This window comes from Tauraco erythrolophus, chromosome 9 (assembly GCF_009769465.1).
Source record: "Tauraco erythrolophus isolate bTauEry1 chromosome 9, bTauEry1.pri, whole genome shotgun sequence".
Taxonomy (NCBI): domain Eukaryota; kingdom Metazoa; phylum Chordata; class Aves; order Musophagiformes; family Musophagidae; genus Tauraco; species Tauraco erythrolophus.
This window is the reverse complement of record NC_141473.1, coordinates 29,189,707-29,306,054: the sequence shown is the minus strand read 5'-3', so window position 1 is coordinate 29,306,054 and position 116,348 is coordinate 29,189,707. Positions and strand designations below refer to the sequence as shown.

Genomic DNA, 116,348 nt, shown 5'->3' with positions numbered 1-116,348 from the left:
TCTGTACTAAAAAGCATGAAAATTTGTGCGTGCATGTACATTTTTATCGCACCAGCACCACACAAAACAGGAAGCAAAAAGTGGTACATAAGAATTGGAGCAAGGGAGAACAAAGATGGACAAAACTATTGAGAAACGAATAGGTTTGAAGGATCTAGGTACTTTGTGAATGCATAGAAAAGAATCACCCTCTTGTCCCTGAAGTAATACAGATTGCATTCAAGTAGTAAAGGTGAGACAGGAAACAAAGACTGACCAGAGTAGTAAATTCAGCTTTTCACACTTAACACATTATTCGCTAAAAGATATCATCCTTTGCTAAATCCCAATATGCAAGGAAAAGTGTGTTGACCAGAATGATGAAGAGTCCCCTGATTATTCATTGTCAAAACACGAACATTGAAAGGATTAGAAAAGAATTTATAATATCAACCCTTACTCTTCTCAGTAGATACTTATAAGCAGACTTTTTGAAAGTTATTTGATCTTCAGCAGAGGTGTTACCTAGAAGTATTCTCTTAAGGTTCTCAGTCAGTTTACAGTAGGTATAGCCACCACCTTTTCCAAGTAAATATTATTACTAACTTGCTTAAAACTGCATGGCATTAAATCAATCCTAGACCCTGGACGATGCTTTATACAAAAAGTACAGTCATACAACACAAGAAGATGAAACCATAGTACTACAAATTTATCACCTCCACATTTTCATATGACAGGAAGACCCTATTCCAGAGAAATGTAAAACTTACAAAACAGATACATGAAAAAACAAACAAACAAACAAACAAGCAAACCACAAAAAACCAAAAACCCACCACATACACAACTTGAAAATAACCAGAGAAAAACTTTAATGACTCAAAGTTTGAAGAGTGTATCTCTAAAGTGAGCGGGATGTTTAATTACATATACAGAAGGAGAAGTAATCACCTTTTTTTAGAAAGCAGAGGAAGAAAAAAGATCCAAAGAGATGCCATGGCCAGTTGAACTTGTTTACACTGAACCGTGGCTCCAGCTTAACGCAATCCATTTTCAGGTAGTTCATTTAAAATCTTTGGTAGGAATATCTCCACTATGAGCATAAGAGTTGCTACTTTTGTTTTACATCAGGAAAAACATCCTAAGTAAGTCTGAAAGTCAAATAAGAGTATTCAGATGGTCCACTGCCTCAGTTTCATAAAGCCATGACTTTTTAATCAGTAGACAAGCTTTTGGTGACCTAATTATTCTCATAATATTGAGATGTATTGGTAAAAACTGCTTGAAAAGTAGCAGCAGTGGCAGCAGCAATTCATATGCTCTTTCACTGACAAGTCGTTTTTTGTCGTCAGGAAATATTGTACTTAATTTGACAATGTGACCATTAAGTACATCCCAATACAACCCTGACCAAATTTTCAGAACTCCATGCACAAATTGAGTCTCCAGCATGTGCATTACAACTAGAGTGGTCCAGATACATAATGGCAATTTCTCCTGAATTTAGGGATATTTGTAGTCCACTCAGGGCTGGAATTACAAGAGAATTGCAAAGCATCAAGACCTCCAAGACAAACAGCATGCTCAGGTCAGGTCCCACGTGCACAGGAGCATGTACAATAAACCCAGAGCACAGTAGGTATGTGCGCTTCCTTCCAGGAAATCTTGGACAAAACTCTGGTAACTGTGGTTCCTTTTTGTTTTTACAAATAAGAATAATAGTTTTCGTAATAAATCAAAAGTGTACCTTTAAGACCAGTAATGGTGTTTGCTAATATGGATTCCCCAAAGTACTTCAGAGTAATCTGAATTGCAGAGAGTAATAAATCTTTAATGTCCTCTACACAGCCTGAGCAGCACTGCAGCATGCTGGGAGAACTGCAGCCACATCACTCTGAGCACTGTGATGTTGTGCACTGCTCCCTGTGTGATGATATGCTCCCATGAAAAGAATGAGATTCACTGTGGATCTTAATGTGATGTTGTAGATCAGCTTATTTCCAATTCTCTTCCCCAAAAAATTTGCTGAAGCACAGTCACAGGCCCTAGCTCTACCCTCTGACATTCTTACCCTTTGTTCCAACTCCTCTGCTTTCCCTTCTGGTCTGTTAGATTTATTTTCATCACAGTTACAGAAATTTCATGGTAAACAAGTTGATGATAGTTCCTTTTCTAAAAATGTTCAGGTTTTCCCAAAATAACTTCATCTACTAGACCTGTGAACCAGACTAAAACATCCTTTCACTAAAATTCAAAGGCAAAGAGGAAAAACAATACCACATATGGAAGCACTGTATATTCTCCAGTGTAAAGAGTCCTTTCCAAAAAGTCTTTTTGGTGCTTTACTGGTCAGATCAACACAGGTATCCACTGTCCTTTTTCTTTTTTTCTGAAAAAAGGCCAGTTTACTTGAAGCCACAGTCAAATAAATCACTTTTCCACCTTGTAAAAAACTAAAGCAGTAAATTAACCTTCAGATGAGAGATACATCACAATGCAAAATATTAGATTAGATTAACTTAACTTAAAGCAATCCATCAACTAAGAAAGAAACACTCCTCCATTTATTCTAGATAATGTCTTTTGCTGAAAGTTCTCACTGGCATCTGCAGAGAGAGCAGAGCTTGGGCCTCCTCCGCTTGAGGAACACCGCTGAGTTTCTCACCGATTCTGCCATTGACCCTCCACCAGGTTACTGACGAGGTATTTTCTGATTTTTCAGTTTGGTTGTAAACTTTCCCAGGACAAAATTGCAAACTGTGCATTTTTACAGCATCTAGAATCATCAGCACCTGACGATGGCAAGAACCTTCTGCACTGTCTCTTACAACAGGTTTGTAGGATTACATTCAAACAGAAAGAGTGTTGTAGCTTGACAGTGCTGTTCTATAAATTTGGATTCCCATACCGTCTTATTTTGCCATAATCTTTGTAACTGATTAGTTTGCATATAAAAACAGTTCATTTGGCACAGGATTTCCATACCTGGCTGCTTGTCAGTGCTTTGTGCAATATTATGAACCTCTATTTTCCCATTAGTATTCACTGCAGCAAGATGATGAATGACACTGAAGATGAGTTTATCTGATGTGATTTTACTTGTCTTCACCCATTTACTGTATACCTCATTTTGTTTCCTTTGTTGTCTTCAGTCTTTTACAAAGGAAAGGTGTTATTTTTTTTCGTTATTAGCATTTTCTACATATCCATGAGCCTGATACAGTGTTCCTTTGAAAAAATTCCCATTGACTTCAAAAGACACTGGAACTGGCCCCTGTGGAGGCTGAATGCTTCTGGCATACGGAATACTGCAGTAACACCACCCACTCGTCCTCTCTGTATTTTGTCTCTTTTGGGGCTTCAGTTTATCACGTCTGTCTATAAAGTGCTAACGTTTACCCTTCTTGCTTGCATTTCAGAAATGTCACAACCTCTGCCCATGCTGACAGCATGTGGCAATCCTGCTTAAGACTCAGTCTGCACTCTCACCTCCATGAACAGCAGTACCTTTGATACCCAAAAGTGGTCAAGTACCAATTCATCTTGTCAATTCCTAAACTGGCACGAAGGTCTCACCATTTTGTGACACACGGCTTAACCCATAACTGATCTTGGCCCCTTTTAAGCAAACATACACACTATATTTCTCCAATATTGCAGAATATATTTTTCTTGAATGTGACAATGCAGCTGATGGTCACATAAGCAATTTTCCCCATTACAAGATGGAAGATTACATAGTAATCTTTACCTTTGGATTTTTATTTCCCAATTCATTTGCAGCTTTGCAAAACATGCCATTGCAATTAAAAAAAATTCCAGAAAGTATTCAGCTCACCCTCCCTCTCCATAAGCCCAGCCAAAGGGACCAGCTTTTTAATTATCTAGAAGAGAGTCAGTAAAATATCCCAACCTCCTTAACAGGATCCTCAGGCTCCAAACTCATTATCAGATCACGTTTCATCTTTAAGAGTCAGCAATTTAAACTCCCTCCAGTGTCATAATCACTACAGCAATTATAGCTCCACGGCGCAGCAAAGTTTTAGAATGCTACAGAACGCAGAGCCCACTGCTACTGCCACAAACACCGCAACACGCAGCCACCGCCAGGCAGCACCACATCGGGAAGCTCAATCTGCTTGCTGGAACAATCTTTAAATAGTATTAACAGGCAGACTGTTTCCTCTAACTCGTGCTACAGCAAGGCTAGGGGGTTGTAATGCATCCTAAAGAGAACGCAGCACTGACTCCGGAAGTCATCCTATAACTGCCTCTTACTTGTTAGAGGTTCAACCCTCCTATAGAGTAAAGTGGCTGAAAAAGGCAACAGAAAAAAACATGTACATTTTGAAAATGAAAAACTGCATTTTTCATAACAATTAAAAAAAACAACATGGAGAACATTTTAAAACAAACATTCTACTAGATCAATAATAGTAAGCCAGAGATGACAGCTTCATGCTCTAATGTTATCTTTACAGAAGAGAAAAGGATACTCCCGTATGTTTTGGCCACACAACTTGAAAGGTGAGTGTGAAGCAGAATACGATGAGTTTGGATCAGACTTTCTCAAGTGCTTAGCACCCACCAGGTAAGATTCAGGCATTGATATAGTTCAGCTAGACTTTAAAAGTAGCTTCTAGGAGCCAAACATTTTTTAGACCTGGCTGGTATACCTAGATGCCAATGAGGGATCTGGTCTCCTGGAAATCTGTCCCTTATTAGATTCAATAATCACTCTCCTGAATGACAGTAGAAGGAAATTCAATATAAATTATTTTGCAGATCTGAAAGGTTCGCTCTCAGCATGATAATTACTGTGTTTCCATTTCTGTTAATGACATCTAAGAACTGGAAACACAAGCAGCGGTGGAAGATTAAGTAATTATAGAGTATTAGATGCATTTGAAGAGCAGGGTCACAGAAAAAGACAGGAGAAGAGAGAGTGAGCGTGCTGTGGGCTACTCATCAGCCTGAAAGCTGTAAAATTTCCCCCCCTCCTTATTCACAGCTTGCTAGCTGTAAAGGACAAAGGCTCACAGTACTGATCAGCTATTCTTTATTATCCCCACATTCTGGAGAGCTACAGCTTTTATGGGTAAGTAAAGCTCTTGTTAACTATAGATAGATATGATCTCTAATATGTGATTAATTTTCTCTCTCATATAGGAATTGCAAACGTATGTGATAGAAATAGAAAACTAATTTAGAATCATTTAAATATAGAAGTGTAGCGCTATGATAAATGCAGTACTATAGGTGACCTGAAATTCTTGTGTGTCCTATTTCAAACAATACCTTACACTTAAAGTCACATGAAAATCAAAGTTTGTTTAAAGAACACTAGCAAATTATGAGAACAGCAATGAAAAATGAACTTAAAGCATTGGAAAACTGAGTTCTTCTGAATTTAAGTATTTTGAAGGGAACTACAATTCATTGTTCTTATTGACAGTACAATGTACATCAAAGCAAAGCTGCTTGCATATGCCTCGGCATATTTATTCCACTTTGTCAAGCGCTACTGAAAAGACTAGAACTGCATTTAAGTGGTCCAGCCTTTGAATACATTTCTCTATGACTCAACTCTTACCCTAGGTAAAGCTGGAGTGTAAGCCCTTAGCTACAATCATTCCACGTGAAAGGAATGATACCCATACTAGATTTAAAATGCACCTTTGAGATTTTAATTTCCATTATTCTCCAGATCATTCAAAGGTATCAGGTAACTGGATCAAAAGATTCGGCCTTCCACCTTCATTCACATGATAGCAACCTACTCCACAATTAGACCTCATGACATCAGTGGAACTAATCTTAGTATTACTCAACATGTTTAAAGGTGAAATAATCTGTCTCCAAGTGGAGTGTGACAACTGAGCAGCCATTTAGAGTCATTACCTTCCCAGTCAATTAAATAATTATTCAAGTGAAGTTAAACTTCTCAGTAGTTTTAGCACGCTGATGAAAAAGCAAGTCAAAATTTAATTTAAAAGGATCTAAAGCAGTCAGATAGATGGACATAAAATGTAGGTGGACTAAACCAGCATTCCACAGGCATCTCGGTATTTCTTCTGGCTAAACCAGCTGTATTTATACAGAATTATTTCCGCAGGACTGATTTTCTATTTTGATTCAGGTGGAGATAACTGAACTTGGTGGATTGTTTCTTCTCCTGTTCCTACATCGTTTATGTATACCTATACTACTTCCTGAATGTTCTGGTCAAAAGGCTTATTATTTTGAAGTATTTGCTGATTATGGCTCAAAGTTTCCACTTTTGTTAGTGTCCTTTACAGCATGCATTTGGTCACATAGCACTGTTTCTGCTACCCAAGTACGAAACTTTGGACAGGAGAACAATAAATGACAAACAGAAACCCATGCACTTCTAAGTACAGATTTGTCAAACTTTCATTTTCAAGAGAGATATTCATTCATGTAAAACCATGTAACAATTCAGGCAGCTTTTAGATGTAAGCTGTGTTACCTTCATTACAACTCAAAATATTAAAGCTAGCCTGGATGATATTACAAATTCCTTCTGTGTGCTGTTCTCAGCATTCCCTAGCATTTGCTTCAACATCATTATACCTTAATATATCAATACCATAGGGAAATCCCACAACTGCTGCTTTTAATTCAAGTGTTTTTTTTCTTATAGATTTTTAAAGCATTGTGTCAGACACTTAAATAAATTGGAGTCAACAAAGCTTGTTGCTTTCTAGTACCTAATGGAAATTCAGCCACTCTCATTCTGTAGAATCAGTATCTAGATTGCACCAAAGTCAATAAAAGCTATCCTGACTTGTAGGGGCTGAAGAAGGGGGGACAGGGTCCCAAACAGCACAGTTTTGAGTACACTCCTCAAAGTCTCTCAGCTTCATTTCTGCTACATGTTCTTTGTGAAACAAAGCTCTTGCACTTTGGGAAAGACAGCTGTTGAAGGCTCATACTCAGCAGCATTTCACATCTGTGTTTCCATCTCTCCTTCTTTGTTTCTAAACATCTGTTTGCATCACAAGGTCACTGACAATCTGAAAAAAATCCACCTTTTTGCTCAATCCAAATAACTTTTAATATCTGTTCACCTAAAATTATTGTTCCTGTGCTTTGGGATCCCCTCCACCCGTCATTAAAAAATGCTAAATTAATTAAAATATAGTGCCGCTTGGATAGAACTGAATAATCTTTTCACTATTCTAATATCAAAAACCATTTTTTGTGAGTTTTTTCACATAAAGAGCTGATTTAAATTAAAACCTATACAGAAAAAGTACTTCATTCAGGACTCAGTCCAGCAAAAGAATAGTGACAGTATATTCCTATTTATGAACTAGTATGAGGACTTTGCTAGTGTCCTTTGTAGACTGGAGTGTAAAATTACTGTCCTGTTTAGTCTAAAAATACATAGTGATAAAAGCTGCTCAGCTTTACTGAAAGACCTCTAGAAACTCCTTCAAAGACACCAATTCCAGAAAGAAAAAGTAAATACTTATCCATTTAAGAAAAATTAGCTATGTTACAAAATAGAGAATCTTTTACTTCTAAGATGGTAAGAAATACCACAAATAAGTATTTGGAGTCAGCACTGTTCAACCTATTTGTTGAAACATGTAGCACCCCAGAACTATTTCATCAAAAGCATTGCATCATTCTTTAACTTATCTGTGCAAGAAAAGTAGAACAATAGGAAGAAACCTAGTCACAAAGTACTTAGAACAAAATGCACAAGCTCAACATGGAAAAAGAATCTTATGACTTGCTCATAGACACTTTCTTCCCCTCCTTTATTAAACGTTTCCTTTTTTCCTTTCTCCAAACCCCCTTCCATACACTTCAATATATGTTTTGATATTAAAAAACTGACTTGGATAATTTCTAGTGATTGTAAGCATTTCTTCGAGGCAAATAAAAGTGAGAGAACCTGCAAAGACTTTTGAACCTTATAGTTCTAGGTACTCTCAAAAAGCTTGCATAGCGTTACATAAATGTAAGGTTGTGCATTGAAACCTGATTGCAATATTCGGCTCGGGAAAAGATACACAAGATAGAAGTTATTCATGTTATGTTGCATAGGCTGGAGCTGTTGCAGACATGAACTCTAAAATGCTTTAAACTGAATGTATGCTAACTGCTTTACTGAATTTATTTCATTAATACAACCAGGGTTTTCTCAAGATGTCAATCTGTATAAGCCTGCTCCCTTTCAAACAGTACTGTTTGATATAATCACCTTTTCACATCAGCAGCAGAGAACAGCTACTGGGAGGTCTCAGAAGCAAGTCTTCTGCAGAACTGAGGCTGTATTGCAGTCCTCCCTGCGTGTCCCCCCATCAATGCCCAGGCAAAAACAACCCACTTGTGCAGCAGAGCTGAAACATATTCATACAGCACAGGAAACATAAGGTCAACATAATTAAGTTAAAACAAACAAAAGTTACCCAAATCAAATTTTCAAAAGTGTTAGGACACCTGTGCTCATCTACATACCTTTAAAATCTGATCCTTCTTGCTCCACTGGTGACAAGCACAAAAGTAATACTTCAGAGGTGATGTAAATGATGTATCAATAAGCAGATTCTGCTGAGAAAATCAGGGTTTGGAGCAGAGTTCTAAAACACAGGTGATATTACAGCAACATGTTACTTGCATTAAGCACTGGCAGATCTTGTAAGGCCATAATTTTTAAAATGTGTCAGACCTCAGAATGATCCTTTTTTCAGTATACGCTATCTTATACTGCATAAAAATAGCCAAACACACCCCCCCACTAACTAGGAAAAAGATATTCCTAGCATATCCATTATGCAATCAACTTCAAGGCTATCTTCAAGGATGATCTTCACATCCCTATGAAGTTACAAAACGGGTCAAATACACAAGTCAAGATTGACACAATAATGCTGAGCACTACAAAAGCTTCAGACAGTGCCCACAGAAAAAAAATGCCAGAATTTACAAAAGTTCCCCTATACTGTCTGCTTTATTCTGGAAACCTCCAAGATTAATACGGAACCTCACTAACTGCACCGTAGATCACGTGACACCCTTATCTTCCTCAACAGTGCAGAGACAAGACCGTCCTCTCTCAATGGCTTTTTTCCAGATATTGGGTGGAATCATACAAGCAGTTAGCAAGGACAAGACAGGTGTAGGTGGTGGACAGGTTGCAGACAAAAGCTCTGTAAAATTCCTTTCAAGAATGTCCTTCAGACACTCTCTGAAAATTCCTTTCAAGAATTACGGAAATACACTTTTTTGGCATTTTACCAGAGACATAAAGGAGAAAGGAATATCCTTTCAAGTCTGACAACATAGCTTTGTACTATAGCCTCCTAAGTCTACATGATACAACTACCTCAAACAGTGTTGGTCACACACAAGTGGAACAGACAAATGCTCAGACCTATGAGTTTCCTTGCACAGGCAACAATCATTAATTAAACCACAGAATTTCAGCAGTTCTAGTCTGGACTGTGGGACCTTCATGCTGTGCCTGTTTAGGTGGAGTCCAGGCACAGAAGGCAAATAACTGCATTTGCCTCATTACTTGTCATCTGTCCATACAGCTCCCAGGCTACTGGGCTCCCTGGTGGAGCTTCCTTGCTCTGCCGGCCATGCCACATGGCTGGGTTTCTCCATGCAGCCAGTCCTATTCTCTAGACTCTACCTGGTGATGCTCTCTTCACTGCAGACACACATTCTGGCTTCAGTTGCACATCGCCATGCTCCAACAATACCTATATACCAACCAAAACATCTACAGCCAACCAGATGGCTTTGCAACAAGGCCCTGCAGAGACCCAGATTACATGCGCTGCCGTGGCCAGGGATGAGCCTTCCCTGCTTCACTGCAGAGGCAGCAGACAGCTGGAGGTCAGTGATGGCACATCTGTCTGGCTATCCAGTCTACTATTCTGCAGTCTACCTCCAACAGCCGTCAACATCTTTTCTTATGACAACACATGCCAGGGGTGTGGACACCCCCAGCTTTATTGTCACTGTCTATAGTGCCTAACATCCACATACACTCCCAACAGACTGTTTAGCAGGGATAGTTGGGGACTGGACTGATACTTTGATATCAGCACAAAGGCTCATTTTTTCACAGTTGTTCTTTTAGTAGGCTGAAAAAACCCTTGTAGGAGTTGTCAGCCAAAGGAAATTAGTGTTTTCTCTGCTATGGAGTCTAATTGGTTTCTCCTCTACTGACAGCTCTTCAAGCTAAATTTAGGGAGCCAGGGAAATTAGACTGAATGCTGTTTGGCTGAGACTATGGCCTACTTCCCATACACACATAATGACCAAAGGGAAGGTTCCTTTAATTCATTTTGTGCTGTAGAACTACGGAATGTGAGCAAATAGCAAGCCCATCATATAAAATCAACTGTGTGATCAAAAGGTACCTTTAGAGACCAACATCATTCATAAAAAATGCAGAAAACTAGCTCTCCAGTGAGCAAGACAGAGGGATTTCATTCATTTCCATAAATGAAGTCAGTCAATTTATACCCAGCTGTCACAATTTGTCCAATTACTTATCTGCTCACATTGTTGTAGTCAGCATGTAGCTTTGCCAGCTCTGACAATTTACCCTATGTTTCAAAATGCTTGGTGAAATAAACACTGCCAGGAACTAAACAACTAAGGAAAAAACTGAACTTTGATTTAAACCAGCAAGCTTCCTGACCTCTTGTTTACAAAGAAAAACCTGAAAATATGATCTAAACAAAAACTGTTGTTCATGGAAAAAGAAAATAAATTTTAGGTGCCTTACTTGTTGCTTTTGAGCATAGTACCTTTGTTGCTATTCCTGCAAGCCGGACTTTTAAACTCAAGAGCTGGTGTTCCCCTTAGCTTGCTTAAGCAATCAGAGCATCTGGGAGCTCAGGCGTAGCATCAGAAGATGGCATATGTCAAATAGACCTATTCAGTAAACACTAAGCAACACAGTTAAATTATCACGCACATAAAAAGGCGCATGCTTGTACAAAGTATACACAATTTTGATTCTTTTACACTAAAGTGAATTTTGTTCCTATTGCTCATCCCTCAAGAAATGAGTAAGTTTAGCAGAATATAATTAAGCAGCTTTTCATACTATGAGTCATCTCTTCAGCACATATGTTTTCCCTGTCTGCATTCAGCTGGCTCTTTGTGACTTATCTCACTGACCTGTTTTGGGTTACCCTAGGATAATCATATTTTTCCTCTCATCTGTTTCCAGTCAGGGTTCCACAGTCATTTTTCCTGTTGACTCCACAGGGCACAGCATGAGCCCCAAGACAGTAGGATCTGCTTCCTACTCCTAGCTTTCCCCACACACATACTCTTTCCCGTATTCCCTCCTTGGTGAAATTCAGTTAACCAAGAATAAATTTGCCAAAAAAAAAAGATTGTTTTCCCCCCTCCAAATCAATCTCCATTTCACAATGAATTGTCATTTTTCTCACCAGTAACAATGTATCAATTTGTGTTGCCACAAGCAATATCATATCACCTTTTACCAGGGCCTTTTCCTCTGAGTCTGAATTTATCTACTAGTTTTCTGCAAACATCATCTGACTATGTAAAGCATAGCTGAGTCTCTTACTGTTAACAAAGAAAAAAGCCTTTGTTCATGCACTTACAGCTTTGTACTTCCACCATGGCACTGTGAAAATCTAAGCTTCAACTATGTAATTCCCACCCAAATAATACAACATTTCTACATCTCCTTCAACTGCTTACATTTTCATGTTCTTTGCTTATGTCTTGCTCAAGTTAAAACTATCCATAGGTTCTCAAAGGATAAATGTTATTGATTAAAACCGCTTCCTCCATCAGCACACTCTCTTCTTTTTAAAGCTCTCAGACATATAATGAAGTTGTCTTTCACCACTCAGGGCAGTCATACTGTTAGCATAACTCTTGCTCAGAAGCGAACCACTCTGTCCACCCATCTGTTCTGATATCCACTCTGATTATGCCTGGAAACAAGCCTGGCATCAAAGCCCAAAGGAGAACTAAGCTTTCTGGACAAACTGCAGGCCAAACAGCAGATGAATGGTAGGAAATCCTGCAGAAACATAAAGGCTGAGCAGCAGTGATCAACAGCTGAGACACTGAGGAATAGTCCAAGGCCAGCGGATGCACATATTGTAAACATACCAACACCAGAGCAAACTCCCTCTAATGCTTTCAACTCCCCGTCCCCTTGCAATGCTCTTCTAACGGTTGGTGTTCAGGCATTAAAAACTCAACACTCAGCCATGGCAACCAGATGCTGATCCATTTGTGTCCTACACTTGTTACCTTTTTCTACTTTACTCTTAGGTGGTACCTATTATTCTTTACATCATTTTTCAACAAAAATTAATTCCACACATGACATCATATCAAAGAGCATTTGTGGCTGTCCTGGTTGATCTGACAATTAAGAGAATCTTAGACAGATTATAGAAAGCTTTCTTAAATCCTTGCGATTAATAGAGAACATTAATTTAAGTACTAGCCAGTCAGGCTTAAATTCCTCTTTTCAATCTGCAACTCAGGCTGAACAGTAAAAATTTCCTTAAAAACTTGCTGCATTCTCATGTTCTTTGAATAATAAAATGTTCGAAGGTGCATCCCACAAGATCACTGGCACTGAACAACACTCTGAAGAGTTCAGGATGTGTCAACACAATCCAGAAAGGCTGCAAAAGCAATAGGCAAAGGTTAGTTTTTGTGGACAACACAGTGGGCTTTCCACTGTTTTCCAGTTCTTGGCAACAGGTATTTTTAAAGCATGCTTAGAAACTATACGTGCTTGGTCATTAACACTGAGAATATTTACAAATAGTCTAGACCAGGAGAAAAGAATATTGGGGAAAATACAGCCCTTTTCAGATTCTGAGAGCAGGCAGGAGGAGAGATTTCAATTCCCAGATAGTGACATTGCTCCAGCCTTCTAGGACAACCTATACTAGCGATTCATTCCTACTCCTTTCCTCCTCCTTGAAGAGGGTTGCTGAGGGATGCAGGGGCAAGATAGATACAAAGACTATATATGTCCACATGATCATAACCTACAGAATCATCCAGACTGAATTAATTTACATTAGTGTCAGGTGCCATTCCAAACAACATCTTAGATTTCAACCCCATGCTACCATACACACTGGAGCAAGCCTTAAGCTCAGTTCAGCTTCATAAAGCAAGGACATTCCAGTGAACATACACCAAGAGAACTGCAAATGAAAATGCTGTCTCAGGTTTTCAAAAACGTTTCAAAAAATTTCTTCTCCCTTTTCTAATTTTAATAAAGCAAATGTGTCTACAAAGCAGAATTCAATATTTGTCCACATTTTGTTAAGTAACTTCCATGCAGGAAAAGTTAAAAAACCTCAAAGGAATCCTTCAAATTTACTTCTATTGTGAATTCTCTACAGCTACAGAACAGACGAGTAATCTAAAACACTTTATAGAGAAACGAGTTTAAAAAGAGTCAGGTGAGGAGTTGCTCATAATTATATCCCTGTCATCCTTAGGATGTTGGTTTTAAAATCTCTCCCCAGCTTCTTTTTAATCTAATGATTTTTCTCCTACATCTCATCACCCTTGAGTGCAGTGACAAAGACACAAAACATATCTTTCAACATGGCCGTAAGTGGCTTTTCATGGAGGCATAGATAACAGCTTACTTGATTTATAGGACAATTTTCCTGCCATGGGTTGGAAAGTCTGAAGAGATGGAGGATCTGTTCCTCTAATACTTCACTTCATGCACCAAGATAAGAGTTCCATTGGAAAGAATATGAGTCAGCCCAGTTCCAAGACAGTTGCATGCCTTTCTAGAGATGGAATATAATAATTCACCACTGCAGAAATTCAAAAGCCTTTCCTCAAACTGAATTGCATCTTTCTCCTCCCTTCCCTGGTAGGGCCACCGAAGTCAAAAGCAGCAGCTTTTGCTTCCCTTGGTTACAGCAAAACTGTTATAAACATATAGCTGCAACATTCACAGCAGGAATGTGAGTATTTGATCTTACAGGCTTTATTTGCTCTTAACACACATACACTTACCAGCCCTTCTAGATTTCTCCATCTCAAATTTATACTTTTTATACGTCATTATGAAGTAAATATAACATTATATTCCTAGATGAGGAGACTTGGAGCCTTACTTCCACTACTACCACTAATTCTTCCACTCCGCATGCAGGCACATTTGTTACCATAGGTTTATATGGGAGATGTCATGGACCAGGAACTATTTTTCTTATTTCAGGGAAGAGCACTGAAAAATACTGTGAGAAAATGGAGACCTACAGTGACACGATTTTGCAGGCAGCCATACAAGTAAGAATGCAGGTCAAGTTTTCTTTTTTTTATTACTACTAAATTGCTAGACAGACCCAACAGCTATTTTCCAGCATTATGACTTCAAATTTTAGTTTCTTCAGGACACTTCTTACGCCTTCCGTTTATTTTAGTTTCTTCAGGAATTTTCTTAGGCCTTCCAGCTACTCTTGACCTGCAGAATTCCAGCAGTTTATCAACATGGACTCTTATCCCTCAGCTGTCACACAGGATGCATTTAATAGAGGCTTGTGTTCCTTGTCTTCATGATAACAGTACATTTTCAGAAAAATCAGAGCCAAGAGAAGGCCAGATGATGATTTCAACACGAGAAAACAAGAATGAGTTATTTCCTCTCTCAATTGAAAAGTACTTTGTGGAATTCATCACCAGTCTATGTTCTGGAAGCTAAATTACAAATAAGTTCAAAACAAATACTTTCATGAATTTAAGTGCAATTAAACAAGATAAAACTTTTAGCAAAGAAAATCCCCAAGGAGTTTATTACAAAAAGTGGAGTAAGTATACCAGGGAAAAGATACCTACTGTCTTCTTTTACTGTTCTTTAATCACCTGTTACCAGAGACATTACACTGAGCTAAATGGACATCTATTGTAAACAATTACCACATCTTTATCTTCTGGAAAAACACATTAACTTGTTTTCCAGCTTTGAATAATAATAATAAAAGTCCACGAAAGAATCTTCTAAAATATACTAAAGGTAAGTGGCAGAAGAATAAGTTTAGTATGTGAAATTACTGAAGGAAGAGGCAGCAGTAGACACACAAGGCTAGGCATTCAACTGGAGTAAGTTGTTTCAAGCCCTCCAAAAAATTGTATCATACTGACTTCACACTGCTCAGGATCTGAACAGTAATAAATGATACCAAATGCTACATTGCAAGATAGGCTCTATATTTCCCCTAGGAAAAAAAAAAAAAAAAAAAGAAAATAGTTCCTACACATGTGAAAGGCTATAAAATGAGGAAAAAAAAAAATCAGATAAGGCATTGCCTTTTTAGGAAGTGCATAATCAGTCACTGAAAAAGAGAGAGATGTGTGGGATTCCTTCTTTCTCACTCCAAGGCTTCATTGGTCAAAATTTGCACTAGGAATTGACACAGCCTTGGTCCAAGCAATCCAAAGAGCTCACAGCTCATGGCTCTTTCCCAACTGCAGAAGCCAGATGAAATCTCCATGGTGTAACATGTCTTCTACATTATTGTTTCTCCTCTCATTAGGATGATCAAAAACCAACTCCCACAGCAAAAGTCTGCTTCCTATGCCCCTACTCAGTAGCTTATGCACAGATTTATGTGTGAATTAATAATCTAGCCCTTCAGCTCAGGAAAAAAGCCTTTTGTACTTCAATCTCCAGAGATTACTAAATTCAGACCCTGCAGGTAATCGGTGAGAAAGTAAAATTAGAGCTTTCCAGACCAGAGCCTGAGTCCATTTCGCTTGCTTCTACAGTAAATTACTCAAGGTGATCAACAATATTCTGATCAAAATGCTGATTCAAGAGAACAACAACAACTAAAATATTCCTTCAGAACACATTTTATTCTGCTAAAACCCTCCTCAGAAGCCAGGCGAGCAGGCACTCCCCACTGCCTGACCAGCTGGCTAGCCTGGCTGGCTCCTTTCCAGCTTGCCTACCAGCCGGCCGGGCAGCAGCCAGCGCACCAGGCAGACCCCGGCTGGGGAAGAACCACATTTGCACAAAAAAAAGAACCCTGAAACAACTTGTTCTGTTTTGCCTAAGTTTCACCATGTCAACATTCTGTTCCAGCACTGAATGAAAAAAAATGTCAACCACCCAGAATTGTCCACAAAACTGAAATACCCTTTTCTGGCCAATTTTAGTTACCATCTGTATGTGTGCTGTTATTATTGCATCTCCACAAAACAAACAAAAAAACAAACAAACAAAACCAAAACAAAACAAACAAACAAAAAAAAAAACACAAAAGAAAAAACCACAACTCTCTCAGAGTGTCTGCTTCCATTTTACTTGAGAAGCATGGATTTAAAGACAGTGAGTATTGAGGAATCAGTCCCATGTTGACTAAATTAATCACATTTTTATAGATAACATACAGCATGACAAAATTCCAAGTATCTGAGAAAAGGGTTCAGTATTTTAAGACTGTTATAGTTAAACACTGCCTTTTGCAAGACTTTTATAAAAATAGCTCTTTAGTCAGCTGCTTGGTTGATTCTGCTGCTTATAGTACTAATTTCATAACACTGCACACTGTAACCAGAGGGATATTTTTCAAGGACTTTGCCATTATGCATATGGTGTTATTCTACTGATCTATTCCCTGGAGAAATAACAAAGCACCCGGATTTCTAATCACCACTATAGAACCTAACGAGTGACCAGTAATGTAGACTGTTCCCTGCTATTTGTAAAACAACCTCCTCCAACTTAAGAGATCCAGTATCTTTTTCGTCTTTCTGTACATCCCAACTGTATTTATTAGAAATGTAGTTGCAAATATCATTATTGCTTTAATTAGAGGATAGAGTACTAGAAATTAAATGCATTACCTATGTCAACACATTTTGGATCTTGATAAGGATAAAGTCAGAGTTCAATAGATAATTCATTCTCACAAATTCCTCATTTATTTCATGTTGCCGTCTCAGCAGTTGTAGTTTTCTGCCCACTCCCGCTAGATCTAGTTTAAGATCAAAGCTGATTCAGCTGTCAGTTTGCTCAGGTGATTTTTTTTTTTTGTAAGAAAATTACATTTTAGATGTACATCATTCATACAAAATCATTTATCCAGCAAATTGTGACAAGAGAACTGGACAGAAATGGAAACCAGTGATTAATGTCAATTTTTTAAGCAGGTCAAAGGAAACCATCCTTGTACATCTATCTATTCCAAGAGTTTTCAGACTGTTTTCATCAATAAAAAAAGCAACAAATCCAAAGTCATCTATTTTTAAAAAAAAAAACATTGATCTCCTACCAATTTTATACCTGTGTTGCCCTTAGGACATGATTTTGAAGAGGTCACAGAGACAAATACTTAGTTACTTTCAATTACAAAGGCTTTCCAAGATACATCAATATATACCACCTTAGTTTCTTACTCAGAATTAAAAAAAAATACTGAGGTTTTCGCTAAGAGATTTTTAACCTGATGAATCTAGCCATTTTTCTAAAGATGGCACCTTGTTTAAAGCACAAAAATCAAAATTGTTGTTCTTAAATAACTGCTTTTAATTTTTTAAGTCAAAGAATTTTTCTTCTCAAAGGACAGTAACAGCCTTTTAAGATATTCTACTTCCCCTCCCTTTAATTCATTCTCTCTTCAAAAGAGCTCAAGACGCCTCTGGTTCCCCTAAAGCAAATTTCTGTATGCACTAAATTCATGCATTCTAATTTAAAAGAAAAATCTCGCATTAACTAATGGACACATTAAGGAAAGAAAATGGTGAATCCATCAAACAAGGAAAATAAATTATGAATTATTAATCCTTGGCTGAAGAAATCCTAGGCCAAGATTCATGACTCATCTTTTTCAGCTAAATAGTCTATGAAGTAGAAATGCAAATTTACTACAGTTTTGGTAACACCTTACATAATATTCTACTATAAATTTACTTCAGCCATCAGTTTTCCAGCATTATTTCTTACATTCATTTCAACAACTTCAGATGGTCTTGTTTTCTGGAAGTAGATGGAGGAATCTTCAGATTGAAAGGGCAGAAGATTGATTTAGAACAACTCAATAAAATAAATGGTAACTAATTTCAGGACTGGATATTATTCCCAGAGTTTATAAGGAATTCAAAAAAAGAATCCTCAGATCATTAATGGTAACATACAGAATGCCGTTTAAAACAACTGCAGAATTAACAGGGTGAAAAGCAGTAAGAGAGGCATGAGTTTACCAAAACAGTTGCAAGGAGTGCAGGAAATTAAAAGTACAGAAACCTGATCTGTGCATAGGCAAACTGTAGGATTACAGTAAAGCACAGAATTACTAAACAAAGATATGACAAAAAAAAGGAAAGAGTGAGACTTCTGTGGAGGGAAGTAATGCTCAGCCTCTCTCTATTTAAACACATTTTTAAGGAACTGGCAAGAAGGTCAATAAAGGAGATACTGTTAACAATGAATTTTGATTTCTACAAACCTTTCAGTAAGGTTTATAATCTAAGCTATTTTAGGATATGAGAGAATGTTATCTGATGAAGTCTGAAGGGCAGAATAAAGACTGCTTTCACAATAGAGAGACAGAATTATTAGAGGTTACCTTTGATGGAACCTGTGTCATTCAATATATTCATAAACAATCTAGAAATAGCGGAATAGTAAAGAGGCTTTGGATTATCTGGAGTACTCAAAATTAAAACTGATTGTAGAGAGTTGTAGAAAAATCTCATCATCTTGTATGACGTGGGATAAAGAGATACATCAAGTTCAGTGTCTGTACATGCAGAACAACATACATAGGAAAAAGATGGCCTAATTATGAATAATGGTGGGGGTCTAAATGAATTCCCTTTGCCCAGAAGAGATGGAGTCACTTTGAATAGCTGCACCAAACACATTCTTAAATAGATAAAGGATCAAAGGAGTGGAAAACAAAAAATTGCTGTCTTCATCTTAATCCCAGTCCATCTATACCTTGAAAACACTTCTGAATTCTAGCTCGTCATTAAAAAAAAAAAAAAGTGAACTGGAAAAAGACTGAGGCAAGTTATCAAAGCTTCTGTAGAGGAAATATTAAATGAATTGGCAGAAGAATTACAAAGGAGAAATATATAATAAAAATCCATCTAATCATGACAAGCATGGGAAAAGCAAACAGTGAAGGATCATTTCTTTCTCTTTTTACAGAAATTGAAAGGCCAATAGCTTTGAGCTTTTTGGTAGACGTTTTAAAATGAAGGGAAGTATCTTCCTCTTAAACCAATAAAAAAGTGGAACTTAATATCACAGTGTGCTGTGAAGATAAAAGGTATGAGTTATCTTGAATAGTTAAACAAATTCATGGAATAAGAGTCCATTATAATGTATTAAATACATTTATGTAAATACTAGGTATGTTTCTAAAGGCCAAGGTTGCCAGAGACTAAGGGAGAAGTATATTACAGTATCTGTTTCATTCTTGCATTCTTTCAGTGCCTGCTACTGGCCACTATCAGAGCAGATATACAGCTAGCTGAACTGCAAGTACTATCTTTATCAAAAAGAGGTGTTTAGAAATGACAGGCTTGATTTGGGTTCTCTCCTCTCTCCTCCCTACTTCAAACTCTGCCACAGTTATATGTTGATTTATTTTTCCAGATAGAATTTATCTCTGTATATTTATGCCTGCACAAGAGCTATGTGCTATCTGAGAAGTGGACCAAGCCTTTGCCCTCATGCTCTTGGATGAAATGAGTTATTTAATGAGCCTATTTAGATCTGGACCCTTCAAGATATCATCTCATGGTTAATCATTGTCACTGAAAAGAAATACCAGAAAACTCAAAATATTTTCCGTACTGGCTCATCACAGTTTTCAATCCCATTCTGTTTAGAAAGCCTGAGTCAGCACCTGGAGTACCTGAAGCTCTCTGGAGATGACACAGAAGATGAAGATCAAATCCTTGAAAGTCTGAATGGAATTCTCCTAGCTCTTACTGAAGATAGCTAAGTATCACTCACTGAAACTTTTGCACAATCTGAAAGCATTCACTGGAGGCTTTGTCTATTGTGATAATCTGTACTATAAGAAGTGATTGCTGCTGGAACCGTAGCTGTCCTCAGTCTGTTCTGCCGTTTTCATTTCTCTTTGTATACCCGCAAATCTGCCTCTGACCAGATAAAACTACTGGTCATTGAAACACCTGAAGCTGCAGATTAATTTCAAATTTAATATTCTATTAATATTCTATTTAATATTCTATTTACTACAAAAAGAACTCCTACGATAAAATTGGGGTGACACTATCAGGTCAGGAATTTAAAGAGTAGTTCCTAGTCTCCTTTTAAGAAACTTAAAAGGTCTCTGCACATTCTCCTAAAATGACATAAACCTGCATTTACTTGAATCTCCTGGCAGATGGGGACTTATTACCTCAAGGACAACTCGCCATATTTTTGATGAAAAAAGGCTAAGGGAATTGACTGTTCTACTTATTAGTCTAATAAAAGGTGTTGTGCCTGTCTACAAAACTAATTGCTAGGCCATACCTTAAGAATAGAATCTTAATCCCCAACTTCCCATGCCTTATGCAAGCACTCTTTTGTAGTCAGAGAAGATGAAACTGCTTTCCTTTTTGCTTTGCCACCTGTGCTTCAATTCAGCATAAAGCAGGATAATCAGCCGGAATTACACTTGCAAGAAGATGACTATTCCTATATATTTAGACTGAGATAGCCTTTAAGTACCTTGTTAAACCAGAACCTTGGCTCTCACAGATATCCACTCAGAACTCTAGGAAACAAAGCAACATATAAATAAACAGTTGCAAACCTACTGCACGTATTGTTAACACTCTTTTCATTACAGAGCAGAGATCCTTCACCCTACTCAGAGAGAGTGGGATCTTCCTAACTTTGGCAAAAATCCTGAAGGGCAATCCACGATGTGCAGTAAAAGCAGCCCAGGTGCTTTCAGAGATAGCTAAGAATGGTATGTTGTACTGAAGTGTTACTACGAGGCATGTTACAGCACATTAGCTGTATGCTTCTACTCTTGAGTTTTGTTTCACAGCTACCAGCTATTGGTCTTGCAGTTGTAATTGTTTTATTTCAACATGGCAAAAAACTCACAAGCCTATCTCCTTTACTTCCATAGAGGAAATGAAGAAACCATGTATTGAAGCAGATTTGGTTCTAACTTTGATACCTTTGCTGGAGAGCACAGACCAAGAAATGTTGCTTCATGCTGGGAGGGCTATTGGCCGTATCTGTTATGACAATCGTAAGTATCAAGAGAATCCTATTTTCCCTAGCTGTTAAGGCATTATGTTATAAGGCATTGTAACCTGTAACTCAATATTTTTCTTTTTAATGAGACTTTAGCACACAATGCACTTCAGCCTCCAGTTAGATGCATACAATTCACACAGCTCACAGACACCAGGCTGAATGCATCCCAAACACCTCCTAAACTCTGGGTTTCTCCCTGCATTTTTGACTGCAAGGTGACATATCTTTGTTAGAACTGCTCTGCAACTAAAAGAGTAGCAGAGCTTCATACGTATCTTAATTTTGTAGAACTGCCTTGGGCCCAAATACTGAATGGTTTTGTCTTCTTCCAAAGTAATAACAGTGTCTATAAAGCAAACCACTTATTTAAAAAGTGTGTCAGAAAAAAAAAAACATACTCTAAAAAATAAGCGGGGAATAGTCTTCTCTGAGGACCACTTCTTGCATGTAGGAGATCTCTGTGCTCCAGATTTTTCCATAAAGACAGTATGCTAGCTTGCCTGCTGGTCCCATGAAGTAAACCCTTTTCATTTACTTGCCCCAACAGTTTAAGATTTTTCTTTTACCTTTACCAAAAATATTTATTGCCTACTGAAGGTAATACAGAACTCTTCACCCACTATCTTCTATCCCTTTCCCTCAGCCCTCAACCCACCTCCTCTTATCTTTCCAGCGTGGATCTGTGTAGCTTTATCTAGAAAGCTATGGGTTTGCCTCCCTGCACTGTTCCTATGAAATCCAAGCATGATAGATACCAGGTATGGATTCTATCAGTCCCCTGAAAATTAGATGTATTTGCCAAGAAATGCCACATAATAGTTAAAAAAACTTCTCCACACGATTACATGCAAAGCTCATGCAACTATCATACACCAGCATTACTACAGCATATGGCCATTCTGCAAACCCGCTTCACTTCTGCCAGAGCAGAGGCCCAGTATAGATTTGACAAAACGACTGTGTAAGATACACGCTTGAATAATTTCTGCTACTAACACAGCAACAAATACATCAGAGAAAAATTAACTTTATCGATTTCCTGATTGAATTACATTTGTATATGCCACAATAGCACCCAGACACTTTCTATTGTCTGTCATACATGCTGTCATCCAAGCTGCAGTCTAGCTCTTAGCAAGACACTGTTGCAAAAGCAGTATCATTATACTGTTAAGCAACCATCACTTGTATTTCATAATTCTTGGCACTCTCAAATTAATTTTAAATATTAGGCTTTCATTCATTACAAGACAAACCAAAAAAGAAAGAAAACAGTTACCAGTGTTTTCCTCAGCAATTCTGCATGTGAATATAAACAACTGTAGTTAGTATACTAGAACCAGGACCAAATTAATTTTTACTTACCGTACTTTATTGACTTCCCCTAAGTCACATGAATTTACACCTCCTTGAGAACCTTACAAAGCCTATAAAAATTCCAAAGACACCTTGAATTCAAGCACTCCAAGACTCCCTACATGCTGAGTAACTAACATTGAAAAAACTGGAAGAGAATCATTCCTCTGGCTGAACTTTAAAGCAGTCTGTCTCTCAGTGGTATCTTGTAGTGTCCCAGGTATTGGTAAAGTGCCTTGTTTTACAAATACTTTTTTTTTTAAGAAACAAAAAAGAATCATTATTCTTACATGCAAAAAGCAGATATACAGACATTTGCTATGTGAGTCAGAACACTGTTGATCCCTGAAAGCAGAGTCGTCACTAGACTATGCTTTATCTTGGGTTTCCAGTCCCTTCTGTCTCCCTGCCCTTCAGAACAAAAGAAGCCATAGGATAATAAGGCTCAGATTCCCCTTCCCTGAGAGAAAAAACCCATCCATTTCTCACTTAATTTTCAGATACATACCAAGAGATCAGTCTATCAGAACTCACTTTAGAAGCTGCACTAGGAGTAGAGATGCTCATGCAATTGCCCTTAGATATTTTTTCAGTGGCTTAATTCCTCAAGTCAAAGTAGGACTAGAAGGTTTAGCAAAACCCTGGCCCGACAAACACATGCATTAGTCTGAAGCCACAGCATGAAAATTGTACAAATTCTATGTGAAAAAGAACCAGATTATTTTGCTGCAAAGCATCTCAGTTGGACCCTTTTTACTGATTCAATTGGTCTCTATTCACCTTTAACTTCTATGCTTACTATTATCAGGGGATCTTCAGGAAGAGCTGGTGAAGGTAGGAGTAATCACATCACTAGTACGAATATTAACGGATTATGCAGAGAGCGAACCACTTGTCCATGTTGATCTATTGGCCTTATGCAATCTTGCAGATCTTGGTAAGTAAATGTTTTTGTATATTGGAGCAAAATATCATCTTTGCACTATCACTGCCTTTCCTTATACATGCAGAAAGGCTACAGGTTTGTGGGGGGTTGTTTCTGGTTTAGTTTTTTTGTGGGGGTTTGTTTTTTTGGGGTTATTGGGGGGGTGTCTTTTTTTGGTGGTGGTTTGTTTTTTTGGGGGGGATTTTTTTTTGTTGTTATTGTGGCTGGTTTTGTTTTGGGGTTTGTTTTTTTTTAAACTGATACCTAATCATGGACTGGTCAGAGTATCTGTATTGAAGAAATAATGAAGAAATAACTGCTCTTTCCTGGAGTACCAGCCATTACTGGTACTATATTAAAACAATTAAGATTAATAGACAGCTTTTGACTCAGAAAAAAAGCATAGAGGGTATAACTTCATGTGGTAAACTGTCAGTTTCAGCTACTTCAGATATGGTACATTAAATACTCATTTATTAAAAATGTATTATCTATTTAATAATTTTTATATACCTTAATGAAACATTCCCTTTTTGTTTACACAATTTTCAAATGAAAGGCATCCCCACTGATTTAAAATACAACTGCCCCACTTTACACAAGTTGAAAGTAGTGACGGAAGAAAGATCAAGCAGAAAAATATTACCACAGTTGGTATACAGTTGACTACAATTGGATCTACTGCTTCCTGTATTTAGTGGGAGAGGCAGGGAAGGGGGTGTGGTATCACACTGTCACACCATACTCTAGTGAGGTTTGTCCTTTATAGATCTCGTATTACTCAATACCGTATTCCATTCAAATATGTTTTATGTAAGCAGAAAACTTTAAAAAAAACCCTCATCTTTGTTAACATACATCATGTCAATGTTTAGGATCCCAGCAAGACTAGAACCATCTAATTAAGGCAGAAAATATACTACTACAGCAAACTGGCATGTTCCAATTTGCTATATTAAATAACTGTACTACAGAAGCATTTATAAGAGTCAGGGGAATTAAGCCAGGATTAGTTGGACAGCTATTATAAGGTCATAGCTACAGGAATTACACAAAAATAGCGTTAAAGAAAGAAGAGGGGGAAGAAGAGATCGAGTAGAGTTTTACTGTCTCAGTGGTGTCCAAAGGGACAGAAGCATCTATAAAAAAAGGAAAAGCATTCAAAAACACAGTAATGTCTCATCACTTCAGATTATAAGGAGATATGCTTTTAACATTTAATCAGATAAAGAAACAGTCAAAATCCTGACTTTATCATATGAACAGATACAGCCAAGGAAGCTCTAAGCAAGACACAGGTTGCTGAACAGATGGTGAAACAACTGAGAAGAGCAGAGAACCATGAGAGGTTAGAAATTGTCTTTGAGGTCCTGCAAGCACTTGCAGAAAATGGTAAGGTTCCTTTGCAACTTGGGGAATAAGGGGAGACAGTGTACTGCTACTTAGCTTAAGCTCTGGGTTCTAAGTTTGCCATGGAATCCTACTAATGGAACCAGCAATCCCTTCAGTGGAAATAAGCCACAAGAACATATGAAATCCTGGCCTGAGCAAGACTTTGAAGTTTAATAGGTGAGGAAACAAAGAAACAAGGGAGAGTAGCGTTTTGCTCCATTTCAGTGGATCCATAAAAGACAGCAGATTCAAACTCATATTCTGCATGGTATGTAACAGGAAAGCAGACTAGACAGACTTTTTTTTTAAAAAAAAAGGCAACCAAGTACAATAGAAGATGTCTACTCTAAGCAGTGGTGTAACAAGCACCAACAGGAATCCACTAAAAATATCTAGATACTTGATACAGATTTTAAACAAAATCTCAAGACTGGTAATACAAGAAACATCAAAGATGAATGCAGAAGCTTTGCTCATTCTGCCTTGCAACAGAATGTTTGTTACAAACTAAATCAATACAGTGATTGCACCTGAGAAAAAGATTGCTAAAGTTCAAGGATTTAGCTTCCTAGTTTGAAAAACTTCAACAAAAACCCAAGAAGCTTTTAGTGTGCTTTTACTGTGATCTCTACAGATGCTCTGAAAGTGCAGTTGGTGGAGGCAGGTGTGCAAGAGGTGCTGTCCGAGATCCTGCTGAGGCTCCAGGGTAGTTCACAAGCTGAAGATACATGCATTGTGAAGGCTGCATCAGATCTCATTGTCTCTCTGCTTCTTGGAGGTAAAAAATGGAATACTGACAGTCCGGATACATAAAGAAACAACATCAAGTTGTCATCTGCTCTGTTGCTTTCATTTCCTTAACAGGGATACATCTGCGACCTCTTTCATAATCCTTAGGTGAATTCTTCTCAGACACCACAGTTTTTCGCTTTTTATAGGAGCCTAGTGCTCACCTTGCCACGCTTCCCTTCAAGCATACACATATGTTGCCTCAAGTCATCCAATACCACTGTCACTGCTCCTGTGCAGAACACAAACACGAGCACAAGAACTTCAGGCCATTGTAGCTGTACCTGGGGTTGTCAGTTCACACCCTGCTTCTCTAAGTTTACTTTCAAAGATGGTTTAAGAGCCAGTTTTAAATTTAAAGCTAATCATCAGATTAAGTTCACAACATGGTATTGAACTACTCATGTTTCCTCATTCAATATTCCAAATCTGTGTGCATATTTTGAACATTCGGATTAACAAATGAGATGTAGGAACTTTCCTGTAATGTAAATTCTGCGTCTATCTGCTAGGAAGAGATTACATACACTGCTGACCTAGATTTTTCACTAAGTCTTTAAGCTGATTTCAGGAAAAACACAAAAAGGCTAAACACTTAACAGCAACTTAGTTTAGGTGGTCCTGCTATGTTGTATTTTGAGCAACATAGACTAAAGAAAAAAAAAATCAAGAAATGGACACTTATACTGCATCCCACCATCCCCAATCCCAAAGCAACCAACAATTCAAAGGTCTAAAATTATTCGCTATAACAACAATCTTTAAGTCATCATTGATTCGAATCTCCCCTAAGACAGACAGAACAGTTTACTTCAGGGCTAACTATAAACAGACGTGAATGTTCTCTTTATTTATCATGCCACAGACAAGTACACGCAGAAGTTTTTTGCTAAGGGATGTGGCATCTCCCAGAACATTGGTACTTGCATCACATCCAAATATATGCAGCTGCAGAGACAGGAGCAACGGCTGTTGCTAATTTTACCAAAAATGGTACGGTCGGTTATTCTCTACCCTTCAAAGACGGAAAGTCACTGCTTGTGAGCAGAGAGGAAAGCAGCACTGTGAGATTTCATTGCTCCCTGGCTCTGCAACAGTAACACTTGCTTTTCTGCAGACTCGAGACTTGCATATCTTCAAGTTACAGTGCTAACAATATTGAAGTAGATTAAAGGATACAACCATGAAAAATGAGGGGGTCAAGTGTGCAAGCTTTGCTTTTTTTTTTTTTTTCCTTAAATCTCACATTATTAGGAGGGGAAACTCTGGAAATGTTTCATGGCAAATATATTTGCCCGAAATATAAAAAAAAACATACAGTTAACTGATATTTTAGGTTTTAAATCTCTTCTAGGAAGGGAGGGTTAATCAGACACATCAGGGGAAAAAAAAAAATCTCCAGATAAGCCATTTTATCTTTCACACTTTCCTATTATAGAAAGCAATAAGCCTTAATACTATGAAGAGAGAAACATAGAGAGACTTATAAACAGACTCCTTGGAAAGCAGGCTGTGCTGAATCAGTCAGCAGAAGATACTCCACCACGTTTTCTGTCCTTTCTCATTGACAGCAACTGTACTGGGTTCAAACTCAATTAACAAAAAGGAGTACTTTTCAACATTGCTCAACTTTCTGCATTATTTATGTGCTTAATTATCAGATTTCCTCACATCTGCCTGAATGTTTAAGCAAGTCAGTCTCAACTGTTTTTTTGTTAGGGTATGGTGTTGTGGGTTTTTTTGTTTTGTTTTTTAAAGCAAGCTATCATACACACATCTCTCCCCCTCCCCCCTCACATCCGTTCTAGACTCCCTTTCTTCCTTATCTTATACCTTGCTCTGAATCAGCCATTGTGCATCGCAGCTCTACAAAGGCCACAAAAATGCCCTTGGTGCCTTTAAACAGCCTATCTTCAATTTATTCAGCTGAATGGCTGGCTTTGTCACTCCCTCTTCTCCCTTCGTGTCCCCCACAACCCCATTACATGTTTCATGTGGAAAAACTGAATAATCCCTTTCAGGCCCCAGTATGTGCCACTGATGTATGCACAGGCTTTAATCTAAGAGGAAAAAAATCCTATGGAAATCTGATCTCAACATCAAATGACTTCTGAGGCAGTGAAAAGATGACAGACAGCTTTTGCAGCTATGAAAGTGGCTGTTCCTATCTGACTTTAACTACAAGCCATTAAATTGAAGGCTCTGCTGCTATCCAAGCAAAAATCCATAGAAGAGAGAACCGATTTGGAGCTCTGTGACAATCAAAGCAAGACAACCACTAATGGGTTCTGCCTATTCACACTTTACTACAAGAGAAAAAATGCTCTGCCATTCTTTGGTTTGAAAGGTGGGGGAAGGAGAGAAATTAAGTTCAATCAAGGTTACTCTATATGAAGATCAAAGAATTTTGCCTGTAGAATTTTGTCAGACCAAAAGAGATGGTCTGTTCCTAGAGAATCTATTCCTAAAGACGACTGGGCAATTTTCCTTATTCCCTGATCTCCAAAGATTGGGATGAGGCAAGAGAACATTTGAAGAATCACAAGCAAAAACATCGGCTTTAGGGAATGTATGCATAAACTGGTATCAAAAGATTTTTGCATGAGTAGGATTCAAACTATTTCACAGACTGACAGTTCTCTTATGAAAATATCCACTAACACCTTATAAGCATTTGATGAATTCTTATTTAACATATGTAGTAATATAGGGGTAAAAACATGCTACCAACTGAAATACTAAGAGATTAAAGTAGTAGTAGGCATTGGTTCAAAAGACACCATGGAGGAAGTTCTGCTACTTTGAGGTGGAAATAACATTCAAACCAGCAAAGGTGCTAAAATTACTTAAGCCATTTTTAAGTAGTATCCACACAAAAATTAGAAGTCTGTACATCTTAGGCATGCACTTAGTACCATGAGAAGCACCTAAAGCTACTTTTGGCCAGATTCTTTATTTGCATGAAGCCTGTATAGTTCCATGGACAATTATTTACCTCAGGTGAAGATATGGTTTCCTATATAGCATTCACGCTGCTTTGCCACGTTTTAACAAACAGCATTCACATGGTAACAGCACAGCAATAAGGAAATGTTGAGTGGTATTAGGAATATGCTTCTCCTGAGGTATAATAAACTGCATAAAATGAAACAAACAAAAAAAATATTTGCCAAATATCTTCAAAACACTTCCTTCAGGAAGGATGCAGACCATAAAATGTAGAGTTTCCTTTTGCTCTTTAGGAAAAAACTTCCTCATTTCCTACCAAGGTGAGCTAAGTAGCTTCTGATAACAAAAGGGCTGTCACCTCTACAGACCAAGTTCTCCCAGAGAGAGGGATACGTACAGACACGCACTGGCAAAAAGTACTGCAAAGCATGTACTGGGCAAAATAGTAATTCTTTGGAACGTACAGATCTGCTTTTTCATCAGCATTAAACAGATGAGAATTCTATAGGACAACATTTTCCTAGCTTCAAATGAGTAGCTATACTTATTTCAGAAAGCAGGTTTCTAAAAATAGGTAAGAAAAGCCTAGGCCTGATTATTTCAATGATTAGTTAATGACCATTTGACTGAATATAGGAGTAACAGCAGTACAAAACTAGTAATCAGACTCATCATTGCTGGATAAGACCTCTGGTCTTACAATAGTCTCTTAAACCAATAGAATAGCAAAATTGGAGTATTAAAGCTATCCTGCTGAGAAATGGAAAATGCCACCAATATTCCACCACACACATATTGGAATATAAAGCAATATTGAGGAAGAAATTGAACGGAGAACACACAGTTTTGAATTTGACAGTGACTAGAAAGTTCTCTCAAGCTAAGCCTTACTAGAGGGTCAAGGCAAAGACTCCCTGAACTCTCAATCTGCACAACTAATTTCTATCATTGTGTTTCTTATCTCTCTCACCTGCTTGGTTTTCGCCTCTTTCTTCAGATGGCAACTGTGTACGAATGATACAGCTAGGAGTCATACATCAGCTTCTGGATCTCTTGGAGAAACACGTAGAGAGTGAGGACATATCTGTTCAACACGCTGCACTCAGTGCACTTCGAAACCTTGCTATACCAGGTACAGAGTTTGAAGGCAATTAACTTACTGTGATTCTTTGTAAACATAGGTCATTTAATGGAGATCTGTGCAGCTCTGTCCAAGTCACCAATTCCAGTCTCTTGTATTTTGAGGGGCAATTGACCTTTTTCCCCCTGCAGAGACATATATTTGAATAACTCATCAGGATTTCTCATCTACATAAAGGGTCAAAATATAACAAAGTGTGATCTCATTGCCAGCTACTGAAATGGTCTCATATTAACAGCATAGAGCAGTTCAAGACTAAAATGCAGAACAAGGTTTATAGCCTAAAATAGAGTATGGGGTGAAACTATCACATCACTGCTAGCAGGAATTTCATAAATCTGTTCCTCTTCTATAAAGCTAACATTCATTGTAAATTCAGCCTTTGTAAGACACTTAAAAACTACAATACTGAAAAGGGGCATATAAGAAAGATGGGGACAGACTTTTTAGTAGGGTCTGTTGTGATAGGGTAAGGGGCAACTCTTCTAAAGTAAAAGAAGATAGAGTTACATTAAATATAAAGAAGAATTTTTTTTATGAGTGGTGAAACATTGGAATACATTGTCCAGAGAGGTGGTAGATGCCCCATCCCCGGAAACACTTAAGGCCAGGCTGGACAGGGGTCTGAGCAACCTGATCTAGCCGTAGAAGTTCCTGTTTATTGCAGGGGATTTGGACTAGATGACCTTTCAAGGTCCCTTCCAACCCAAAGGATTTTATGATTCTACTTTCATGATCTTTTGTTAGTACACATCAGAAAATTGTGCTGCTTCTCGTCTCAAATTTACTGCTTCCATGGGAAAGTGCAATTCAGGCCAGAAGCGTTTCACTAGAGACTTAACAGTACAGCATCCTGCAACACGGTCCTTACACTGCTATACAGTTCTCCGGAGAAGAGCACAACACCAACACCATTTTCCAAAAATACAAGAACTTGAAGTTGTCTGCCAATTTTTATTATGTAAGCTAGCCAGCATGCTTAGTTTAAGTTTTATACATAATCATTATTTCGAACAAGTGAGAGCCCCATAACATACTAGTTGCTACTTTGCCTCCACTACTTCTTTTTAAAGCCTGATACACCCTCATTTCTCCTTGCAGGTAGCTCTCTTCAGAACTCCACTTATTTCTTTCAACTTATTTTTGATATGCTCTCAAGTGATTTATTTAGTTTGGCTTATAGTAATATCACACTCTCTGGATCATGCTAGCCAGACACGTCTGTCTGTTCAGTATTTTAACAAACATATTTCACACTCTAAGTCTCTCATTGCTTCTATGTATATTTTATTTCTCTGTGAAGAGATTTTTCTACCACCATTCAGATCAGCAGATAGGGGCGTGTGCAAATTGCTTTTTGGTGCTAATAGAGTATGCAGTATTTTGACCACACACGCCAGCTATCTTACATCAGTTAAAACTTAACACAGAGCTATTCAAAGATAATCACAGAAGCATGAAAAAAAAAAATCAGAAATATATCCAGCTGAAATTAAGGAGAAATTTAGTAGGTGAAATATAATCATATTTATTAGAATGAAAAGGTAGATTTTTTCGTTTTTTTTTTCCTCCTGCAATATGTACAATAAGATTTAATGATTACAAGTAGCAAAGATGCCAATTAATATCATTTGAAAGATAGCAAATTTGATGTAGCTTCCCTTTACAACAAGCAGAGATGATGGCGCTCCTTGGGAGTTCCTTCACAAAGCAATGAATACGGCTGATCTTGAAAAGATTATAGGATCTAAAACTCCAGAAAAAATGTGGTGGCAACCTACAATTTCACCCCTAGGTCACTGTCTGCTACACATAGTACCAGTAGATTTTAATGGTTTTTTACAGCTGTACTTTAAAAGGCTCAACTCTGAAATATAAAATATCAACGTATCAATACAAAGTCTATTTTCATTATCTGTTCTGTTCAAGTCTGTTACAAACCATTTTGGATCTTCCCAAGTGTGGGCAATGCATAGTACTTAAAATGCTATTTCTGCACTGTGCTTTTCCTCATCAGTTCATAAAAATATCAGAATACAGAAGCTGTAAGACATTTCTTCAAAATAATATATTACTTCCAGAAATACACTAACTCTATCGCTTTCAACAATATAGTCTGCTACCTGGGTTGGGGGCAGGGGGGGAAGACTGAGTGCAAATCCAAATAAATCGTAAAATAAAAGTGAATTAAATATGAGTCAACAGAGAACAGGTGCTTACAAAAAAAAAATTGAAAGTGTCATTATGCTCTAGTGAACGGAGTCAGTCTGTGCCACTGAAGAGCAAGGACATCCAGAGCAAGTTACTTAGCATCTCCTTCTCAGTTTGCCCAGTAGAAGGAAGAAAGGATAGAACAGTTATCTCCCTAAATTCACTGCCCTGTCATTCCCTCATCCCTCAAAAAAAGGCATGCAGGATGGTAAAATTACTCTGGAAGCAGCTTTTGGTAGCACAGTCAAGCATCATTAGGACTCTTTCCAGACAGGCTTCTGATTATTAACCAGGGATTACTGCACTAACAGCTGAAGCAAAGACACAAGAATTAGAAGAGGAAAGCACAGAAACAAAGGTATGAACCACAGGGGATCAGTGAGCTCAAACACAAAAAGAAAACTCATTTTCAATAAATATGGCCATGTAAATCACTTCTGCCACCCAATTCAGTTAAGATAAGCATAGGAAAGGCTTGCTCATGTGAATGGGCAAGTGGATGGATTATCAACTACAACTAGAAAAAGGAAGAGAAACAATAATGCTGTGTCTATCCTCTTACGTACTTCATACAGGGCAGAGCTGAAATAAAAAACTAACCAAAATATCATTAACAGGAATTCCTAGGAAGTTTTCAGCTCAAAATCGAAGCCTAAACAGTCAGGTAGTCCCAGCTTCATTTCTGAGCACTCTAACAAGTTGGACCTTTTGCTAAGAGTGTAACAGAGCATAAAATTTAGAACAAGTTATGTTATATCTGTATTTTTCAGATGCTTGTGTAGTTACTGAGCTTCACATCAATGTCTCCTTTTTCCCATTTTCTAGTTGTTAACAAGATTCAAGTGCTGGAGGAAGGTGTGGCAGAACGGATTCAGGCTCTTCTAAGGTCAGAGATGCCTCCCGTGCAGTTTAAACTTCTTGGAACACTACGGATGTTAGCAGATGGTCAAGGTAAGGGAACTGCTAATGTTTACTGATGTCAACTGTATGCCGCCCTCCTCCTCCCCTCCCCCTGTAATACAAAGGATGTGCAAGGAGACTATAGGCTAAGCATCCTGCTAACCTAATTCCACTCCCTCTGGAGAGTTTCCAACAGAGAGGATTGCCAGAGGCTACAAGCCTCCTCTACTGACCTAGTCAGCCTCAGACATAGCTGAGAAACAAATCAAATGGAAGAATCTGTAGTAGTCAGTGAGAAGCAGCAAACCTGAAAGGAAGATGTTTTCCACCAGAGACATACCAGCAAGGCACAAGTATGATGGAAGAGAGTCAGGGTAAGGATTTACAATGCCAAATCACAGGAAAGCAAACCAATAGAAGAATTGGAGAACATAAAAGGATCAAAGGGAGCTGGGTGGAGAGAGACAGGAGAAATGAGTTTCTACCAGTCACGCAGTCTCTCTATACACATGTTGCCACATTTATCCTGCTGGTGGCTCAAATGTTGAATTTACTTTGCATGTTGAAATATGGGAATATCTACTTGCACTTCATTAGCTTTTACAGAGGTGGAGATGCAAAGGCAACAATACTCACTCAGTGCATATAGTTGCACTTTGAGAAATATGTACGGTGTCAGAATTATGTTAAGATCTACTACAATATCTTAATTTATCCTTAGACTTATCTAGCTTCTTACCAGAGCATAACCCAAGTCTTGTGCGGTTTTGGGTTGTGTTTTTTTTTGTTAGGAAGTGTTCTAATTCTTTTGCAACACCAGAGCAGCTGCTCTAGAACACTTCTCAGTATAGACCACCTTGATGTGCAGGAATAGCAAGAAAAAGTCAAAAACAGAATCAGAAAAGTTACGACCATTTTGCAACGGGAACTGACAGCTAGTACGGAACAATTACAATCAAATTCCTTAGTTATACGGAAGGGGAAAAAAATCTCACTCTTACATTCCGTGCTGCACTGATATAAACCACTACAGGCACCACTTTGATACGGCAGCTACTTGCATCCTTTTTCAAATGAATATGCATGATATTAAATGTAGGTCTAGCTCTCATATTAATTCGCACTGATTCTAGTCCAGTAAAAAGCTACTTTCACTTATATTTCACCATGGTAGGAAATGGACATTGCAAGATACACAGAAACTTATCTTCTTCTCAGGCTTTGAAGGAAGTAATTAACACGGCATTTCTCCAAAGTTAATCTTAATTGTGAGAGCAGAGACCATTTAGCTTTTAAAATAGAGACATCACAACACAGATCTAAATTCCGAAACACTAATTTATCTTTTTTTTTTCTTCAAAGATGTTTTACCAGCCTTAGTATGAACTGTGAATTTGGCACAAAGTGCTATAATTTCTCAATCTGAAACAATACAGATATCGAAGTGTAGAGTAGAAAAAAGATGTAGATGATTATTCAATGTTTACCCATTCCTGCCGACGATTACACAATTCTCCCACCTTTAATTACCTTCTATTCTGTTTACCCATGAGCTAACATTGCCCTTAATTAACTCAGCCTGAAACTCTTACGAATACACATCTACTAAGAAGTCCACACTAAATTACTTAATTGCATTATCTAGTATAAATTCATTACTCTGCCAATCACTGGGCATGCTGAGGCCTGCAGACTAGAAGAGGTAAGTTTAACCACAGAAAAAACACCCTGAAGTCAGTGTCAGCTTTATTACACTAAAAAGACGATAACTTTAACTCCTGTTTTTTCCACTGTTTTGCTTCAGAGGAGCAGAAGAATTTGTGTACTTCAACAGCCAAAGGACTTTCAGCTCAAATGGAAGTTCAATCATACATACAATTTATTCAAATTTAGCGTTTTGTAAGTTAAAAGGTCCCCCTGTTCCTGTTAAGAATAACTAATTGGGCTTTATCTCAAAGAGCTTGATAGCTGGTAGACATCAGGAAGTCCCTGTCAGACTGAGTCAAGATGCCTCCTTTGAGCAAACCTCTTAGACTGGTTCCATTCACCAGCCTCCTACCTCTTTCAGCTTTCTGTAAACTGGATTACCATGATCTCCTCAGACTAACTTGTCACATCCGACCTAGAAACAAAAGCCTTTCTGTTAAAGGAGATAATATGCAGGTGGATGTGCCACAATAAGTAACTCATCTCAAAACAAACATGTTCAACTAGGCTAGAAGCTCCCAGATTCCTTGTGGGATTTTGATCAACGGATTGCTCCATAGTGTGCTGGACAAATAAAAAAGGCAAGTGTCCATCCTTTCTCATCTCCCTCCCCAAAATAGAAAGAGAATAGGTTGACTTACAGTTTCTGCAAAATATCCAGAGTAATCATGTGGTTAATTGACATTGACCTTCTAGTGCACACTCTATTTGACCCTTTCCAGAATATCTCAAAACAAATGCAACACACAGAAAGGGACAGGTAAAGAAACAGGAGTAGAGTGATGCCCCTATCAGCCAAATTTATCCTTTCTGTTCTGGATGTTAAGGTTGGTTCTTCCTTAAGTCTTTGCTTCAGCAAAGCTCCAGGAAACAAACTTCCCAGTATCTTAAAACCATGCACACTCTCCCCACATTTTTCCCTTTCTGAATTTGCTTCCAAAGGAGCAGGGATCTTCCCCGTTACCTTCTTTCAGGCCTGGAACTATTTTAAAAGACTGGAAAAGCAGAAAAAGATTGGAAAAACCTCACAGACCCTTTACAGCCCTTCTTAGGTAACGTACACTTCCCATGGAGGCTTTAACCACATCTTTCCTTCTTCAGAGCACGCATTTCGTGCTCATCTGCTCTGATCCTCGAGCATCAACAGGCAGGGGGCAGGTATGGGACAGGACTCAAGATGACCAAAACGTAGTCAACAAGAAAACCTCTTAATTACAAATAACTACATGAGACTCCCAAATTTGAATTAAATCTTATAATCACAGTCTATTTTTGCAAATAGAATAATTCTACATCAAAAGTGAGTATCTGTCCTGTGACTACTCTTGCCTCTCAGCTGTCATATCTGGTACCCAGCTGGAGGTGCTGTGCATTTATATCCTCAGTTCATGACCAACTGGAACACATAGAAACAGCAGTTTGGCAGTTTACAAAACAGCTCTTTTGTGCTCAAAGCCAAATGGGTGAGCACTCAATTCCTACAAAAAGGCAGCTTAAGTCATGCATATTTCTACTTTCTTATCTTTCTCCTGGTACCCTTCACTTTGAAGAGAATTCCAGTTGAACCAAGAGGTAGAATTTCAAAGTCTTAAGTACTGAACAGAATCAACTAACTGAAATTACTGAAGCAGTATTTACCAGGATGTTCTCAGGGCTGAACCTCTGCTTAACATATTTGGTTAAAATACAGCATTTCACAGCCCTCAGTGCCATTATATCTGCATTTTTCCTTTGCTTGGGAAATTACTTTCCGCCAGTTAGTCACTTTTGATTCACGGCACTTTAAAGATGAGTCTTACTGCAGTTTAATAACTCATATGGAACCATGTGTTAGACTGATGTAACATTGAGAGAGCATGAGTAAAGTTCCTTTTGCTGCTGAACTTCTAAGAGCTTTGGGAGTAGTCTCCCTTAGCGGCAACAAGCCTTAAACCACAGTATAACATTAGAGTTCCACTTAGGAAAAATTACTAGCGAGTGTTTTTCCAAACGTCAACCATACAGATTAATGCTTCTAGCAAGTCTTGAGATAAAGCTCCTGAAACACAGGGGATGGAAAATTAAAACGCTTCTCCAAACTCTGGGGGAAGTTTTGATAATGTGTAATACACAGTTCAACACGCACTCTTAAGACCTGAAACATGTAATTACAGACATGCTGCAATTCTGTATCAAGACTTGGCTTCCCACATGCAACCTACAATAATTATCACCATTACTGGAGCACTGAAACAGCAAGAACACTGAAGAGCCCATGATTACATCTGTGCAGGGCTCAAAGTGCACATGCAAGAAACCAAACAGCAAAGGGACACTCCTCATGAAGATTTCAGTATAGCAACAGAATATTTGCTTTCAAAGATATGAAGCTGCTCATTTTAAGCCCTGCTGCAGCAGCCTCTTAAAAAGGATAGGTCTATCGGAACAGCTTACTTTGTTCTTTACCTCCAAGAACTGCCCTAACACAACTGGCATTCCTCAGGTAAAGATTTCAAAGTTCCCTTAGAAGCCTAATGCTTTAGTTACAGTTCTTAAAGGATACTGAGCTCAAGCCTGTGGTCCTGGCTACTTCTACATTCAGATTTCTGTGACAGAAAGGCGGAGAATCTGATTTTGAATGTCTCCTGATGATGCTTTTCTCCTCAGCTGATGCGGCTGAAATCCTGGGCCAAGACCCCATGCTGCTGAACAGACTGGTGCAGTGGTGCGACGCTAACGACCACACCAGTGCTTGCGGAGAAGCAAATCGGCTGCTAGCATCAATCTTGCGTCACAACAGGTCCCAAGTATGAGAGCTACTGGTCTGTTATGTTTCTACTTTATACTCATCAAATATTGTGTTAAACAGCACATACAGCTTCATGATTAAAAACATGGAAGTTCACAGTAAAAATGCTTCTAGTCTGCCTCAATGCCAAGAAGGGGGAGGTGAGCAGGAAGGCAGTGCTCTCCATAACCACAGATACTGCACAGAAACAAGCAACATGGTTACTTATTGTCACTTGTCTAATTTTACCCTGCTTGAGTAAGGCTTGACAAACGGTAAGTAGGTAAAGCTATTCTATTTCCATAAATATTAGTTTCAAATTTCAATGCCAAAGATAACCCAAACCTGGCCTGAACGTCAGTCCTCCAGGAGATCCAAAGAGTCCCCTTATCTACCTAGTGATGGATGAATCTGACATGGTATGTATCTGCTGGCATATTAGAAGAGGTTTCTGTTTCTTGTAAATCATGCTATTATACACAGGCATCCCAACCGTTACTTCGAGGTAGTGATTAAAAAAAAAGCAGATATTATCTGCACTGGCTTTGATAAAGTAAAACTAATCTTTGCTAGTTTGAAGGCTTGAAATGAAAAACTGGAATAAGGTCAAACTAAAACTCTTGAGACAGAATAGGTCTATTTTTATCTTATAGATAGCCATATACATAATTGTAAGTATTGATATTGCAAGGAAATTAGACCAGCCCTAGGCAGACATGTATGATCAGTGCAAAAAGAAATGTTATCTCTAGTCTTCAAAAATCAGTTTGCATTGCAGCAGGTAAATAATTTCCACTTATTCAGAGACTGAAGAGTGCAATCTCACTTCTCTCTTCATTGTACTTTATTCATAAGTCAGATTTCCATCTGTGATTTCAACTTTGCTTTAACAGGAAGTGGTCAAAGCCATCCAGGAGGCACAAGGAGTGAAACATCTGGTTTCCATGACAACGAGCAAACATGCTGCCGTGCAGAATGAGGCTCTGAATGCCTTGGCAATAGCATCTGCAATCGATTTAGGTATTTTTCTCCTAAAAGCTTTTAGATGTGCAAGATCCTCAATTATTAAGAAACACTGTCATGCTGTTAATTGCACACAACATAAGAAAAAGCATGGTTTTTGTCGAGATTTAGCTCTTCAGCATGAAACAAAGGAGGTCAGTCATCCAGAAGATCACAAAAGTAACACGCTTCAGGAATTGCCTTTAAATTTTTCTTTACTATAGTAGAGTCAAATGATCAGGTTGTGTGGACAGGCACAATCTGTTGAGCAGCATGGTATGACGCTCAAAACCAACACAAAAAAAAAACAGAGGGAAAGTAAAGGTGAAGATGACTAGAAAAAAGATGAGAAAGTCTAAATTAAGACAATTAAGGACAAATTATGGACTTCAGTGATCAATAAAGACTGTAAGTGGAGGAAATAACCTTCAGAAGACAGACATTTGAATGCAAGAGAGAATAAAGTAGAAGCATAGACAAAAGGGCCTTGTAGAAGCTGCAAATGAAACAACTAAGAAAACTTTAAAGGTTCTAACTACTTTTACTGAGGTAATTTTCAGAGAGATTGAGTATAATTTTTTTCAGATTTTTTCCTATATGACTGAGACCAAAATGGGTCTCCATTTATTACAATAAAGATTGTCAACACAGAAATCTGCCTACATCGCAAGACAAATTGAAAATAGTCAACTTGAAATTTGGAATTTCCTATACCAACAAGACAGTAAAGAGCCCATTTTACTGCTTGGTCCACCATTAAGGCTCTCAAACTCAATTGGGAAACTAAAGTGATTTAATATTTCTAGCACTGATCCTTGCAAATTTTAATCCGTTATGAGGTTATTTTATACAATCTATAGTATACAGGTTCTGCCTTCCAGAATGATGGCAGTAAAGAAACAACTGTACACAAAAAATACAGAAATCTTCCAGTACAGAAAACAGATGCTCAAGGCATGCCTACATAGCCAATTTGAAATTAAGCCTGTCAGGACTTTTTTTTAAAAAAAAGTAAACGTTCACTTTCTAGCTTCTTTTCAGGTAACATTTCAGATATTTGTTTGTTTATTTTTCAGAAACCCTTGAAGAATCTTTTAAGGAATCACAGCTAGTTCAAAGCTTACACAAACTTCTACAAGATGACAATACAAGTCCTGAGGTGAAATATAATTCAATGGGTCTTTTGTGCAGTCTTCTTAATTCAGGTAACTTCATTTTAAGTTGTCTGTGATGAAACAACAGATACTTGTGATGAAAACACAAGTGTTTTTTTGTTACTGAAATGTGCTGCTTGCGATGTTGCAGTGAGCAGTACAAGATATTAAAGAGGTTCATTCTTCATTGATCACCAAAAATCCCAGTCAAGTAGCTTCTTTCTTTATGAAAAGTTGATTAAACCATCAGTTGAATAGAGAAAGAAAGGCTTTATTCCACTGAGTCAGTGGCATAATCAAGTCCTGAAATAGCAAAATTAGAGCCTTGGAACAAAGGCATCGTTGTCAAATTCACTATGCACAACCGTCTGGCAGTCCAGGTCCTGTACATACCACAGAATTTTTGTGTTTGAAGAAATAAAGAGTCTGTATCATCTCCCACAGGCAGGCATACATTTGTTCTGCCTATGCTGTAAGCAAACCAGAAACTGATATAAAGCAGCAATTTTAGCAATGCTGCCTTTGCACAGCAACTTTTAGTAAAACACACGAACAATATGATTTCAGTTTCTCTCACTCCACAGTTAGGGAAGACTTAAAATGCTTTGAGCAAGATAAGACTCAGCCTCCTGGATGCGTGGCACTAACTGAAAACAATCGCCTTGAAACCAGGAGTCCTAAGATCTCATGTCAGCTTCTCACATCTTAATATAAAAATCATGTAAATTGAAAATAATGATTGTGCTCAGGCAAGGATCTGCCACAAGGGGAGCTGCCTTTCAAATCCTGGAGGCACCCTGTATTGGCTGGATATTGCAGCATACTCTTATTTTTTCCCTGTAGCTGCACAGATACTAGAATAGGGGTAAGCATTTGCATCCTTCAGTGTTACTATGGAGTAGTGACACAACAGATGTGATCTTTAAGACTTTTTTCCAGAGGTGTATATACTTAGCATTTTATAGGCTAGCTATAACACCAAGAGTTGACTCTTGCTAATAGGAAAGGCTAACAAAAAGTATACAGGCAAAAAAAAATGCTGGTACTTGTCCTGTGTTACATTCTCAAAGTGCTTTTCTCCTATTCAGTCAGCTCTTGGAGCTCAAACAGATGAAAAATCGTAACCTGCTCAATATTTTCAATGGCCAAAAGGGTATCTGTTGAAACTTATTTAAATTAAAGCAGCTCATTTTAAACAGCAAGTACTCCAAACTTTTATCTTATAACTTATTGGGAGCCACTACGCCATGGCATGTCATTAAATGTCAGCATTTCATCTCCCATTCAGGTGACCTGAGGCAAGAAATAGAAGAGGACAAGATTAAAGAAACCCTCAAACAACTCTGCAGCCACAGCAATGCAAACGTGGTCAAGCAAGCTGCCACAGCATTACAGGTTTTGGAAGGAGAGACATCCCACTAGCCTCCCTTCCTCCCCACAGCAACCCTGCGCTGCTGCTGAGGCAAATGCAGCAAGACGCCAGCTTTGCCAGCCCTACCTTGCAGCTGTCATGCTGCCACATAGGCAACATTACTAAAGCCCAAGTACAACTCCTCTTTTTAAAGCTGTACGTATAAAAAAACCCACTCATTTGCTCATCTATTTGGCTTACATATACTTGCATTGCTGCTGCTCTTCACTGAGCTACTAATACACAGCAGCAGGAACAAGGCCTGCCAAGCAAGTGGTCTCAGAAAACATCACGAGAAGCATCAGGCAACTACCACTTCTGTAATACATTTTTAAGCTGCTGGTTCTGTCAAATCAGGATATCGCTTGCAACTTTTTCTATGTCAATGGGACTTTAAAATCATTACAAAAAATCTCAAGCTTGTATCCTGCAACCTGAAACAATGGGGTTTTAGATTAGAGTTGTAGCTTAAACAATGCAAAGGGCTAACTGGCATCAATTCAACCTCTGCACATTGTTAATCAACCTGTGAGCCCAGCTGTTATTGAATGCATTAAAAGCACCACAAAACTGTACCTTTAAACCAACTGCCCCTTCAATTTCCAATTCTAAAGCTCATCTCTGAGTTTTTACCTGGTAGTGTCACAAGATATATTCCTAAGTATCTGAGGTCATAGTCCTGTCCTAATTTCAGAGTTGCAGCTACTGTAACCTGAGACTCAGTAGAAGCAAAATCTACAAGAAACTGCAGTCAATGTCCATACAGTGCTTGGACAAGATAAAAATTAAAGCTAGTTAGAAATTACAAGTGGGCATGTGTGAAGATTTGGAGGCAGCTGGCATTTTATTAAATTGTCTCTAGTAAGAAAACCAGGGTTTAATTTTCACTAATGAAAAATTGTAGTAAAACAAACGTCTCAACACTTCTACAGAAACCTTCCATATTTAAAAATGGTTACTTGATTAAAAAGGTAGGAACAGGATCTACTGCACAACTTGTTCTTACAGGAACTTTTTGAAGTAGTTGCAAGTATGTTGCACAGTCACATTGCCAAGACCTAGGAGATCAAATTCAAAATCCTGCAGTGGTAGACACTGAAGAGCTAGGAAGCAATGACTTTTTTTAGCCAGCAGTAAAAGTTACTGAGAAAAAAATAGAAAAGTACTGATCTTTAAAAATTTATTATAAAGCAGGGAATATTTAAAAGTCAACAAGGCCTTGTCAAACAACCTGAGTATAATTGGCTTATGTCTGTGAACAAACATTACAACTTTATTCCTGGTCACGGTTTGATGGGGAGAGGGCAGGTTCTGGTGGCAGGAAAGGGGCTTTGCTCCCTGTGACCTCCCGGGTTTTGGAACCGGGTTAGACTTGGTTCTGGCCACCAGATCGGACTGCCATCCCCCTCGGGGTTGAGCCAATCAGCGCCTCTGCAAATTGCCCTATTTAAGTCGGGACAAAGGAACCAGAAAAGGTGCTTTGCCCAGGAGTGAGGAGAGAAGGGAGGAGGGCACTGCCCCCGCTCCCTGGCTCCCGGCCGGGCAGCTGCCTGCGTCGGGCCGGCGCCGCCCACTGAGGATGGCGGTGGCGGAGCCGGCTGGGGAACTCAGGGAGCGCCCCACTCCCGGGGTGCCCACTGGGCTGAGTTCACCTGGAGAGGACTGAGATCTGAGAGAAACAGCCGCATCGACAGCAGGTCAGTGAGGATGGAGCGGGAGGAGGTGTGCCGGAGCTGAGTTTCCCCTGCAGCCAGGGGCGAGATAGCAGGCGGCACCCCTGCAACCAGGACGGCCTTGGTGGAGTAGAGACCCACTCGCAGCCCGTGGAGAGGAGATGCCTGAGCCTGAGGATGGTCGTGTTGGGACACATGACAAGGCAGAGAGGCATCTGGAGTCTGCGTGATGACCCACGCCGGAGCGAGTGGCTACAGCTCCCTAAGTACCCGAGACTGTGGTAAAGCCCACACTGGGGCAATCCGATGGGGAAGGATTGTTTCCTGTGGGTAGGACTCACGCTGGAGAAGTTTGTGGATTTTTCCTCATGAGTAGGGGATCCACTGGAGCAAGGGAAAAGGGTGTAAGGACTCCTCCTCCTTTAAGAGAGAAGAGGCAGCAACAGCATGGGATGAACTGACCTGCACTCCCCCAGTCTCTGTTCCCTGCGCCACTGGGGGAGGAGGTAGAGCCGGGAGGAAAAGGAAAGGGGGAGGGGAGGGGGGGGGAAGGAAGGTGTCCGTTTTAAGATCTGGCTTTGTTTCTTTTTACTCTCTCAAGTAACCAGTTTTGTTTCCCTTTGTCCTTTTAAGTAACCGTTAATAAATTGTTCTACTTTAAGAAAGCCAAGTTGCTTTTGCCTGGGACCATGGTTGGTGGGTGCTCCTCTGTTCTTGTCTCAACCCTCAGTCCTTTTACTATGTTTTTCTCCTCTCCACTTTTCTGGAGTGAGAGACCGGCTGCGTGGAGTTTAGTTGCTGGATCGGCCTAAAACCATGACATTCCTGCAAAAGCTTTCCCACTCACAAAACCCGTTAACACTATTTAGTCTGCTACGTTGGCCACCAAATATCACTTTCACAAGTACTCTTGAGAAAGGAATTTCATAAAACCACTCCAGACAAGTCACGTGGTGAGCAATACACAAGGAGGTTTTGACCACATAGTAGGAGAAAAAAAAAAAAACAACACAAGAACTGAACCACGTGCAGATTCATCTAGCTTAAGATACACAGTGATATGAGCAGCCTACACATTTCCAATGTCAAATGAGAAAGAGCTTCAGACAATCGCAACTTCAGAGTAAGATCTGGGGTTGTGCCTAAACCAGGCACTAGTATGAGATATACCAGGATCTATTACAAGTTCTACATATATATATAAAAACAGCCACATTCAAGCTAAGTCATTCTTAGTCAGAAATGATCCAGTCTTAACATTCTAGAGTATGTAATTCCAGATATTGCATTATTCTAATATAGTCATTATCTATCGGTTAAATGTTTCTCTGATCTTATTGAAACTAAAATCAGGTTTTAATGCATTAAAGAAACACTAAAGTGGTCAAAGCAACAGACACAAACCTATTTCTGCAAGTCTCATCTTCAAACCTAGAAGTTACTTCCCTAGCTTCAGGAACATTGCTCATACATGACAAGCCACAGACTGTGCTAATCACTGGAACAGTAACTGTGAATAATGGTGAAGTGCAAACAGCAGTTTTAACTTAGTTTCACCAAAATATATACATGAACACCAGAAGACCTTTACCATTTCTGTCGTTATCCACGAATTGCAGTTCAGTAGTTAGTCTAAACCTTAGAGAAATACTAACGACTGGAAGCAACAAATCTTAGAAATCAAACTCCAAGAGTACAAAACATTAAATTTTATTTAATCAAATTTAAGGCTTTAGAAAAAAAAAAAAAGTCACTCAGAAAAGCCACCTCAGAAGAAGAGACAGAACCTCTCCTTCCACTGGCTAAACGTTCAACCTGCATGACAACCCACAGGCAGTAGGGGGAAGGAAGAGAAAAGGATGGAATGGGGAGACAAAAACCAAGGCAATTCTACACATAAGCCAACTGCTACATCAACCTCAATGGACTGGAAGTACAAGTCTATCCACATGGCACTGTATGAGAGTCATCAAACTAAAGACCCCTTGGGAAGATATATTCAGGTTTTCAGAAGGCGACTGATGCTCCTTTGGTCACTGATCTTGTTTCAGTCCTTATTTTCATCCTCCTCTTCACATACAAGGAAACTGTGCCGAAATGCAGGTATATTAACAGAAACAAAAGGGCAGTTGCACTGTCAAACATACTGACAAATAAATACATTGCTTCACAGAACTGAATTGTGCTCACTTCTGAGAAATAAAAGTGATCACACTGAAAAATCTACTTCTCAGTCTAGTTATCCAAGTCTGATCTCATATCTAAGATCTTCATTAAAAACCTTGTTTCCATTGTAGCATTCGTGGAGTTGTTCCAAATGCGTCCACTGAAATCTCAACATCAACAATTTATCAAACCTCTCTGAGATCACTGAATTGCTTCTCCTTTGAGACTTTAGAGGTAGGCTCACATCCAAATGCTTTTGCTGAAAAGACTTTTAAACCATAACCTAAATCTTAAGCCATGAAGTCACTGGAGTCCACAGAGAAGGTGGTAAACATAATGAAGTAGAAAGTATTCCCATTCCAATTCTGAAATTACACTAGTCGTGTACCACCAAGGGAGGTGGTAAGACATCTAAGGGTAAATCAGTCTAGAGCTCCAGGGTTTTAAAAGTGATACTGAATAAGCATAGACAAGTTTATCCACAGTGAAAACAAATCACTCCATGCATTTAAAGATCCTCAAATAGGTTGAACTTGCTCTCTTGAATTCAGTTCCAAGTAACTGGAGTGTTGATACAAAGCTGGTGTTAGCATGGTTAAAGCCAATAAGAACAAACTGTGGAGACAACACTTAAATTTTGTTTTGTATACAAAAGTACTTCAAAAAGAAATCAAGTATTCATTTGTCTTCAGGCAACTTGGCAAGATTTGCAGTCACTGGAATATTCATCCATGACATTGGCTCTTGTCATCAGCTAATTTCAGTGCATGAACTCCAGATATTTTTATATCTCTGACACCATGATTTTCACCAACTGCTGAAATTACTTACCAGCATTAGCAGCTCTCTGTGTCAAAAAGTGACAAAGGGAAGTGTACCCCCTAGATGCAATTTTCAATGCAATGTTTTATGAATAAAAAGTTACAAATACAAAGCATCCTCTTCCAATTTTACATACATCAAATTACTACACGTAACCTTAACAGAGTAAGTTGGTTGATGAGGTGGTGTAAAGTTTCAAGCACCAGAGTTTAAAGCAAAGGTTGTGGGAGACTGCTTTGCCACTTTCGAAGTAGCAGTAACAGTAGCAAGTTTTTGGCTGCTCCTTATGGACTAGATTGAACAAATAAGTAACACAGATCTAAAATTCAAGGTTCTACAGAAGAAATGTTTCTTGTGCTCCCCTCAGTGATCTACTGCTATTGTTTCCTCGCTGTATATCAAAGCTAAAAAAATAGAAAAAAAATATCACAGTGCACTTCTACCGATTTTACGTTCAGATTTTTCAGATGACTAAGAGTAGGCTGTTCTCTAAGGAAATCAGCCATCCTTAAACAAGCTTCCTTTTCCTGTTGTGTCTCAATCACTGGCCAGAAAAAGAACTATGAAAGCTGAACTAAAGTACACATGAGAAGTACAGCATTGTCTGTGAAGTGCTTCACAGATTAAAAGCTAGAAGGATGCCTGCACAATCAATACAGTCAAAGATTCTTACTGTTGATCAGCTTTTGCCAGTGAAACGTTTGTTAATGTATGCATAATAGAAAAAGGACATCAAAGAGATATTTAAAAATTTGTCTTCCTAAGAAAGCCATATACTTTGGAAATACAAGTATTAAATCCTTCAGACAGACTACATGTAGTAAAATATCATTATAAAAATATATACTTTTCTAAAATTTACACTATGTTAGGCACTGTAAATAAATCTGCTCTCCCTGAAAAAAATCGGTATCAGTGGAAGCAGTAAACAATGTTAGTTACATGGCCCACAGTAAAACTGACAGCTACAGCTACTTCCAAGAACTTTTTCAGTTACATACTTCTACCTTAAAGCTAAAAATACTATGCCAAAGTATTTTAGAGAAGACCAGAACACTCACTGAACTACAGATCCATCTACTGAACCCCCAAGAAGGGAGGACAGGAAGAAGAGTTTAGTTTCCTTCTGATAAAAATTTTAAAAATTTGACTTCAGCAGGAGTATTTCAGCTTGATGCAAAAAATTGCCGTGGAGAAACTATTCTGGTTCACCATGTTGTGACTGGCATTTGAACCATGTATCAGAACACAAGCAGAATCGATGATTCAATAGCTTTACAGAAGATGGAAAAATTCAGCAACTCTGATCTTTCACTAAATGCGTATTTCCTCATTAAAAAACAGATTTCAGTAGGGATCAATACTGAATTTAAATTTTTCCATCAGTTATGATATTAGCAGTTAGGACTTGTGAAGATCAATATAGCAGTTGCGAAAGAAAATAGAGGAAAGGCAAAAACCGTCAACAGCTAGCATAGCATGCTTGCTACCTTCCGAAACAAGTTGCATTCTGAAATTTCTGCAGACAGCACTTTTAAAAGATACTACTGATGAAGAAAAAGCTAAGCATTTTTGAAGAGATTTTTTTCTTCTATAAATAAAGAATATTTACATTTTTTTTCAGACAGGAAACAGCATCAGGATTCACACTCCTTTGCCTGAAGTAGAGATTTCTAACATAATGCTACAGATACTCAGATTTTTCCCCTCCTGAGAAAACGTTTGTATTTTCAAAACAGCATGGATTACACAAGCTTTGATGCTGAGCACAAGTTCCTGCTTCTGAGACACTTGTTATTCCCAGTCAAACAAATATCCCTACTTCTGAACTGTTTGTTGGTTTGGGTTTTTTTCTTCAATTTCCAATACCATGATGATTATGTTTGCTGGGTATCTTGCCTAAAAATGGCTGCATGAGTCTACTGTAGAGATTAAAATGATTTCAAGATTCTGAAGAAATCAGCATGCCTTCCGAAAAGATTACATTTTGAGATTGATGGCAGTTGGGAGTGAGAACAGAACAAACTTCATGGTAATCCTTCAACGAAAGAGTTTACTGCAGTTTCATGCCTCCTTGCTACAATCTTTAAAATCTGTTCCACCAATGTCTTGGGAAATTCCATTTCTTCCTCGGAGATCAATGCTGGTGCACTGAGTTGTCTCGTTAGAAAAAAGGTAGACAGGTGTGTTAGGAGATTTTTTTTTTGTGTACCAGCTTTAACAAATAGCATGAGCGGGTTGAAATCCACATAAGGCTTTTGATAACAGGAGTATTTCATGGTCCGTGCATTTCTTCCACTTTAGTGTCCGACCAAAAACGGTAAAATACACTTTTTTGCAACAGGTGTCTGCTTTTATACTCAGAAGGCATTACCTGCCTTTACAGCTTCAATATCAGAAATCAATGTCCTGGCTAGGAAAATCCCAAAAATCTAAAAAGACAAAAAAACAAACCATTTGTGAGATGAAACGCTTGCAATGCATCAGTCTGCACGATGTTTCTAAAAACTAGAGCCTATTACCATCAGTCATTATTGCAGAATGGGAACGTACTTTTGTATTCCTATTACTCTGTACTAATGTCAGTGCAACTACTCTTGTGAATAAAGATAAGCATTCATGAAGTGTCTGCAGGTTCAGATATCATTTCATAGCCAGGATCATTTGTCAAAGTATAGGTATTACTAAAAAGTAATAAAGGCAGCAGAATCTTCCAGGAAATAAAACATGAGAAAGATGCTTTCATGTAACATTTCAGCAGCATTCAAAATAAGCTTCTAGATGCCCTACAGCTAGAAGAAATCCACTTAGTCAAGTTTACTTGAGTCTTACAACATTCACACTTACCTATTGCTAAAATTACAAATCAGGCATTTTTATTTATTCCACAACTTTGGATAATCCAGTCAATTTTCTGATCAATTTTTTTAATACATACAGAACATAATTACCCATACTAAAATGAAATTCTTGTCACAAAGAGTAATTAATGAGAAAAGTCCCAGATTATTCTGAGACATTCAAATTTGAAATTTTAACATTCACTCAAGTTTCTAGGGAAATCTTCCTTTACAAATTGAAGATAAATTCATAACTCAGCACATTTCTTTAAAAATTCTCAGAAAAGCAACAAGAGACTGAGGTGAAGTTTTGGAAAAGCCAAAAGGTTTTGTTTCAGATGTAGACCAGCTCATGTCTAACTCTCATTCCCACCATGAAATAGTTTAATGCACAAGAGGAACTCAATTTGAAAATACAAGTGACTGTGAAAGTGATTTCAAAGAAACTCAGGACAAGAACGAGGACAACATCATCAAGTTATTGTCAGTCAACACATTGCCAAAAGATTAGACCTCATATCTTAAACATCTTCCTAACTAAACGTGGTGTTCTTAGGACATCATCTCTCAAAACCAGGGAAACATTTTCATTAGATAGTGATAAAATATATATATAAAAAAAATAAATAAATAAAAAAAAAAATATAAAAAAAAAAAAATCGAGCAACAGAGGCAGTATTGCCATGGCTGAGAAAAGGTATTTTGCCATCACTCTATGCTCAGCTATTTTCAGTTAAATGGAAAATATCTTCTGCAGTAGATTTACAAGTTTATTTCCCACTGAAGTGATGTAGTATCATAGCAAGAAATTTAGGTAAGTGTAAACAACTGCCACAACAAAAGCAGGATCCACCTTGAAAGAAGTAATCTGACAAGTTTTACTGAGAATTTTGGTTCTTTTTCTTTGATGTACCAAGCACAGACAAGGTACTGGGAGAAGTCACAGTAACTCCTTCATTTGCTTCTGCTAATATCACATTTGCAACCTGTTCACCAATTTCCCTGCTTTTCTGTTCTCAACTTTTTTTGAGCAGTGCTACACATCACTTACAGCCAGCTGAGTGCCAATCTTAGCACTCAGAATCATATTTTAGTCACTTCACATTTGTGATAGAAGGTTGTAGTTCAGAGCTACTGGATTAGATGATCAGAAGCTCTCCCCTCCCTCACAGCACACTGATATGTAAGAAATATATTATTGTATCACTTTATTTTATATAATAATCATATATTGGCATATTGCTATATTAATATATAACAAAAATATCAGTCACATATCATACGTATTATAATTGTGTTGTATTTTTGTAACAACCTTCATTGAAGAACATAATTTCAACAGAATTAAATTAGTTAATATCAAGTATTTTCACTCGAAGTCCCCATCCCTGTAATTTTTTTTGCCATATTATTCTCATACCTGAAAAAAAATCTAGAGTGTCAAAATACTTACTTTACCATAACTACTTTTACCTTCAGCTGATCTATATTTACAAACTTGAAATCTGTTTCAAAATAGCATAACAAAAACAACTAACCTGGAGCAGTGAGATGGCTATAAAGACACCTGCAACAATGTAGATGTTTCGGGGTAACCAAGCTTCAAGAGCAGGAATACATCCTTTGACAAAAATCTGATCATCCCATTGACTCTTGCTCTGAATGTAGAGAGGAAGAATATTACTTTTTCTGCCCAAGTTTATTATAAGATCAATCACACGATTAGCTAAATTAATGATTTGTCACTTATGCAGTAATGTGTAACCAGACTCCAGAAATACATATACGCCCAGATTAAATCAGGCCATGTCAGACACTGATGTTATCTCCCTGTAAATCCTGTTATTAAATACTTTAGAATTAGCAGATAATAGAATTCAGAATTAGACTATTAGAACTAGTGATTGAAATACACATTTGAAATACAAGTCGAACCCCTTTTTGAAACTTTGAAACACATCTTTCCCTTTACCCATTCCATCACTTGTCTTCTCCACCCTCTCACAGTACAAGTTTACTTTAAACAAAGAACAATCTCTACCACAATCTACTTGTAGTATGACATAGCACAGTCAATTAGTTCTCAGAATTTTAAGCTGACATTTATCAGCAATTCCAGTGTTTTTATGGTTTTGCCTATGAAAGCACAGAACACGACAGACAGCAAGATCCCAGCACCTTACCTTCTTTCTGACATCATAGCCACACTGTGTATTCACAACTTTTTGCTGCAAAGCAAAAGAGAGATTTAAAATAAATCAATTGAATTCTACTCACTTCTGTTCACAGGAAGTTTTTCCCATCTTTTAGATTCACAGACAAACAAATCAGGATGTCACAGCTAACCATTTGCAGAAGCGTTTTTAGTAAAAATGAGCAAAGCACTAGCAGAACACAAGAGCAATAATGACAAAGCAGAGGCGTATACGAGCAGGAAAACATCCTCCACCAGAAATGCCAGCTTCTTCTCTCACTTGGCATTCAACCAGCAAGGACCGTTTAACATGAAGCGTAGCAACTATACTGCCAGCATACAGATAAGACATCTGCATTTCCAAGATCAGTCTCATGTTAGCTATTTCACTTAACACCTAAACAGTGAGGCAACAACAAAAGGTACCAGGCTGATTTATTTACACCTGCAGTGAAAAAAATACGCCTCAATTCCATCATTTCAAGAGACATACAACTTGCTATCACAACCAGTTAAAAGAAGTAACAACTGCAAGCTACTTGAGCCTCCCAGTTGACAGTTCAATATCTCACATGTAATCCAGGTCCAAGATATACCTAGTCTTGAAACACAACACTCCAGTTGCAGATCCTGAGTACGAAGACCATAAACACCTTCCAGATGACAACCCAGTTGACATTACTTATCTCCAAAGTTACAAAGACGTTCCTTTAATGACTTTTTTTCTCTGTGTAAGACTTATGAAAACATATGTACTACACAATTATAGCATAATCTACACAATGCATAATGAGTTATATTGAAATATTAGGAGTAGAATCTCATATTAAAAAGATTTGAACATAATTATGTGTCCTTAAATACACCATCAGCAACAGAAAAAGTTGCAGTGGAATACTATGGCTCCAAGTCAAAGTAAAAAATAACTACTGGGCAATCTGAACATGAAATATTTCCCTGACAAAGTCTTTCCCTGGCTGATTTCCAAGACCTTTTCCAAAAGCCTTAGCCATTGGTAAGTTGTACTATCTGCTCCACACGAGGTTTGCTGGACTGACTTTGAGCTGTAACTATACCCACTAATACTATAAAGCATTTTATGTTAGTTCCTACCTCCATGTTTTGGCTTCCACTGAAAGGGTCTAATTTCTAAAGTTCAGTAAACAGATCTAACAAATAAGCACCTAAATCTTGCCAAAAACAGAGAATTGACTCAAATGCTTTAAACTGAGTTTATGCATGAACACTTTACTAGTTGCTGATAAAACAAGCAGCATTTGCACTCTAAAAAGGACTGAACAGAAACACATAAGAGTTTGTCTGCGCAGGAGTAATTTTTAATCATTTAGAAGACCTTTCAAAGCCCTAGTCATCACACCACAATTCAGGAAGTACTTCCTTTCATAACTCTCCAACAACGCCAGAGCAATACAAAGCCAGGAAACAACTTACGGCAGGATCAGGTATACAACAGGAAAAAGGAACGCCGCACTTCTCACGACTTTTGCTTTCACTGCTGCAGTTAAAGTATATGTTAAAGTCCCAGTCATCTGGACTTTGGGCACCACAGCAATGGTTCTGCAACAGATAAACAAACACTTAGGACTTGAGAATATTTCAGAGACAATTGAACAAACTCTCTGGAATGGTATTTGTTCATTGTCTTCACTTTCTCTAAGGCTGTACAGAATCAATGGCAACGTCACAGTAAAAAGTGAGTAATCAATACTGCGGTTCTGTGAAATCAAAGCTATATATTTGCCATACTGCTCCTGGAAACAGGTGTCAGCATGACAAGCGCAATCATAAAAATTATCCCTTTAGATGTAGTTGCTAGATGCAATCAGCGTACGTCCATAAATGGTGAAACAAAATAATTTATACAAATGCTTTGTACTCCATTATTTCCAAGTCAACCATAAGCAGAAAAACTATGAAGAAAGTTTCTTTAAATTTGTGACTCCATTCTTAAATCTTCATAAAGTAACAGGTTTTCTTTTCCTTGTTGACTGCAAAAAGTGGACCCAAATATTTGTGAATATACTTCCTTTCTTTCGAACGAGAAGGTTTTCTCATCCAAATGAATTAACTGGAAAGTCTCACTACCTCAAAGGTCAGTCAACTTTAGATGTATTTCACGTAAGTTTCTTGACCTAAGCAGTGTAATGTAATTACTGTAATTGCAGGTTAGGGAAACCCCAACATTTCATGGAATGTTCAATACCTGAACTAAAAAAAAAGTTAGTTTCTTACAAAGTTACCCTTTGCAGTTTACTGGCCTGGATACTTAAAAGTGCAATTTGAGGACTTGAAATGTTACAGAATCATAGAATCATAGAATGGTTAGGGCTGGAAGGGACCTTCAAAGGTCATCTAGTCCAACCCCCCTGCAAGGAACAGGGATATCTCCAACTAGATCCGGTTGCTCAGGGCCTCGTCCAACCTGGCCTTGAACGTCTCCAGGGATGGAGCATCCACCACCTCTCTGGGTAACCTGTTCCAGTGTTCTACAACTCTCATGGTAAAAAATTTTTTCCTAATATCCAACCTGAATCTACCTCCCTCTATTTTAAAACCATTACCCCCTGTCCTATCACAACAGGCCCTCCTGAACAGCCTCTCCCCATCTTTCTTGTAGGCCCCTTTGAGGTACTGGAAGACCGCTATAAGGTCACCTGGAGCCTCCTCTTCTCCAGGCTGAACAGCCCCAACTCTTTCAGCCTGTCCTCATAGGAAAGGTGCTCCAGCCCTCTTATCATCTTCGTGGCCCTCCTCTGGACCCTCTCCAACTGGTCCATGTCCTTCTTATGTTGGGGGCTCCAGAACTGGACACAGTACTCCAGGTACCATCACAGAGATTTTCCTGGTACCTCATGAAGTTACACCCTCTTGGGATATCTCTAGTATCTCTCCTCCGCCCATTGTCTGTCTTAGGTGAATACAAGTTTTGCGAACTGTCTGCGAGACACTATCTCAGTAAACAGACTTGAAATTATCAAGTTGTGACAGACATGGATGTGAACAGACAGCAGAATTGTTTAAATAGTTGTATTTCCTGTGAAAACTATAAGAGCTGAACAGAATAGTCAGAATAGAGAAAATACGAAGAAAAAAGATTTTAAGTCACTAATACATGTACTATGGAGAAAGCAAGAGCTTCATTTTTGTCTTTCTAGTCCCTCCTTCTCACACATCTACACCTTTCTAAAAATCCATGCAATCACTAAACATGCTAATCTATTTTAGCAAGGTACAGACTATGAGGTCACTTACAGGCCTGAAAGTAATATAATTAGCCAGAGCAAGGAGCTGCCTACAAAAACCTCTCTGGGTCCCAAGGCACACATTGAGAACAGAGCAGGTCAGCCTAAGGAGCATGATGGGCTTCAGTGAGGCATTTCAACATGCTGCTGCACCTTTTCAACTCTTGCAGAACTGCACTTGCTAATCCGCATCGCATACTTACCCTCCTTCCTCAGAACTTTCAGCTGTGGATCAACGACAGGCCAATTTGGAGATTTTTCTGCTCCTTCTTTTTTCAGGTTTATTAGCTTGTTAATCTGGCTAGTGAACTCCTTTTAGTAAGCTCAGCCTTTTATTTTCATTGAAAAGTACTTAACTGGAGTTCAACTGTAAATCAGCTTAGCATATTAGCCTAGCTGATGGCACTGAAACTAGATAAACGAAGAGCAACAACAGTGGACAACTGCGACAAGTACCGGTGTGGGTCATGGCCAGGAGAAGCCCTACCTTACAAAAAGGTGCCCTTAGCACCAAAAGCTAAAGCAAAACAGCACTGAAATCCATCCAGTGGCAGCTGGATGGACTAAGGCAGCTTAGTCAGAGGATGCTTCCATATCAATGCACACAAGAGTGGACAAACAGGATAGGTAAGTTGCTGGTAACATGCAGCTGACCAAACTTGTACCCACAAAGTGCTTTGCTATCAAACTAAGCTGTAAGCACAGATTTCTAAACATGATCTTCTCGAAGATGGAAGACACACAAAAACAACCTTCCTTAAGGGGAAAACACATCTGAAGAAAAGAACTATTTTACCTCTTTGCAAAGTACTCACATATGTACTCTGTTTCTCTCCATATATATTTTTCTAAACACACACAAATAAATAAAAATCAGAAGTCACCTTCACTGATTGTTTCCTGTGCATGATTACAAAAGCAGCTGATTGAATCAAAGTCACCAGGCCCTTACTAGCACAGGTCTTGTCATCTACTGGTGTACAACACTCATTTCTGGTAACTGAAGATTTTAGGACCACAGGAATGCAACATTATTTCAACCTTCCTTGACAACTGCCTGACTAAAGACAAGCCTGTCCCAGTTAACAAAAATCTGCTGCTGCTTCAAGATGAGGTGCATCTCAGAAGATAAAAGGCCTTGTGCTGCATCCCTGTACAAGACTGCAGTGCCTCCTACAATAAGAGTGCAGACTACCAGTTACATTGCACAATTCGTTCAGGATAAAGAGGTTTTTTGTTGCTCACTCTCACTTAAACTGGTGAAACACTGATCAGACCACGGGAGCAAGTCAAGGCAGACAGATGCTTGGTAGAGCTTCCACGTTTGCAGTTAGAACAACACTGTATCTCAGCATATCTTGCCTCCCTGATGCTTTCAATGTAGAAAGCGTAAAACAGCACACCTGTAACACGGCACTATTAGCTACAGAAGACGATAAACCTGTAACAAAAAGGAAAACTTCCACATCTACATATTCTCCTAGAACGCATGAAAAGTGACAGGATATGAACTCACCATTTTCTGCAGTGAATCAATGAGGTTCTGGAGGTCAATATCATCTCGATAGGATTTAATGTTATTCTCAAATAATTCCTTGACCCTGTCCCTCACCCAGTCCTGGAACAGGAAAGCCAGAACTGCCGCTGCCACCTCCAGCAAGAATATAAACACAATTGCTCCACAGAACTGTAAAAAAAAAAAGTCCCAAATTAGAAAAGATCCATTCATTTTGAATGCATCCTTACTCCAACTCCACTAGAAACAGACACAGAGAATTAGGTTAAAATTCTCACTCAGTGCAGACACCGTGAGAACGGAGCCTGCTGAACGAGAATACAATGTAAAGAAGCTTCCAAGAAGTAGAGTTTTCTTTTTATTTTGGTCACTTGAACTCGATAGTACAATGAGTACCATACCACAGTCATTATGCACAGCACTGAATATATTAATAAATGAGAATCTGCAAAACACAGGGCTAAAGTAGTCTTGATGTTACTTCTTGGGTCGTTTCCAGTTTTATAATTTTTTGTCCATCCTAACTGTTTTCAGATCTAAAGCAAAGAAGCAGCCTTGGTATAAAAATAACCATTCCGGTCATTTTGCATCAGCCACTAAAGTCCAAGTTTTGCCTGCCAAACATTTGGAAGAAATTTTTAAGTTTTTAAGGGATTTTGTTCTCCCTAAGCCACTATACCATCTCCTCTCAGTAATTCCTAACTAAGTACGTTCCAGAACATTGTATATTGTGATACTACATACACGATGTTAGATTCTGGTATACATAACAACATCATTGTATAGCAGAATGAATGAATAGAGAAGGAATGTTTTCCAGAAAGGGGAAAATACGCATCGGTTTGAATCTGTATGGCATTTAATATCATTACTCAGTGGGTCATCAGGGCAGTGAGTTTACCAAGTAGAATTTCGTTTGTTACAAAGTGTAAGTTAATTATCTGAGTTTGCTACTAGTTCTTCATTCATCATTCCCAGCTTTACTTACAAACTGCAGAAGGCAGATGTTTTCTCTCAGTGCTCCTACACAACCAGCAAATCCCAAAGTAAACATCACTGTTCCCACCACTAAGACAAGCACCACTGGGTCCAAACCATGAAGACCAGTCACTTTTGTCAGATCAGACAATACACCCTGAAAAACAGGATAACAGAAAAAGGTGACCACTATAACTATGTTTTTCATTTAACATTCCTTCTGGATGTCCATGATTTCTACATGATTCCAAATGAATCGGTTGCAAACCCTTGAGCCCCCACAGGGAAAAGTCTTGTTGTAAAATGGTCATTGACAATACCAATTTTCTTAACCCTAGTAGAAGAAGTATTAATGCAAAGTTACAGCTATCAATTCATGTAACAAGTAAATCCAGTGCAGTCAGCTTCTCAGATTACATTCGCCTATGTCTATTTGCCAAGCAAGATTCCACAAGATGGTGCCAAAAGCTCAATACTATTACTAAATAGTCATTTAGTTTCAAGGCAAAAGAATTAATGCTTTATATTACATTGAAATGCATCAATCAGCACTGCGATTTCAAAATATATAAAAAATTATGAAAATTGTTCTAATCCTAATGTTTAGGTGGTAGAAAGGGAGAGACATTCAAACTACAAAACAGGTTATGGGTGACGTTTTAAGGGAAGAGAAACTAAATCTCGTTTTGATTTTCAAAGGAAGCAGTTTTTTCCTCTCAACATTTTAGTTGTCCCCCTTCTAGTGCTGAATAGTCTTAGGAATGTTTCTCCAAAATCTTGCAAAAATACAGATTTAAAATCTAAATATTTCCCTTTCAACCCAGATAAAATTCTTACATCAAAAGAAGTTATCTATTTCCTATAAAATACTTGTAGTTTGCCTAATCTGGCAGCAATATTTTCTTTTTTGTTAGCTATCTAGAGACACCATTTATCTTGATAATAATCTTACCTATTAAGCCTGTCTGTCTAGGTCTTAAAGAATTTCTAAGTCTATGTAAAGGTAATGCTAACACAGTGAAGCCCTTATTTCTAGGTTAGGTCTTAAAAAAATTAAGTTTATATACCAGCCATCATAAAATTCCATCAAATACATATAACACAAGCTTCTCATGTAACATGCAAGAACAAGATGCAACATGCAGAACGGACAAACAGCTGAGACAAAGTTAGCAAGACAAGGGACATCCAAGCAGCCTTGCAATAGTCTGACTGTTACTCATACACTCATCAGCAATACACAGAACATTTTAATAAGGAAATACGTCTCCTTTAAAACAGATAAATAACAAAAATCAACACAGTACAATATCCCATAATTACATGTTTACTATCTTTTTTTTTTCCTTTATAAAGTATATTCTCAAGCTAGCTACGTTTAGTGTAAGAGAAATACATCAGACAGACTCAAAGTAATTCATATAAGCAGTCTAATTCTGCCAACGGAATGTAAATTCTCATCTTGCTACCCAGGTATTTGTGCTAGAGTTAAGTGCAAAGAATATACATCCTCAGAGAATACCTTGGAAAAATCCATATCACTTTGTATTTGAATGCTTACTTAAAAAAAAGTCTTCAAAATACAGCATTAGAAGAAAACGCGCACATGGAGAAACTTCATCAGTTGATGAAAAGACACTGATTAACAGTAGTACAGTGATACACAGGAGTTCATCTTCTTTCCTAATGTGTTCCATAACAGATCTTTTGAGAGCTGTTAATTTGGCAACAGCAAGACAATAGAGTTGTTTTTACCAAAACTAGTTGAAGGGATGAAAAGGAGAGGGAAAAAAACAGTAATTGAACGGCAGAATTCAGTATTGCCTTGTAATAGCTGATGACTAACAGCTGAAATAGCCTATTAAAGAGTGGCCATAGTTTATGGATTTCTCAGCATTCAGAAAGTCTTGGGAAACAAAGACTTTTCTAGTTAGTGTCACCAGTGACACATCTCCATCCTTACAGGCTGTAAGACCTCACGCCTAACTATCAAACTTGGTCTACTGTGTTAATTATGAGAATCCCACCTAATTAAGCCTTGGCACTGAGCACACAGTCAAGACAGACAGGACAAAATTAACTAGGCAAATTCAGTGTCTTTGAAGAACCAATACACCACAAAACTAAATACCGTGTGACCAGGATGTCGAAATTTTCACAACTATTTCCAGCCATCTCCTTCCCACACCCAAACTCAAGCTTTTTTTGTGACAATCTCACTTGCTCAAGCAATGTCTTTCAGAAGAAAATTTCCTCTGATGAAAGTATGTTATGAAGAAAAGTTGGCAGGAACTGGGCTCTATTATTCACCCTCAGATGTTGCTGGTTCACAACAGTTTCTTCATGTTCACATTTGATGTTTACAGCAAGGTTGTGCAGTTCTTTTTTTAGCCTAACAAAGATGTTAAGTGAAAAATCCTGAAGGAAGGAAGTAAACAAGAGAATTAATTTAGGGGACTATCTCATTCCACTTACTCATCTCGAAAAGGATGCTTCTGCCTGTGCAATCTGCAGGATGGCAACAGCTCTTTGAAGCACTGGCTGCCCTTTACAACAGCACCTAGTTTTCCTACAGGCATACAGAAGTGAAGTCCAATACTTGAAGTCAGTGCCAAAAAAATCCAAGAATAAAACTCAGCCTTTAAGTCATACTTTCAGTCACTTAGAACAGTAAATTAAGAGTTCAACTGTAGATGCTTAACTTGTTTTCCACTTTCTTTTAATGTTTGTAAGTATTATGCGACCATCTCAACTGAAATCTGTTGGTAACAGAGGACAAACATGGACTGTCTTTAAAAAAAAAAACCTCTAATATAGCCCATTAACAAATGCCAAACCAGTTACTGTTTTGAGATACACTGGTCTGGAAACTACAAAATACATCTGACAAGGACAGAGTTCATTTCTTACAATGAAGTTCTGTAAACTGGATGTTTACTGTCAATATCACACTGCCACTGATTCTAACACAAGTTACGTGCACATACCTTACGTACAAACACAAAGAAAGATCAGCAGATCTTTAAGTACACTTAAGTACTTAGATGATTAAGTACACTTAATCATAGAATAAGTTAAAGCTGAAAGAGACCTGTCTGACACAGGGGAGCCCAAAACTGTACATGGTACTCCAGATGCAGCCTCAAGTGTGATGAATATTTTTGGAAGAAGCTCCTCCCTCAACCACTGGCCACATTGGTGCCCAGTATGCTGTTGGCCTTGACATGAGGGCACACCTGATATTCAACTTATTGAACAGGAGCTCAAGGTTTTTTCCTCACAAAACTGCTTTCTGGGCAGTCAACTCCCAGACCACACTGACACATGGGGTTAACTCCATCTCAGGCACACGATTTTGCATTTGTCTTTTTTTTTTTTTTAGAAAACAAACCAAAAACTTTCATAAGATTCCTGTTAACCTATTTCTCCATGCTTAGTGTTTTGAAGCAGACTGTCTGCTCCCTCTCCATTTGTTATTAGCCACGAACTTGCTGCAATGAAGGTAGACTGACTAGCCTCTAGTTTCCTAGATCTTCCTTCGTGTCTTTCTTGAAATGGTTTTACCAATAAAAACTGTTTTCCTGACAAAAGGGCTCAGTGTTATTCACCTTACTTCTATTAACAGTTTATTATCATTTATTTCCTCTTGGTGATTTTTGCAATATCTCTTAGGTGACGAATATTAGCACCTATCCAGTTTTTATTGTGTAGAGTTCTAACATTTTAGGCAATTTAACTTTTACATTACCGTTTAGAATAACAAAACTCAGTTATAAGATCCTAAGGACAGGCCAATCAGATACACCAGTTAGAGACTGGATTTGACTCAAAATGGGTAACACAAATCAGGATGGGTAACATTTTAACATACAGTATTTTCAACATTTCTCACAAACCAGCATTCTCATTTCAATAGATTATCATGCTAAATGATGCAAAGGATTTATATTCAGAAAAAGAGACTGCGGAGGAAACAATCTGAAGTGCAATCCCAGTGGAAAAACAAAAAAACCCAAGAAAAATCAGAGAAGGTAAGAGGATCCAGTGTACTTCATGTTGCACTGAGACAGGATGTTCAAGACTTTCACCATCTGTCGTTTATCTTTGAGTTTACTACTGCAGCACAGCTTCTGTAATTTTTTTATCTTACTTCTATCTATTGTTCACCAAGACGTTTATCTGTAAACAGACAGATCCATACAGGCATTATGGCTGAAGAATGGCAATAGTATGAAAGACTGTCCACATAGCACAGAAGAATAGATATAAAAACAATGTACAGATTTAAGGAGCTATTCAGAAGTTCAAAACCACAGGAAAAGCTTTGAAGCACTTATGTGGAAGCTAGGACACAGAGCAGAAAATAGTTCAGGTAAAATTTAAGAAATAAAGACAGAAAAAGTCTGTCTCTGCTTTTAGTAACTTCAGTGTACCATAAAGTCCATTTGGAAAATGGAGGTAGTTGTGAGCTAGTCATTTCCAACCACACAGATCCTACGTGTTTCTTTACCGAACAGAAGATGATGTCTGAACATGAGAGAATACAAACTCAAGGTAAGTTTAACACCCTCCCTAAAGGGCTGGAAAGAAAATCCTTTTATAATAACAGAATAGGAGGTAAATGCAGTTGTGCATTGAGATAGGCTGCTTACTATACATCAATGATATCACTAATCTAGTTGTGAGAACGCGTGCACACACGCAGGGAGAAGAAGAATAAATACCTCAGCACTAAGATCATCATAAAACTCTTTCACTTCCCAAAAGTAGAGCAATCCCAGAACCTCTCTGTATGCAGCTTCTGCCTATAAGCACTCTGATTAAGGAAATGTTACATTGCAACGGTAATTGAAGTGCTCCTACTTAGCAGCACAACTGAACAGTGAGGGCACCTGCCCTCCATTGTTAATTCAGATGCAGATATGCAAATCTGCTAGTAATAGTCACTTTTTCCTACTGCTTGCCATCATGTTAAAGTCATGCTTTTACATTCATAACTAGGGGGTGAACCGTTTATTTCCATACCTACACCATCTCTTCTCTTGTAAGAGGAGAACTCTGTAGGTACATGCCCGCACAGACTTCCTCTGATTTAGGAAGTTATTCAGCTGAAAGAAATCTTTGCCAAAAATAAGTATTTTTCAGCTAGATGATGTTTCCCAATTCTGTACCTCTACATGGAGACATAATCACTTAAGCAACTCCAGAAGGATTAAAGTAGAAGACAACAGATGGCCTGAAGACCAGAATACTTCAGAAAGTCAATCCCAAAGACACATGTGTTTGGTGGTGGGGTTTTTTAATATAAAGAGAGATGATATCTTTTACATTCCTCCCAAATGCTTCTTGTTTTTAATAAAAAGAGGTGGGTAGATAAGTGTATTTTAGAAAATATGCTTTCAAAACAGAATTAGTTCATAAAGACTATTCATAAAGATTAAGTTCTCCCTCTTACAAGTTCACAAAAAAGGTCTAAATATCAAGGGCGACAGCTTAACATCTGACCAGGGACAAGAATGAAACTCAGTTTAGATCATTTGAACATGGTCCTGAGCTCAGATGCTACTTTTAACCTTTGCTGCTTCCTGAGGAAGCAGTTTTACTGAAGCTGGGGGCAGGAGAGGGTAGCCACCAAACAAAGACAGATCAGTCATTTCTGCCCTTACCTTTTCACTCCATGCCCACAGACCAGCTGCAAGGAAGGCCACTCCAGCTAGCTAAAACAAAAAAGAAAAAATGAATTAGATATACTAATCAACACATTCTCAAACAGTTAGCCAGTAGAACTGTTGCTTAAGTAAAACAAATATCGTCTGTAATCTCCGACAATTCCTCCCGATGAGTCAATCTCTTGCAAAAAGGATTTAGAGTGCTTTTATTCCGTAGTATTCTTGCATTTGAAAAGCTAAAGTATTTCAATTTGATTACTCATAATTAGTCAATAAGCACAGTACTAAATAAACAATTCTACACAGTAGTGTACAAGTGTGAGTTATCCTTGTCCCAATGACTTGCTCTAAATCTTTTTCCTGGATGTTTTGAGGTTATTCTCCAGTTAGTCATTTTATAGTACCAACCCCCAGATGGTAGCCATGCTTGACTCTTCATAACTTCTCAGTGTCAAGGCTCATTATACTAGTCTCTCTTCTAATTAGATACGGTTTGTCTTCTGAATCCTTACCTTAAGCCTTTTGAATCAAGCTGAAGTAATGGTCCATCCACTTACTTTCAATAAGCAACAAATCTAACTGATAACATACAAACCTTACACCAATTCATGTTTGTATAATAAATATTTCTGAATTATAATAATCCCAATGAAAAGATTCTTGTTCTAGTCTTTTATTCCCTTTCCTCATTGTCAGGCAGTTTGTCTTTAATATCCAATTTCAGTAATCAAACTAAAATGACCTCTCTGCAAACCGAGGGTAGCTCCCTCACATTACTTACAATGGCTTTCTACTCTGCTATGACCATGTGCTACAAAGAAGGGCAATGAAGCTGGTGAAAGGTCTAGAGCATAAGTATTCTGAGGAGCGGCTGAGGGAACTGGGGTTGTTTAACCTGGAGAAATGGAGGCTGAGGGGAGACCTTATCGCTCTCTACAACTACCCGACAGGAAGCTGTAGTGAGGTGGGTGTTGGCTTCTTCTCCCAAGTAACAAGTGATAAGACAAGAGGAAACGGCCTCAAGTTGCACCAGGGGAGGTTTAGATTGCATGTTAGGAAAAATTTCTTCACCAAAAGAATTGTCAAGCATTGGCATAGGCTGCCCCAGGATGTGGCTGAGTCACCATCCCTGGAGGTATTGAAAAGAGGCGTAGATGTGAGGCTTAAGGACATGGTTTAGTGGGGACTTGGTAGTGTTAGGCTTACAGTTGGACTGGATCTTAAAGGTCTTTTCCAACCTAAATGATTCTATGATTCTATAGAAAGTACTAAGGTTGCTCCCCACCCCCTCAAGCCTTCCAAACATTGACAAGTAAATCCAACAACTGAAAAAACACCTTGAAAAAGAGGTCCTTTCCTCTAGGAAATGCAGCATCTCTCAAACTAAACAGGCACTACAGGTAATTTCCCACACCATAGGCAAAGAACAAAGATGGGACCCTCTTAACAGTCACACATGAAGATATATGTATAGATATTAAGTACTGCTAGGTTCACTGCCTGCGGACCCTAAACTGCGCTCAGGGCAAATGAAGTAGTTCTGAGTTTAGTCCGCTGGGGGGAGTGGGGAAAAAGAAAGCCAAAAAGCGCTGCAAGTGTCATTCATGCTATTCTGTAAAAATTACTCAAATGATGTCAGACACTTCTGTCTAGGCACAAAGTATTATATGCCATATTTTAGGGGTTATGCACACAGATTAACAAACCAAATCTACTACTAATACATGGGAAGAGTTACAACTGGGCAAAGCAGTGTTAATTAAGCTAAGCTTCCAGATGTGGCTTAATAAGCAACAGCACGATGACTACTCATCTCAGACTTGGAATAAGCTAAGTACATTTAAAGTGGTGATTTGGATCAAAGCACAACTTCAAAAATAGTATTAAAAACTACATGGATATAAGCAGAATATTGACCCAGATTACCCTCAAATCTTAACCCAGTGATTTTCAGACGAAGAAGCAAAATAGAAAAAAGAAATCAATAATCAAACCTGTATGTCATTAAATTACACAGTGCATGAAATTGATGCATCCTTCACCCTTCCTCATTTCAAATGCTCCAGGAATGCTACGAGACAGGTGAAGACAGCTGGTATAATTTGCAATAATCAGAGAAAATTACACAATAGACACATCTGGATCTTTGGGAACTTCTAAAGAAATGAGGGGAAAAAAAAAAGAATTGGGAAGACATCTTTCACACTCTGTAGACAAACTAATGTTTCTGTAACACTAATACTGTGCTATTGAATATACAAATAGGGTGCCCTTTTCAGACTGGCTGCCTTTCATTATAATTACCATCTCAATTCAATTGTAATAGATTCTTGATTATGTAGATTTTTCACTAGCATGCTTCATTCTCACCTCTGAACACAAACATTGCTCATGTTTTTATAACATGTTCAGTTTCACAAAACTACAATATTTTTGCAAAGTTATTTCCATGAGCACCTATGCAAACTATCTACAAGCAAAATAGAGCAATGTAGATACATGAAACTTAATTCAGCTAAGACACAAGCGATTCATAATTCTCACTAGAAGCAACCAAACCACATAGATTAGGTTTCTTTAGCAAAAAAGAGCAAAGTATGATGTACTTGCAGAAGAGACAAAGCCATTAGCCACTACATTTACAGTCACAATTACCAAGAGAAGCAATTTACAAGGAAGTAAAATGGTAGTTATTTAACCAAACGAGATAAAAACCACCATGGTGATAAAAATCACGTCAGAAGTTAGCATGATTGAGCATAACCAATATAGAGTTCTACAGAGAACGAGCACCAGGAAAATACCCTCGTTACCACTCTTGCACAGAAGCATTCAAGCGGCTGCTATGAGGCAGACCAGGAAACTGATTCAGCCTGAATTGGAAGAAAAGTTTTAAACCCTCATCAGCTTACTGAACTGGCTGGCCACATGAATGGGAGAACAAGCAGCTGAGAAGCAGCAGCACTAAACTAACCAAAAGTGTTCCTACGGTGAGAGTGAGCAAGCTAGCTGTTCCGAAAGAGAGGAATTTTGAGATTTGTCTTTCACCGGAATCTGGATGATGGGTAAGCAAGAACTGGACTACCCAACTCACTTCTATGCTGTAGAGTCATTTAAGGCATATACTGCATGAAAAGTCAGATGGAAACATACAAAAAGCAGCTCAACTGTACACTTTTGAACTGGAAACTAAAACTAATAACCAGCATTTGGTTATTTCCTGCTTTAGAACTAAAAAATCCACAGTATTAACATATTGCATCGAGCTGTAAGTTCTGCTCAAGAGATGCACAATACTTACGCCAACTCACAGACACCATGCACAAGACCACTTAGCTTAAGCATTATCCCTTCCCAACCACACTTTGAATTCCTTTGGCTATGCTATTAGAATCACCCTATCAACTGAGAAAACAGGTCTAATTTGTTTCTCAAAACTAGGTAGCAGCTGAACATAGCTCTTGCAAGACAACCCTTGTACACAAACCGATTTTGTGTTAGCCTGCCTCAAGGTCTGATTAGAAGCAATGGGAATGCATTGCTATCACACTCATTTTTTTGTAAGCACAAAATGTTACTCTTACAGAGAACACTTTTTCCACCCCCTGAACAATCCTATTTTACACTGTAGCTCCACCCACGCTGGAGTTATCAGCAGCCTGCAGCCCTTCCTTCCTACCCTTGTCTCTTCTCAGACTTTTCCTCTCAGGGTCAGAAAACCACCAGGTGGTGGATGCTTTCCTTTTCCTGGCACAGCTTTGCTGTTTAAATGTTCCTGAAAAACAACATACACTACAAAAGCCAAGAAAATTTTAGGCTAGCCTGGGTCTTCGTTTACTTTTCAAAAATGAGATCAGTATTCTTTTCCAGAGTTTAAGAGAATTGTCACCCTTCATCATGTTCAGGGAAAAAATGCCACATCTCATATAGCATGAGTGAAAAGTTTTATTTTTTTTCTCCAAAAACCCTTAAGAGCCACACACAAAGCTACAGAGCTTAGAAGATAAATCAAGATGACAGGAGCTAAAAGCTATTTTACCGTCTCCTCTCAATTCATCTGAGAGACAGTAAGCTCACATGCAACCTAAAAGATTTTGACAGAGCACACATGCAATCCTTCACTTCATTGAAATAGCCACGTCCTGGCTGAGGTGCAATTCTTGGACCATCCCAAAAAATCCTTCAGCTGGAGACAAAGAAGCACCAGAGAGAGATGATTGAGGCACCTCCTTTTATTCCCTGGGCTTTCCCAAGTGCAGGCTGGAAGGCACAGAGCAGCACTGCACCCCAAGACAGGGCACTCTCCCTGGGGTCAGTTGTCCACCCTCTGCCTCCTGCCTCCACTGGGGCTTTCACAGAAGTACTCAATCAATTGCAAAATGACTCAGAACAGAAACGTGCCAGAACCAACGCGCTCTTCACCTTGCATTACTGCAGTCTTTTACTTTTAATTTCACTTTGACAAATGAAGCTATTTGGAAAAAAAAAAAAAGCTTTAAAACCCAAAAGGAGGTCCAGCCTTGCTGTAATAGTGTAATTTCCCTTCAACTTCTGAGCACTCCCTGCAGGGCTATTTTACTGGTTGCAATACTGCCTCATCACTACTCACTAACACAAGTCCACTTGAAGAAGTTAAAAAGCAAGATGAAAATAAAGTAATCCTACAATAAACTCACGTCTAGGAAGATAGAGCCTTCCTATGACCTCCATTCCTTTTCTTACAAGAGAAAGCCAAAGAGCCAAAGAACAAACAAGCAATTTTGCAAGCCAGTTGTACACAACTAATTCAAGGTCAGCAGAACTGAACATAGTGGCCATCCTCACTGACACACACACTCACAAAACAAGCTCCCACAAGCACCTGTCCTGCAAGCCAAGAAACACAAATCAAGACTAACATTCTCTCCTTAAATGCTGCTTTTTTGAGTCATGGTTACATTTCCCTTCCAATTTTGTAGTCCTTCAGTTCTTTTAAAGCACATAGAAAGTTTACTTTGTTCTACACACAATGGATTTGTCCAACTAAAGAGATTGTTAGGCTAGTCATCCCATCCAACTGGACGCCATAGGCTCCCAAATCACTGTGTCAGCTAAACAATTCATGCATTGCCTATAGGAGTGCCTACACTCCCACTCAGCATTTACATAGCTTGTTTTACAACTAAAGGTGCCAAACTCTTATCAAGAGAGCTGTAGTTACACATAATTTACTAGGGCAGCCTGATAAATTCTCAGCAGAAGCCTCAGACCATTCGTTGAGCAAGCTACCAAGACTCCTAGTACCTGTTCAGAAAAAAAAAATTCATCCAGCCAATAGATCAGCTGAAACACACAAGCTGTATTTAAAATTCTCCTCAATTTTTCTATATCTCTTCTTTAAAAATGATTCTTTTAAGGAAGAGAAAAATCCTTGGATCTTCATCATTAATTTCAACAGAATACTGGAAAAAAATAAAAAATGTCAAAAAAGTGAAATGTAATAACTGCAGGGAATAAAAAAAAATAGAAAGAGAAAACTAATTTATGTGAAAAAGCAAAGGTAAATTGATAGATATTTGCTGAGAAGACAGTATTAACAAAAAAATTCAGTTTCTAAAAGGTTGTTTAACTATCAAAACTTTAACCACTTCATGAGACACTTGACTAGAAAGCAAGTAGAGGTCTAGAACAAGCCTAATATATTCATGAACAAAAGAGTCTGTCAATTTCTCATATATCCCATACACTATCTGCTGAAGAGCATCCACCTAGTTACAGAGTGATTCCTCTGAAAATCAGAACAGCTTGATGAACATTACTTCTCATTGCACCACACCATTACAGGTACATGGGAGTTGTACTATGTAGAAGAAAAATAAGTATAGAGCTGGTGGCCTTTGAGCACATACTTTTTGATGCATGAGGCCGTGATGTGCTATGGGGGGAAAAAAGTCATCACTAAAGAACATTTGCACTATGGCAATATTGTGGCTAATTAACCCTTACTGGAAAAAAGTTTCTACACAAGTCACACATCTTTTCTACTCTGTTATCTACACAAGGATAAACTCCCCAGTAGCTTAATGCTGCAGTATCATGTTAAAACAGTGCACTAGTAAACAAGAGGTGGTGACAGTAGCAAAAAGTTCTGTGGTTTTCAACAGCAATACCCAGACATCACAGTCTCAGTATTAGTTGACTTTCTAACATTTTTATTAGGCTGAAGGCAGCAGAAAATTGATGAGTAAGAAGCCCACAAGACTCCCATCTCTTCTCTTTAAGCAGTGATTTCCTACCCTATAGGTCTTCCTTTCAACAGAAAATTGGGCCAGATGACCTCCAGAAGTTCTAACCTAGACTTTTCTATGATTTTAATTCAGAGTTTTGTCCACCTTACATACAGCTTTCAAAACCAGCTTATTTTCTATCTTTAACACTGCCAAATCAGCCAAAATGTGCAGAAACACCAACCTAGTTTAGCAGAAGTTTATGTGGGTTAATCAAGCAAAATACCAAGTCATTATTGACAAGTATGAACAAGATTCTGCAGCCTGCAATTTATATTCAGACATTAAACCCCTTTATCTACTGAAGTCAAATACAGATTTGGGTAATTCTGCATATTTTAAATTTTAGGTAGTAAAAAGCTAGCATTGCTTAAGGAATCACAATAAACAAATAGAACCAATACAGTCTCATCTAGCATGTCTACTGATCACAAACAAGTCAGGACCAGAAGAATAATTTTTTTACTCTTAACCTAAACAAGCTGCTTCAATCACATACCATACTTTCATTCTTACTATCTGATCCTTTTGGCTTTGAAAAAAATCAAATCATCTTGAGAAGCAGCTATCCATACTAAGAAACATTTCAAAACTGAATCAGAACACTAATCCAAGCTGCTAGCACCAGGCAAGTCCCTGTATCTACACTTCTCCAGGACTACTCACGCCTTTCCATGACTGCAGTTTCCATGACTTCTGGTGTGAACTCCTAACCTTCGACCTGCAAGTTCTGAAAAGAATTACTGTTAATCTGAACTGCATCCTTACCTTCACCTCCCCTCACAGATATATTAACTATTTCTAACGCAATACTATGCACTAACCTTTGAATCATCTTATTTTCCAAGGTAGTTCAGTGCTTCAGTGATCTTGACCATCACACACATCTAAAACCACACACCTGGTTTTGCATCCTTCTCACATTCACAGTTCTAAACAAACATCATAGGCAGGCTAGTCCCTAGCTAAGTGTTTCAAGACAGTATCAGACAATTTCACTGCCCACAGAGCATGACATTTAAGATCTTGACTATGTTATAATGCCAGCTGTTGACACGTCTGGAGCAGTTCCTTTCTTCTCTTCTGCATAGTGATTTACAGCTACACCACCACAACACAGAGATCAAACACAACGTGAGAGGAACTATTAGAAGAAGTCTCTTCTAGTAGTTGCACAAGGAAGCAACTTAACATACTGCTTAAGTGCACTAAAGTAAGCTAGCTTTAACCTTTGCCCAAACAACCAGCATTTAATGGCCTCCATCATTCAAAAGACAGAGGCTTTGTCACCAAGAGTACAGAGTATACTATTTTCCTTTGACAAATCCTTTAAACAGATCTTTCTTTTCTCCACTAAAAAAAAAAAAAACCAAGAAAAACAGTTTTTTCTGCTTCACTCCTTTATCTTCACTCAGAAGGTAAGATAGGAGGAAGGCAGACAAAAGTGATAGGTTGTAAGCAACCACTATCCATATAATTTTAAATCACAATTACTTTCTCATATGCAATAGGCTTCTTCAATTCCAAAACATCTGGGAAACATCACACATCAGCATCCTGCTTCCAGGTAAATATTTCAGTCTGTTCTCTTGAAGAAATACATATGAAGGTAATGAAACTGAGGTATGCCTAAACTATTTCAGTCTCTACATTTTGTACTCACCCAGAAGACAATGTTGTAGCTGAAAAGCAGGTATTTGTACCAACAGCTGACTTCTGCATTAGAATATCGGTAATAGTGCATCTTCTGTAGCACAGCGTCTGCACGGAAGAGAAAGGATGAGAAGAATTAGGCGGTGGAAGATTTTATGAATAAAGGATTCTTTTCCAGATGTCTTTTGCTCTGTTGAGAAAAGGACTATAGCAACCTGTAGCATATGCCATTCAGAGGTACATTCAAAGTCAGCTCAAACTTCTGCTGACCCTAAACTCCCTCTGAGTATTTATTGCTTAATAAGTCTATCTTCTTTAAGCACCCTTATGTTGTAACAGGGAGGGACACTCAAAAAGGAAACTAGTTACACAGTTAGCCTAGAAAGATCTGCATCAGCAAGCTGACATTCATCCACTTTCTCACTCCTTCAAAACCATTTTCCTTAGACAGCTGCTTGAACTTATGCAAAAGTCTAAACACACCCTGTGGATTGCATATCCAACAACTCGGCAAGATGTGAGAAGTGGCTACCAGGAAAACCTCAGTGTCTACAGATTGCTAAATACAATAGGCAGTTGTACTTTGTCTTTTCCAGCTTTTACAGCTGTGAGAGGTGTGACCAAGTGAATGATCTGCTCAGCCTGCTGGCAGAGCTACAAGAGGAAGTAGAAAGGTTGAGGAACATTACAGAGTCTGAGACAGAGAGACTGGTGCAACTATGCTGCCCTCCCCAAGACAAACAGTCACCAGGACAAAAAAAAAAAAAAAAAAAAATAATCAAGGAGACCCTGTATCCTCCCATCATCTACTGAAGGCAGTAGCTTAAAGGAAAGGAGTGAATGGAGGTGAGTCCATGCTCAGGGAAGCAGATGAACCCTGTCCTTGCCCACCTCACTTTCCCAAGTGCCTCTGTACAATAGGTATGAGGTTGTAAATGTGGAAGGCCAGTCAACGGATCATGTGGATGACGGTCCATCTACACAGATGTGTTACCAAGGTCAGAAAGGTCTACCGCCTATATCAATCGCCTCCATGAGGAAGACAAGACAGATTACAGTTATAGGTGACCCCCTTCTGAGGGGAACAGAGGGTCCAATATGCCAGACAGACCCTCCTCCTAGGGTAGTCTGCTGCCTCCCCGGGGACTGGGTTAAGCACATCACTAGGAAACTTCCCAGCCTGGTACAGCCCTCGAACTATTACCCATTACTGCTCTTCCACATGGGTGGCGATGAAGCTGCAATGTGTAGGAGCACAAAGGCGATCAAAAAAGACTTCATGGCCTTGGGACTGTTGGTAAGGGAAACTGGAACACACGTTGTTTTTTGCTCTCTCCTTCCAGCTGCGGACAGCGACATTGGAAGAAACAGATATATCCAATCTATTAATACATGTCTCTGTGGCTGATGTCATCAACACAATTTTGGGTTTTTCAACAACAGGATGGCCTACGTGAAACCACGTTTGCTGGCACCAGATGGGATTCACCTTTATCAAAGGGGGAAGAAGGTCTTTGCTTATGAGCTAGTGAGGCTCATTGACAGAGCTTTAAATTAGTCTTGAAGTGGAAGCAGGATAATGTTAGGCTTGCCCATGACAAACTGTGGGATGACATGTCGACATTAGAGGGACGAGGTGCTAGTAAGGGCCCTCAGCCTGTTGCTCTGAAAGGTGCTGGCTACACTGGAGTACAGTTGAAGTCTTACAGAGGTGAGTCGGGGCTCCTGAGGTAAATAGCAGCCAACAGGGAAACACCAGCCAAATACCTCAAAAGAATTAATGGATGTTCTTCTAAGAAGGTGACACAGCCATCAGTGCAGCTGAAGTGCCTCTACACCAATGCACGCAGGATGGGCAACAAACAGGAGGAGCTGGAAGCCACCAGCTAGAAGCTAGAAAGCTACAACCTAGTTGCCATTACTGAAACTTGGTGGGATGAAACCCATGACTGGAGTGCAGCTATCGACGGCTACAGGCTGTTCAGAAGGGAGAGGCAAGGAAGGAGGGGTGGAGGCATTGCCCTCTACATCAAGAAATGGATAGAGTGTGAAGAACTGTCTCTGAAGAATAGCCATGAGCAGGTTGAAAGCTTAAGGGTAAGAATTAAAGATCGAGGCAATAAAGGGAACCTTGTGGTTGGTGTCTACTACAGGCCACCCGATCAAGGGGAGCCTATTGACAAAGCTTTCTTACTTCAGCTACAGGAGCCATCATGCTCACAGGCTCACATCCTGCTGGGGGACTTCAACCACTCCAACACCTGCTGGAAAAGTAGCATGGTGAGCTGTAGGCAATCCAGGAGACTCTTGGAGTGCATTGAGGATAACTGCTTAAGCCCAGTAATAGACAGCCCCACCAGAGGGGATATGATACTGGACCTGATGGTCACCAACACAAGTGAATGATGTCAAGATTGGAGGCAGCCTGGGCTGTAGTGATCACACATTGATTGAGTTCACAGTCCTGAGGGATACGGGTCAGGCAAAGGGTAAAGTCAAGATGCTGAATTTTAGGGATGCAAACTTCCAGCTGTTCAAGGAATTAGTCAATAGGACCCCCTGGGAAACTGCCCTCAGAGACAAGGGAGCAGAATAGAGCTGGCAGATCTTTAAGGACACTTTCCATAAGAGCACAAGAGCTCTTGATTCCCAGATGCAAGAAATCAGGAAAGGAAGGCAAGAGACCAGCATGGCAGAGTCAAGACCTGCTGGTCAAACTAAGGGGCAAGAAGGAAATGCATAGACAGTGGAAGCAGGGTCAGGTATCCTGGGAAGAGTATAGAGACACTGCCTGGCTGTGTAGGGATGACGTCATGAAGGCCAAGGCACAGCTGGAGCTGAACTTGGCAAGAGATGCAAATAATAAGAAGGGCTTCTACAGGTATGCCATTCAGGAGAGGACAGTCAAAGAAAGTGCACCTGCCCTGAGGAACAAGACTGGCAAACTAGTAACAACGGACATGGAGAAGGCTGAGGTATGCAATAACTTTTTTGCCTCAGTCTTCAATAGCAACCTCTCTTTCCACACTCCTCAAGCAGATGGACCATAAGGCAGGGACTGAGGGCACAAAGTCCCTCCTACTCTAAGAGAAGATCAGGTTTGTGACCACCTGAGAAACCTGAATATACGAAAGTCTATGGGACCTGAAGAGATGCATCACAGGGTCCTGAGGGAATCAGTTGATGTAGTTGCCAAGCCACTCTCCATGGTATTTGAAAAGTCAGGGCAGTCAGGTGAAGTCCATGGTGACTGGAAAAGGGGAAACATAGCATTTATTTTTAAAAAGGATAGAAATGAGGACCCTGGGAACTACCGACCTGCCAGCCTCACCTCTGAGCCTGGGAAGATCATGGAACACATCTTCCTAGAAGCTATGCTATGGCACATGGTGGACAGGGAGGATGGCTTCACCAAGGGTAAATCCTGCCTGACAAACCTAGCAGCCTTCTACAACAGAGTGACTACCTCAGTTGGCAAGGGAAGAGTTGCAAATGTAGTCTATCTGGACTTCTGTAAGGCCTTTGACACTGTCCCCTGCAACATCCTTCTCTCTAAATTGAAGAGATGTGGATCTGATGGGTGGACTATTGAGTGGATGAGGAATTGGTTGAATGGTCACATCGAGACAGTAATGGTCAATGGCTCAATGTCCAGATGGAAACCAGTGACAAGTGACGTCCCTTAGGGATCCGTACCAGGATCAGTGCTATTTAATATCTTCATCAATGACATAGTGAGATCGAGTACACCTTCAGCAAGTTTACAGACAACACCAAGCTGAGTGGTGCAGCTGACACCCCTGAAGGATGGGATGCCATTCAGAGGGACCTGGACAAGCTTGAGAAGTGGGCCCGTATGAACCTCATGAGGTTCAACAAGGCCAAGTGCAAGGTCCTGCACATGAGTCAGGGCAATCCTCGTATCAATACAGGCTGGGGAATGAAGGGATTCATAGCAGCCCTGTAGAGAAGGACTTGAGGATAGCGATGAATGAAAAGCTGGATATGTGCTGGCAATGTGTCCTCACAGCCCAGAAAGCCAACCGTATCCTGGGCTGCATCAAAAGAAGTGTGACCAGCAGGTCAAGGGAGGTGATTCTGCCCCTCTACTCTGCTCTGGTGAGACTCCACCTGCAGTACTGCATCCAGTTAAGGAGTCCTCAGCACAGGAAAGAAATGATTCTGCTACAGCAGGTTCAGAGGAGGACCAAAAAAATGATCAGAGGGATGGAACACCTCTCCTATGAGAAAAGGCTAAGAGAGTTGGGATTGTTCAGCCTGGAGAAGAAAAGGCTCTGGGGAGACCTTATTGCAGCCTTTCAGTATTTAAAAGGGCACATAAGAAAGATGGGGACAAACTTTTTAGTAGGGCTTGTTGCAATAGGACAAGGGCTAATGGTTTTAAACTAAAAGAGAATAGGTTTAGACTAGATACAAGGAAGAAATTTTTTACAATGAGGATGGTGAAACACTGGAACACATAGCCCAGAGAGGTGGCAGATGCCCCATCCCTGTAAACATTCAAGGTCAAGTTGGACAGGGCTCTGCACAAGCTGATCTAGTCGAAGATGTCCCTAATTATTGCAGGGAAGCTGGACTAGATGAACTTTAAAGGTCCTTTCCAACCCAAACTATTCTATGATTAACATTTATTTACCAAATCAGTAGCCCATAAGAGGTTTTATTCTCAAGAACAAAAGCATCACCATTAAACACCTGATCTGCTCTGTTCTGCAGTTTTCTTGCTTCCTTACACACACTATAGATAAGGTTCAACTGCAACTGTTGCTCAAACATTTCAGAGAACTACAGCTTTTCAGAGTATCGTAACTAAACCACCTCTGCAGAAATGCCATGCATAGGAAAAAAAAAAAAAACAGAGAACAAGCTGTTAAATCGAGAGCTGGAGCAGGGAAGACAAAGCACTCTCACAGCCCTCGCATTCTAGACATCTGACTGCTTGAGTACTGCCTACAACAGACAAGCAGCAGTTCCACATTTGAACTCTCCACTCACTCGAGGTAAGTATTTTCCTCCCATAAGATGTCAGTGAAAGGCTTGCAACAGGGAAGCAAGCAAAGAGAATTTTCAAACACCTCCTAAGAAAAAGACTTCAAGGACTATGCTGACCTGGACATTCACAGACAGCATGCAAAAACCAAGCTTACCCAGCAAAGTCTGAAACCAAGTATCACGGAACAGAGAACTGAAGATCTCCACATCCACAGCTATGAGGGGAAACTAACTTTTTTTAGAAGGCAGCCTGAACTTGGATGTAAAAAAACAATCCCACTGAAAGAAGGAACACAACCAAATACCTGTCAGCTTTGAGATTCCCATTCAATACAATAAACAGCTCGCTTTGGCTTTTAAGTGAAATACCAATTATTTTCCCTATGGAGTACTACCATCACTGTCTTATTGGAGGAGCTTATTTTTTAAAATCTCAACACAAATATTTCAAACTTTGTCTTTTAACTTTTTTTCCCCTGAGGCTAAAACCACACACAGAGAAACAGATCAACGACACATAACAGACATCTCCAGTCCAAGAGACTACGGACAGAGATCTCAAATAGACTTTGATTTTCCTTCTAGAAGTCTACTCATGTCAGGCTTGGCTTCCATCTGGAAGCAGACTGAAAGTTCCTCCTTGGTCCAGACATATCCCCTGTCCCCTTTCAACCCTAGCTAGGAAGTTTCTTTGCTGCCCAATCAAATAGAAATAGTTTTCAGAAACGCAGAGACCATGTAGAAAATCTAAGGAGAGTACATTTTGGTAGAATACTCCATAACTTTAAGTAGTTATGGAAAACACAGTTGGAAAATCATGTGACTTAGCATACCAAAGTAACATTGCTAGACTTGTGGACAGAGAATGATTTCTGCTTTTTTGAAGCTAAGATGGCCTGCATATGCATAAGAGGAATTTTCAGATCCTACTGAAAGTCAGTAGATATTACATAAGTCATACTCAACCACTTGACATGACGTAGATTAATTTGTATATAAATAAAGCCAGACATCATCTAAGTAGTCTTCACACATATGCTACCTATGCAGGTTGCTTAAGATAGATTACCCACAGGCCATTCTAGATCAGTGCATCTGGACCAAGACAGAGCAGCAATAGAAAAATCATTAAAAGAAGGAATTACTCCTCCTGATTCCAAGCGAGATGGAGTCAAACTGAGTTAAGTCAGAACTAAAACATATTTTCTCAATAGCCCCAGTAAAGGGATTGAACACACAGAATGAACTACTTAGCTGGCTTCAGAGAAATGGTAGTCTGGACAATGATTAAAGGATATATTGAACATTATTACAGAAACAATATCTGCAAAATTTGTCAGGCTAGAGAGTGTGAACACTCACTATTAATGCCCGAGTTTGGTATTTCCACAGTTCAGATGCTGACTTCCATGCAGTTTTAACCAAATACTGAAAACAAGTTTTTTTGCCTTCTAAAACCTAACCTTTTAACTAGGTTCTAATGTCCACAGTTCACTTATAGCAAAAACACTTAACCTTTGTTAAAACAAAGAAAATTGTACTTTATGGCAGTACAGACAGTGACTGGAAAGGACTTCCTTAGATGTGACGCAGTCATACACAGAAGCTGAGTTTTGCAACGCACATTCCTAAGATGCAGTTTTGTTTCCTTATGCCCTGTTTCAGCTTTAGTTACTGATCTTTTCAACCCATCCAGTTTCACAGACGACATTTAGGAATCTTACCATTATGAGACATAGTGAAGAAAATTTAAGTTTCACTCTCCTGACACGCTTTTCTAAGCCTGCAGCTGAGAGAACACAAGTGAAGGAACGAACGCTTGGTTTTCCCAATTTCAAGTCTCTAGCTCCAAGTGGCAATTTATATTTCAATGATCAATAGTCATACACTTGTCCAAGTCAGTAAGTCTGATGGGTCTGGGGAAGGGAGGGAAAAGAGGGGACACTAGTAGACAATAGCAGAACCCCTCTAATCTGAGTAGAGTCCAAGACAACATTTGCATCAGTGTAAGCCTGTATTACAGCAATACATTGGAATACATTGGCTGCCGGTGCAACCGTTCTCTGGATGCAGGCACACCAAGGTCTCCCATCGCCGTTCTGCCTCCCTCCCCCTGGAAAGCAGGATCCTGGCAAAAGACAGGAGTGGCAACTGTAAAATACACATACTGCTAATAAGAAACATTGCTTTTGCTACTGCTACCACTACAAAAGAGGAGGCAGCAGGTGGCACTTAGCTAGCACATCATTAAATTCCGCAAAATGAGGTTCTACTAGACAGAGACTTAAAATATGATCTGAGGCAGAAACGCAAGCATACCATTTCAGGACCTAAAATACAAACATAGTCTGAAGTCTTACTTTTTGTTAGTTTGCCCTCCCTGGCATAGGGACTCATATCCAACTATTCAAGTCCCAACTTCAGTGAAACTACTCACAGCAATAAGAGCATCCAAAGCACCCTTACTGGTAAACACCATTCCCCACCTACCTCATCATTTTGACCACCAGCTTGCAAGACATTTCTCCCCACTGCTCTGTACAACTGGCAAGATGTCCTAGCCAATACCAATCACAGCATTTTCACAGAATAAAAAAGCAAAATGCCTTTTTTTTATATATATACACTTTTTTTTTTTAAACTCTGAAGTGACAGGAGGCCTTGTACTACCAGTACTACTTCCTCATTGAAAGAAGCTGTTCTATAACAGGACATGGCTCCCCAGACAGACGTTACCTTCCAAAACATCTGCCTATACTAAGAGAAGATTTGACTCTCTTTGCTTATCCTCATCAGGAGTCTTTTGATGCTTCTTGACAAGACCACCAAACACCATATGAAGCAGTATAATCACTACTGGTGTGGGAGTGACTTTCTGACATAATAAACCTAAAGCCTAGGTGTGTGTGACTTTTCCTCCTAACCCTACAAATAAACAGACCAAACAATCCACTCAAGGCTACACAACCACCTTCCCTGTGTTTATACTACAAGCAGTTGTGTTTCCTAACAAAGAAGGCATCTGTTACCAGTCTAGAAATCTGCTACATCAGTATTTCATTTAATTTACATCAGAGGCTACGTAACTATAGTTAGGCAATACTACAAAACACTCAGAAGATTAAAGCAGCATGTGGGCAGCATAGACTAGTAACTCTCCTCACTGTGTTTCAGACAAAGCAAGTCACATTATGTCAGCTGACAGTTATCACCCACTCATGACAACAGAAACTTCTAAAAATTAAATACAAAGCATTGTTGCTTTGGTAGAATATGTAATTTTGCCTTGGTGTTTACAACTTTAGTGAAGGGGAAAAAACACAGTTGTTCATCAAGAGGCTACTGCCATTTCCAAAGCATTTCCACACCCACAGATTCCAGGCTACTGCCATTTCCAAAGCATTTCTACACCCACAGATTCCACTCTCACCTTCAAAATTCTACAGCAGTAATATTCACAGTCTATAGATTTTAACTCTCATAAAACAGAAGCTGTGATATATTAAACTGTCTAATCTGGATATGCAGGGAAATCCTCATAGATAAGATGTTAAATCTAGAACGAGAACAACTGGAACACTAATGAAGGTCTCTAGATCTAGGTACACAAATTCCTTTGAACCTCAGGAGGCATTAACTTTACAAGGAAGACCTAAGTCACACTTAAGTTCCAAGTTCAGCCAGTACTGACACCATATGTAGTCCTGATCTCCTTCCCTGCCCCCTCCTAAAATCTACAACCATTAATCATCCTACTCAGTGGAGCAAACAATCATACAGCAAATCATTTAGTAAATCTTCAGATCAATCCTGTGATCTTGTATCACGCACCAAGAAGAAAACAGTTTTAAGCTTTCCAATTTACCCCCCCCAGAGCTCATACAAACGCCAGTGAGGGCGCAGTCAGGAGGTGGCAGAAAAAGGATGGGAAGCCAGAAGCAGCACCAGCTTCTGAAAGCGCACATGGAAATAAATGCGGCACACCTGCAATGCCAGCCTACACCAGCACCACAGGCCATACTAAACTCAAAGATAACACTGAAATGGATGAAGCTAAGGGAACAGGGGTAGAACTGAGGCAAGGAAAAAACAAAAAAATTTATTTGGTAAGCTGTTGGCTGCTCCCCCCATCATTCATCAACACAAAGCATCAAGTCTATATGAAGTTGGTGAAGCAAATCAACAATGTCAAAAGAAGGTGGCACTGAGGAGCAAGAAGAATTTTTAAAATACAGCAAGAGATGTGTGCTTTGGCCCATGATTTGGTTTAGGACTACTTAATTCCATTACTCCATCAACACCAAACCTGTATCAAAAAGCATCAGTTCATTCATTCAAGACATGACGCCATTAAAAATAATTGTCATACTCTTCAGACATGCTCAATTAATAGGGTTTTTTGTGATGTTGAAAGACAGACTTATCCCTGACCAGGGATAGTTCAGAGATTTTCTTGGGACCTTCTGAAAATGGAGAAACTAAGAGGCACCTACACGCTGCACTTCCCACATCCCTGAAGGAAGCTGACCACTGAGGGTATCTTAATGTCCAGTACAATATCTGGATGCTGGGCATCAAATCTTCATCTGTAAGGACTGAGCTGGTGCAACACAAAGACAACAAAAGCTGACAGGATTTGGAGCTGTTACAGACTAGTCTGTTCTTGGAAACAGAGATAGTAGCCCTGTGGATGATTCAGGAACTCCCTGTAAGCATGTGTCATCTCTATTTTTGCGATTTTGTCTCCAAGGTACTCTGACTGGGGCCTCACTAAGAAAATACAAGCTTCTCTTAAGGACAAGTAGAGTGCTGCAGTCCAGAAGAGCAGACACATAGCTGCTCACTCTTAGAAGAAACCTGAGGATTATTCCACAAAAGGGTATCTTTTAACCTGAAAGACTCCTTACGCTAGATAGATATTGCTAACAGGTTATCCCTGTTTTTCTAGAAAAATTATGGCAGAAAACAGATCTCTGAACTCAATGGAAAACATGGCCAAAGCCAGACAGATTTCTTAAGACATCATCTTCTGGGGCTCTTGTTTTTGTAATGTGCTGAAGACTCAAAGTCCTCGAAGTATTTGAAGAATATTTCAAGCACAAGCTGCTCTGATACATACTCTGCAGAACAATTCCTCAGAGCAGATCCAATCCCCTATACATGGGAAGAGTTTCAGGTTTCAGTGACCAGGCTTTATTCACTACGGCACAAATTGCAACTTAGGAAAACTTGTAAGGAACATATACCAGTGTTCCCAAACCCAAAACAAGGAAGCAGCAATTCAGAAGAGCTCCACTCAAGCTCTACAGACAACTCACACTGAAGTTATGCATATGCTTTTGGCCAAGCCACTACTTTTACGTGGATGAGTTGCATCCGAAATATCATGTAAAAGTACTCTGAACTTAGACTAACATTCACAATGTAGACATCTTAAATTCTGAAAAATAATCTACATGGCATCAAGAATCATTATCTTTTAACCTCTTCTGAACTGCTCACTTGACTAACATCACCAACACTGGCGTAAGAGCTCTACACTGCACAACCGGAATTCAAGGAGCTATTCAAGCTATCATTCAAGGGTTATTTTCAGCTCCATTTGATTTCTTAAACTAACAGAAATACACTAAAGGAAGACTTGAAAAAGCTGAGCAGAATTAGGGATCTCTCCTACAGCAATTAAAAGGCAGTGACAGAGGACAATAGCAGTTGTAACAATTTCACTTTTCGCCATTCTTTACACGAAGCTACCAAAAGATATAGGTGGCTGGTGTTGCTTTCACATGTCAAACTCTTTATTCCTACTTAGCTATAAAAGCTACTAGTAATGCTAAAAAAAATCCACTACACAAAAATGGCTCCAAAAACTCAGTATTTTCATTTATACAAACTGGTCTGAATGAAAACCACTGACAATGTAGATCACAAGTATTGACCATGTAAATTCAAACTGTAAATATTTTTAGTTGACACTGAGGAGAGCTACTCAGCCACCCACTGAATTTTACTAGGTTTATGCTACTTCTGCTCCACTGATCTCACGTTCACTGAAGTAATAAGTGAACAGATAGAGACTTTCTGTTCCAAAATACAGCAGTGCTTGAGAAAGGCACGAGCTAAAAGGCATGGATCTCTTACCTAGTTCAAGGGAAATCTGCTCAAAGTATCTGACTCCAAATACACTCCATATTCTGACTTCAAGTCAGAGATAGTGCAGGAAGCAGAAAGAAAAGGAAATGTCACAAGTAAACTGAGTCTAAAATCCAGTAATTCCCCAAAGGGGAGCAGAAGAGTGAAAAACAGTAGAAGAAAGGCTTTTTTTTTTTTTTTTTTTTAAAGCTGTCGGGCTGTTTATTAAGAATTGCAGGCAACAGCCAGAGTAAAGAATGTAGGGTCTTCACTGACCTTATCTTCAAAAGCACTATGGGATAACCCATGCTCATACAAGTTAAAACTCAGACAGATTACACTAGGATAAGTGAAATCAACACTAGATACTGTCCCTACAGTTCAATGGATGGCTCATTAACATCTTGGGAAAGTTTGGAAAAATCTTTCATGTCTACAAAAATTTTCTTCAGAGCTATTGACCAGTTTCACCTGAAGCGGAGCTTGTCTGTGTTGTAACTTATTTAGTATACATAACAAACCACAAGCTATGTTTTCCTTTTACTTCACAGAAAGTTCAGGTATTGCGAAACATCGAAGTGTGTCAGGCATTCTGACCAGGAGTTTAGGCATTCTGACCAGGAGTTTATTCACTCCAGTGAGCAAAGCCTGTTAGAACAAGTAGCCAGGATAATCTTAGCTGATCAAAACTCCTCAGCTGCTTTCTACTACCTCTCAGGAGAGCAGACACATACCCACTCCCTAGAACATCAACAGTACCAAGGCAAAACACAAGGTCTCAAATTAAAGCAAGCATGTAATTTTACTTTTTTTTCCTTCCGACCGAAGGTTTTGGAACCCTTACAAAGCAAATATTTTACTTGAGGAGCCAGAACTTCTAGTTTTAGGAATAATTTTATTTATTTCTGTTTAGTGATCCAACAGTAACAGAACCTATTCCATACACATCTGCTCCCTCCCAAACCTCCACATAGACTAAAATGTTTCAAGAACAAAATGGGTCCTCCATTGGCTATACCACTTTATATCACAAAAATAAGTCACAACTTAGAGGAGAAATGACAGGAAGTCACCAACTTCAGTCACCAAATACAGACTGGGCGGAGAATGGATCGTGAGCAGCCCTGAGGAGAAGGACTTGGGAGTACTGGTGGACGAGAAGCTCAATATGAGCCGGCAATGTGCTCTTGCGGCCCAGAAGGCCAACCGCGTCCTGGGCTGCATCAAGAGGAGCGTGGCCAGCAGGTCAAGGGAGGTGATTCTCCCCCTCTACTCTGCCCTCGTGAGACCTCACTTGGAGTATTGCGTCCAGTTCTGGAGTCCCCAACATAAGAAGGACATGGACCAGTTGGAGAGGGTCCAGAGGAGGGCCACGAAGATGATAAGAGGGCTGGAGCACCTTTCCTATGAGGACAGGCTGAAAGAGTTGGGGCTGTTCAGCCTGGAGAAGAGGAGGCTCCGGGGTGACCTTATAGCGGTCTTCCAGTACCTCAAGGGGGCCTACAAGAAAGATGGGCAGAGGCTGTTCAAGAGGGCCAGTTGTGATAGGACAAGGGGTAATGGTTTTAAAATAGAGGGAGGTAGATTCAGGTTGGATATTAGGAAAAAATTTTTTACCATGAGAGTTGTAGAACACTGGAACAGGTTGCCCAGAGAGGTGGTGGATGCTCCATCCCTGGAGACGTTCAAGGCCCGGTTGGATGAGGCCCTGAGCAACCTGATCTAGTTGGAGATATCCCTGTTCCTTGCAGGGGGGTTGGACTAGATGACCTTTGAAGGTCCCTTCCAGCCCTAACGATTCTATGATTCTATGAACTTTCTTCGCTTAAAAATCCGCTCTTTGTTCAGAAAACATTCCTAACTTTTAGCTATATTGTGGCTTTCCTCCATTTCCAAGAACGCCACTTGTTCAAGTTTCCAGTTAAATTTCAGCCAAAAAGGGTAGCCTTTCATTTTTATTTTTTTTCACAAGAGAAAAACAGGAGACTGATTATAGTAATATACACTACAAAAAAAAAACGACAAGCATATAATTTGTTTTGGGGTTTGTAGTTTTGTGTTTTTTTTTTTCCCTTCTTAAAAACATTCCTTGCTTTGGGAATAACATGCAGTCTGTACACATCCACACCATATTTTAGCCTTTTCACTGAATGTTCCTATATATGTATTTATATAGTATGTGTTTATGTTATCTATAATAAGATATATTTTTCAACAATTTAAACCAGATCAAGATATCTAAGTTAACAAAGAATTCCAACATTGACATCTGTTCTCCAGCAATGAGCGTGCTAAGAAATGAATGCACGTATCTATACTAGTTACATTCATCACTTATTCTCATTAAACAATGCTGTCTCCATGTCATGAAAACATGATGTAGAGTTGAATTTGTAAAAAAAAAAAAAAACAACCAATTTTTTCTCCCTTCCCACCCCAAGTAACAAGACCCTTGCTTTCAAACACCAGAGGAAGACTCATTCCAAACGAGGTACCCTCCCAGCACCACGGGATGCTACAGATTAGGGGGATAGGGTGTTAAAGCATGTGAAGTTTGGGGACGTTGCTTTCAAAGCTAGCTTTGTTTTGCTGCCCTCTGCCTCATGCACCAATTGCATTCACAACACACCCAAGAGAATTTTATATTACATGTCAATGAGGAAGATCAAAAGCTCACAGGCCACAAGAGAAAATAGCTCTTTGTGGCCACATAGACAGCTCAACCACCATGTCATTTTTTCTCCCTACCAACTGACTTTCTGGTAAAGAAACGCACTTGTGCAACTTTCAAAAACCAACTAGCAGGTAAACCTCTAACACAATACTGGAAAACATTAGAGATGTGACAAAATGGCATTCACCAAACACGTCACAATCCTAACCACTGCCAGCTCTTCAGCAGACTAGAGGTCTCAGCCCAAAGACAGAGATAAGTGAATGTTCCAGGAGACATGAGGTGGGTTCGCAGAGCACCCTGCACACTCCACCACAGCACAAGGAACAAGAATGAAAAAAGACCAAAGCTGCTCCAGACCGCCAAGCCTATGCTTGAATAGCTCCAGCCCTTCCCCCAAGAACCAGTGCTCAGGCAGGTCGTGAGAAACCCTCGACAGTCTCACTGGAAGACTCTGCATCCGCCTCAGGGGAAGGAGGAAAAACAGGCTTTCCACCTCTCCGGAGTATGCCAAGAACAACACAGTGTCACTAAGAGATCAGGGCAGCAAAGGCTGTGAAGCAACACTGTCAGAGCTCCTTCCAACGCAGACATCAGTACCTGCAATAGCTAACAGCAAATGCACCAGCAGAACTAGAAGGTACAGAGGTTAGACACAAACACTTCCTAATCTGTGCCTTTAATAAAAGGAAAAAAACAAATACCTCCAGAGAAAAAAAAAAAAACACAAACATGAGAACACAGGAAACTACCACCTCAACAGGCTGACAGCATGACTGGTTATACAAGCAGCACAGCTCAGAGTGGAACAACACCTTCCTTTCTCACTTTTCCCAGCTGGACAAGGTCTTTCAGTTTAACTCTCTTCTGCTTTGCAGAAGCAGATCACTGCTATGACCACTTCATCAAAATATCCTTTGCAACTTCAGCACGCTGTACACTTTGCAAAGAAAGCCACCTTGTTATCTTCTGAGAGTCATCTCACATATTGCCCATCCCTTAGTTTCAAGACCGACAACTTTTTAGATAAACCTTTCTCCTCCAAAGGCTCGCCACGCAGACAAACTGAAGTAACTGAATACTCAGGGCAGGGTAACAAGCTTTGCTGTTTTGTACCTTTTATTATATGTAGCTACACCACTGCATTCGTATTCCACACTGCATTAAGTACTTCCCTGAGCACCAGTTAATTGCTGAGGAGAAAGAAACGTGCATTAAGAGAATCAGCTCCATATCCCGGCGTTAGAAGCCTGTTGACGCATAGAGACCAAAGTGCAACATCTCCGTTGCCTTCCATCAGATGCAAGTTACTTAAGGCTATTCCCTTTGTTTTCTATTCCAGGAGTTTCCAGATGTCAGAAGCAAAGACTTGTCAAAGCAAGACTAGACAACTCTCGTCAAGCAGAACAAATAACACTCTTTTTGAAATATTAAAATTCACAGCATTCAGCAGCCTCTCAATACTGTACTTCATACCGTCTTCCGTAGCTGCAGCAGCAGCAACTGGAAGCTGCCTTTTTACCTTTAAGTCCATCAATTATTCAGAGAACACACCTTTCCAGAGAGACTCAAGTATCAGTTATTTAGTCTTTGAGCAGGAAACAAAAACCTTTAAAATAGGAAAAAAGTCTTCTGTAAAGCGTTGTTGAGCCATATGAATAAATTTGGTTTTGTACACTAGAAACCTGACTGAAACAGAATGAAAAAAGCCAAAAGTTCATACATACATACATACAAGCTCAGCAAGTTCCTGAGCCTACTAGTGCCAAAGGAAGAGCCCCAACTACATCAGAGAGCTTCGGCAGGAAGACCTTTATCAATCTGTTATAAATGCTTGCTCTCTAGACTAGGAGCGTAAAATAGAGTAACTCCTTTGTAATACCAGGACAACATTCAACAACACTTACTGCAAAGGTCAAGAGGAAGTAAAGCCCTATGTTTACTACATCCTTGCCTTTCACATTCAGGTTCAGATGAAGGATGAAGACAGCCCTAAGATTTTCAACTTTTGCAGGCTTCTAAAGCCAAGGACACAGAACAGCTCTCACAAGAAACACATGTAAGCAGGCACTCTGGATAAGAACAGAAATTCATTCACTTACACGTATCATGTATGAGCTTTACTACAAGGAAAGGGAGAAAACACTTGCTTTGCTCCTGAAAAGGAAGAGAGACAGGAAACACTGAAGCAAAAACAAGTGCTGGCCCCCCTTCCAAGCAGGGACTGAGGTACAATTTGAACCAGAAAGGAAAATAAATTTACTTTTAAATCCTACTAAGAGCCCTGGGTTTGGATACAGTTCCTCTTGTGTTCAGTATATTTTATTTTCATTTGCTAAAAGTTTTCTGCATAAGTGACAGCAGAATTCAAGTGTGAATAATCAAGCAGAATGAAACTTCTCCCCTCTCTAAGGGCTTCCAAGATTTATGTCACATTGGTAAAGAAGGTCAGAAAAAGCCTGGCCATTCAAGTCAGCAGTTTCAAATGCAAACATCACAATCCCTCATCCTGTCAATATTCGAGGATCGCCATTTTCTGCAGGTTAAATCCTTTGCTGTAACCCTTACCTGTGACATGCCCAAAATAGAAGAATTTACTCAACAATGATTTTTCAGCTCACTGACCATAGTGAAAACAGGTTTTGTTCAGTCATCCAGAATAAAGAACAGCTGTTTTACAACACAAAAAATTCAAATATAAAGACATTCAACTATATTTAAGTAATTAAATTGTGACTGTTTTCAAAATGAAGTCATCTGAACCTAGACACTTCAGTGTCCCTGCCTCTCCTTTTTTTTTTGATTGCCAGATTAAAATCAGATCTCAGCCTTTTAAGGGGGGAACCAAGCTATTAAGCTTTAAAACCCACACACATCTAACCTTGACGAGCTTTATTCTGATGACCTCTGACATTGTTCTTAACCTTTCCTTTATCAGGCACTTTTGGTTGAGCATGAGCCAAGGGGTCAAGGAGAAGAATCTCATTGCTGCCTGAGCTGCACCAGGGCTGGAAGGCTGTACCAGTAACCTCATGCAAGCTACCAACACTCTAGCTCTAGAGGAGTCGCGGGATTTTAGGACTGTGTAATACTACTGAGGAAGACACATGGTCATCCTTTTGACATACAATCAGAAGCCACCTGAAAAAGGACTATTTCTTAATTTCCCCTTAGCAACGGCCCGCAACATTTACTCTGAACATTTACACTCCACAGATGCCAAAGTACAAAAGCCCATTCTACCAGGAACAGAAAGTTTTGACCCAGGAACTGACAGTGCAAAGCAGCATGGCACAAAAAGCCCACAAGTAAAAACATTCTTTACTCACATGTGAGTGAGGCTTAAGCATCTCCTTTGTCTGGTGTCTGAAACCCACATTATTTAAACGTACCCCACCCAAGTGGAATTTTTTTTTTTAAAAAAAACTAGAAATTTGCATAAAAGGAAGATCTGTATGAACAGTTTTGACAATAGCTTTGTGAACTCAGCTTCCCCTCGTACACACCTTGATCACATTTCTAATCTAACACAATAAGAACAAGAGTTTAATTTATTCACATTCAGCAGCACTCAAACTGTGCCACAGCCAATTTCAAAGGGAATATTGATAGAAAACTATGAGAATTAATTGTAAGAGTTTGTCAGAGAAAAGTGTGATTGTCATTTCCCCCCCCCCTTTTTTTTTTAAACATTTATTTCCTGGTAATGGTCGACTGGTAGCCACACACCAAAGCTTCATAAAACAAATATAACTATCCTCTGAGAAAATCAGAGGTCAGCCTCAACACAAAACAATCCATAAGGAATCAAAAAGCATATTCCTCAATTCTTCATTAGCAGTTAGCCTACAACTTAAACTTCTTCATCCAGATTACCTACACATTTGCATCCCGCCAGGACCAAATTCATAACACACCACGTCAACAATTTTCTTGCTATATCTTAGAGCAAAAAGCTGCATCTTCAATACCAAAGAAAGTGCCCCAAACATAGAATTTAAGGGTTCAGAGCAAGGACCTATGATCCTTTCATTAAGTATTGTGAGACCTACATCTAGCAAAAGATAGCCCAGAACACATCCCATTTCAGTCCCGTGAGGCATGTTACATGTATGAAGGCTCTTGCACAGACAGACATTGCTCCTAACAGTGCTCACAAAAGATAATACTTTTCTTTCTTTTCTGCCCCCCTCCTTCCCCTGCAAGGGGACAGGGAGGAGAGGAAAGAGGCTTTAAACAGGCAAACACCATAAGTTTAATTCTGCAATACACTAAATGTGAGGCAAAGACTACAACCAGAGAAAAGAATAAGACTCAAGTGAAGTTTCTTCTGATTTGGTCGTCTTACCTGGGGACTGAAGATAATGCTTTGACACAAAGGAAGCTAACTGGATCAACTTACACTAAACAAAAATCACACAGAGCACACATCAGACACTGAGGAGCAACTTTCAGTGATTTTGATTTAGTTCGAGACATCGCCTTTAGCAAGGCCTTGTCCATCTATGAGCGAGACCAACAAAAATAAAGCAAAACACCAACCATGAAACTTACTTGAACATTGTTTTTCAACACTATTATAAATGCATTCCCAAACTTTTAGGAAGCTACTTCTAAAAACTGCTGTTTCAGTAGCACTGTAATTTAAAATACAAAAATCTCTGGGGACAGACATCATCACTATGTTCTTCCCTCCCCACTCTGCAAGAACAAACCTAAAAGGACATACATCAAACCCTAAAAGTACCTTCTTCCAGTGTCATTAGCCAGAGGATAAAGAATACCACTCCAACAACACAGGTGCCCTGAATTCATTTTTTTTAAAAAAAAAAACAAGTGCAAAGTACTTTCCCCCACAGCTCATTCCTACTTCACACCAATGACTAGACCCCTTCTCCCCCCACACAATTCTTCTGTCAAGCAAATAGCAGTAGCATCTCAATCATCCACACCCAAGCATTTAAAGTTTCACTCATTTATTTTAAGTATAAAGTGGCCCAGGAAGTCATAAGAGCATGTGAGTACTGATGCCTAACTCACTGATGGAGATAGTCATAGATCATCATCCCACTGAGCATTTATGAACAATATACACTCTGTACTTCCATGCTCTTCCATTTTATCTAGAGCTCTAGGTCACAAGCATTATGTCCCTATAATAAAAAAAAGCAGTGCTAGAAAAAATCTTATCGTGCCTGTTATCTTAAAATATCCTTTCCTCCACCACCACCTTTGAAGATCTACTACGGAAAACCCAAAACAAATAACTTACCTTATTTTTACAACCTTTTTTTTTAAATTCAGAAAGGCTCAAAATTAAACCCTACGTCTACACTGAGTACAAAAGATAGTCAGATGCATGCCTAGCGGCCTCGAGCTGGTATTTTGAAAGTGTAAAACTGTGGCTTGTTCTACACAAAAAGCACCAGTCCTGGAGTTAGGCAGGTATAACACCAAGGGTCCTGCATAATACCGAGCCTTTTCCACCTGAGCTTCCTCACTCTCTCCTCAGCAGCGGTCAGAAAACCAGAAACAAAACGTCCACCTGAAACTACAAAGACAACCGGGTACATAAATGCCCAAGCGGGAAGTGGTGATGTGCTGATCATGCAAACACCCACCGGAGGATCACAAGGGCACAAAACGACCCGCCACCACAGGTGCCGCCGCGCCCCACGGCCGGCAGCGTTTCGGCGAGAAGCTCAGAGGGTGTCAGAGAGGCCCCTCGCCAACACAACTTAACAGTAACTAAACTAAAACTTTTTAGAAAAAAAAAAAAAAACCACAAAAAAAAACAGTTACGGGCCTCAATCCGCGCACACACGATGCAGTTGCTTCTGCTTACAGCAACGCCTGGATTGAGAGCAGGGGCTGGCAGCGGCCGGTGCTACGGCGGAGTAAGGAGCAGGTAAACGCTGCCTGGCGGCTGCAGCACCCCTACAGGCCTTTTATTAAAAAATAAATAATAAAAAAAAAAATCTCCCTTGGGACACCTCGCTCAATGAAACAACTTATCGTGAACTCCTAGAGGAAGCCTCGCCCAACCTCTCCGGCTTCCTTCAATGGATAAGGACAACGGCAAAGGCTCGCCATCGCCCCGTGTTTTAGGGAAACTTACCAAGGAAGCCTGAGGGCTGCTGCTCGCCCCGCGGGAGGGCGGCCGGGCAGCGCCTGCTCCCCGCCCGGTTCAATGGCTGCCAGCTCCCAGGGGATGCTGCAGCGAAAAGCCGTGCTCCGGGGGGGGTTAAAACAACGGTGCTTAAAGACGGGGGGTGGCTGAGAAAGGGACACTCCGTGCGGCGGGGAGGCGGGGCAGACGGGGACGCGCGGTCGGGCGGCGGGGCAGCCAAGGACTCACCGGCAGCAGCCAGCTAAGTTTTGCCGAGTTGCGCGGAGGGCGAGGCGGCGGTCGGTGTAGTCGGGCGTCGTCCCGCTGCCTCGGCTAGTCCATGGACACGGCGCGGCGGCACTTCGGGACCTTCCCCGCGTCAGCCCGGCCAGCCGCCAGCGGTGCCTCTCCGCGGAAACGAGCCGAGCCGAGCCGAACCGCCGCCGCGCCCTCGCCGGAGGCCGAGGCAGCGCACAGCTCCGCCCACGCCCTACCGCACGCAGCCGTAGTCCGCACAAAGAAGACGCGGAGGAGGCCCAGCTCTCCCTGCGGATCCCCGGGCTCTCGTGGGCCTCCAGGCGGCTTCGCTCGCTGTGGTCACCCACAGGCGTCCCTCGAGGACCCCCGAGGCTGAGCAGAGGCTGCGAGCGCCCGCGGCCCCCGCCCCGCCCCAGCGCCGGGAACGGCCAGCCCTCACGTTCCCACCGCCTCTTCTCCAGGGGCGGGAGGCCGCCCGCAGCGCTCTTTGGCGGCTCAGCCGGAGGAGACCCCTGGCCGCTCAGCAGGCTCTCGGCTGTTTTATTTTAGCCGCGTTTTCTGGCCGAGCGGACCGCGTGCCCCGCAGTGCGGCAGCGGCTCGGAAAGCCGGCCTGTTCCGCCCCCGGGCCGGGCGGCCAGCCCGCCCTCTCAGCCGCGTTTCGTCCCGCCGCAGGGGCGTTCAGGGCAGGAACCAGCGTGCTGGGGGCAGCTCTTTCAGCGTGTTATTGAAGACACAGTCGAGCTTTACCTGGAAAGCCGAAAGGCGGAGAAGACAACCCAAAATTAGCCCGAAGAGTATTTTGAGTCTCCAGGCATCCAAGGGCTTTTAAATCCCTTTCGAGGTGCTGGGAAGTGAGGAGGGAGGGGAAAAAGCGGCTGAGCCGTGGTTTTGAAAGCCGTGTGGTGAGCAAGTGATGGCTCACGGTGGGGAAGAGCCCTGCCCCTCCCTGTCCAGCTCAGCTCCCAGCTTCCATGCACTGCTCCCATTCCCTTCTTTTCCATGCCTTATGATCTTTCAACACAGGGAAACACTTCTGTCGTCTTCATTCTCTTCTTTATATATAGAGAAAAATTATTTTCTCTGATTACGAAAATAGACTTGTGTGCAGGAAGGCAAGCCTAAGGAAGGTAGTCCAACACCAGAGGCTTTACTACAGGCCGCCTCATGTTCTCTACACTTCCTTCACCTGCTCCAGGGTTTGAACTTTGGGGACTTATTCCTCCCAGATCAGGAAAAAGCGCTGCTCACAAAGACGGTGGCAATCCCACCGAGTGCTCGGCTAAAGAGTGAAGGGAACCAGGGGGAGCAATTAAACAGGCTGAGCTTAATGCTTCTCTTGTGTGATAATTCTCACTAGGACAAGGCTGACAACAAAAACTGTGCTAGAATTAATATGGCATAAACGCACAGTTCCGCTCACCCACATCCATCTGAAGTCAAAGAAAGTGGATAGACACCGGTGCGTCACCCACCCTCTGGTCGCATTATCAAGATTCATCCTCATCCCCTACATGCAGTTGTTCAAAGAAATGTTAAAAAAAAAAAGGAGGAGGGGAGTTGTTTGCACCTTCAAAACTCTCAAATGCAAGAGCTTGCCTGAGGCACGGGTATTGTGACTGCTGGCTTAAGCGAAAGGTCGGAAAGGCTGAACACTTCAAGGGCCACAGCTAGGCTCAGCTGTCATAGAATTCCACAGAATCATGGAATGGTTTGGGTTGGAAGGGACCTTGAAGATCATCTAGTTCCAATGCCCCCTGTCACAGGCAGGGACACCTTCCACTACACCGGGTTGCTCAAAGCCTCATCCAGCCTGGCCTTGAACACCTCCAGGGATGGAGCATCCACTTCTCTGAGCAACCTGTTCCAGTGCATCACCACACTCATTGTAAAACATTTCTTCCTTATATCTAATTGAAATCTACCCCCTTTGTCACGTTATGACACAAGGTCAGGTCAATAGAGGTCAGGGAGCAATTTGACCAGTTTACTGGCTTCCCAAGAAAGACAAGACCCTTGTACTCGACCCGCCTGCCAGCCCTGGGCAGCCCACTAAGTTAGAGGGTGTTCGCCTGACCTGTTCAGGGACCCAACGGGCAGCGCAATGGGCCAAATCCCTTATACTCTTGGTATCAATTATGAAGTTTCTGGAAACTTATACTTCTCTATATATATATGACAAACTTTATTACATATACTTGTGACAGGATACAGATTCGAAGAGAGCCGGTGATAGGGACTGACTGCAAAAATAGATTTGATTTGGAACAATATAAAACCAGAACTGATCAGTGATAATACTAAATAGCTAGCAGAATGTTAATAACTAAGTGTGTATAACACAGAGCTCTTACCCAACAGGCATCCCTATGGGGGGGAGAAGAGAGGTCCAGCCTGTCAACTAATCCCAGACATTCCGATGGAGGTCTTCGCCCAACACCCCTTTCTCTTAAGCCATTTTTATACTTTTTTGATGAGGCTTCAATGAGTCTAGTCAAGCATATTTTCGTCAGGATAGGTGCAAATTTTCCTCGCTTTGATTTAAAGTATAGACAAGAAGAAATTCAGGACACCTGCTCAGTGGGGGCTCATCACAGCCCGGAGGTGGGTAGCTTTTGGGATGGAGGTGTGTTTTGGTATTATAATGATATTATAATGAGCAAAGTTCACCCCAAAGGCCAGCCATATGGCAACTTGCTGAATATTGACATGCTCAAATGGCCTAGGTGAATGACTCTATCCATCACCATTGCTGAGGCCAGGGCCGTGATCCATCTTTCTTGACAGTTGTGCGGTTACCTTTGCCAGCCATCCTTTTATTCCTGAGAACAGGGGCGAGCTGTGGTACCTTCGTACCACTCTGCTCCCCATTTCAAGGACATTATATGTTCTGTTTGGCTAGTGCAGGCCTCGTTCATGCCAACCGCATTGCGTTCCTGGGAGCAACAGCTGCGCCTTGCCCCAGAGCTACCTTTAATATTACAGCTTTTGAGCTGAACTTTACGAAGCTGTGTTTCTCCATTTCCTCAATTACGGTTCTTTTCCCACACCCTTTCAGTTTAAAGCCATCGCCCCTTGTCCTATCACTACATGCCCTTGCAAATAGTTCCTTTCCAGCTTTCTTGTAGGCCCCCTTTAGGTACTGGAAGACTGCTAGAAGATCTCCTCAGAGCCTTCTCTTCTTCAGGCTGAATAACCGCCTCCAGACAGATACCATTTCAGGGCTCCAGTCTGGGTCTGGAGAAAGGCATTTCATAATTCTGCAGTGACACCTCAAGATTGTTGCACAATAGCAGCTTCTCTATAGACTCTGTTTACAGGCCTCCCCGAGCTTGCTTGAGGCTTCTTAGAAACCAAAGTAAAATTGAATTGCCTGGTAAAGCTGAAAGAAGATGCTAGAAAATTCACTTGAATTTTAAGGAGGATCTATGTGAAGAAGGGGAGCTAGGAAAGGTCATTGGATTATCAGGTGGTAAAAAGAACTAGGAGAGATCCTTTGTCCATCTCAGAAGCGCTTCAGTTATCTTACAGAGCCCTGAGTTACATCTCCAGTAAAGTCCAGAGCCAAGGCAGAAAGCTCCAGTGTGCTGCTTCTATAAGAGATGGGCAGGTGGAGGGTGCAATAATAACTGCTAAGATTCAGCAGGCGAAAGGGGAAATTTCAAGGAAATTCAGTGGCTTTAGGAAGTAAGGACTGTGGAATTAAGAAAGGCATTCATCAGTAAAATAAGGTTCTCTTGCAATTTAAAATAGTCTTGTAAAATGGCTAGTGTTAGCGATTTGCAGAATAGTTGAATTAACTGTGTTCAGCATTAGTGTGGAGACAGTTTGAATAACATCCCTCTGTCCTATTTATTTGCCTTTGACATTATCTCTGTTCTGTGTGCTTCACTGTGATGCCAAGAAAATTAGAGTAAAAATCTCATCCATCACAGAAACATCAACTAAGTGCTAGGGCAAACTGGAAGACTTCTAAAAGAGTCACTTTGGCAGTAAAAGGGTGTAACAAGTACTGCAGGAATGAAAATGGAAAATCTGTTTTGTTAGTGAACTTGTGCAGGCCAATGTTCATGTATGGTTTATCAATGCTATTACCTCTGGCCACTACAAAACATTTCCTAAAATTAATGAAGGATAGATTATGAGTGGCTGGAGTGGAAAATGGCATGACCACAGCTAGTCACCAGTTCCACTGTATCTGCTCAGCGTTATCGTTATCATCAAACACAACTTTCCAGTGGAAGAAATTTCTATTTATGCAGGGAGGTTTCTGGAAATCAGAGTTAAAGTTGGAATGATAATGTGGTTTTGATAAATATGAGGTGAAGAGAGATAAGAGTGTGTGTGGGGAAAAAAGCCTACAGAAACTACTGAGAGACTTTAAACTTCAACTACTAAGAAATCAGTGGCTGGACCTAAAAAGAGAAAGTAGAAATATTTTACGGAAAACTTTTATAACATTTTCGAGATCAATCAGAAGAATAAACTAGGATGGAACTATTCAGATATCAAACAAAATTAAAGAGGATGAGACTGAATCGGTGATTTAACGTTTCATTTCTCCCCAGTATTTTCCCCATCTGCCCACCTCCCTCTGCTGTTACCAAGTGACTATTACACCTTTCTACTCCAGCTCCACTAAATCAGCCCCTGACAAAAGCCTATGGGATAAAGGAAGCAACTCACACACTGGCAGTATCTCAAATTAGTATTAGTAAAACGTAAGACATTAGTAAGGATTACAGTGAGTCTATTAATGATTTATTCCCTTCACATTCATTTAGAAATATCTGTATACCACAGACCGTATCATTCAACACAGTATATTCTTCTTTTAAGTTTCTTATTTTAAAAAGGAAAACGTCCACACTAGTGAAAAGATCTCAGGAGCAGATGTCTTTCCTCACAGCTTTCTTCCAGCCTCATGGGAGCCTACAGCGGTCTGTGCCTGGCATCTTCGTTACGCAAATCTTCTACTGCAGCAAACAACCTGGGGTTTAGGGCAGACCTTCATTTTGGCTGGGGTAGCAGTGACATCCAGCGGGCCAGAGAGAAAAAGCAATTCGCTCATTCTTTTCTTTCTACCAAAGCTCATCACAGGAATCCTATTTGCAAACGGCGCCCGTTGCGGCCAGTTTGACAGCCGTGGGAATGGGTAACACACACAGGGAAACAAAAATGCAGAACAGGAAATAAACAAAAAACAAATTCTGATGCAGATCATCTTTCCAATGGCTTTAAAAGGACAGCACAGATCGGAAATGTAATCCATATCTTTAAAAGTTCAAGCACAAAGAACGTTCCTGTATTACACCTACCCCATTGACTTCACAGCATTTTCCTTCTTAAAGTTTTATTAACCCTGTATTTGTACTGAAAAAAAAAAATGAACGGGCTTACAAACAAGGGAAAATTGAAGATAAATTACTACAGGGGACTTTTGTTTCTCAAGCCCAGAATAAACAAACTTTCAATTATTAGAGTTTCCAGTAACTAGCTGAGTGTTGAACTGTGATGTGATATTTTATGCACTGAGAAATGATTTAGATTTTGTGTACGTATGTTAAAAAAAAAAAACCCACCACATTAAATGTATATAAGGAACTGGGCCAGCAGAGGTAGCTGTTGGTACCACAAATACGAAAAAAATTATTTTTCAATGAACATTCTACATTTATAGAAGAAAAAAAAAATTCAACCAGATAGTCAGACCTTGCAGTCTCCAGCACTGAAAATTCACTTAGAATCCATTTGTTCCCCCTTTACTATTTTGCTGACATTTTTATTTCTTCCAGACTGCGTATTTCCTATTAACTATTCCTAGCTCCTAAGCACTGTGTATTTTCCATCCTCTCCGTTTGTATTTTGTCTACATTGAGTTCAGAAAGGATCATTCAACTCCAAATAATCTCACCATTGGCTTAAAAAATAATCAAATTTATCAATAATTCTTCAGAACATTTTCAAATATCATTTGGACCTTTTGTAGCTCCCAGTTTTGACTTGATCTCTGAAAGACAGGATTAGAAAACTTTGAAATATGGGTAAGCTTATGTAACTCTTGAATCCAGAAGTACACTGTCCCGCTAGCTGTTTATGGGAACTATCACTGTTAACAGTAGGAAAACACTCTCCTGGACCTGGGTGTGACACAGTTACTGTACATATGTGTTTGCTGAAGCTGACAGAGTAGACAACTTTCAGACTCCAAGAGTGTTTTAATAAACACCCTCAAAAGGACTTGATGGGTCTTTCTAAAAATGTTTCTATGCTAAAGGAGCATTTCATCATTGCAGCATTAGCAATTTGTATGTTTAACAGCCATTATACTTCAGCTAAACATTCTAAATGCTGGACACGATAGTTTCCTGCTTGTGTTTCCAAGACCACAAACTGTGGTCCCTTTGGGTGGGCTAACAGCAGGGCTGCAACCCTGGGACATCCTTGTCAGCCTCTACGACTTTCTGCAGCCTGACTGAAAGAACGAGTGGCCACCTCTGTCAGAGAGGGGAGAATTCAATTGTGCGTACACTAAATTGTAAGCAGATGCCCTCCAGATTTAGCAGGTTCTAAGGCACTTTATCTTAAATTTCTTGGAATTTACTTGGCTTCCATCCCGTTCTCCAAGGACTGTTTAGGCCTTTCACATTTCATGTTTATGTGAAATGCATAAACAGCCCTTGCAACAAGGCCTGAAATCCAGGGCTAAGATCAGTACCTTCTTTCTCTGTCTCTTTGTGCAAGATCTGTCCTCTGCAAATGGCAAAGCTCTCCAGTTCCCATTGGAAAGAAAACTCAATGGGAGCTGTAATCCAGAATTCTCCTCCTATTGTAAGGTCTTTGTTATTAGTAGCATCTTGCAACTGTAAGAAGCAGTAGCTCCCACTCATTTCTTTCAGCGTCTCTTTTGTGTTTCCCACCACTTGCACTCAAAAGTAACAATACACCTACTGCAGAGAAGCGGCCACTTACACATCACTTTGAACTTTGCAGGTTTGTAGAGGAAGAGTTTTAGGTGCCTTGTGTCAAGCAAGCACTCCAGATACAGGTACCTCCTTTCAGTGGTGAAACCCAGGACAAAGCACCCTCAGACACAGTTCTTTATTTCATGGAGCAAACTCTCGGCAGCTGTCTGGCTGCCATTCAGAGGAGCCCACCTCCAGTCAGTCATTTTATGTCTTTGAGCATACAACAATTTTTTGACGCCATCTTGTGGGCATCCTCACCAGGCAGCTCAGAACGTGGACAGACACAATGTATGGTTCTCTGCATCTGTTCATGAATCTTAGGAAAGCCTTTACAGAGAAAGTCCGTAGCATGTGGTCAATTTGCTGTACGCTTTGCTGCTTTACCCTCCAAACTCCTGTTCCTTCCTCCATCCCTCAAAACAGTGAAACACAAATTTCAGCTGATAATAGCATACGTGAATCCAATTTCCATTTAGTTTTCAAATGAAACATCTTGAGTGAACGTACAAATCACTCAAAATTCTCACTGCTAGTGTAGTTTCAGGGAACTGTGAAGAACAGACTCTGAAAAGCACAAATATTTTTAGTTTCTGCCTGGACCTAAATATTGGGGAAAAAAAAAGGCCAGGATTACATCCATAATGATGCAATTTCAAAGCCTGCATAACTCATTCAACACAGACTAAGGCCAGGCCTCGGTGTTGTGAAGTTTTAGAGTTTTTGGCATTTAAGGTTTCACACAGTCACCATCATGTATGACCATTTTTTTGCACACAGCTCAACAATACAGATGGATAGGCACCGGCACACAGAGCAAAAATAAGCATATTACTAAAGTTTCAGAGTTGCAAAGTATCCCTGCCCTCAGTACCAATGATACATGAAGGTTTCATTAATTTTAAGGTCAGAAGAAAGCAGAATGACAGTTCAGACTGACCTGCTTCCAGGACAAAAGAATCCTTCCCTTTAATTCTTCTGCTAGCTTAGTATGTTCTAGCTCACACATTTTTCCAAAGTTACTTAGTATTTTATATACACCAGCTAATGAAGGATACCCGACACTTGATAATCCTCTCTAAGTGCAATGTTAAAATTCTGTTTAGACTTTGAAACATCAGCACATTTGGAAAACTCATGCTGTCCTGTTCATACTTCAGTCTAGGTATGCATATTTGGCTATGTATGGTACTGGTCCTCATGGGTCATACTGTGCAACGCTGCATCTACTTCTAAGAAGTAACAGCACAGCCATTCTACTGCAGAACTCAAGCCAAGATGAAAACTCTACTTGATGTGCTCTCTGATATTGTTACTTTTTTTTTTTTTCCAGAATCTTAAACACAAGAAGGAACTTGCCCTCATGCCACAATTATCTTCTGGAGTGAACATTAGATGTTTTCAGTCTTTGCGGGGAGTCACACAAAGAACTGGAAGATGTAGAGCCAGTAGTTAACCAACAAGAAACTTACTGGGTAGACATCCTGGCATATCTTGAATGCATAATCTCAGAATAATCTAGGCTGACAGGATTAAGTCTTCTAGAAACACAGATGTGTTTACATGTTTATGAAATAGCAAAAAGCAAAGGCATTTCATCTACATAAAATTTTATCATCCTTCAACCTCAGCTGGTACTCCATGACGCCAGCCTTAGCAGAGTTTTGTTCCCCTAGGTAGAGAGGTTTTCAACCAACTTGTCTCTGACTGAAAACATCGAGTCTAGGTCAGATTTTAGACCTAGCCTTTCATTAATACAATCAGACACAAAAGACCAGTTGAAATCCTGACTACCCGAAAGGCTGCAAGGTGACAAAAAACAAACCGAAACTGGAGGGTTTTCATCATTTACTATGTCTGAACAGAGAATCTTTCCTCTGCATTGATCACTAATACTTAAGAAGCTATTAAGCCGCACATTCAAGAAACAGATGCATTCTACGTTTCAAGCTGCAATCAGAAACGTGCAACTATTTAGGAAGCTTGTGGTTCTATCTTCTCCGCAGCTTCAAGGACAGATGGAAGGCTGACTTTGTCTCCAAATTCCTTCTCGCGATGCTCCAGTAAAACACCCTAATCAAGACAAAAGACAGAAATTCGTACACTAGGCTCCCCATGAAAGATGAACTGAGCAGCAACTGAACAATTCCAGAGAAGAAACTTTTGGTCTCTCAGGAGACATAAAAGCCTCCTAGATGGCCTGCAGTACCTGTCTTCCTGCCCCAATCACATATACTCCTCCCAGGGTGAATCCTTCTCCTTCCAGGTTACCACTATATCCACTTTTCCAAGCACGGAAAAAATTTTGCCAGACCCCAAAGCGGAAGAAGCCCGACATCATCATTTTTCGTCTGCGTGGCCCATAGAAGCCCTTCTGTGGGGAAACAGAAAATATCTCAGCAAACAAAGTGAAAAGAACTTTTCCTCCCAAACGAAATTCAGGAAACCAGCCAACCTGTCCAAGGTCACAACGCACAAAAGCTGATCAGGCACAGCTAAAAAGAAATTGCACCTGAACTAACCTCTTTAATACACTACATGACCACTTACCTCCACACAGCCAACTAGTCGTCCTGTCACCATTCATGCAGATTTTAAGCTGGTCCACAGGTATTCAAGCCCCATATACATCTACATCCACATTACTGACAACAAGGGTGCTTTGTGATAAATGTCTTTTTTCTTATTTTTTAAGTATGGCAATAAAAATGCTGGTAAAGAGGTAACAGTGGTGCCAAGTCCTGAAACTTTATCAGCCATCTCTTTACAAAAAAAAAAAAAAAATCGGCCTGATTCTTTCACACGGGTAGAGTGGGGGGAAAACAAACATATCTTCTAGTTGATTTTAATTATGTATTCTTTTTCTTTCAGAGCCAAAGGATTTCTAAATGCATCTTCTGGGTTAAGGAGTAAGCAGGGCCATAGTTTTACAGGACATGAGAATGTCAATACAGCATGTGCCAGTTTACTGGGACAAGCCACATCACTGCAAATTGGGCTGTACATCATGAATCAATTGTCTGTCACCTTCAGACCTCGATTCACACATCATAAACATCAGCAAGTCACACAGCCAGTGGAAGAAAGGAATAAATATTAATAGGCCATATTGTTTACCTGTTAAAGGGGAGGACAGGACTAATCCCGCAACAGCATGTTATCAGTGCACAGCTACAGAGCAGTTTGTAAGCTGTGCAGGATATATATAGAGAAAGGCAAAGCTAATTAACTTCTTAAACTGCAATGCTACTAAATCCTTTTTCATTCAGACCACATTCTATCTATATTATTTATACAAGCTCTTCAAAGAGGACATTCATAAGCTTGTTTTTAAAAAAAGGAGAGCACCGACTTCACTATACCTTTTCGTCCAGAAAGATTTCTCCTTTGAAATAATGCTGAAAATCCTCCACTTCAGTCCCTATCTTCTCTTTCACAACAGCATAGAGAGGGACACTCAACTTGGACAGCTGAGGTTTCAGAGAGGAGAGCTCAGAAGCCTCCTAAGAAAACAAAAAGACCCAAATATTTCAGGCAGTAGATGGGGGTTGGAAAGCTTCACCTTTAATTTCAAGAACATCAGAAACATATGTAAATTCTAGTTTGCAGCGTGAAACAAACAGACCTGTATATCAGACGTTTAAGCTGGCTCTACTCCTAGGCAAGTCTTCACTAGATTTACTAAAATTTTCTTCATTAAGCATGGAGGAAGGAGATTTTTTGAGCATTTACTGGATAAAATATTAAAATCCTGGAGAAAACAAATTTTTATCTCAAAGCCGTAGACATACCTTGCCTGTGCTAGGACTTCAATTATCTTTTAAAGTGTTTACAGAACAGTGAAAAGATGTGCTTGCACATCACTTCACTCTCCCAGTGAAAATAATCAGGGGATTTCTTCATACACCTTCAGCACCCCCAAAGCAATACTGCTTTTTCTGCTGTGCACGAGCGTAAGGTGTTGCCACTCATCTGCTGGGTTTTCATTCTGCTGAAGGAATTTCAGCTCCCACAATTTGTACAAAGGGCTCCGAGGTTTCCAACAGAGTGCACACTGCAAATATACTTCTTCTCATCTCCAGTGGACAAAGGTCAGTTTTACTGGCCCTGCCGTTTTGAAAAATGGACACAGTTTACGTGAACACCCTTGGCCACCTAACTGAAATGCCTTAACTCAAAGGCTTGCGGGATATCTAGAATTTACTGAGTATCAAGTAGCATGCAGATAGGGGTGAACGGACAGGAGAAAAGATATTTGAGAAAGACATCAGTAAGTGAAAGGGTAAGGGCAGCTTTCCAGTTCACTACTCTGTCTTTTTCAGAGGAAATGAAAAAAGATGAATCAGCATCACAAGCAAGCACCGAGTAGTCAGTGTGAGTTAAAGGATCACCGCTGAACACTTGTCAGATCTTTCACCTCTTTTCTGTTCTCAACAATCTGGTAATTATTTTCTCTTTTCCCACAACAAAATGTCTTCCTAATCTTGGAAGATCTTCCTAAAAGGGAGGTTAATAACAATTTTATCTGAGTTTTTTTTATATCGCTGAACATGATCGTTTCATGTATTCATCATATCATGATCAACAAAACAAAATAAACAAAAAAAAACGTATTGCAACCTAACATGTCCAAGAACTGATGTTCCAGGCCAGTGCAGTGGGGTTCCCTGCAAGACCAGAAATCACTCTTTCTGGAGAGACAGTGATGCTATTAAACTTCGATTAGTCTTTTGGAGAAAGGCACTTCAGCAGTTTGGTGGTGTTCATTTTGTGTCTCCTTGCTTGGCTTTTGGGAGGGGAGAGAGCAGGAATAACGTAAGAGCATAGTTAAGTTTTAAAATTCTCAAGAGATTAAACTTCAGGCAGCATCTTGGGACTAGACCTAACTTGTTTTTATTTACTGCTACTTAAAAATGATACAATAAGAGAAAGCAATGTAGTCTATTTTTGTGAGCAAATTATAGTACATAACAGCTGTACAGCCTTCCCATGGGGCTGTGGCCATTTCATCTAGTCAGTGAAACTGTTTTCTTGGTTTTGTAAAAAGCAGACAAGCACACCCTAGCAGAACGCTTCTTCTCTCCACCAAAGCAGGGACAACCCAAAAGAACAATTCCCATTTCGGTTTGTCCCTCTGATAGTTCAACTATTGCTTTTCTGCTACTTTAGGCTGCTTGAGTTGATACCTACAGTATTTAGCAATCCCATGGCACTTTCACCATGACTGGATCACTACACGGCCAGATGCAGACTATGAGATCTAGAAGTATAGTCCTGTTAAACATAGTCTATCTAAAGTACCAAAAAAGGAATCTGATGATCTAGGATGCAGATGATAAAGATAAAAAACTACGTATTTCTTTCATTATTTTTTTCATATTTCAGGATCCAAAGACATCATTCCAGTAGGATTTGTGACATTCTTTGCAGTGGATAATGGAAGCATGACCTCACCATCGGTATCAGGTTGGTGATCTATGAGGTAGAATGGCCACTATTTAACCCTACCACTGTGTCCAGGGAAGTATATATTGCTTCTTGGTGCTGTCAACAAGGACAAAGTTCAACATCCTTTCCAAGATGTAAGATAGTGGAAAGCAAGTGCATTTTGTCTCCTGCAAAAAAAATAAAAACCTACTGCCTGCAGGTTAACAGATATGGCAAGCCACCTGTATTGAACCATTCCACCAGCTCAGAGTCAGCAATGATGAGAAAAGAAGCAGCTTTCATCATACTTTGGAGAAATGTTAATGGACAGAAGAAAAGGGCAATTGAACTGTTCTTAGGAGAAAGGCAAGAGTTAACTCACACAAATGCTTTGAGTATACAATAATCAAAAATAACTTCAGTTTAGACAATTTAAAAGCTTTTTCAAACACTTTCACAGTTAAAATACAAAACAATTCTTTGCTCTAATTAGCTGGTTACTAGTGTGACTGCCTCTGTTAAAAATCTGAAGTTTTGAATCAAAAATAAGAATTAGAAAATAAAATTTATCGCTCCTCATTTTTTTTCTGAAAGACTTCCTACTTAGGAAGTTAGCATTTAAAAAAAATTATTAATGAATTGCTGTCTGACTGCATGTGAAAGGCAGAGTCAGGCATGTAGCGCGTTCTCCTCCTGCCTACACTACACCTGTTAAAGAGAACAAAGTACTTGACTATTTAACCTTCCATGAATTCTACGCATACTTAAGCAGTTACTACTGATGTGAGCAGACCCCTTAATTAAGTGGTTGCAATATTAATTATGCCATGTTATAGAGTAGTGAGTAACAACATCATTGCTATTTTTCCCCATAGCTATGAGAAAAATAATGGCCAAGGTACAAGTTATGGCTGTTGCCAGGCACACAGTACATTCAAATCGTATTTTAAGTGTCTCCTCCCACCTCCGCCCAAGAAGCCTAATGCCAACTTAAGGATCAAATTTTGTTTCCCAACCCACCTTGTTATGGAACAGTAACTCCTTGTCTTCAGACTCCTTACCTTCCTACCTCACATTCAGCATCCAGAACAGCAAGAGACTCCCCTTTATGCACATCTCTTTTTTGCTGCTGAGCTTTATCTGATGGCTTTCTGCCAGCCCAGTCTTGGGCTGCTTCTGACCAGAGAGTACCTGGCTCACTGAGATTTATTTTGGACATATGGAATACAATAAGCTCCTAAGACTCATTACAAATTGGATTTTGTGTAATCTCCCTTTCTAATTACCATGGGCTAGGTCTCTGGCAGATGTGAAAGTCGTGTATCCATCACCTTCAGAAGGAAAACGCTCAGGACCTAGACTATACAAACCAGCTACAAAGAAAACCAAGTGTGCTGTTAGCTGGCGACTGATCTGGGGTAGGAAACAAGACTTTTCAGATACTTCAGGTGTATCTGATGACTGTCCTATTCACCTCCTCTCTTTACTTAAAGGGAATCTATGCAAATAGAGCTCAACTCTTCCTAATTAATCCTCAACCCAGCAAGTACCTCTCTGCACAAAAAACATCCAGGTCTTCGCACAGCCATGATCACTGCACCATTCTTCTTCCATAGTTCACTTGCTTTGAATGTTCTTTGTTCTGTTTGTACAGGAGAAACAGCATCAACAGTAGTATCAGCCATTCTTTTTTATAATGATTAATGCTTTAAGGACCAACACAAAGCACTGCAGAGAATTCCACATTCAAATACATTTCTATCAGAAAAAAAAATATATAACATAATATATAGCATGACAGGGTATTATTCCTTTATTGATTTTTAGAAGTGTGTCATGTTTCACCCAGAAATACCAGTTTTGGTTGTCTTTCACCATAATTATCTGCTATCAAGGACACCCAACTACGTATTCTAACTAGGGAAGATTAAGAAAAACTCTCCCAACCCTGGCCTTACAAATGTTCTTATAAAAGGCCAATTATCAAAGAATGTGAGCTGAAACATCCACAAGCTTACCTGATCCCAAAGTTTTTAGCTCTATCTCCTCTAAAAACTCCAACGCAGCCTTTTCTGGCTTGGACAAAAATAAGTCAGTGTTAGCAAGGATGATCCCTGTCACAGCTGCACCAATAGCTCCAAGACCAATAGACCACATGCCCATGGTGAAGATCCCGAAGTCAGGCAGGAAGGACATTTCTGGAGAGAAAAAGAAGAAAGCAGCTATAACACTGATCATCAATGATGCCAGACAAGAAGGAACTGAATTAAAACAACAACTAAAAGCTCACACAGATATTTTTCGTTTGACTGGAGATGATCTGTACATTTATTAATGTACTGAACTGTGTTTTAGAAGATCTAGATTACATTTCAGTTCTGCGCCTGACCCACATCAAAACTATTAACAGGATATTCTTACCCATCCTTGCTACTGGACTGACAAAAACATTCAATGGCAAGAAAGATGATTGAGGTATGTGTGTAATAAAAAGCCTCTAACAAGATGACATCTGTTAGCCAGTAACTTAAATTATTACAGTAAGACAGTGGTTTCTTCCAAAACCAGAAGCATTTGTAGACAAAATTTTTCCCCACTAATCTATATTAAACAGTGAATTTTACAAATATACCACAGAAGACTTGAAAAAATAATATATATAAAAAAATCTGTATCTGGTTCACCATATTGGTAACCCTTCCTGTTTCTTATAGCTCCACACGAGAACCAAAGCAGGCACCAAGCCAAAATTAGAGCTTATTGGTCATGCCTGCAGACAGAAATATGTAGACTTGCAGCCATTTTATTAGACACAGCGATCCAACATTACAAGCATGTCCTGGACAGCACCTTCTATATGCTAACAAATTCCCATTCTTGCTAAAGCAGAAATGACATCACAAACAAACAACTTAAACTCACACCCACCAGTCAGAACTGATAACATTGCAATGGAAGCCATTACATATGCCTGCTCGAGTCTTAAAAGCACAAACACTGCTTGTTGTTACCGGTGACTCTAGTTTGGTGGCAATTTTATTTAACCACCATCCATCCACACCTCCCCCCCCAGCCTTATCCTGACCCTTCTACATGTTTCACAAGCCTGCAAAGGGCTGACAGCCACCTTCCAGTGAGGCAGTATCAGTTATGAGGATGCAGGAAAGCACGCTTAGCCCTGCCTCATGGACAAAAATCAAGATCCAGCTCTGAGCAATAACTGCACAAGAGTCATCGGAGTTTTGGCAGTATAAGAAGTCACTGCACACTTGCATCACAGGAGTTATGTGTTACAAAGGGCTATAGATTTGCAGGCACCCAACTGTAGTGTTACACAACACAAACACTCAAATTTTTTCAAGAGCCATCTGCAAACCCTATTCCCTGACAGACTGTTTCGGTAAATATTGCAGTCTGGGTATATTTTTGTATGGGAAAGTTTTTTTCCCCTCAAAAATATAGGAAAATACTGCTGTTTTGAACTGTGACAGGCGATAAACCAGAGACACCCATCATCTTTACCCCCACAGCTAGCTATTGCCAGAATTCAGAAAGTAAGAACTCGAGTGACTCCTCACTTTTGTGTCAGAACCACAGTGCCCAGCATTTTCTGGGAGAAAGTCCCTTTCCATCCTTAAGACTAGCTCCAGAAAACTAACAAACAAACACAACCAACTGTCTACTTGCAGAAATAGCTAGAAAACATTTTTAAAAAAATTGTTTTGTTCTTTTAACAGCATACATGTTTCCAAGGAAGACAATATCACAGTATCTAGAAACGCAAGTAAACCGTGATCCCAACCAGGAAACAAGGCCAGTTTACACAAACATAATGTAGATAATAGATTCTAGACCATTTCGTCACTTATTTCCAACCAAGAGAAACTTTCCTTCACCATATCTGCTTTCTCTACATATTTTTTTTAAACATAACATACTGTAACGACAATTTTTTGATATCTGCCTCTGACTCATATTAGAGACCATTCTGACGTCAGCCTTTGGAATGACCAAAATGTAACTCAAATGCATTGCTGTAATGCAGCAATATCTCTGTGTTAAGACTTAAAATCTCTGTTGCATCCCCAAAAGGCAATAGCCCTGCTCCCTCTCAGCAGGATTTGATTATCCGACTCTTCTTTGGACTTGAATCTTGTCAGGAACTGTTTTTATCTTAATTCTTAGTTATAAGAGTAGGAAAAGAGTAAAAACCAAGTATTAATCCCTTGTGCATGTCATTTGTGCACAAAATGTTGCGAAATTTGTGGCAACTGATTAACAAATAGTTATCACATAGCTTCTGATTTTTATTAGCATCGCTAAAAGTCAGCTTCCACCAAGTTGTAGTTGATAGAAGATCATTAAGCTTAGTCAACACACCTCTTTAGTTTAATTGGACTCTTTGGTCTCCACTCAGTGACAAAAAAAAAAACTATTAAAATATGCAAATCTTTTGCTATTAAATAAACAGGGAAATGGAAGAAGCAGCTTTACATGGCGATAGTGAAAATCCTCCCTTGCTAAGCAAACAACATAGTGAGCCACTTTGAAAAATACGTACTGGAAACAGCAGCCAGGATTACTATAACATTTGCTAACAAGACAGCCTGAGCCCTGACACATCAATGTCACTGAACCCCAAGTGAAGACACTAAATAGAAAACAGCTGAGGGTTTGCAACTAGCAGCTTTGTTTCTGTTTAGCTGCTGTTTATTAAGGAAATTGGAAGCTCAAAATAACTTCATAGCCCTCCACCCTACCTGAAAATACAAACGCTACTGCCTTGTGATCAAACACTATGAGTTTTTAAACATCAAACAACAATCCACAATAAGAAGATACAACAAACCATGCCACGAGCCATAATCAACGGGGAGAAGATAGAAGAGAGCATCCCATAAGCTTTTAACATTGAGGTGCACGCACTCACCAGAACCCATGCAGCCTGCACGAGCATCAGCCACCACCAGCTCCCCCTGAATGCGAGTGGAGGCAGGAGAGAAGACGAACTGAGCTGCCACGGGTGGCGAGTGGGCAGGACTAGGCAGGAGTCCAGCTCTGGAGCCTTTGCCTTGCGGCCAGCAGGCTCTGGATCTCGGCGACTTTGAGCGATATGTGCCACAGCCACCCTGCAGCAGTTACGAAAGAACAGCTGTCCAATCCATAGCAAGATTGTTTTAAAGATATCTTAAGCATTCCCCCTTTTTTTTTTTTTAAGGTTTTGTTTGAGCTGAACACATGATTACTCTCTTTGTGGGGTTAGTGGGTACAAGGAACATGAATTACAGAAAGCTTTTCTGAAGGTGCGAACACAGCACCAAACTTTAAGATCTGCATGCTAAAGTGTGCTTTTCTGTAGAACTGTGCATTTTTACAAGTAATATTTTCCTTATGTTTCAGCCCATTCTACTTCTAACTCCTCCCTCACACGCCAAAACAATACAAACAACTCTGGAAACAATTAAAAAGCTGTCACAATGCACAATGTTAGAAAAAAGCTTCAGTATAGAGGCTGTACTGGTGAATTAACTCAGCATTTCTATGCTAGGTTACCTGCTTTAGTGGCAACATCCCTTCGCTTAAGAGCATCATTTTCTCTGGAACTATCAGATCTGCAAGCTCTCAACTCTGCAAAACCTCCAGAAGGGAATAAGCACTTCTCTTTACAGAGAGCACAGGCCAAAGAAAAAAGGAAAAACCACATTTTTGTGTGTTTTTGTGGTGACCACAAGAGATCTCCAAGATAACAGTGAGTTATTTTATGGTCTGTCAGTACTCAGCTAACCAGAATTTAAACAAGCTTAGCCTTAATCCTGTCTTAAGTACCAGTTGATGGTCTTCACTTTGTGTCAAGACTAGTTAAAACATGGTTTTCTAGAAGTCTCATTTCCCTCCCACCCACAACTGAAGAAAAAAATTGTCATTAAGACGACAGCTATCCTTAAACATTTATTCTAGCAGTGTAAACAGGACCCATTGCAGCTGTGTCAAAAAAAAAAAGAAAAGTTTGTGTTTTCCAATTGTCAATAAAACTCAGGATAGCACACAGATTTAATTACATACTTTTCTTAAGAAGACAGCTCAGCAAAAGTGCAAACACTCAGTGGGCACTCTCACAAGCTGGACTGCACTGGACCATATACCCTAGTCTAAACTGGCTTTGACTATTGCTTATTCTTCTCTTCTCTCCCACTCCCAGCTTCCTCAAGACATTCTGTATCGAGCCTAAAAATCTCTCAGAGCTTTGTCACAACTTGCACATCCCAAACATGGAGTTGAGCTGATCATTTTTTATGAGACATTCCCCCCAAGAAATGAGTCATATGATTACAAATATTCTTGTAATCTAACTCCTATAAAGAAAATTTACAATTCACAATAACCTGGTAACATGCTCATGAAGATTTCATGAGTTTTTAAATACCATTAAGGATTGCAAAATACAGCATCCAGACCAATCTTCAAAATTAGCCCTGCTTTAAGTGGGCATTTGACTGGAGAAACTTCGGAGGTCACTTTCAACTTGAAATTATCCTTTAAGTGCGAAAATCAATGCACAAAGAAGCCTCCTAACGTTTCTGATGGCATGAATGTAAGTAATTTTCACAACGTAAGGGATTTTATATGTTGTTTTCACTGCTGTCAAGATCCTGCAACAAACCATTCCTTGTGTCAAGAATAAGAGTCATCTACTTAGGTTTTCTTCCCAGTTCGCCCATGTTTCACTACTGAATTCAGTACCACGCTATGCTTGGCTCTAGCTGAAGACAAAGCTGCTGTGTCAAGCAAGCAAACCATACTCCTTCCTTTGAAAAGAAGTTAGCTCTTACACCAAATAATCTCCCCTGTTTTAAGAATGTTTTAAAGAAACCTAACATCTCAATAACACTTCTCTTTTGAGCGAAGGAGAGCAAAGAGCTCTGGTACAACACTTTGGAAATCTTCCAACTCTCTAGGTGTATTCAGAGGGAACAGGCAGGTAGATACCGTGTATGGGAAAACTCAAATCTCTGCTCAATCAGCAAAATGGAGATACCACAGAGATGGGAAGAAGTACTGGAGCACAGAACTGCAAAAAATATTTACGTGAAGATACTACAGGCTAAACTCACTGCTGGGTCTGCTGGGGATCCAGAGCAGGAAAGCTGCACGCTGTGACAGTCTGCAGAAGTGAGGAAGAACGGAAATACCAACAGACCCACTAATAATGTGAATCAGTGTTCACCACAAACACAGCGGCCCGCTAGGCAGCAAGTGGTCCCCCCTGTTCCAACTCAGCCATAACTCCTGCAGATTCGAGCTTAAATAAAGAATTATTTTTCCACCTTTTTGGATTCTTAGGCCTTGCTTGTATTTTAACTTTCATATCCCTCACATTACACAATTCCTAACAGCAAAATTGTTTTTAAAAGCAAAAATAAAAGATAATCAATATACGTTTCAACTCCAACTCACAGGGCAGAGGTGGCTCTTCTGCATAAATTGGGCTGTAACACATTAGTCTCAGTAGATACACCCAGCTGAAAACAATTTCCCCACAACCCAGTTCACCCTTTCTGTTACCTGCTATGAACCAGGTCTGATGGGGAAATAGTCCCTGTGGTTCTAGAGGAGCAGGCTGGGAGGACCCTGCGCTGCTGCTTCAAGCAGCCTGAAGGTGCATTCAGTGGATTTCTGAGGTTTGAGTAGTGCGATCACACCCGAGACCAACCAACGCATTAGGAATGACACGGGAAACGAAGCTCAGAGTCTTCGTCTTTCGCGGATCCCTTCGCCTGCTTACGCCCAGGCGAAGTTACCGAAGCTGGCAGGTATCAGCCAAAACGCTAAATCGTAAGGACAGGCATAAGCAGAATTTCAGACCTCAAAATGCCGCGGGAAGCGGCGGAGCGCTGACAGCGAGAGCGACCGGTCAAAAGGCCATGAGGGCCGCTGCGCGGAGGGGACCTCGCCCCGCAACGCTCCTCCCGCCCGCCCCGCGCTGCCCGCACGGCCGCCTCCGCCCCTCGTTCTCGAGCGTTACTGAGCGCCCCCTCCCCGCTCCAGCGGCGCCGCCAGCCCCGCCGGCACGCGCGGCGGCCGGCTCACACAGGACGAGCGGGCCCGGGGAGAGGAGCCGGCCGCCGGGCAGGCGGCGCAGGCGCGGCGGGGACAGCCCGCTCCCCGCGGCCGGTGCAGCGGGGGTTGCCGCATCCTCGCCGCTGGACACCCACCCCCCCGAGCCCGCACTCACGCTGCCGCAGCGGCCCGCAACCCGCCGCCGCCGCCGCCACCGCTCCCGGCCCCGCGGCCACCGCAGGGCACGTGCGGGCGAGCGACGCGCAGGCGCCGCCTCCGGTGCCCTCCGCGGAGGCACCGCGCCCCACCGCGCAGCGGGGATCGGCGGCGCCTCGGCGGGCCCGGCAGCGCTGGAGGCCCTTCGGAGCGGCGCGCCCGCGGCTCTGCGCCGCGCTGAACCGCGCGGTCCAAGAGGGCTGCTGTGCCGAGGGGGGATATCCCCCCGTCGTCACGGACCGGAACCTTCTCTTCCCTCCCGGGACTGTTTTCTCCTCAGCAGGATTTTTTTTGCCTTCTGGCTAAGCAAAGAAAGAAACGAAACATGTCATAAGATACTGTGCTGAAATACATTTAAGGCAAAAAACCCCGTAATGACCTAAGTCTAAAAATGTAGTGAGCTTATCGTTCAAGTAGTCTGATTAATGGGGCACTTAAAATGCTTACATATATATTCCGTTCAAGAACATACTTGCTCAGATAAGCCAGCCAATAACATGCCAAAACATCATTTAACAAACACACTCTTGAGCTGCTTGTGGCCATTAGGCACTGCTCCAGCCACAAACTCAGAGGACTTGTCTTAACTACCTTGGGACTATTTCCTGAGGTGTCCTGTTAACCTGGCACCTAAAATACCAAAAAAAAAAAAAAAAAAAAAAAGAAAAAAGGTAGTAGCAGTGACAGCACAGTCTGGTCTGTAACAAAACGGCAGCTCAGGAGAACAAACATAACTGCTTTCACTGCACCAGAGAGTCTACATTCCAAACAGCTGAGAGCCACTGGTTTTCAGCATGTCCCAAACTTAACTAGACCAAATGGCCTTTTCCCCTCTCTCAACTGGGAGTCACCAGCCACTCTGCTTGGACCTGCTGTTTACCCCTTATTTGCAGTTTCGGTTTATCCTTTAGTGCAGAGCTTGACTTTTTGGGGAACCTCGCCACAGAACAAGGTCTCTGCTAATTAGAAGCAACAACAGTGTCGCAGTTCTGATCTAGCACATACTAAACTGGAAGCAACATGCCACATGTGCTGGGATGCACCAGGAACCAGCCTCCGAGGCCTGTCCAAGCACCCCAGCAGGCACCTTCCAGCACAGGAGCATGCCATATCCCAGGGGCTGGCTGCTCCGCACAGGTGCTGCCCTGCTCCCATGGGAGAGCACAGCTGCCCTGTGCTGCTGGAGAGCAACACCGAACAGCAGGTTTGCAAGACAGAGCCCCATTGCATCATGTTGCTTAGTACATGTCAGAATGACACAGTCTGAGGTAGTTGCAGGGAAAAAGATTTGGGGTCTTTTTGCAGTAGCTGTACTTTTATCTATACACATGGAAATCAAACGGATTATAAAAAGCATCAGTCACTCAGACTTACCAGCAATTAAGAAATAACCCAAGGAAACTTCATAGCAGAAACAGCATTACTGGATTACCTGAAAGAGCTGGGGAATCTGGAAGGACTGGAGGGTTTGGGGATGCTTTTTTTCTTGGAAATATATGAAACCAACTAATATCTCTACTTTTTAACCAGTGCAGGAAGGTTATCTGTCAACACCAAACAATTTGCTGAATTGGCTTTCTCACTATTTCTGAAAAACAATCAACATTAGAATACATATATCTTCATCACCTCAGAAAAACATTATGACAAAAAAAATGATTGACAAATTCAGTCAGCCATCATCATGTAATTAAAACCCTAATTTCTGCAGGCCATCAACATTCCTTTCTTCTGAATTTTATAATGGTTGGGGCTTCAGCTGTCAACATTCAGCAATGTTAGAATTGCAGCTCCAGTACTTTTGTTGCCATGGTAAGCGCACAAAACAAAACCCCCAACTTTTTTCTTAATGATACTTCTGCACGTTACACCTAAATCTGGCAGCTGGCCTTCACAATTCAAAGGTAGCCAGTACTCTGGGGGGGAGGGAACACCTATCACAAGATGAAAATATCTTTTTATTTATTCTTTGCTCTGAGTAGGAGTCCATGACTAGGCATCAGTTCATCACAGAAACGACGCTGACTTCATTTGTCCCTATTGTAGAAAGGAAAAATGCAGAAAAATCCGAGCCCAAGTATCTGGATTCCATCCAAAAATATCTTCCTAACCTACAAAGCAGACAAACCCCTTGAATGTATGCACATTTGTAGTAGATGCAGACCACAAAGAAAAACGGTGTCATGAAAATACTGTACTCTAACCTTCTCTGTTCACCTCTCCAGAAATGACTGCTTTCCATGAAAAGCTACTGTGCTATATAAGTGGAATTGTAGCAACAACTACTTTGTCCTTATTAGATTGCCTTCGCCTTCATTGCTTTAGAAAGGTAGTGAGATTTTTGGCAGCAAAGTTGAATGGGAATTTGACTTCTTTGGTTTTCGGTTTTTCCTTCTTGATAAAAATCATATTATCATTGATCTACAACAGTTGAGCTTTTTCATGCACCTATTCAGATGTTATTCAAAGATTTTTCCTGTTAAAGAAAAGAGAATAATAAAGTCCCTAAGACACACGAAAAGAACATTTCACAGAGCAACAGGCACCAACATTTAATCTTCTAGTTCTCAGGTTTTGAATAGTGCTCTTAAAAAGCACATTGATCCCTTCTCTTTCTGCTTTTGTAATTCAGTTTTATAGCAGTTAAACTGCATGAAGAGTATCAGTCTGCAAACTGCTGGTACATCAGTTAATTAAATCTCCCTAGCATGCCTGTGCATAAGTCGCCCAGCACACACTGCATCAGTATCTATGCTAAAACATGATCTAGCATTACGAAACTTTCAATTCATGTACCAAATGACAAAGCTGTATGTTATTTCAGCAGTTAATTATTTCTGCTTCTTGTTGGATCATGCTTCTATAGATCAGCTTTAGACCAAGGGCGTTGTTAGACAAATGGGATATAGAAAATACTGTTTAATATCTGGAAACAGGAGATCTCAAAAACAACAAGGAAACAGAGAGTGGTGGGCTAAGGCAGGATATAGGCCCTATGCCTGTGGAAGGATCTCCAGACTAGTTACGATTTGCGATATTAAGCCAGTAAGATTGAACGCAGATATACAAAAACACAGCTTGAACTTTTCACCCATGTGCTTCTAAAGGCACATCCACACGGATGCAGACTGACAGAGGTTTCAGCTAGACAAGGCAAAAGCCATCTCTCATTTGGAGGCAATACAGCGATACGTAGCCATGTGGTGGTGTTTTCAACCTCATCCTGCTTGTCAGGAAATAAAGGCACCAGCCTGTCTACAGCCAGCCTGGACACAGGATCTTAGATTTATCGTAAGTAAGATCAGGGTGCGGTAGTCAGTGAAGAAACCAAAAGACCTATAGGTCTTTTGAAATTAGTTTCATCCGCGGTTCACAGTGGAACACCAAGAGACTGGTGCAACACTCTCCATCTGGACAAGGACAGGAAGAAAGAATTAGTAAGTCTTTTTAACGGGTATACAGATGCTTAAACAAATCTCTTTTGGCATTAGCCTAGTAAACACTGAATCACAGAAAAGCCTACCATTTACAACAATGCAACAGATAACCAAAGCCTTTGGAAAGTGCAGATGAGGTCATCAGTTCTGTCTGTCCTTCAGTCTTTAGTTCTTTACAGCAGGTAACTAATTAAAGCTAAACTGAATCGTGGTGGCATGTATTTTCTCTTTGTCCTGTTTACTGCACTGCTACCTATACTGTTATCCTATTCCAATTTTTCAGTTTTTCTCATAGTAGGTAGGACACTGAGGCCTAGTAAAAAGAGTTATTTTTAATGACTACTCAAGCCACTAAAAGAGCGATCAAGCTTCAGGCTCTATAAGCAAGAACAACATCCCAAAATAGCCATATTGATAACACCAAAAAGACAGTAACTGCACTTCTGCAAACCAGGACATCAAAGAAAAACAGTCATTCTGCAGTGGTCCTGGTTATCTACCCACAGCTACTACACAGCTTCTATTAAAATCCAGGCACCCAACATCCTTCCAGGCTATTTCTGTTTCAAACTGTTGAGGCAAAACATGTTTAATTCCTTACTATAGACTTCAATAGCAGTTATGAATCTTACAATTTATACAAGTCATTAATGAGGACAAGACTACTCGTGCTAGTAATAAAACGAAATAAAGTGTCCTTCATTTTCCATAAGTCAGCTAGTTTCTATACTCAGTCAAACAACATCTCACCATGTTGGTTGTAGGTAGCTAGAAAAACTGGTGTAAATGCTTTCTTATATAAGTACATAGAGCTTGAAGGTCATCAATTTGTAGGGTTTAAAATAACCTGTTGATGTACTAGTTGATTTGGCTGTTACTCAGAATTATTTGTTCAAACACTAAGGAAGAGAATTGGGTGTTAACAAATTTACACTTCTCTAGTAGTAGATGAGCTGCTCTTAAAATCTGAGAGAAAAATTCCATGACCTCTTCTGCTAAAAGAACATCCAAGTTAGAAAAACAAAGTAAGCCTACTATTAAAAGTGTTGATGACAATCTGGGTCATTTTGACAGACCTTGGCTAGGAATCAAATACACATGCCAACAAACCTCAGTTGAAGCTTCTGGTAGTAAGGTGGTAACGAGTAGTTGGGCACAGTAAATTTCTGCTCTAGCAGAGCTACAGCCACACTCTAACCATAGCCTGAGAGGTAAGCTCTTAATCCTCTTATTAAAGTGAACAATTTGTCTGTGCAACTTTCTTCTGCTAGAACAAAATACAATGTTTCACTATCAGACTTAGTTTCAACACACGTATCTGTACTTTTCGTTAGCATTTATTCTTGGTCTTTATACATAAGCACATCAACCTAGGAAGGGCCACAAACTACATATTTTCTATTTTCAATTTATGGTTTCCATTTCATTATTTGTGAACTTTCTTCTTAAAGGGCTGTGCTCGTACTTGGGGATATGGACTGTGTCCATGTTGACATCTACAGTCGTCTTAACGTTCATCACAACTTGAAAGAAAAGCAATGTAACAAAGCACCCAATGCACAGTCACCGAGTATGTGAAATGAAGACTATAAATGACCTAAATGATCACGCAGATAAACAAAACAGAAAGACATTCTACTAAGCAAGGAACATTTCAAATCCACAGCATCACTTCTCCAAGTTCCATTTCCTGAAACATATGTGTTCATGGGCCTTTAATGGGAATGTGAAGGAGTTCCTGTAACATTTCCAGCAGAATATATAATTAACTCGTGATCACTCTTACTTCCTAGAACCAAGTTATATTCTGTGTCACTCTTTTTGGTGATACTGGTTTAGTCACTGAGCCAGAACTAAAAGCTCACAAAGACATCATATAGATTTTTCCTGAATATTTTGTTCCTTAGATAAAGCTTGGCAAAGCTATTAAGTGGTTTAAAGAATGTAGATACTTTGATTTTCTCCAAGTAAAACAAACCATCAACATTGCCTTCTTTTAGTAACATGTTTAAATGTATTTGATTTCAAGCATTTTCTCCCCACACCCCTTTTGCTCACATG

General features: G+C 40.0%; 3 protein-coding genes across 5 annotated transcripts; 1 reads left to right on the top strand and 2 right to left on the bottom strand.

Annotated features, from left to right (window-relative positions):
* The first annotated feature begins 21,122 nt into the window (after positions 1–21,122).
* Positions 21,123–40,972, top strand: LOC104376435 (rap1 GTPase-GDP dissociation stimulator 1-like). Its single transcript, XM_086616581.1, has 10 exons — positions 21,123–21,248; positions 23,421–23,549; positions 24,804–24,929; positions 25,564–25,707; positions 29,665–29,799; positions 32,845–32,970; positions 37,273–37,412; positions 38,287–38,413; positions 39,472–39,600; positions 40,838–40,972. The coding sequence occupies exons 1-10, from the start codon at positions 21,128–21,130 to the stop codon at positions 40,969–40,971; spliced, it is 1,311 nt and encodes a 436-aa protein (XP_086472707.1). The 5' UTR covers positions 21,123–21,127; the 3' UTR covers position 40,972.
* A 5,139-nt stretch (positions 40,973–46,111) lies between these two features.
* TSPAN14 (tetraspanin 14) lies at positions 46,112–90,198 on the bottom strand. Of its 2 annotated transcripts, none has more exons than XM_086616602.1 (9): positions 90,178–90,198; positions 70,011–70,108; positions 62,079–62,129; positions 56,423–56,569; positions 55,435–55,605; positions 52,108–52,233; positions 50,645–50,689; positions 50,000–50,119; positions 46,112–48,053 (listed from the first exon to the last, which is right to left on the bottom strand). In XM_086616602.1, exons 2-9 carry the CDS (start codon positions 70,089–70,091, stop codon positions 47,982–47,984), a joined length of 813 nt encoding a protein of 270 aa, XP_086472728.1. In that variant the 5' UTR covers positions 70,092–70,108; positions 90,178–90,198; the 3' UTR covers positions 46,112–47,981. The 2 variants fall into 2 exon arrangements, with proteins under 2 accessions (XP_086472728.1, XP_086472729.1); XM_086616603.1 differs by lacking the exon at positions 90,178–90,198 and adding an exon at positions 89,441–89,458.
* A 7,569-nt stretch (positions 90,199–97,767) lies between these two features.
* PRXL2A (peroxiredoxin like 2A) lies at positions 97,768–112,453 on the bottom strand. 2 transcript variants are annotated; one of them, XM_086616945.1, is made up of 6 exons: positions 112,225–112,453; positions 104,595–104,774; positions 104,127–104,218; positions 100,512–100,652; positions 99,359–99,523; positions 97,768–99,222 (listed from the first exon to the last, which is right to left on the bottom strand). In XM_086616945.1, the coding sequence occupies exons 2-6, from the start codon at positions 104,770–104,772 to the stop codon at positions 99,124–99,126; spliced, it is 675 nt and encodes a 224-aa protein (XP_086473071.1). In that variant the 5' UTR covers positions 104,773–104,774; positions 112,225–112,453; the 3' UTR covers positions 97,768–99,123. The 2 variants fall into 2 exon arrangements, with proteins under 2 accessions (XP_086473071.1, XP_086473070.1); XM_086616944.1 differs by lacking the exon at positions 112,225–112,453 and adding an exon at positions 107,507–107,717.
* Between the last annotated feature and the right edge of the window lie 3,895 nt (positions 112,454–116,348).

Excerpts from the sequence above, each read along its gene's own strand:
- LOC104376435 (XM_086616581.1), top strand. The coding sequence starts at position 21,128 with ATGAAGAAACCATGTATTGAAGCAGATTTGGTTCTAACTTTGATACCT. Across the intron at positions 21,249-23,420 it reads CCGTATCTGTTATGACAATC|GGGATCTTCAGGAAGAGCTG; the intron begins GTAAGTATCAAG and ends TACTATTATCAG. Across the intron at positions 29,800-32,844 it reads TCGAAACCTTGCTATACCAG|TTGTTAACAAGATTCAAGTG; the intron begins GTACAGAGTTTG and ends CCCATTTTCTAG.
- TSPAN14 (XM_086616602.1), bottom strand. The coding sequence starts at position 70,091 with ATGCACTATTACCGATATTCTAATGCAGAAGTCAGCTGTTGGTACAAA. Across the intron at positions 62,130-70,010 it reads GCTACAACATTGTCTTCTGG|CTAGCTGGAGTGGCCTTCCT; the intron begins GTGAGTACAAAA and ends TTTTTGTTTTAG. Across the intron at positions 55,606-56,422 it reads ACATCTGCCTTCTGCAGTTT|TTCTGTGGAGCAATTGTGTT; the intron begins GTAAGTAAAGCT and ends TTTTTTTTACAG.
- PRXL2A (XM_086616944.1), bottom strand. Across the intron at positions 100,653-104,126 it reads GATGTTTTTTGTGCAGAGAG|GAGGCTTCTGAGCTCTCCTC; the intron begins GTACTTGCTGGG and ends TTGTTTTCTTAG. Across the intron at positions 99,223-99,358 it reads TGATTGGGGCAGGAAGACAG|GGTGTTTTACTGGAGCATCG; the intron begins GTACTGCAGGCC and ends TGTCTTGATTAG.